The sequence below is a fragment of the Silene latifolia genome, chromosome 9 (assembly GCF_048544455.1).
Source record: "Silene latifolia isolate original U9 population chromosome 9, ASM4854445v1, whole genome shotgun sequence".
In the NCBI taxonomy this organism is placed as follows: domain Eukaryota; kingdom Viridiplantae; phylum Streptophyta; class Magnoliopsida; order Caryophyllales; family Caryophyllaceae; genus Silene; species Silene latifolia.
This window is the reverse complement of record NC_133534.1, coordinates 103,716,945-103,856,120: the sequence shown is the minus strand read 5'-3', so window position 1 is coordinate 103,856,120 and position 139,176 is coordinate 103,716,945. Positions and strand designations below refer to the sequence as shown.

The 139,176-nt window shown below is 38.3% G+C and overlaps 2 protein-coding genes and 2 non-coding genes across 4 annotated transcripts; 3 read left to right on the top strand and 1 right to left on the bottom strand.

Moving 5' to 3' along the window:
• Positions 1 to 39,786: 39,786 nt before the first annotated feature.
• On the top strand, positions 39,787 to 39,893 carry LOC141603999 (small nucleolar RNA R71). Its single transcript, XR_012525828.1, has one exon. It is a non-coding gene; the product is annotated as a small nucleolar RNA R71 (small nucleolar RNA).
• Positions 39,894 to 46,752: 6,859 nt separating this feature from the next.
• LOC141603943 (small nucleolar RNA R71) lies at positions 46,753 to 46,859 on the top strand. Its single transcript, XR_012525777.1, has one exon. It is a non-coding gene; the product is annotated as a small nucleolar RNA R71 (small nucleolar RNA).
• Positions 46,860 to 77,887: 31,028 nt separating this feature from the next.
• On the bottom strand, positions 77,888 to 78,583 carry LOC141601434 (secreted RxLR effector protein 161-like). The gene has a single exon (XM_074421720.1). The coding sequence runs from the start codon at positions 78,581 to 78,583 to the stop codon at positions 77,888 to 77,890; it is 696 nt and encodes a 231-aa protein (XP_074277821.1).
• A 17,329-nt stretch (positions 78,584 to 95,912) lies between these two features.
• Positions 95,913 to 122,768, top strand: LOC141599990 (putative sulfate transporter 4.2). The gene is made up of 17 exons (XM_074420139.1): positions 95,913 to 96,378; positions 112,743 to 112,791; positions 113,167 to 113,368; positions 113,877 to 114,045; positions 114,663 to 114,728; positions 114,815 to 114,922; positions 115,501 to 115,608; positions 115,704 to 115,769; positions 116,198 to 116,258; positions 116,429 to 116,556; positions 117,174 to 117,215; positions 118,614 to 118,730; positions 120,235 to 120,286; positions 120,691 to 120,829; positions 121,102 to 121,190; positions 121,954 to 122,030; positions 122,127 to 122,768. Exons 1-17 carry the CDS (start codon positions 96,061 to 96,063, stop codon positions 122,442 to 122,444), a joined length of 2,109 nt encoding a protein of 702 aa, XP_074276240.1. The 5' UTR covers positions 95,913 to 96,060; the 3' UTR covers positions 122,445 to 122,768.
• The last annotated feature ends 16,408 nt before the right edge of the window (positions 122,769 to 139,176 follow it).

Here is a 139,176-nt window from a genome sequence, read left to right as displayed (position 1 = left end):
CCTTTACATTGATAGATACTAGGTACGATGACGATAAAGAGGAAGCCGATTTACAAAGAACAAAGTGGACATAAGGTTCAAATGAAAGTTTCACACATATCTGTTTTACATTATGTTTGTATAAAAACCCCGGACATGAGAAGATGAGAATAACTTAATAAGTTGTAGTCAACAGCAAAAACCAAATCAACCAACAAAAATTAGTCTAAGTGTTTTGCTAAAGTGAGGATCTTAAGATGCTTTTTCTTGCGAAGCTCATGAGGACTGAGGTACTGGGCCGAAAACTCGAGTTCCCTTTGGCCTGTCGTTCTTGTCATCAAGAATCACAGTAGCATTGTCATCAAACCTGACTTCGCTCCTGTCACAACGCCTCTTATAGTCTTATGTGAAAATCTGATACTTGATGAAAACCTAGTACGAACGAATTGAGATACAGTTTATATGACACTCACCATTTCAAAAATTTAAAATGCTTGGTAAGTTGCTCCTGTATAAAACACTATTATAGTGGTATTATAGAAGACAAGAATGACTTTGGGAATTCAGTATGACTAGTTTAAAGATATAAGTTGATGGGTGTACTCTTGCTCCAATGTATTTTATAATAACTTAAGTTTGGAAAGATACACTCCTTTAAGTTAGTGGATATATACCTTTAACTTGCTAGATACACTCCTTTAAGTTATTAGATACATACCCTTGTCTAGCTAGATACACTCCTATAAGTTACTAGATACATACTCATAGCTAGCTAGATACACTCCTTTAAGTTACTAGATACATACCTTTATTTTGCTTAATACACTCCTTTAATCAACCCCATCCACTGACATTACCACCGTACTCCAATTTCCTCGCCGTCACTCATCTTTCTCGATGAATGACTCCGGCAAGACAGATTCACCACAACCAGGTGCCAAGATAACACACCAGCCTTGATTTGCATCACCTCAAGCCTCACCGCCAAGCCTTCACCACCTAAAAAATGAATTTTAACCACGCACAAGGAAAACTCGACCCCAAGCACCATCACAAGCACCATCGATCCATCCACCCATTTGACACACTAACAATTTTACATCTTAATAAACAAATTTAGCACAATTTGACTAACAATTTTACTAAGAATGAATCTTTGATTACTTGAGGTATTCTAAAATACCTCTTTTTTACTTATTTAACAGAAATAAAAATAAAATTTTTATCTTAAAGTCTTTGCTGTATAAAACCCGACCTTTTAATTTGCTTTAGGAATATGTAAGCAGTGTGCATTTCTAAATCGAAGCAACTTAAAACTAAAGAAACAAAACAAGCATAATCATTTTAGAGGAAAGCTAATTGCAAATACATTACCTATAAAATGGGGAGGAAGCTTTCATTAATAACCAGATAATTATTAAACAACCAACAAATTTCCTGCACTACATGTCTGCCTCTATATACATAGCATAAAAGAAAATTAAATGTAAAGGAGATAGCAGTACCCTTACCCAATAGAAATTGATATTTACTCCGTAGCTGGTATATTGTCGAGAGCGAACTAGTTTGGTGTCCAAGCTTGCTATTGCTTTCCCAAGAGAGTATAAACCATTGTATTCCTGAATCCTGACCTGATGGATGAATTTGTATACACAATTAGTGTCCACCTGTGCACAAGTAGATGGCAGATCAGTAAACCATAGATACAAAAGAGGTAAGTAAGCAGTAGATACTCATTGAGTTCATAGATGTATAAAGTTTAGAAACACATTCATGATTCATGGAAAGCAAACAAAACCCACCTGGGGTCTAACTATCCCCACACATCAAACCCACCTCAGCCGATTAGAGGATTTTGAGCAAAATGTAAAGCTGATGTTGAATAATATAAACATGTATCTAGAGTAATATATAAGTGTATCTAGAAGTACTATTCTATGTATCCACATACCATTACCATCGAACCCATGACCCATCACCACACATGACTAGTCCACCACCGCCTCCGCTCACTCCCACGACCACCACCACGCACAGCCACCTACTGCCCACATTGCCGTCACCACACACACACAAGACCACCCGAGTGATCACTCTCACATTTTATGACTCATTGTTGCTGAATAAATCAGATAGTTTCAGAGACGACAAAACACATATGCAATCGAGTAATATATATGCAGTATCTACCATCAAAATCCCAAAATTGTTTGACAAAATACGATCTCAAAATCAATTACTAAACGCTAATTTTTCGTCAAACGAGTTGTAAATTTGTAATGGATCAATGTCAATATTACCCATAACCTTAGACATGAAATTAGACATTGCCTGCAAAAGCAAGACAACTACAGTTAACTCAGAATTATGTGGTTGGGAATTACCGTTCAGCAAGCTCAATTTCATCCCAAGATACTATACAAACGGATACTATATGTATACAAATTTGTAATGACCAATTTTTATAAACCCTAATTTTCAATTAGAATTCATACCTAAAGATCAAATTTTTTGATTATAATCTTATGTTTTCTAATAAAGCTACTTAAATCTTTACCATTGAATAGATTCAAAGTACTAAACAAATTTTCAAAGATTAAAATAAGAATTGAAACTAACCTTTTTTTCTATAATAGACTGAAATCCGTTATTGGGAACGGTGGTAGAAGCGGCGGCTGGTAGTGGAAGTCGCGGCTGACACTGGAAGTGGCGGCCGACGGTGGAAGTGTGAGAGATGATGGCAATTGATTGTTTGTGGTGGGGAATTGTTTCAATTAGTAGATAAATAAGAAGCGTGATTGAGAGTGCCCTTAATTGGTTAGTTCGTACGGTTCGCACCGTACTTTAGTTCGCACCTGACCCCGCCCCTATATATATATATATATATATATATATACATCTCACATTTTACCAAAAAAAAAAACAAGTCCTATAGTAAGAAAACTTCTGAGTCCAAGAATACGTTTGCTAATAGAGGATGCTTCAAGTGCGGAGAATCCAGTCATATGATTAAGGATTGTCCCACATGGGAGAAAATTAAAGACAAAGCAAAACGTGAGAAGACCAAGAAGGAGTTTAAGTAAGTAATGATGGCATCGTGATGGGGAGATCTCGACACTGAGGACGATAAAGCATCAGAAGAAGAAGAAGTTGTTAACTTATGTCTAAGCAACGTAAGTCTTGACCTATTATCAGACAGTGATAAAGATAGCGTGGACTCTTATTGCTGCTTTCTAGGAGATTCTGATTCAGAAGAAGAAGAAGAGGTAAGCTATCTTGAACTTAAGAAAAGTGTTAAGAAATTGCCTAAGAACGCCTTAATTGAATACTTTGAGCAATCTCTTGATAAGTGTCACGAACAAGAGTTGGAGTTGAAAGACTTGAAAGAACAAATTCTCGATATTGCTGAAGATAATCATCTCCTTAAAGCTAAGGCCAAAAAGCTCAAATCTAAAGTTACAACTAATATGTCTACAACTTCAGATGTGACAAATGCTGAGAAGAAGGCTCTTGAGTCTAAAGTTATAGCTAATGAAGCTATAACCTCAGACCTGAAACTCAACATTAAGAATCTTCAAGCCAAAGTTACAGCTAGTGAAGCTATAACTTTGGAATTGAGGAAAGTCAAAGTGCTTCTTGAGTCAAAGGCTATGGCTAGAGAAGCCGTGATTTTTTATCAAAAGAAGGAAATTGAATCTCTAACTCAGCAATTAAAGGAATATAAAACTGTTCTATTAAATACTAAAAGAACGCATACCGAGATGGTACGAGTTCTTAATGACAGATTCCAAAACTTTCGTGACAATTATGAAGAGACTCATCCTCCCAAGGTCATAGAGTCAGGCCATTCCAAATGTAACAAAGAGATACAGTCCTTCAAAGAATTACTCTTGCATGTTAGAAAGGTTCACGAAAAATGGGAAGGTAGCACACGTGTTCTAAATTTCCTAACTGAGCAATCAGATAATAACATGAAAATAGGATTAGGGCACTGTTGGGAAATGTGTCCTCAACAATAGTGCGATCACATGATTTAAATATCATTATAAAATCTCATATAAAGAATACGTGAGGGATGATTATTTATAAAGTCGACTGACCGTCATTAATCGGTAATGATTGGCTGACTAGAGTTTGACATTACTGTCGTGTGACGGTGGTGGTCAGTTGATCCCTTAAGGTCACACCTAAAGGACAATTCCCTTAATGGATAAATTGATTAATTGTATGACGATACGAGGTAATCAATTCCTTAAAAGTGAACAATTTACTTGTGAGAGAGAATATTAATATCTTATTGTAATGGGATTAAATAAGATTTATTTTAGTAATAAAAATGCATTATTACTAAAATTGCTTATTGTTTGAGAAACAATAGAGATTAGAATGAATGGTTAATTATAATTACAAGATGTTGTGAATTATAATTTTATGACTCATTTTATTTATGTGATCAAGTATCACTAGTCAATTTATTGTATGTAATTTAATTAATTTCTAAAATGATATTTATGGGATAAATATGCATTAAATTAATTAATAACATGTAAAATACTACATGTGATATATTGTGTGACAAATGACAAATTGACAAAATAAAATGGTAGTCCATTTTAAGAGCATGGACCGAATGGAGGGAGTTAAAATGGTGTAAGATTGATTTATTTTATGATAAATAAATCATAGGCATTGCTTTTATAGCCTTACACCTATCTTACAAAGCCTTACACAATTGTGCATTGTGAAGACCAAAAGGAAAAAGCAAGATTCCCCTCTTGGTCCCCTCCCACACGGCTCACCTATTCAAATGGGGACTTTTGTCCTCATTTTTCTTCTTACACTCATTCACAAAATCTACATGCAAGCTTTTCTCTTCCTTCTCTCTAGATCTCTCCAACAAGTTTTTGGAGATTTACAAGTTTTGTTCATCATTTCTAATATCAAAACAATATTACTAGTGTAGTAGTAATAAGAATATTAGAATCATTTTAAGGATACTAGTATAATAATCTAGTTAATTAGTATACTAGTTTAAGGGTAAGTCTTGGGTGCAATCTAAGGAGGATTTCTATACATGGGATCTTGGAAGATCATCCATCATTATAAGCTCAAGAACAAGTGAAGGAAGGTGACCTTACTTGTGCCCATAATTTCGAACCAATCTACAATGTAAGGAACATTGTTTTTCTCATAAATCTTTCATTTTGTTATGCATGCACTAGATCTAAAGAACAAATAATTAATAAGTTAATTAGTTCACTATTAGAGGAGTCTAATAATAGGTATATGAACATAACAAGTGGTATCAGAGCATAAGGATGTTGCATGCATAATCGGTTATTGTTTTTCCGAGTTAAAAGGTTAACATATAAAACTTAAAAATTTGTGATTTATAAGTATAAGTCACGAAATCACTATGTATGTTATATATTCTGGTCCTAAAGTGTTTTTAGGTCATTTTTATGATTCATGGAAATTTATTGCTCATTTTAAGGATTTTTGGTCATTTTATTACATTTTTATGACTAAAATGGGAATTAAAATGCTAAAAATAGTTAAATTTCGTTTCTGACCTTGGAAAATTTATATGACCTCACATGCATATTTTACAAGTTGTGTGTAAAAGGACGAGTTAATTTGATTAATTTTGCATGATTTATGATTTTTATGAGATAAAAATGGATTAAAAGAGGTAAAATGGTTAAAATTAGTTAAATTTCGAATTAAGCCATGATCTTTTAATATGATGTCAAATGCAATATTTACAGAGAGTATGTAAATTTCTAGATTTAAATATCTTCTTTAGCATGATTTATGGATTTTTGAGTAAAAATGGCATAAATAGTGACTATTTTAGCAAAAATTAGCTAAAACGTGTTGCATGGCTTGAGAAAATTATTTTAAGTTGCATTAATATTCCACTAATCAGATCTAAAGTTGTAAAAATTATTGGAGTAATTTTCGGATACTTTATACATTTTATGAGATAAAAACGATAAAAATGCAACTATATTTTCTCAAAATTAATTCGAAAATTTTAACCATGTTTTTTGACATTATGAGGGTCATGGAATTATTCCAGAATGTTCAAAAATTTAAAATTCAAATTTTGAAACTTTTATGAATTAATTTGGATTTATTTCATATAAATAATGATTTTAAGGTAAAAAATGAGCATAAAATTAAATCAAGTTGAATTATTGTCAAAAATTTAGTGATGACTAATTTTTGAGTCCTAAAATGTGTTAGGATAATTAACTTGAGCTTAGATGTGATTTAAGTGTTAATTAGTGATTTTAAAAAGTTATTATCACGCATTTCCATGAAACCGGGTTATATGTACGACATAAGTTAAATAGGGCGATTTAGCACATGATTTTGCATGATAGGTACATATTATAATGCTGCATATTTCAATTGTTGAATGTCTTTTACTTATATAATCTTGAATTATGTAATTTTATCTTAGTATGGCCTTAGTTTTAATCAATATTACCCGTAATGAAAGGGAATATTGATTCGGTTGTAATTTAATGTGATCTCGTATCACTTTTATTTTTATTTTAATAGTTTTTCCATTTTACAAATGTATAATAGGAATAGCTTTGTATTTTATTATTATTTGTAATTATGGAGCATCTTCAAAGACGGTGCCATTCGGAAAGGTGATCCGACAAAGACGGTGTCTTGGGAGGCGTGCCATTTGAAGATTCAAGGGACCAAAGGAGTTGGTTTCCGAATATGTAATAGATTATTTGATTTTCTATTTTAGGAAGGCCATACTAGGAATTTTATTTATTGCTTTGCATTTCTTTTAATATGTTGCATGCATAGCCAAATCGCCATAACAACACATGCATATCATATCGAGTTATCGACCGTGTCAATTATAATTATCGTAGTTCACCGCTTTAGTTCACTTAAAACGTGATAGATAATAAATTGACAAGACCTCTCACATATAATAATTGAGATAAAGCCTTACCAAATAGTAGAAACTCATGAAGTACCAATTTCGCAAGGGAGTTAATCCGGCTTCACCGTAATACAAACCTTGTTACGTTGGCGAAGTGGGGTAGTAAAATGTTATTACATCGAAATTTGGATTGAGCTCAACGGAAGTATTGTTGACCGTAGTCGCATGTGTTCCGGGCTAAAGATGAGAATTAGAGTAATTTTTATCGACCGAGAGTTCTAAAAGTAGAATCGATTAAAAGGTTAATCCACCGAGTTATATTAATAAGGGATGAATCGGCTCACCGTGCCCAAGTTAATATGAATTTGGATCTCGGAATCATTTATGTAGTTGGGTGGAGGTCACTATATAAATGCAATACTTGTAGTTAAGTTAACAAGTATTATTAAAACGATAGATGATAATTAAATTCCTTCATTTCCTATTTTGTAGTCAAAATTTGTTTTAATCAACTGCAATGGCAACTCCAAACGCGTCCGCATCCACTAGTTCCACCCCGCTTTCCAATGTGTCATGGCTCCGATCCTTCATGGATCGATGTAAGTTAGAAAAGAATGGGTCCAATTTCGCCGATTGGGATGCACAACTTCGCTTGGCCGCGCAAGGTGACGACAAGCTTCGTTACCTTACCGAGGCATCTCCCACCGAACCACCTAATACTAGGTCCGCCGCTAGGCAATCCTATGAGGATTACCAAAAGGAGTCGGCCGCAATGAAAAATGTATTGATCTTTGCTATGGAGGCCGAACTCCAACGAAGTGCTATAAAGATTAGCACCGCTCATGAGATCTACATGAAGCTTGTGAACATGTTTTCACGAGCTCCTAGGGTCATTCAATATGAGGCGGCTTCCGCATTCTTTGATCTTAACATCAAAGAGGGCCAAAAGGTGAGCCCACATGTGCTCAAGTTGATAGAGCATGTTGAGACCTTGAAAGCGCATAAGGTGGAAATTCCCGATGAACTCGTGATTGATCGAATTCTTCATTCCCTAAGCAAAATCAAAGCATATGTTCAATTCCGGGTGAATTTTAATATGCAAGATAAGAAAGTTTCTCTTGATGAGTTGCACAAAATGCTTGTGCAAGCCGAAAGGGACATGGGGCTAAGTGTTAGCACCACCAAAGATGTGCTCAATGTTAATCAAAAGAGCAAGGGAACTTTCAAGAAAAGCGGGAAAAAAGGAAAGAAGCGAACTCCCAACAGGAATTCAGCTAAGACTTATGAAGCAAGCACCTCCAAGCCCAAGTACAGTGCCCCCTCTGGGGACAAGTGCCACTATTGTTGTGGAGTTGGGCATTGGAAGAGAAACTGTTCCAAATATCTTGGCGACATCAAAGCTGGAAAGGTTACTCCAGTAGGTATATATGACTATCCCTATCTTTTATGTTTCAATCTCAATTAGTATGTGATACAAGTTGTGATGATTACCCTTTTTATTGTAAATAGGGGCCCCTCCTAGCAAGGACAAAGGCAAGGAGAAGCAAGTCTAGAGGATCACGAGGGAAGCTAGAGTAGCCGACCATGGTGATGGATCAATGGAAGCTTGGCTTTTTAATTTGCTTTGTCTTTAAATTTATGATGAATTTCATGTTTTTAGAACTATTTTGATTTCCTTGTGTGACTTGGAAATTGGTTTGTATCCTTTGAACACGGGTTGTATTTTGGATATTGGTGATTTGGTTTTCAACCCAAATCACTTGTTTTATTATGTTGTTTGTTCTAAAATCATCATCATAAATTACTTGCGTAGAGAAACATTAGATAAACAACTTAAATTGATTGATTAGACGATTATGATGATGGGATCATTATATGTCCATAAGCTATGAATCTGATTCTCCTTATGTCTTTGTTACTTAAAGTAACAACTTACTTATATAAGATCAATTCTAAGAGTTGTAATGAGTTTTTGAATTCATCAAGTAGGGAATTCACGATACCAAATGGACATATTATTCTAATTGGATGGTCAACCATGAGATACCTAGAATAGAGAGTCTATTAAACCATATGACATGAATCAGACTACCATATTCCATAGCTGCCATGTTAGGATGGCCTTTTGAAAGTTAATATATAGTCTTTGGAAAACTTCTAATACTCCGTTATATATATCTTTGTGACTCACAAAACTATCTCTCAAGAAATTAGGTGTATTTCTGAGAGATAGAGTGGGAGAAGATTGTATCGTCACAAACATCTCTTATAGTTGAAATGTTACTTTGTGAAAGTAATAGAGTTATAGAGTTGGAGTGTAAATGAACTATAGTCTATGAAGATAGATTAGAAGTATAGTTCAGTGGGAGTTTATCGCACATGTCTTATTGTTTAATAACATTACTTTGTGAAAGTGATAGTATCTTGACCTTGTTACATACGAGCCATCGCATTACAAATAAAATACATTGTTGCTCAAGAGTAGATTTACTTGAAGACGCGGGTCTCCTTAAAGGTAAATAGAGCTTTAGAGTACACAAATGCATAAGATTTACATAAAGATGTTGATCAAGACAAATTGTGTTAGGAATTGCCGCGTTTCATTTTAATGAAGAATGGCAAATAAAATTCGCTTTTCTAAAATGGGAATTTAGAGAAGGAAGTGTTTGTAACACAAAATCTTAGATGAAGATCTAAGAATCCTAACATATTATGCGTAGCTATCTTAAGTGATCACAAGATGGTCTTAAGCTAGCATTAAAGGATTATACTTTTCGTTCATGTGATTATAGTGAATTGTTTCATTCACATGATTGTAGAATCATGATATACATGAAGTTAAGTGGGAGCTATAATTGTTTCTCCATGTCTTATATGTAGATAACATATTACTTATTGAGAATAATATACCAATGCTCTCTTCTGGTAAGAGTAATTGGGAGACATGGAAAGGGATGCAAAGTACTCTAGATTTTGAATCTATGTTAGAATAAATTGGCATAGAATTGAGAGTCTTATGAAGATAAGTTCTTTCGTATCTGTTTAACATCAACAAAGTTGAATGGCTTATTCATGATGATGAAAGTGGAATTACTATGATGAAATCATAGTCGTTCACTGAACCCATTAAGTTGTTGATTACATGAAATCGATTACTAATGTTTCCGCCATTAGAACGATTATGTATGCCAACAGACGCACCTGCTGTGATGTACCATATGCTAGGTGCATGATAAGTCAATAATAAGTTAATTCATAAGATGGGCTTGTGAAAGCCTTAAAGTACAATTGATGACTTGTACACATGTTTGGATGATAAACTAAGTTAAAGTGTTGAAGGGTTGCACCAACTTTAGTTTCCAAGCTTAAAAGGATTTGATGAAATCCTAAGTAAATGTTATTGACAAAGGAGTAAGAAACTAAGAAATGTGTTTTAGTTTCGCGCATTGCAAATTCTACAAAAGGAATCCAAGTTGTGATAAAATAGTCAACGTAGGGATTAAGGGTGAATCCCTCTACAAGTGACTTTATCACAAGTTATGCGATAACAGTGGGAGCGTCTTTCAAGTTAAAGAGCCCAAGTCTAGTATGAAGTCTAGACATATACTTGGAGAAATTCATGTCATTAAGAGATGACATTGAATGGAAGGAAATAGCAATTAATTAAATTGGAATATATGGATATCGGGTATATCCACTTGCCAAGCTTGTATTGCATTTTAACTAGTGTTTTTATAACACTAGAGATTATAGAATATGAAGTAGTAATAGTGTATTGACTATTCATATGTGATAATCACCTTTATCATTTGAGTTTTTAATTAAACTCACCCGGTACCTTGTCGTATCCGAATGGGTTGTAAAGACAAATTGAACCCCATTAAAGTGAACTGGATTGACATGGTATTCGCCCCTAGTTACTTATATGAGGTGACGTCTCGAAGTGACTAGAGTGTGATGCGATTGATGGCAAGTTCAAGTGCCATAGAGTCATATGGGATGACTAGTCGATCACATAGACGAAATGTATGGGACAATCGTCGGGCGGTGACCGCTTATAGAGTTCCGGTAATTCATAAAGCCTGGTCGTGGCAAGAGCTACTATAGTATTCTTATGAGTCAATTCTTTTGACTAGAGACTATTAAACCCAAGTTGGCACAACTTCCGATTAGCTTTGATTTATACTCTACGATTTCGTAAATGAGGTCAAACTGGGTATATTTTGGGTTATGATGGACTGTGGGTGAACGAAGGGAATAGGGCGATAGGAATTGTCCACCCCTTGTCGGGGTTGTTTGAAATCTCAAGGCCACTCGAGGAGTAGTTAATCGAAATGCGTGGCCACGCTCGAAAGCATCTATGATAGATAATTCCGGTCGACGCTTAATCTCCGGATCGAGAAAACCACTCAAGATATGATCAAATGTAAGTACGACCTGCAAGACACCTTGCATTGAGTGGGAGATTGTAATAGGACAAGAGAATTGGTGACGCACACTTGTCGAGGACAAGTGGGAGATTGTTGGGAAATGTGTCCTCAACAATAGTGCGATCACATGATTTAAATATCATTATAAAATCTCATATAAAGAATACGTGAGGGATGATTATTTATAAAGTCGATCGACCGTCATTAATCGGTAATGATTGGTGACTAGAGTTTGACATTACCAAGCGTGTGACGGTGGTGGTCAATTGATCCCTTAAGGTCACACCTAAAGGACAATTCCCTTAATGGATAAATTGATTAATTGTATGACGATACGAGGTAATCAATTCCTTAAAAGTGAACAATTTACTTGTGAGAGAGAATATTAATATCTTATTGTAATGGGATTAAATAAGATTTATTTTAGTAATAAAAATGCATTATTACTAAAATTGCTTATTGTTTGAGAAACAATAGAGATTAGAATGAATGGTTAATTATAATTACAAGATGTTGTGAATTATAATTTTATGACTCATTTTATTTATGTGATCAAGTATCACTAGTCAATTTATTGTATGTAATTTAATTAATTTCTAAAATGATATTTATGGGATAAATATGCATTAAATTAATTAATAACATGTAAAATACTACATGTGATATATTGTGTGACAAATGACAAATTGACAAAATAAAATGGTAGTCCATTTTAAGAGCATGGACCGAATGGAGGGAGTTAAAATGGTGTAAGATTGATTTATTTTATGATAAATAAATCATAGGCATTGCTTTTATAGCCTTACACCTATCTTACAAAGCCTTACACAATTGTGCATTGTGAAGACCAAAAGGAAAAAGCAAGATTCCCCTCTTGGTCCCCTCCCACACGGCTCACCTATTCAAATGGGGACTTTTGTCCTCATTTTTCTTCTTACACTCATTCACAAAATCTACATGCAAGCTTTTCTCTTCCTTCTCTCTAGATCTCTCCAACAAGTTTTTGGAGATTTACAAGTTTTGTTCATCATTTCTAATATCAAAACAATATTACTAGTGTAGTAGTAATAAGAATATTAGAATCATTTTAAGGATACTAGTATAATAATCTAGTTAATTAGTATACTAGTTTAAGGGTAAGTCTTGGGTGCAATCTAAGGAGGATTTCTATACTTGGGATCTTGGAAGATCATCCATCATTATAAGCTCAAGAACAAGTGAAGGAAGGTGACCTTACTTGTGCCCATAATTTCGAACCAATCTACAATGTAAGGAACATTGTTTTTCTCATAAATCTTTCATTTTGTTATGCATGCACTAGATCTAAAGAACAAATAATTAATAAGTTAATTAGTTCACTATTAGAGGAGTCTAATAATAGGTATATGAACATAACAGGCACGAGTGCTATGGTCGTAGAGATCACTCTAAATGAAAATCAACCCCTTCCGAACGAGATTTTAGAAGGAGAAAATATTCAAATCTACCAGAATATTTGATTGTAATTACTGTGGCAATACTGGACATGTCCAAGAAAACTGTGTCAAATATGCCCAGGATTTAAGAAAAGGAATCAACTTTGTTAAAGCCTCTGACACTGTTTTCGAGGACAATGAATTTACCCCATCTGAACCGAGTACAAATGAAGAACGCAACAATGATCATCGTTGGTTCTATGATATGAGCTTCGATTTTAAGAAGGTTACCAAATCAAAACAAACACCTAAACCTAAGGAGTTCTTCAAAACCAGAGCTCCCCCGAAACAATCTGAAAAACCACAACATAAGGAACCCAGAACTCAACCTAAAACGATTCCCAGACAAACCCATTCACCTCCTAAACGTAAAGTTATTAAAAAGGTTTGGGTTAGAAAAGATCTAGTTTTTAGAGTGACTAACGTCAAATGACCCAACTTAGCTTGGGTACCTAAAAACTGTATCTAATTATTTTGCTGGTTGTGGTGAAAGAAAATAACCTATGGTACCTTGATAGTGGATGCTCAAGGCACATGACTGGAGATGTAAATTTATTTCTTTCACTTGAACCCTTCGATGGAGGTAAGGTCACATTTGGTGATAACAAGAAGGGTAAGGTTATCGGTGTTGGTAAAGTTGGAATATCCTCTTCTCACGCTATTAGTGATGTTTATCTTGTTAGTGGTCTCAAGCACAATTTACTAAGTATCTCTCAATTATGCGACAAAAGAAATAAAGTTGTCTTTCATTCAGATTCGTGTCGAATCATAATTGAAGGAACAAGTAGTGTCGTGCTTGAAGGACACGGTAGAAGGAACGTTTATATGATCGATCTAAATAACATTCCTACTAACTCGTTCACATGCATGAAAGTAACTACAGATGATCCGTGTCTATGGCACAAAAGGTTTGCTCACATAAATTCAACAACGTTGAATAAATTAAAGAGGTGGGATCTGGTTGAAGGACTACCTTCAATCAAATTTGATCAAGAAACCTTATGTGACTCGTGTGCTCGATGCAAACATGTGAGATCATCGTTCAAACCCAAGAGAATGGTAAGTACCAAGGAACCACTAGAACTCGTGCACATGGATCTATGTGGCCCAATGAAGGTAAGAAGTAGAGGCGGATCCAGGTATGTCTTCGTTCTATTTGATGATTACTCTAGATATGTTTGGCCTATATTTCTCAATTCAAAGGATGAAACTTTCAAAGAGTTTGCAGTTCTAATGAACCTTGCCCAAAATAAGTACAAATCAAAATTAGTTTCTATTCGTATGGATCATGGCACTGAGTTTGATAACCATGCTTTTATAGAATATTGCAGGGAGAATGGTGTTGGGCATAACTTCTCAGCACCACGAACCCCACAACAAAACGGTGTTGTTGAACGTATGAATAGAACATTGGAGGATATGGCATGCACAATGTTATTGTGTAGTGGTCTACCTCGTAATTTTTGGGCTAAAGCTGTTAGTACTACATGCTATGTTCATAATCAAGCTTTGATTAGACCTATTCTCAAGAAAACTCCTTATGATCTTCTTAGGGGACGTAAACCCAACATATCACATCTACGTTGCTTCGGGAGTAAATGTTTTGTCCATAATAATGGTACAAATAGATTAAGCAAATTCGATCCCAGAAGTGACGAAGCTGTGTTTGTCGGGTATTATAATCATAGTAAAGCATATAAGGTTTTCAATAAGAGAACCTTATGCATCGAAGAAAGTGTTCATATTATTTTTGATGAGAATAATATGTTTGATAAAGCTGAACAGGATGAGGAAGAAGATTTGAACGAACCTGATTTCCGACTATCCAGGGATGATCTTCCAGAATTGAATGAGGAAGACAAAGAAATTGAGGGCACAAATGACGAACAAGGAAGCCCTTCAAATGATAAAGGAAAGAGAACTGATAATATAGTTGATGATACTATAACCTCTTCTCAATCCAAGCAATTGGAAGCTGAAGTTATAGCTGATGATGCTATAACATCAAATCCAAGTCAACGAACTAGATCCAAAGTTATACCTGATTCTGTTATAACCCCAGGATTGGATTCAAGGGGAACAAGGCTTGAACCCCAATCATTCAAAGAAGGTGAAACTAGTTCAGAGGAAGATGTGCCTCCTGTTTCTAAGAAATGGAGATACAAGGACTCTCATCCAGTGGAAACCATTCTAGGAAGTTTAAATGAAGGAGTTTGAACTCGTAGACAGCTTAATAACTTCTGCTCATTTTACTCCTTCCTCTCAACAATTGAGCCAACAAATATCAAAGAAGCACTTGCAGAACCAGATTGGATCGTCGCTATGCAAGAAGAGCTCCAACAGTTCGAACGAAACAAAGTTTGGTATTTGGTTCCAAGACCTAAAGATCGAACTGTTATTGGTACAAGATGGGTTTTCAGAAACAAGTTGGATGACACAGGAGTTATTGTACAAAATAAAGCCAGATTGGTTGTACAAGGGTACAATCAACAAGAAGGAATTGACTATGATGAAACCTTCGCTTTTGTAGCCAGGCTTGAGGCTATTAGACTATTGATAGCATTTGCTACTCATAAAGGAATTAAACTGTATCAAATGGACGTTAAGACGGCTTTTCTTAACAGTTATTTGAATGAGGAGGTTTTCGTGGAACAACCTCCAGGATTTCTCGATAGCAAATTTCATAACCATGTTTTCAAATTAGATAAAGCCTTGTATGGCTTAAAACAAGCTCCTAGGTTGTGGTACGACAGATTATCAAAATATCTTCTTGAAAGTGGTTTTAAAAGAGGATCTGTCGACAAAACCTTATTCTTCAAAACTGAAAATTCCGATCTATTAATCGTACAAATTTACGTTGACGATATTATTTTTGGTTCAACTAATGATCATTTATGTAAGTATTTTTCAGAATTAATGACCTCAGAATTCGAGATGAGCATGATGGGAGAACTCAAGTTCTTCCTTGGACTCCAAATTCAACAAACTACTGAAGGAATTATGATACACCAACAAAAATATATCAAGGAGCTAATCAAGAAATTCGGTATGGAAAATTCTAATTCTAAGCCAACTTCTATGGGTACAGATAAGAAGTTGACTAAGGATGAAGACGGTAAGTCTGTCGATAAGACGACTTATCGAGGTATGATTGGGTCACTTCTTTATTTAACTGCAAGTCGTCCTGATATAATGTTTAGTGTATGCGTTTGTGCTCGATTTCAGTCGTGCCCTAAAGAATCGCATATGATTGCAGTTAAGAGAATCTTGAAGTATTTGATTGGTATATCTAAGTTATATATATGGTATCCTATCGAATGTAATTTCGTTCTCATAGGGTATTTAGATGCAGATTATGCAGGTTGTTCACTTGACAGAAAAAGTACTTCCGACATAGCTACGTTTGTTGGACCGTGTATTATTACATGGGGGGTCAAAGAAGCAAAGTTCCATTGCATTATCTACAGCTGAAGCTGAATACATTGTCGTTGGACTGGTATATTCTCAACTTTTATGGCTTAAGCAACAGTTATGTGATGACAGTGTTAATGTTGGCTGTATACCTATTTTATGTGATAATACAAGTGCTATAATTATATCTAAAAATCCCGCGCAGCACTCGCGTACTAAGCATATAGAAATTAGACACCATTTTCTACGTGATCATGTAGATAAGGGAAACATAAGACTGGAATTTTGTAGTACAGAAAACCAATAATGGGCTGACATTTTTACCAAAGCATTGGCTAGAGAACGTTTTGACATTTTACGGTTGGAAATTGGTTTAATTGGTGGCAACTAAACTTGTCACAGATATTTTATTTTCCGTATGATTGACTAAATTTGACGAGATTGTATGACTGTGTCCGTATTTTTTGTTGCAAGTTTATTTATGTTAAATGTCATATTATTTTACGAGAATATTCCGTCTGCTAGTCATGTATATCTTATGTTTTTATTACGAACCATAAATTCGGTAACAATTTATTCTTTCATATCCCTTTACCGAAATTCAGTACCATATTTCTATCTTTTGCCAAAATATTATCTTATCATATCTCACAAAATCTAACCCTAGCAATATTTATCTAATCCTTTGTGTGTAATATGGTATATAAAAATCTACCTATATCTTGTGTTTTCTACCCCTACACGTTATCCCTCCACTTTCCTAATCTAACACAAACTTCAACTTACCATATTGCAAATTGCTAATCTCATAAATACTCCACCTTTCATCCGTCCTAATCACCACACAACTCCCTAAAAGTTTTACCTCTCTCAAAACTTTTCCACACTCAACCTCACAAATCAATCATCATCATGACACCACCTTCAACTCGCCTCCACTCTCCCTCAACTCGGTCCACAACTCGGACCGGGTCATCCAAACCAACATGCAACAAACTCTTTTATACCACCAACACTCCCTCACCTCAACCAAATCCTAAGCCTACCAATCCCGATCATAACTGGGTTGATCCTAATCTAGATGGCAAACGACGGAAGCTTAATAAGGGGTAAGAAGAAGGTCGTCGGTTTCGAGGGTTCGGTTGAAGAAACCGAGGTAGTGGTCAATCAAGAAGGTTCTCAAAGAGTTATGTTTCGCGAATATATGCCAAATTCAACTATGACGGGTCTTGATAAAGTTCGACTTACCGCGGATGAAAGGACTCGGGTAAACTGTGTTATGAGATACGGTATTCATGGAGGACGGTCCTATTCCGAAAAGTGGTATACTATTTTTCAAATATTTCTTAACTTATCAAGAGTGGAAAAAGATTAGCTCTTTCATCGGTCCCGTCTATCCGATTGAGGTAATCCAATTTATATTCTTCGGTTTCTATGAGGAAGAATGTGTTGCATGCAATGGAAATTAGTCCGAAGTCACCATCTCCCTTGACGATTTTCTTACTCTTTTTTCCATCCCTGATGATGGGATAGAAATCAACCCGCGTGCGGAATGGGGGGATGTGACGGAGGAAGAGAAGCTTCAGATTGAACGGTCTTTTGATGATGGTGCTACGGGGTCTAGTAATATGTTAGCGGGACCGTTTACTCCTAAGTTGAAGTTCTTTTTAAATTTTCTTTGGAATACGGTTGTCCCGAGGAGAGGTGGTCGTGATAAGTTGTCGAGCTATGAAATGTTTTTGGTCTCAAAGTGGCTCGAAGGAACTCAGGTTAGTCTTCCCCGACTTATTTTTCATCGCATTGTCCAAACGAGTATTTCCGTCACCGAAGGAAAATTCTACACTACTTTGGATTTACCTTTCGGAATGTGGATTTCTCGTCTTTTGGAACATAAAGGGGTTATCGGTCCTACTAGCTATGGGGTCATGGTCAAGGATGAGATGTGTGACACTCATCTTAAATTCATGAAAATTGGTGCCGTTGGACCCGACTTGATTTTCTTGGCTAAGGTTAATGTGGTAGAAAAGTCGTCGAATGTGATGTTGGTTGTGGAACAAAAATTGGACTCGTTTATGAGGAGTATTTGTGAAAAATTAGATGTTCAAAACAAGTTAATTGCGGAATTGGTCTCGGGTTTGGGAAAGGAAAAGGATGGGGCTTCGGTTTCGAATGGTTCGAGTAATGCCGAGGTCTTAGCTTATTTGCATGGGTTGGAAAGTCGTGTTGAAGCAATGGCTCGTGATGCGGCTAGAGCGACTAAGGAGTGTGTTCGTCATTCCGGGTCATTAGCTAATTTGGCTAGTCAAGGAGGGGCTCTTTGGCGTGAAGGGAAGGCTATGCATGAGGATATGGGGCTTATTTTCGAAGCTACTAAGGCCTTGTCTTTAAAAGTGCTCAATTTTGAGACGTGCCTCACGGCACAAGCTAACCATGTACGGTCTTGCTTTGATCGTCTTGACTCTCTTGAGTTTAGGACTCGTCCCGGTTATGTGAACCTGAATGTCGTGAAACACGACTATCCCTAAACTCGCCCAAATCCTTTCCTTGCTCCTTTTATTATTAGACTTTATATTTTGGATATGTGTCTAATTCGGCCCATTTTGGCTAACTTTTCTATTCTGACCATTAGGCATTAAACTTATTAATCATTCGGCCCATTGGCATTAGACTACTAGGTTTGTAGTAGACATATCTTATATTTTGCATGCTTATCGTGGATTACTTTCTCGTTTTATAATCTCTCTTTGCATGAGTAATACATGTCTCGATCTATATTATTCTAGTTGTTTCATGTCTTTTTTCGTCTTTTTGATGATGTCAAGAGGGGGAAGAAAATGATCGTGACTTAAGTATTTGCCTAAGCTTGCTCCTTGTCAGAACCTTTAATCTCTTAAGGTCCTTAGATGCTATACTTTGTATATAAGTGGCTTGTTCTTGCGTTCAACTGATTATGACTTTATAGTATTATGTTGAGGGGGAACTTACACTTAGTCACAAATCAAAAGAGACTTGTCATCATCAAAAAGGGGGAATTTGTTGGACCATATAGGTATATGATTAAGTTTTGATAATGACAAGTGTGTGCTTTGTTTTATATATACTCTTGCTCGTAATCGTTTGTTTCGTCTTTATTAGATTGACTTAAAGTTTACAAGTTTGGCAAGTAATTTTATAGCAACCCTGGCTATAACATTGAAGAGTTGTGAAGCATCATTCAAGTGATGTTATAGTAGCTTGAGCTATAACATTGAAGATTCTTAAAGCGTCATAGTAACTGTAACAAGTTTGAAGTATGATGATCACTCAAGCAAAAGGATCGATCAAGTCTTTAACAAGCTCAAGATGAAGAGCTTATGATCAAGATGAAGAGAAGACTCTATCACTGAAGATCTCCAGGAAGATTAGCTAGTATAGGTCTTCATCTAATAACGGTATCTTAAGAAGGAATATTGGGAAAGTAAAGTTATAGTTATTTCACCTATAACTTTACTTACCAAACTTAAAGTTATAGCTATTCTTACTATAACTTTGGGTTGCATTTGAAGGCACGATTTTAAATAGTTTAAAATAATTTTTTCAAAAGATAAAATTCTTCAAACATGTTTCGAAATCATGTGTATATATAATAGAAATTTAATCTGGGTTGGTTAGAGTAAATAATTTACATTATCCTATTGGTTAGTAAAACGACTTATGAGTCGTCATGCTACCTAGGGTTTGCTAAATTATCTAAACCTAATCCTAATCTACTCCTTGATATTTTGACCTAGGGTTTCAGCCAAGGTGGGCTTATGAGCCGTGTGGTGGCCGACCATGCTCCCTATGCAATTAAATTTTGTTAGGTCAAATCTTTTTGTATTGCCTTAAGATATTTCTATATCTTATCAAATATATTAGATTTACCTTATTTACTTAATTACAATATCTAGAAGATTAAATTAAGGAAAGATAAGATTTGTTTCTTGTGGAACAACTTACCTTGCCTCACGACACCTCTAAGGGTTCGATCAAAACCCTAGTGTGTCTTCTCTACTATATATACTTGTGATATTCATAAATTCAAATAAGCTTTTCGAAATATAAAATTCCTTGCAAACAATTTTGAGTTTAATTTTAATCAAGTATTTTGATTGTTTTGCATTTGAAAATCTTTACGAAAACTCGTGCTCTTTAATTTGCATATTATTCTTAAGGCTACGTTATAAGATAATAGTACTTCATATTGTTTCTTACTCTTTTATGAAAGAATACTTAGAAGAACAATCAAGTGCTTTCTTAGTAACTTAAGATAGTCAAAACCGAATATCTAGTGATATTCAAATTGAGTTATAACTAGAGTTAGTTATACGAGTTGGGTTGAGAATTTTGTAATCCGGAGAAAGGTACTAAAATTATTAATCGAGAATAGTGGACGTAGGTTTCGACGTGTGAAGCTGAACCTCTTCAAAACCGTGTGTCATTGCAGTTTCCGTTTTTATTCATTTCATTACGTTCTTAATCACTTAATTAATTTGTTAAATTTTAATCAATAAACTTTAAGTAATTAATCACGTTAATATAAAATAAAAAGCGGGCATAAGTTTTTAAATACTCAATTCACCCCCCCCCCCTCCTCGAGTATTTCGACTACGATAGACTCTTCACCTTGCAAGTCCCTCAAGGAGACGCTCGACCTGCCCTGTTGGACGCCCATGCTGTATAGGAATACGCTCGTCCTGCTTGTGGGACGCTCGGGCTGAGTCTTGGGACGCCTGTCTTGATCATCAGGATGCTCGGGCTGATCTTAGGACGCCCGTCTCATAGGCCAGTTTGGCTTCTTCTTCAGTTGGCTGCTTCAAGATCCGTGGGGATCGTTGAGGAGCCTTGGGGATCCTTCATCATTGCCCAAATACTTGTTTTATTATTGGTCTCCTCTTTGTTACTCGGTCGTTAGATGCGATCCATTTAGCTCTATTTTGCTCCATATATGCAAGGTTAGCATTCCTCTCCTACCAAGGACACAAAATGTAATACTACGGTTTTATGAGTCTCTGGGTACTCTATCGAGTGGGCCTTACTCTATCGAGTAAGGGTGTTTTGACTTTATAAACAGTGTTCTGCCTGTAGGGTACTCGATCGAGTAGCCTGGGTAGTCGATCGAGTAAGTGGCACTCGATCGAGTACGTTAGTTACTTGATCGAGTAGGTCGGTTAACGGGTATTATTTCGACGGGTTTTGTTAATAACATGGATTAGTATATAATTCATACCGTCATCTTTATTAAACACTTTTACAAACCTAATAATCTTAAAAAGGAGATTGAGACTACGTTATTCATATCATCCGTGTTATTGGCAAATCCCGGAGCTTGAGAGGTCGGATTTCATCATTCTTTGTGTCATTGTGATCCTTGCGTCGAGGGTAAGATCTACGTACCAATTTTATAGCATTTAATGAACTTTTTTTAAACCCTAATTTGGGGGATTGGGGGTTTTTATGGTTATTGTGATTGTTAGTAATTATATGATTATGTGAATAGGAGGAGGATTCGTAGAAGAGCGTTTTTGAGATAGCTGTTAGATCGTCTGTTGTTTGTGATTGCATTTCAGGTAGGGTTTTTCCTACTCAGTATTAGTTACATGATATGTGTGGTGAATTGTGCTGTAGTTAGTATTGTAGATTGTTTCAGACGGTTGTGAAGATTGTATTGTGATTGTTGTTTATCTGTCTGTGTTCTTCGGGGCGTGTCCCTGGCATAGTAGAGTCATTTGTGGGAGTGGCTTCACGCCCATGATTTGCCTTCTGTGGAACCCGCCACAGAAGGGATGTGCACATTAATGGACTTTGGTTTATCGCTCGACGGAGATGAGCGGGGATTTGGTGGGTACGGCTGCGGTCCCCCACTAGCGGTGTGGAGTATCTGTTGCGATGGGTACTCTGGCAGGGCTACACACTTTAGTGTGTAGTCAGTTACGTGGTGATTGCTCATGGAGACCGGGGTTTGATGTGATGATTGTGCTGTTTGGTAATTGTTGTATTGTATCTTGTTTTGTGTAATTAGTACTAACCCCGTTTAATTGTTTTAAAAACTGTGGTGATCCATTCGGGGATGGTGAGTAGTTATTGAGCATGTTTGACTAGAGGCATTTGGGCTAGCTGGGATGTGTCACCACGAGCTGAATAGAGTCTTCCGCTGTCATACTTTAGTTGTTTAGACCTTTGGTTTTTTAGAACATATATTGTACCTTTTATCAGTTTGGATTTGGATTTGTAACCACTTTAAACAGTTTGGCTATTTAAATTATGTTTCTTTATTGTCATTTGATTATCAATGCCTCGGGAAACCGAGATAGTGACGTTCTTATACCTGAGTGGTCCTGGTAAGGCACTTGGAGTATGGGGGTGTCACAAAGTGGTATCAGAGCGGCGATCCTGAAACTTGTAACCAATGAATCTAATGAACATAGGGAGTCAATTAAAATGAACCAGGGGTAAAAGTTGTATGAGCTAATGCAAAGGCTTGGAAGATGTCCTAAAGTCGCGAACTCGCCTTGCAATTTTAAACCGGTCACATGGGGGTACGTTTCAGGGTCGTAAGTGTTGTCTTTTGTTCTGTATGTGTACCTGATAGCATGTGTTGTGAACTGTTGGATGTTGGATGTGGAGAGTTGGAAGTATGGATAAAAGTTGAAGGAGACGTGTTTGCATGTTGAATTGAATGAAAAGTATGTTGCGTGTTTATAATGTGGCATTTTGATAACATGAATAAATCGTTTTAATGATTATATAAGGAGTTGCGCGTATTTGCATGCGTAGTTACGTTATTTTGTTAAACTTATAAAATTTATATATTATGTTGGGAAAGTGAGATGAACATGCGGGTAGTTTATAAGAGTCTGCATGACTCGATCGAGTGGGGGGCACTCGATCGAGTGGGTGAGGCACTCGATTGAGTGGATGTGACTCGGTCGAGTAGGTCGTTTGATGTTTTCTGGACAGAACCGTGTTTTTGGGTACTCGATCGAGTACATAGGGGCACTCGATCGAGTAGGGGGCGCTCGATCAAGTGTCTTGTCAGCTCGGTCGAGTATGTTTTTGGGCAGGAGTCTGATTAGGTTCTGGAGTCAAGGCACTCGATCGAGTAGGTTGGGCACTCGATCGAGTTGCCTCAACTCGATCGAGTGGGTTCTGGTACTCGATCGAGTGGGTCTGTGCATGTCGTATACGTGTCTTGGGTTATAGTATGCGTGTTTATATCTACCTTTTCTTATATAGTTACAAGATGCCGCCAAAGAGAAACGCCCTTTATGCTAGAGCTGAGAGCATGACCACCGATGACATAGTTAAGATGTTGGAGCACCAAGATGCTCTTAGGGAAGCTTTAAAAAGAGTGGGGAAGGATAAGGATGTTGATCATTCAAAGATTAGTCTCTACATAGCGAGGTTTAACCCAAAAGAGTACAAGGGGACCGGGGAGCCAATTCTTCTGGATAATTAGCACAGAGAGATGGAGAACATCCTGGATTTGGTGCACTACCCGGATGAGATGAAAGTGGAACAAGCTGCGTTCTATTTGAGGGAGACGGCAGGTGAGTGGTGGGACAAGGTAAAGGTGAATGCTAGGGATATGTATGCGAGGCAGGGGTTACCTGCTATTCCTTGGGAAGAGTTTAGAAAGGCTATGAGGCAATAGTTCGTGCCGGAGCATGTGAGGAGTAAGTTGAGAGAGGAGTTCGATGGGTTTAAGATGACAGCTGACATGACGGTGGCTGAGTACTACCGACAGTTTAATGAGAAGGCTAGGTATACTGAGGATATGGGTTTGAGTGATGAGAACCTAGCTCTAAGGTTTGAGAAGGGGTTGACCCCCAAGATCATGGAGAAGTTACCTGTGGGAGTCCTTACGGATGTTAAGGAAGCTTATGAGAGAGCTGGGAGGGATGAGCGGCTAGTGGAGATGGCCCGAGAGAGAGGTGCTGAGAAAAGAAAGGCTGAGAGTGAGGGAGGTGGCCAATCCAACTATAAGAAGGGTAACCACACTCAGGCGAGAGCATATTCATCGGGCTCGGGGTTTAGTGCTGGGGCTTCTTTCGGGAGAGGCCGTGGTAGTAGTGAAGGTAGCTGGGGTATGACCTGCTACAACTGTGGCGGTATGGGCCACAAGAGACATGAGTGCACCAGTGCGGTGAGTGGAGGTTTTCAGAGGCCGGGACAGGGGAGCTTTTCTCAGGGTCCTGCACAGAGTTATGCGAGCAACAGACCAGCTGGGTCATGGAACAACAGGGGAGGTCAGAGCAACAACGGTGGGGCAAACCGCAATGGCGGTAACTCTTATCAGAAACCTGCTACGAACACCAACAACAACCAGGGGTCGGGTGCTAAACCGGCTACTTCAGCTAATCTTGTCCCGGGAGGTGGGGTGGAAGACCAAAGATGTGTTTTCATGATGGAGAAGAAAGCAGCTGAGGACGACGCTCATGTTATCACTGGTACTTTTCTTGTTAAATGTGTTTATACTTTGTTTTGTTTGATTCGGGGCATCACAGTCGTTTGTATCTTCGAGTCATGTTAAACACTTGGGTCTGAGAGAGTATGAGTCTGTAAGAGAGGAAGTTTTTATACCTTCGGGTGAGTCTGTATCGTGTGGGAGGTTATATAGAGATGTATCCATGATAGTTGGGCAAGTCGATCTACCTGTAGACTTGCTAGAATTTCCTTTAGACGGTTTTGAGATGATAGTCGGGATGGATTGGTTAGGAAAGTACAAGGCTAAGATAGACTGTCATCAAAAGAAAGTGTCTCTGAGAGGTCCTAAGGGCATTAGTGTGTCTTATCATGGGTTTGTTGTCAAACCCAAAGTTAAGTTGATTGCACCTGTGACCTTGAAGTCCTATCTGAGGAAGGGGTGCCCGATGATCTTGTGCCATGTGAGAGATGACAGGATGGAGAGTCCGACAATTGATCAGATACCAGTTATGGGGGAGTTTCCAGATGTCTTTCCAGAGGAGTTTCCGGGGTTGCCACCGAAGAGGGAGATAGATTTCAGTGTGGAGCTGAAACCGGGGATGGGGCCAATCTCTAAGGCACCGTACCGGATGGGTCCTAATGAGTTAGAGGAGCTCAGGAAGCAGCTAGATGATCTGATAGAGAGGGGATACATTAGACCTAGTCTATCACCGTGGGGAGCTTCTGTTCTTTTTGTGAATAAGAACGATGGGAGCCTGAGGTTGTGCATAGATAACAGGGAATTAAACTGAGTGACGGTGAAGAACAAGTATCCTTTGCCAAGGATAGATGACATGTTTGATCAGTTGAGTGGTGCATCAGTCTTTTCCAGGATTGATTTCAGGTCGGGGTACCATCAGGTGAAAATTAGAGAGGAGGACATACCAAAGACAGCTTTCACATCGAGGTATAGCCATTATGAGTATGTGGTGATGCCTTTTGGGTTATCTAATGCACCTGCTGTGTTTATGGATTTGATGAACAGAGTTTTCAGTCAGTTTTTGGACAAGTTTGTAGTGGTTTTCATCGATGACATCTTAGTCTATTCTAAGACTAAGGAGGAACATGAGGAGTATCTCAGGATTGTGTTGCAGACTTTGAGGGAGCATGAGCTGTATGCTAACAGTTGTCTAAGTCTGAGTTCTGGTTAGAGAAAGTTGCCTTTCTGGGGCATGTGATTTCAAAGGAAGGGGTAGCTGTGGATCCTGCAAAGATTGAGGCAGTTACCAAGTGGGAAGCACCAAAGAATGTAGCTGAGATTAGGAGTTTCTTGGGTTTAGCAGGATATTACAGACGGTTCGTGAAAGATTTCTCCAATATTTCTAGACCTATGACAGCTTTTATGAGGAAAGAGAACAGGTTTCGTTGGGATGAAAGTTGTGAGACGGCGTTCCAGTCATTAAAGGGGCGTTTAACCACAGCTCCAATCTTAGCATTGCCTGAAGGGAGTGAGAACTTTGAGGTTTATACAGATGCCTCAAAGAATGGGTTGGGATGTGTGTTGATGCAGAACGGTAAAGTGATTGCCTATGCTTCTAGGCAATTAAAGCCTTATGAGAAGAACTTTCCTACACACGATCTGGAGTTGGGTGCAGTTGTGTTTGCTCTCAAGATTTGGAGACATTACCTTTATGGGGCGACCTTTAAGGTATTTTCTGATCATAAGAGCCTCAAGTACATCTTCACTCAAAAGGAGTTGAACATGAGACAGAGGAGGTGGATGGAGTTGATTGGCGATTATAACATGGATATTATCTACCATGAAGGGAAAGCCAATGTAGTTGCAGATGCTTTGAGCAGGAAGAGTGTACATTCTTTGTGCACAACTATATCCTTGATGAGGTTGAGAGATGAGGTTGGGAAGTTTGGGATACATATGATCTATAAAGGGGATGCCATGGGAGATTTGATAGTGCAGCCTGATCTATATGATGATATTCGAGGTAAACATGTATTAGATCCCAAGATGGTGGAGTCGAGAGCTGGAGTAGAGAAAGGGACAGTGTCAAGATTCTCTATTCATACAGACGGTAGTTTGAGGTTTGATGGGAGGTGGTGTGTCCCTAATGATGAGGAGCTGAAAAAGACAATCATGACAGAGGCACATTGTACACCATATTCGCTACATCCAGGTGGTGACAAGTTGTACAAGAATTTAAAGAAGACTTTCTGGTGGCCTGGGATGAAGAAAGAAACAGCTGAGTTTGTGGCCCGTTGTTTGACATGTCAGAGGGTTAAAGGGGAGCAGCGATGACCACAAGGTAAGATTCGGTCTTTAGAGGTACCTGAGTGGAAGTGGAAATCCATTTCCATGGATTTTATCGTGGGTTTGCCAAAGACCCAGCAGGGTAACAACATGATATAGGTTATAGTGGATCGACTGACCAAGTCAGCTCATTTTGTGCCAATGAAAGATACATGGACTAAGGCACAATTAGCTATGGCTTATCGGAAGAATGTGTTAAGGTTACATGGGGTGCCTAAAGACATAGTATCTGACAGAGATTCGAGGTTTATCTCAAGGTTTTGGAAAGAGTTGCAGGAGTCTTTGGGAACGACATTGAAGATGAGTACAGCTTTTTATCCTGCGACAGACGGTCAGACAGAGAGAACAATCAAGACTCTTGAGGATATGTTACGAGCGTGTGTGATGGATTTTGGTGGTAGCTGGGAGCAGAGGTTAGATTTGATCGAGTATTCCTACAACAACAGCTATCACACTAGTATTGGCATGGCGCCATTTGAGGCCTTATATGGGAGGAGATGTAGGAGTCTGATTTGTCGGGACGACAGTGCTGAGGCAATGGTTTTGGGACCAAAGATGGTACATGAGATGGTTGAGCAGATTAAGATGATTAGGGAAAGGATGAGAGCAGCTTAGGACAGGCAAAAGAGTTATGCAGATCTACATCGCCGGGATATAAAGTTTCAGGTTGGGGACAAGGTTCTTCTGAAAGTGTCTCCTATGTGTGGGGTCATGAGATTTGGGAAGAAAGGCAAGCTGAGCCAGAAGTTCATAGGACCATATGAGATCTTAGACCGGGTTGGAGAGGTTGCTTACCGTTTCGATTTACCGTCTTCTTTGGATAGGGTGCATAATGTGTTTCATGTATCTCAGCTGAGGAAGGATGTGAGTGACCGGAAGGTTAGGAAAACTAGAAATGGCAAGACAGTCTTGCTTAAGATTCTTTTGTCTAATCATGAGGTTGAAGAGGCAACATGGGAGGCAGAGGAGTCCATGAGAGAGCGCTATCCGTTTCTTTTTTATCAGGTATGTATGGTTACGGGGACGTAACCTTGTCTCTTTTAGGGGGGTAGGAGATGACCGCGAAGAGTTTTTGCATCTTTTTATGTTGTTTTTGGTATAGTTAGTAGTGAGTTGTGTCGGGTTGAGTTTGGGTTGGTAGCATGTGTCGGAGTTTTTGTGTTGAGTTTTCTTTTGGTTGTAGTGTCGGGAGTGTGGTAGTATGTTTTTATTTTGTTGTGGTTTGAAATTCGGGGACGAAGTTCTTTTTTAAGGAGGGAAGACTGTAATACTACGGTTTTATGAGTCTCTGGGTACTCTATCGAGTGGGCCTTACTCTATCGAGTAAGGGTGTTTTGACTTTAGAAACAGTGTTCTGCTTGTAGGGTACTCGATCGAGTAGCCTGGGTACTCGATCGAGTAGGTTAGTTACTCAATTGAGTAGGTCGGTTAACGGGTATTATTTCGACGGGTTTTGTTAATAACACGGATTAGTATATAATTCATACCGTCATCTTTATTAAACACTTTTACAAACCTAATAATCTTAAAAAGGAGATTGGGACTACAATATTCGCATCATCCGTGTTATTGGCAAATACCGGAGCTTGAGAGGTCGGATTTCATCATTCTTTGTGTCCTTGTGATCCTTGCGTCGAGGGTAAGATCTACGTACCAATTTTATAGCATTTAATGAACTTTTTTTAAACCCTAATTTGGGGGATTGGGAGTTGTGATGGTTATTGTGATTGTTAGTAATTATATGATTATGTGAATAGGAAGAGGATTCGTAGAAGAGCGTTTTTTAGGCAGCTGCTAAATCGTCTGCTGTTTGTGATTGCATTTCAGGTAGGGTTTTCCCTACTTAGTATTAGTTACATGATATGTGTGGTGAATTGTGTTTTAGTTAGTATTGTTGATTGTTTCAGACGGTTGTGGAGATTGTATTGTGATTATTGTTTATCTGTCTGTGTTCTTCGGGGCGTGTCCCTGGCTGAGTGGAGTCACTTGCGGGAGTGGCTTCACGCCCATGATTCGCCTTATGTGGAACCCGCCACAGAAGGGATGTGCACATTAATGGACTTGGGTTTATCGCTCGATGGAGATGAGCGGGGATTTGGTGGGTACGGCTGCGGTCCCCCACTGGCGGTGTGGAGTATCAGTTGCGATGGGTACTCTGGCAGGGCTACACACTTTTGTGTGTAGTCAGTTAAGTGGTGATTGTTCATGGAGACCGGGGTTTGATGTGACGATTGTGCTGTTTGGTAATTGTTGTATTGTATCTTGTTTTGTGTAATTAGTACTGGCCCCGTTTAATTGTTTTAAAAACTGTGGTGATCCATTCGGGGATGGTGAGCAGTTATTGAGCAGGTTTGACTAGAGGTATTTGGGCTAGCTGGGATGTGTCACCACGAGCTGAATAGAGTCTTCCACTGTCATACTTTAGTTGTTTAGACCTTTGGTTTTTGGGAATATGTATTGTACCTTTTATCATTTTGGATTTGGATTTGTAACCACTTTAAACAGTTTGGCTATTTAAATTATGTTTCTTTTATTGTCATTTGATTATCATTGCTTCGGGAAACCGAGATGGTGACGTTCTTATACCTGAGTGGTCCTGGTAAGGCACTTGGAGTATGGGGGTGTCACACAAAACCTCAAAGAATATGCAAAGTAGGAAGCTAAAGATAAGAAACGACCTTAATGCATGCAAGAAAGCATAGGAACGAGGCTAGTTCGGGGATTAAATGTGTGTAAATATGAGTCACATCAGTGACCAAGTAACGACCATATCAATAGTTTAAGACGGTTTGGTATTATTATGTAACTTAATTTAAACTACTTTATTAATGCTTGTTTTATGATATGTACTATCTCGGACAACCGAGATGATAAGAACGTTATTTAACTGGGAACATCTTGCTAAGGCTCTTGGTTAAATAAGGGTATTACATAGGTGAACTCCAGGGATGAAGTTTATTTTATGGGGGGGGGGGGAGATTGTAATACTCGACTATTTTAAGATTTGTTACTGGATATAGTTAACTAGGGTATTATCCGTGAAGTACAGTGTATTAAGGAGTTTATCTGGCTCACTCGGGGCGAATATTGGGCCGATCAGGGCCACTTGACCGAGTAGACTGGAGGTACTCGACCTAGTTAGTGCAACTGGACCGAGTAGATTGGAGGTACTCGACCGAGTCAGTGCCGCTCGATTGAGTGGATTATGGCACTTGACCGAGTCAAGCAAGCTAGCGAGATTAGTAGGTTTTCGTATTTATTGGACTAGTGATTACTTGGGCTTGCTCTTAATTCGTTCCTTATCTTTCCCCGAACCTTGCTTAACCCTAGTAATTAGTTTCTAAATATAATTCACACAAACTCTATCACCCTAATCATCCAAGACAGAAAAGTGAGACTCGGCTTCATTAGATTAGATGCTCTTCCCTTTCATTTGTACATAATTTCTTTTGATTGGTAAGTTCTGTAAGACCTTTGAGGAAATTAGCTAGTGTCCTAATTTTTAAATAAGGGTCTGACGGTAATTAATTGAAGGAATTGGTAGTAGTATCATACGATTATACTATGTAGGTGATGGATCCATTTCGATATGTGTGAAAGATAGTTATTACGCGTGGATAGCTAAAAGGTAGGAATAATCTCTACTCATCCTATGATTTGTGTTAATGTTGATTGATTATTGTGTATGGTACCATGTGTATGGATTATGATTGAATTGAGATTATTGAATTGTTGTCAATTGTGATTGGTATGAGTTGGTATAAGTGTGGTTACCAAATACACTGATGAGGAGATCCTCTCGTGTTGACTAAATTGATACCTTACCCTATACTGTTGTCCCATTTACCTATATAGAATAATAATGTTTAAATTCATTTATACTTAAAAACGGATATAATTGTGTTAAAAAAGACATTCGTTGATATAAGAGTGGTCACCAAATAGATACACTAAGGGCATTAGCAATAGAGATTTGTCAAAAGGTTTGTAGGATGTGTCAATTATTTTAGAGGTTTGTCTACAAACCCTCTATTGTTGGGCATTAGCAATAGACAAACCCCAAATGAGGTTTGTCTAATGCCACATCACTCAACACACAAACCTCTCAATAAGGAGCATATCACAACGGTTTAATGCATTTAATAACGACACTTAGATTACCGTTTTCAAAATATTGGCGGAAGCCTAAACCGGGCTAATAAGAATAATGGTTTCCGTCGAAAACCGTTCTTATTATAATGTGACAACGGTTTTATAACAAACCGTTATCAAATACGTTTAACGGTTTCCATAAACTCGTTATATAATCACCCTTATCAACGGTTATTAGACAACCGTTACCAGTTTAAGAAAACGGCGTTTCGAAAACCGTTACTAAATTAAGACTAGCAACGGTTTTTGGTACCCGTTGTTATGTTATAGCTACGGGTTTCTTGCAACCGTTATCATTTGATATTATGATATAACGGTTCCTCTGTACCCGTTGTCATTTATCATTTACGGGTGAAAAATAACCATTATATACTTTTTTCAATGTAAAATATTCAACCAATGCATGTATGATAAATAATGAACCGTTGCATGCAGTGTTTTGTTTGACCATTATTTACTATCCGTCCATTATTATATCCACACATGCATACATATTTTCCTATAAATATATCACTTATAATGTGATCAATTAACCATATTCACCAATTCAATGTTCAATTAATCATAGCCTATAATTTAATTAAAAATATTACACTTCGATCACCATGTCGTCGTCATCTTCGAGAAGTTTTACTTGGATGAGAGATATGCTTCGTCAAGGTGGTTATACGAACGTTAAAAAGGTCCACCCAGCTTGGACTAAAGTTCATGGTTTTCTTGGTTACGCAATGATCGAGTTTGAAGGTTTTGGGAAGAAGCTGGAATCTTTTCGTCAAGCGAGAAAATTCCAGGCAAGATACGAGGATCATGATGCTGGGAAGAAAAATTATTATACGGATGATGTGTTACAAGAGCAATATTTATGGATTGCAACCGATTGTGACATTAATCTATTAAGAACATATCGGCACTATATTGACACTGTGCCTCGTTCATGGGAGGCAGAACAAGTGCCTCTTAATAATCCACATATTGAATTCCCAATATTTATCGCAATCGCAGGGGAATTACAAGATGATTATGTTAGTTAATTATTATTATTATTATTCTAATTAATGGTTTTAAAACCCCGTCTTTTAATTTCTTGTTATGTATGTGTTTTTCTTGAATAATATATGCGTGGTATGTTGGAATATGTGTCCTCCGACAATAATGCGATCACAACTGTTGATCATGATGATCACATGTTTAAATCTCGTTTTAAGAATACATGTGGGATGTAATATTTTACAGTCAACTGGTCCACACATATCGGTAATGATTGGCTGACTAGAGTTTGACATTACTGTCGTGCGACGGTGGTGATCAGTTGATCCCGTTAGGTCATACCTATAGGGAAATACTCTTAATTGATTATTTAATTAATCGTATGCCGATACGAGTTAATTAAATTGCTTAAAATTGACGGGTGATTTTTGAGTTAAGTTTACGTGTCTTATTGTAATTTTATTAAATGAGATACGGTCTAAGTAATCGAATTGTTTTATTACTTGGATAAAATTATTGTTTACGAAACAATTGATATTGAATTAAGATTGAATGAATGACTTATTATAAATACAAGATGTTGTGATTTATAATTGATAAACCATTTTGGTACAAGTAATTACGAATTACTAGTCGATTTTGTATATGACATATTTTATGAGTATGTTGATTTTTAATATGTTAAAAATACATTACAATTTCATATGTCAAGTAACATGTCACGCACATATGTTACAATTGACAAATGACAAAATAAAATGGATCATCCATTTTATGTTGAATGTGCCGAAATAATGGAGGGTGTGTAAGATATATATTGTGTTTTTATCTTAAGTGAAAAACACAATGATTATATCTTACTAGTAGCCATGCAAACCTAGCTTTTGAGAAGAGCAAAAATAAAAGGCATTGGGCATGCTACCCAAGGCCATCTTTTTCGGCCACCCATAAGAAAAGAAGAGAGTTTTTTTTCTCTTCTTCAATCTATTATTCATTCTAGTCTAAAAAATTTGTTCTTCTCTCTAGTTTTTGAGATGATGCTTAAGAGCAAAAATAAACTCTCACATACTCCCTCTTGAACCGAAATTTCAAGAGCAAAAATAACATTTTTGTGTCAAATTTAAGTATGATTAATATTATTACTAGATCATAATAATATTGGTTTTAAGGGTGTTCCTTGGGTATATGCTTTTGGGAGAGATTCTAAACTTGAATATTGTTCATCCATATAAGGAAAGCTCAAGAACAAGTACGAAGGAGATCTTACTTATGCCCTTTGATCCGAAATCTCAATGTAAGAATGACGATTTCTTCTCTATATTTATTTATGTTTGCATGCATAAGATCTAATTAATGTTATGACTAAATTAAAGTGAAACATATATGAATATGTTGAGTATAATGAGATATAGATTTCTAACAAGTGGTATCAGAGCCTTAGGTTGTTTGCATGCAAATCGGTTATTGTTTTTCCGAGTTATACGATTAACAAATAAAACTTATAAATTTGTGTTTATTATGATATATCACTAATACCGTCGTAGAGTACCAAAGATAAATTTATAAATCCAAACTACTACTATAGCTAGTGGCAGTCAGGGTCGAACCACAGGGAGGCGATGCAATTAATAGTTGTCTAATTTTAGTCCAAGGTAACAATTGTGAGGGGGTTTGATTTGAATTGTTCTATAACTAATGGCAATTAAATTTAAAAGTAAACTAAAGCAAGTAAACTAGTAATTAAAGAAATAAGAAGAAAACAAATATTAAAAGAGTGCCAAGATGGTCGGTTCACTATAGTTTTGGCGGCATTGTCCTAGGTAAGTCTGAGTCAATCACGTGAGACGGGAAAATAAGAAGTCCACTCGGTCCATTCTTAACAGGTAACATCTTTCGATCTGGCTACGGGTCCCTAATATCACTAATGCTAACTTTCGTCCTGAAAAGTGACTTTAAAAGTCTAAATTAACTTATCTCTCGATCTTATTAATTTAGTCGTCTTAATTAGGTAGTTTATTTCCCTCCCCTATCTTTCGATCTTATCGGGTCGGTCAATTTTTAAGCATTTAACTAGTCGCGTGCACTCGATTCGTCAAATATAGCAATTAAATTAATTAAAATGAAGTAAAACTCACGGAGCCGGTCGATCGACCAGGTAGGCCAGTCGATCGACCATGGCGCGACTCAGGTCTACCAATTTCTACGCTGCCTGTACTACAGATCCCCTACATCCTAGCACATGGGGTTTAGCTACTCATGATTACGATAAAAACTACAGTAAGATCAACAATTAAAGCTATTGAATGCATATTTGAATTAACTAAACAAGTAAATAACATGAAACGATAATTCGGCTTTTGGGAATTCTAAACTAGCAATTCTAACCTAAGAATGAAATAAATATCAACTGGAATTATGGAATAAACGTTACCGTAAAGAATTGCAGAGAAAAGACGAATCCGAAAACGCAACCGAAAGTAAATTGTATTGAATAATTATGCCCCAAAACAAACTTAATATAGAACCCTAATTATTTCCCAAAAATCTGATGATAAAAGACTTCATGATCTGGTTACGTTATATAGAAAAACATACGTAACTTTATTCTCAAACCTAATTCCAATGGGCTTCGGAATTCTAATCCTTTTAATTCACGTCAGAATTACGGTGTGGTCGATCGACCACTGACGCCAGTCGATCGACTGAACTGCGCTGTACAGGAGCTTCTGAAAGTCGTACTCTAGTCGATCGACCATGGGCACCGGTCTATCGACCACTTCAACAGGTACTCGGCTCCAAAAGCTTCGTAAATTCGTCTTTCGGGCTTCGATACGCGCACCAAGTTCGCTTCCCGAGTCTTTACTTCACGTCAAATGCAATGCAAAGTACTTAGGGACGGATTCGGCTCATTTCCCGCTGGATTCTTCACATTTCTGCAATATTACACAAAAACACGAAAGTAGACGGAAATAGGGAAAATAGTAGCTTAAACTACACAAATGAGCTCTGAAATGCGTGTAAAATAGGGTGTAAAACATCATATAAATGACACGCATCAAACTTCCCCAAACCAAACCCTTGCTTATCCCTAAGCAAGAACTAGACTCGATCCTAAAACCTAATGGAACGAGTTCAATCTCAGAGCGAAATGCAACTATAAAGCCTAAACCAGTTTAATGCAACAACTAACAATCAATTAGCAATATGAATCATGCAAACGAGTTATGTAGTCGTCAAAAACTGCTGAACCGTCAACTATAGAGACTCATCATTATGGACCCTCACGGGTCGCTCATATCACACATAAGCACAGGTGAATATATGTAAAAGATAGAAAGAATTCATTTTGTGATGACTCTCACCTAACTACGACCTATAAGAACATGCCTGCAATCTAATATGAAAATAATCTCTACAACCGTACATATGCATTCCAACCAAACAAATGACCATGACAAATGCCGAGGTAAATATGAATATGTGAGGCTATGGGCAGGAAGGGGCTAAGATAAATTTGGATAAAAACAGAGTTAAAAGCCAAGCTAGTAACTAAGGGAACCAAATTAATAAACCATTCCAACTTCTTGCTCAAGATTTCAATCGAAACGGTGCTAATTGTAAGCACAAATCTCACAATCTCCATAATTAGTCAACTCCCCATAAGATACAAATACAGCAGGGGAGCAAAAATCGCCATTTAACAAAGACTTTGAATTATGCGATTTTGATTCTTTTCTTTTCTCGGGCTTCAGTCGATCGACCAATGAGTCCAGTCGACCGACCATAGATCGAACTTGTTTTTCCCTTTTTCTTTTTTTTTCTTTTTTTTCAATTCTATTTTTTTCTTTCTTTCCTTCCTTTTTCATCTTCCCAACATCATCTCAAAATGAGCATTAGCTACCAAAAACAAAGTAACAATCTCAAGAACATAAACTACTAGCTTGACAAGGGCAGGCTAAGTGTAGGATGTAGTTAACGGGACAAAAAAAACTATTTTTGGCAGTGTGGAGCTTATGGGCAAAATGAGTAAAGGGGTGACCTCTTCCACATGTGTCAACTAACCACGAACCCGAATACATACAGGTATTAAGCAGATTAAGTTCATATTTATGCATATTAATGTAACATGCCTCATAAGGAGTAACTATTCACATTCCAAGATAAACCGGTCATGGACGACACCGGTTATAAAGCTCTAAATCTCAGAAAATGATGTAATTTGCCAAAAATCTAAGTTTAAAGTTCAGCAAGAAATTTAACGAAAACTCGTAGACTATGCATATATGATTCTACTAATAACATGTCAATTAGCACGGCTTAGGCATAAACAGCTGCAAATGCAATGTCATCATTGAAATACTACCGTTCTGACTCAACCTATATGCTAAAATAAACGTGCAATTTTTTGAATTTTTTGAAATTTTCCATTTTTTTTTTTTTTTGAATTTTTTTGAATTTTTTTTTATTTTTGTATATATATATATGAAATGAAATAAACAATGCAAGCTGAAATGCAATAAACGTGAAACAGAAATGCAATAAAACATGTGAATGCAATGCAGAACCCTTCCCCAAACCAAATCACACAATGTCCCCATTGTGCAAAATCATGTAATGAAATAAAAAGGAAACGGGAATTTGCGAAAAATTAACTAAATAAGACATGAAGTTTAAACTCGGAAACTCACAAGACTTTAAACGCGGAAGGAAACCTCCCCAAACCAGCGTGAGCTAGGAGGTTTCAGTAGCTAGCAGTGCTACCATAAGTACCTGAAAAGAAACAAAATACTGCGCGTAATTCCGATAAAACAATTTATTAAACGCAAAATTATGTGCAAATCAAGAAAACAGAAGAAAACATAAATAAATCGGAGAATAAAGTGGAGAAAAGACTCCCTCAACTCCGCAAATCGACCAAACACAGCAGGGGAATGGTCGAGAACAGGTATAGCAGCGGCAGTGGTCGATCGACCATAGCAGGCAGTCGATCAACCAGAGTGAACAGGAACAGAAGCTCCTGGTGTCGCGGCTCAGTCGATCGACCATAAGAGGCAGTCGATCGACCGGAAAACCTGCTGTAAGTTCTGATTTTCTTCGAATTAGCTCAATAAATTGAGCCAATATGGTCTATAAACCTGCAAATACACATAATAACGCGCCCAAAATTGCACAAAACCCAAAGTAATAGACTAAAGTATTTAAATCCCAAGCAAACTTATTAAAGAGAAGTCTCGCGCACACAAAAGCAATAAAAAGGTCTAACAAAAGCAATAAAATGTTTTGAAAAGTCTTAATCAACTAATAGTTGATCAAGAATGGCCACGGAATGGCCCACTTGCTCGGCTTCTGGCTACAAGAAGTAGCCTCTACAGTGCTCATCTCCTCAGTTGGGCTCCTAGCAACTCCAACATCCGCCGAATTCAACGGATTGACATCTTGAACATCTTCCTAATCAATGAACTCGTCTGGCTCGTCAAAATCCAAATCGGACTCCTTCACCTTGACTGGCTCCTCATCAGTGCCATAGCTAAGACATCCTAGACCGCCTCTTTGAACAATTAGCTCCTTCACAGCTGGAGCAACATGCGGCTCTTCCTTCCCCAAACCATTTCCTGCAATATCTAAAACAGAAGAATCTTCCTCCAATTTGCTCCCAATCTGGGGCGGAGGTGTTACAACAGGAGTAGGCATAGGGCGGGCATATCGAAAAGCACAAAATAAGATTTCTTCTCGAAAATCGTATTACAGTGATTTGGCCACATATGATCTTTCTTCTTAGTGGATGGGCAAAAACAATGGACTGTTTCCCTACTTTAAAGGTCAATGTCCCGAGCCAACATCTATAATCGCACCAAAGGCGGTGTGCGAAAATGGTCTACCCAAAATGATAGGAATGTGAGCATCCTCGGGTATATCTAGTACAACGAAGTCAACTGGGAAAAAGAACTTTCCTATTTGCACGGGAATGTCCTCTAAGACTCTTATAGGCTGGACCGCAGAACGATCAGCCATCTGTACTGTTATGCTAGTAACTGCAAACCTAGTCAATTTTACTTTCTTAGCTAGACTCAAAGGCATAACGCTAATGCTGGCTCCTAGGTCACATAATGCCTTCTCAATTGAGAAGGTACCAATATTACAAGGAACAGAAAAGCTACCAGGGTTAGCTAACTTATGAGGTGCAGTATGAGTCAAATAGGAACATGACTCCTCAGTTAGTGTGACAGATTGCACAGTATCAAGTGACTTCTTTTTAGACAAAAGTTGCTTCATAAATTTCGTGTAAGCAGGCACTTGATTAACTAATTCAAGGAAAGGAACTTGCACATTTAAACTACGAATAAAATTTTCAAACTTGTTAAACGATACCTGTTCCTTTGTCAGCACCAATCTCTCTGGATAAGGGGCTTTAAGAAGCAACTTAGCCCTCCTCTAGGTCTCTCATACCGGCGTCAGTGGACTTAGGCTGAAAATCCACTACCTTGTCCTTGTTGTAGCTTGAACCTTCTTCAGACCGTCTCAAGAATGAGCCATAAATCGTCATTGGGTCATACTTTGGAACCGGAACAGACCCATCAGCATTTGGGTCTTGCCTCAATAATTTCGGAGTCGTCGTACCCCGAAACAAGTGGTCCCTCAAGTTATCTGGCATTGGAGGGCGAAAAGGTTCAACATCAGGAGCGTTTTCAGTCGATCGACCATGTTGGTCAGTCGATCGACCGGCTTCTATAGGACCAGAAGCTGTGCTATTTCGCTGACTGGTCGATCGATCGGGTATGTCAGTCGATCGACTGATATACCTGCTGATCGTCTTTTTCTTGCTACTGTTCGTTACTACCTTCTTCTTACTTGGTTCCACCTCATCTTTTCCAGTAGCGTCCTCGACCATAGTGGGCCCATCAAGGGTAGACCCACTCCTCAAAGTGATAGCATTTAGGGTCTCTTTTTTATCCGGCTGCGACGGTAATTGCCCTGGAGCTCGAGTTGCACTTTTGCTTGCCAGTTGAGCAATTTGACTTTCCAACATTTTTGTAGAAGTCTCTCTAGCTTGAGACTCCTTTTGCAGCAAACCCGACAGATATTGAACCATGTTTTTCAACTCAGATATGTCAGAACTTTGAAATTGTTGTTGCTGAGGCACATAGGGAGGCTTTTGAAACTGTTGTTGCTTATGAGGGCACATAACTTTGTTGCTGCTGCTGCTGTTGTGGACCCGGATTAAGGACATTCTGGTTAGACCGCCTCAAATTGGGGTGGACATTAGAAGAATTGGGATATGTACCAGTCTGTCTATAATGTTGAAAGGCAGCACATACTTCATTCGAACTAGGACAAAAATCCGAAACATGTCCCTCAGCTCCACATCTTTTGCATGTAAAGGGACCTTCTGATACAGCATTAACTTGGTAAATACCTCCCTTTTGAGAACCTCTTCCAAGCTCATACTTATCAAATCTCGCTGTAAGAGCCTCTAATGCAGCTACAGAAGGGGATTCAGCAGCTCTCCTTTGATTTCTCCTGGAATTTCGATGCTTAGCTTTATGGGTGGCCATATCATCAATGATTTTCCACCCCTTAGTTTCTCCAACATTTTCCTGAAATCTGCCATTAGCTGCAGCATCCAGGATAGCCCTCTGATTGTCATAAAGCCCATTATAAAACTGATTGCATAGGCTCCATTGCTCGAACCCATGGTGCGGAATAGTTCGCACCAGCTTCTTGAAACGGACCCATGCCTCATGAAAATTCTCATCAAGACCCTGTTTAAAGCTCGTGATCTGAGCTCTAATGGCATTGGTCTTCGAGGCAGAGAAATATTTCTTGTAGAATGTTAGGGCCAGCGAATTCCAATCAGTGATCCCATTAGCAGCTCGATCCAGATCTCGGTACCATTCCCTTGCGGCATCACGAAGCGAGAATATGAACATCGTCTCCTTCACCTGGTCCTGGGTCACACCTGCTGGTGGGGGTATGGAGCAGCAGTAGTCAATGAATGTCTCCATATGTTTAGCTGCATCTTCATTTGCAGCTCCCCCAAATTGGTTTCTCTCAACCAATTTAATATAAGACGGTTTCGGTTCGAATTTTCTGTCCGTCCCTGGTAATGCGAATCCCTTATAGAGATTCTCAGCTGTTGGCTTGGATTGACTGGCTATACTTGCTTCTTCAGCCATGTCTGGAGATGTGACGGTCTCAGCTGAGGAAGTAGAAATAGGGGACGAAGGTGGATCCTCCTCAAACAGCTCGTTCTCATAGTAACTAGACAGAGTACTCAACTCTTCCTCTTTCGGCAATACTCTAGATGATCGTCTCAACTCGCGCAAAATCATTTCGATCTCAGGATCCAATGGTCTCGGTACACCACCCTGTGACCTGCGCATAAGAGGAAACTACAAGTAGAATATGAGAATAGTTTAAGGAACATATGTCCCTTAAACTAAAGAAAAGACTAAAATAAAAACAACTAAAAATTAAACAATTGCCTCCCCGGCAAAGGCGCCAAAATTTGATACCGTCGTAGAGTACCAAAGATAAATTTATAAAGCCAAACTACTACTATAGCTAGTGGCAGTCAGGGTCGAACCACAGGGAGGCGATGCAATTAATAGTTGTCTAATTTTAGTCCAAGGTAACAATTGTGAGGGGGTTTGATTTGAATTGTTCTATAACTAATAGCAATTAAATTTAAAAGTAAACTAAAGCAAGTAAACTAGTAATTAAAGAAATAAGAAGAAAACAAATTTTAAAAGAGTGCCAAGATGGTCGGTTCACTATAGTTTCGGCGGCAGTGTCCTAGGTAAGTCTGAGTCAATCACGTGAGACGGGAAAATAAGAAGTCCTCTCGGTCCATTCTTAACAGGTAGCATCTTTCGATTTGGCTACGGGTCCCTAATATCCTTAATGCTAACTTTCGTCCTGAAAAGTGACTTTAAAAGTCTAAATTAACTTATCTCTCGATCTTATTAATTTAGTCGTCTTAATTAGGTAGTCTATTTCCCTCCCCTATATTTCGATCTTATCGGGTCGGTCAATTTCTAAGCATTCAACTAGTCGCGTGCACTCGATTCGTCAAATATAGCAATTAAATTAATTAAAACAAAGTAAAACTCACGGAGCCGGTCGATCGACCAGGTAGGCTAGTCGATCGACCATGGCGCGACTCAGGTTTACCAATTTCTACGCCGCCTGTACTACAGATCCCCTACATCCTAGCACATGGGGTTTAGCTACTCATGATTACGATAAAAACTACAGTAAGATCAACAATTAAAGCTATTGAATGCATATTTGAATTAACTAAACAAGTAAATAACATGAAACAATAATTCGGCTTTTGAGAATTCTAAACTAGCAATTCTAACCTAAGAATGAAATAAATATCAACTGGAATTATGGAATAAACGTTACCGTAAAGAATTGCAGAGAAAAGACAAATCCGAAAACGCAACCGAAAGTAAATTGTATTGAATAATTATGCCCCAAAACAAACTTAATATAGAACCCTAATTATTTCCTAAAAATCTGATGATAAAAGACTTCATGATCTGGTTACGTTATATAGAAAAACATACGTAACTTTATTCTCAAACCTAATTCCAATGGGCTTCGGAATTCTAATCCTTTTAATTCACGTCAGAATTACAGTGTGGTCGATCAACCAGTGACGCCAGTCGATCGACTGAACTGCGCTGTACAGGAGCTTCTGAAAGTCGTACTCCGGTCGATCGACCATGGGCACCGGTCTATCGACCACTTCAACAGGTACTCGGCTTCAAAAAGCTTCATAAATTCGTCTTTCGGGCTTCGATACGCGCACCAAGTTCGCTTCCCGAGTCTTTACTTCACGTCAAATGCAATGCAAAGTACTTAGGGACGGATTCGGCTCATTTCCCGCTGGATTCTTCACATTTCTGCAATATTACACAAAAACACGAAAGTAGACGGAAATAGGGAAAATAGTAGCTTAAACTACACAAATGAGCTCTGAAATGCGTGTAAAATAGGGTGTAAAACATCATATAAATGACACGCATCAAACTTCCCCAAACCAAACCCTTGCTTGTCCCCAAGCAAGAACTAGACTCGATCCTAAAACCTAATGGAACGAGTTCAATCTCAGAGCGAAATGCAACTATAAAGCCTAAACCAGTTTAATGCAACAACAATCAATTAGCAATATGAATCATGCAAACGAGTTATGTAGTCGTCAAAAACTGCTGAACCGTCAACTATAGAGACTCATCATTATGGACCCTCACGGGTCGCTCATATCACACATAAGCACAGGTGAATATATGTAAAAGATAGAAAGAATTCATTTTGTGATGACTCTCACCTAACTACGACCTATAAGAACATGCCTGCAATCTAATATGAAAATAATCTCTACAACCGTACATATGCATTCCAACCAAACAAATGACCATGACACATGCCGAGGTAAATATGGATATGTGAGGCTATGGGCAAGAAGGGGCTAAGATAAATTTGGATAAAAACAGAGTTAAAAGCCAAGCTAGTAACTAAGGGAACCAAATTAATAAACCATTCCAACTTCTTGCTCAAGATTTCAATCGAAACGGTGCTAATAGTAAGCACAAATCTCACAATCTCCATAATTAGTCAACTCCCCATAAGATACAAATACAACAGGGGAGCAAAAATCGCCATTTAACAAAGACTTTGAATTATGCTATTTTGATTCTTTTCTTTTCTCGGGCTTCAGTCGATCGACCAATGAGTCCAGTCGACCGACCATAGATCGAACTTGTTTTTCCCTTTTTCTTTTTTTTTTCTTTTTTTTTCAATTCTATTTTTTTCTTTCTTTCCTTCCTTTTTCGTCTTCCCAACATCATCTTAAAATGAGCATTAGCTACCAAAAACAAAGTAACAATCCCAAGAACATAAACTACTAGCTTGACAAGGGCAGGCTAAGGGTAGGATGTAGTTAACGGGACAAAAAAAACTATTTTTGGCAGTGTGGAGCTTATGGGCAAAATGAGTAAAGGGGTGACCTCTTCCATATGTGTCAACTAACCACGAACCCAAATGCATACATGTATTAAGCAGATTAAGTTCATATTTATGCATATTAATGTAACATGCCTCATAAGGAGTAACTACTCACATTCCTAGATAAACCGGTCATGGACGACACCGGTTATAAGGCTCTAAATCTCAGAAAATGATGTAATTTGCCAAAAATCTAAGTCAAGTTTAAAGTTCAGCAAGAAATTTAACGAAAACTCGTAGACTATGCATATATGATTCTACTAATAACATGTCAATTAGCACGGCTTAGGCATAAACAGCTGCAAATGCAATGTCATCATTGAAATACTACCGTTCTGACTCAACCTATATGCTAAAATAAACGTGCAATTTTTTTGAATTTTTTGAAATTTTCCATTTTTTTGTTTTTTGAATTTTTTTTTTATTTTTGTATATATATATATATGAAATGAAATAAAACAATGCAAGCTGAAATGCAATAAACGTGAAACAGAAATGCAATAAAACATGTGAATGCAATGCAAAACCCTTCCCCAAACCAAATCACACAATGTCCCCATTGTGCAAAATCATGTAATGAAATAAAAAGGAAACGGGAATTTGCGAAAAATTAACTAAATAAGACATGAAGTTTAAACTCGGAAACTCACAAGACTTTAAACGCAGAAGGAAACCTCCCCAAACCAGCGTGAGCTAGGAGGTTTCAGTAGCTAGCAGTGCTACCATAAGTACCTGAAAAGAAACAAAATACTGCGCGTAATTCCGATAAAATAATTTATTAAACGCAAAATTATGTGCAAATCAAGAAAACGGAAGAAAACAGAAATAAATCGGAGAATAAAGTGGAGAAAAGACTCCCTCAACTCCGCAAATCGACCAAACACAGCAGGGGAATGGTCGAGAATAGGTATAGCAGCGGGAGTGGTCGATCGACCATAGCAGGCAGTCAATCGACCAGAGTGAACAGGAACAGAAGCTCCTGGTGTCGCGGCTCAGTCGATCGACCATAGGAGGCAGTCGATCGACCGGAAAACCTCTTTGTAAGTTCGATTTTCTTGAATTAGCTCAATAAATTGAGCCAATATGGTCTATAAACCTGCAAATACACATAATAACGCGCCCAAAATTGCGCAAAACCCAAAGTAATAGACTAAAGTATTTAAATCCCAAGCAAACTTATTAAAGCGAAGTCTCGCGCACACAAAAGCAATAAAAAGGTCTAACAAAAGCAATAAAATGTTTTGAAAAGTCTTAATCAACTAATAGTTGATCAAGAATGGCCACGGAATGGCCTACTTGCTCGGCTTCTGGCTACAAGAAGTAGCCTCTACAGTGCTCATCTCCTCAGCTGGGCTCCTAGCAACTCCAACATCCGCCGAATTCAACGGATTGACATCTTGAACATCTTCCTAATCAATGACCTCGTCTGGCTCGTCAAAATCCAAATCGGACTCCTTCACCTTGATCGGCTCCTCATCGCTATGCCATAGCTAAGACATCCTAGACCGCCTCTTTGAACAATTAGCTCCTTCACAGCTGGAGCAACATGCGGCTCTTCCTTCCCCAAACCATTTCCTGCAATATCTAAAACAGAAGAATCTTCCTCCAATTTGCTCCCAATCTGGGGCGGAGGTGTTACAACAGGAGTAGGCATAGGGGCAGGCATATCAGAAAGCACAAAATAAGATTTCTTCTCAGAAATCGTATTACAGTGACCGGCCATATAGGATCTTTCTTCTTAGTGGGTCAAAAAACAATGGGACTGTTTCCCTACTTTAAAGGTCAATGTCCCCGAGCCAACATCTATAATCGCACCAAATAGGTGTGCGAAAAATGGTCTACCCAAAATGATAGGAATGTGAGCATCCTCGGGTATATCTAGTACAACGAAGTCAACTGGGAAAAAGAACTTTCCTATTTGCACGGGAATGTCCTCTAAGACTCCTATAGGCTGGACCGCAGAACGATCAGCCATCTGTACTGTCATGTTAGTAACTGCAAACCTAGTCAATTTTACTTTCTTAGCTAGACTCAAAGGCATAACGCTAATGCTGGCTCCTAGGTCATATAATGCCTTCTCAATTGAGAAGGTACCAATATTACAAGGAACAGAAAAGCTACCAGGGTCAGCTAACTTATGAGGTGCAGTATGAGTCAAATAGGAACATGACTCCTCAGTTAGTGCGACAGATTGCACAGTATCAAGTGACTTCTTTTTAGACAAAAGTTGCTTCATAAATTTCGTGTAAGCAGGCACTTGATTAACTAATTCAAGGAAAGGAACTTGCACATTTAAACTACGAATAACATTTTTAAACTTGTTAAACGATACCTGTTCCTTTGTCAGCACCAATCTCTCTAGATAAGGGGCTGTAAGAAGCAACTTAGCCCTCCTCTAGGTCTCTCATACCGGCGTCAGTGGACTTAGGCTGAAAATCCACTACCTTGTCCTTGTTGTAGCTTGAACCTTCTTCAGACCGTCTCAAGAATGAGCCATAAATCGTCATTGGGTCATACTTTGGAACCGGAACAGACCCATCAGCATTTGGGTCTTGCCTCAATAATTTCGGAGTCGTCGTACCCCGAAACAAGTGGTCCCTCAAGTTATCTGGCATTGGAGGGCGAAAAGGTTCAACATCAGCAGCGTTTTCTGTTGATCGACCATGTTGGTCAGTCGATCGACCGGCTTCTACAGGACCAGAAGCTGTGCTATTTCGCGGACTGGTCGATCGATCGGGTATGTCAGTCGATCGACTGATATACCTGCTGATCGTCTTTTTCTTGCTACTGTTCGTTACTACCTTCTTCTTACTTGGTTCCACCTCATCTTTTCCAGTAGCGTCCTCGACCATAGCGGGCCCATCAAGGGTAGACCCACTCCTCAACGTGATAGCATTTAGGGTCTCTTTTTTATCCGGTAATTGCCCCGGAGCTCGAGTTGCACTTTTGCTTGCCAGTTGAGCAATTTGACTTTCCAACATTTTTGTAGAAGTCTCTCTAGCTTGAGACTCCTTTTGCAGCAAACCCGACAGATATTGAACCATGTTTTTCAACTCAGATATGTCAGAACTTTGAAATTGCTGCTGCTGAGGCACATAGGGAGGCTTTTGAAACTGTTGTTGCTTATGAGGGGGCACATAACTTTGCTGCTGCTGCTGTTGTGGACCCGGATTAAGGACATTCTGGTTAGACCGTCTCAAATTGGGGTGGACATTAGAGGAATCGGGATATGTACCAGTCTGTCTATAATGTTGAAAGGCAGCACATACTTCATTCGAACTAGGACAAAAATCCGAAACATGTCCCTCAGCTCCACATCTTTTGCATGTAAAGGGACCGCCTGAAACAGCATTAACTTGGTAAATACCTCCCTTTTGAGAACCTCTTCCAAGCTCATACTTATCAAATCTCGCTGTAAGAGCCTCTAATGCAGCTACAGAAGGGGATTCAGCAGCTCTCCTTTGATTTCTCCTGGAATTTCGATGCTCAGCTTTATGGGTGGCCATATCATCAATGATTTTCCACCCCTTAGTTTCTCCAACATTCTCCTGAAATCTGCCATTAGCTGCAGCATCCAGGATAGCCCTCTGATCGTCATAAAGCCCATTATAAAACTGATTGCATAGGCTCCATTGCTCGAACCCATGGTGCGGAATAGTTCGCACCAGCTTCTTGAAACGGACCCATGCCTCATGAAAATTCTCATCAGGACCCTGTTTAAAGCTCGTGATCTGAGCTCTAATGGCATTGGTCTTCGAGGCAGAGAAATATTTCTTGTAGAATGTTAGGGCCAGCGAATTCCAATCAGTGATCCCGTTAGCAGCTCGATCCAGATCTCGGTACCATTCCCTTGCGGCATCACGAAGCGAGAATATGAACATCGTCTCCTTCACCTGGTCCTGGGTCACACCTGCTGGTGGGGGTATGGAGCAGCGAGAGAGTCAATGAATGTCTCCATATGTTTAGTCGTATCTTCATTTGCGCTCCCCAAATTGGTTTCTCTCAACCAAGTTAATATAAGACGGTTTCGGTTCGAATTTTCTCGTCTGTCTCTCGGTAATGCGAATCCCTTATAGAGATTCTCACTGTTGGCTTGGAGGATCAAGCTATACTTGCTTCTTCAGCCATGTCTGGAGATGTGACGGTCTCAGCTGAGGAAGTAGAAATAGGGGACGAAGGTGGATCCTCCTCAAACAGCTCATTCTCGTAGTAACTAGACAGAGTACTCAACTCTTCCTCTTTCGGCAATACTCTAGATGATCGTCTCAACTCGCGCAAAATCCTTTCGATCTCAGGATCCAATGGTCTCGGTACACCACCCTGTGACCTGCGCATAAGAGGAAACTACAAGTAGAATATGAGAATAGTTTAAGGAACATATGTCCCTTAAACTAAAGAAAAGACTAAAATAAAAACAACTAAAAATTAAACAATTGCCTCCCCGGAAAAGGCGCCAAAATTTGATACCGTCGTAGAGTACCAAAGATAAATTTATAAATCCAAACTACTACTATAGCTAGTGGCGATCGGGGGTCGAACCGAGGGGGAGGCGATGCAATTAATAGTTGTCTAATTTTAGTCCAAGGTAACAATTGTGAGGGGGTTTGATTTGAATTGTTCTATAACTAATGGCAATTAAATTTAAAAGTAAACTAAAGCAAGTAAACTAGTAATTAAAGAAATAAGAAGAAAACAAATATTAAAAGAGTGCCAAGATGGTCGGTTCACTATAGTTTCGGCGGCAGTGTCCTAGGTAAGTCTGAGTCAATCACGTGAGACGGGAAAATAAGAAGTCCTCTCGGTCCATTCTTAACAGGTAGCATCTTTCGATCTGGCTACGGGTCCCTAATATCACTAATGCTAACTTTCGTCCTGAAAAGTGACTTTAAAAGTCTAAATTAACTTATCTCTCGATCTTATTAATTTAGTCGTCTTAATTAGGTAGTATATTTCCCTCCCCTATCTTTCGATCTTATCGGGTCGGTCAATTTCTAAGCATTCAACTAGTCGCGTGCACTCGATTCGTCAAATATAGCAGTTAAATTAATTAAAACAAAGTAAAACTCACGGAGTCGGTCGATCGACCAGGTAGGCCAGTCGATCGACCATGGCGCGACTCAGGTCTACCAATTTCTACGCCACCTGTACTACAGATCCCCTACATCCTAGCACATGGGGTTTAGCTACTCATGATTACGATAAAAACTACAGTAAGATCAACAATTAAAGCTATTGAATGCATATTTGAATTAACTAAACAAGTAAATAACATGAAACAATAATTCGGCTTTTGGGAATTCTAAACTAGCAATTCTAACCTAAGAATGAAATAAATATCAACTGGAATTATGGAATAAACGTTACCGTAAAGAATTGCAGAGAAAAGACAAATCCGAAAACGCAACCGAAAGTAAATTGTATTGAATAATTATGCCCCAAAACAAACTTAATATAGAACCCTAATTATTTCCTAAAAATCTGATGATAAAAGACTTCATGATCTGGTTACGTTATATAGAAAAACATACGTAACTTTATTCTCAAACCTAATTCCAATGGGCTTCGGAATTCTAATCCTTTTAATTCACGTCAGAATTACGGTGTGGTCGATCAACCACTGACGCCAGTCGATCGACTGAACTGCGCTGTACAGGAGCTTCTGAAAGTCGTACTCCGGTCGATCGACCATGGGCACCGGTCTATCGACCACTTCAACAGGTACTCGGCTTCAAAAAGCTTCATAAATTCGTCTTTCGGGCTTCGATACGCGCACCAAGTTCGCTTCCCGAGTCTTTACTTCACGTCAAATGCAATGCAAAGTACTTAGGGACGGATTCGGCTCATTTCCCACTGGATTCTTCACATTTCTGCAATATTACACAAAAACACGAAAGTAGACGGAAATAGGGAAAATAGTAGCTTAAACTACACAAATGAGCTCTGAAATGCGTGTAAAATAGGGTGATCATATAAATGACACGCATCAATCACGAAATCAATCATGCATGTTAAAGTTTCTGGTCCTAAAATGTATTTAGAATATTTTGGTTAATTTATGGATTTTTATTGTTCATTTTATATAATAATGGCATTAAAATGTGATTTTATGATAAAAATGTCATTTTTGGACTAAAATTAGCTAAACTTCGTTTTTTTCAGTGGTTTTTGGATATGTTTTCACATATATTATCTTATGATGACCTGTAAATGTTCATAATTATATGAGTTCTTATGCTCGAAATATGGATTCTTCATGATAAAATCGAATTTAAATGATAAAATAGGTTAATATGAGAAATATTTCGAATCTGGTCAAAGAAATTTAGTATGTTATCACATGCAATTTTACAAGATGTGTGTAAAATAATAGGCTATAATGAAGTCTTTATGCATGATTTATGAATTTTTGATGAAAAATCACATAAATAATGACTTTAATTAGTAAAAATTGTTAAAACATACTTCATGACTAAGGAAAAATGTCACATGTTGCATTTTATCACCTATTTCAGATCTAAAATTGAAGAGTTGATAAAATTAATTTTTTTCTCATATTTTTATGGTTATATTTGATAAATCCGATAAACCGCAACATTGTTTTTCCTCGATAATTTTCACAAATTTTAACCTAAGTTTTTGAACATTATGAGTGTCATGGTATTTTTCCAGAATGTTCATGAGTTTAAAATTTTGAATTTTGAATTTATTTGAAAGTTTTATGATTTATTTGAAGTTTATAGCATTATATTGAAATTTTGAGTCCATTTATGAACAATATTAAGAAATATAAGTTACTTATTATCAATAGTGTTAGTGGAGACTAATTTTGAGTCCTAAGATGGTTAGGGTAATTAACTAATACATAAATATGATTTTATGTAATTATTGTGATTTTTAAAAGGTTAAATCACGCAAATCCGTAAAAACCGATTAATATACGATATTGGCTCCTTAAAGGCGATTTAGCATAAAATTGGGCATGTTCATACATATTATAATGCTGCATTTTATTTATGATTGTCATAATTTTATTTTATGTAATTTTGCTTAGTATGGCCTTAGTTTTTAATTGGTATTACCCGAAATGTATGGGAATATCGATTCGGTTGTAATTTATTGTGATCTCGTATCACCGTTTTGTAATTTAATAGATTTATTTTTATTTTAATTACAAATGTATAATAGAAAATTATGTAATTTATTTATTCCGGAGTTCCTTGAAGACGGTGTCACTCGAGAAGGCGACCCATTAAAGACGGTGTTACCTCGAGATGTGTGCCAAAACCAAAGTTCAAGGGACCAATGGAGTTGGTTTCCGAATTTGTAATAGTTTATTAGATTTACTATTTTAGGAAGGCCATACTAGGATTTATATTTTATGCTTTGCATTTTATTTATATGTTGCATGCATCGCTAAATCGCCATAACTAAAACATGCATTATCATTTTAATCAAGTATATCGACCGTGTCAATTACAATTATCGTAGTTCACCGCTTTAGTTCACTTAAAACATCATAAATAATAAATTGACATGACCTCTCGCTAAAATAAACAATTGAGACTTAGCCTTACCAAAAAGTAGAAACCATGAAAACCTATTTCGTGAGGGAGTGCACTCGGCCACACCGGGGTACAAACCTTGTTACGTAGGGGAAGTGGGTGATAAATGTCTATCCACCGAATTCATGTTGATGAGAGATTTATCGGCCACACGTGCCCAAATTAATGTGGGTTTGGATCATGGACACATTTATTCGAAATTTGGATTGAGCTCAACGGAAGTATTCGTGACCGTAGTCGCATGTGTTCCGGGCTAAAGATAAATATTAATGTAATTTTATCGACCAAGAGTTCTAAAAGTATAATCGATTAAAGAGTTAATCCACCGAGTTATATTGATAAGGGTTTCATCGGCCACACCGTGCCCAAGTTAATATGAATTTGGATCTTGGAATCATTTATCATAGTTGGGTAGAGGTCACTATGTAAATGCTTTACTTGTTATTTACAAGTATTAATAAAACGATAGATGTTGAGTTTTCCACTATTCCGTTATCATATTGTTCTATTTCTTTACCGCAATTCATATACGATATCATTTTGATTTTTGATTCAAATCTCCATTAAAACATCGTAACAAAAGACAAATATGAATTTTCTTCTAAAACCTCGAATTATCCATTGTAAGGATCTCTTGTGAAGAGCATAGATGGAAGTTATTTGTGATCAAAACGGTTTTTGATTCTTGACTAACATATCTACTTACAATTGTTTCTCATATGCTTAATTGAGTTAAGTACTTTGAAACGTTACATCATTTTGGTAACTAGATTTGTTTGAAATCAAAATTGACCAAAATAACGCAACCACTTCAATGAAAGTTTTAAGACTAAACAATTGAATTGAAGAGTAGTCTTCATGAAATTCAATTTTGCTTCTCTAAGCAAAGACTCATTGAATTGAGTGGGAGCATTCTCTTAAACCGTTAAGAAAAGGACGAAGTTCAAAGAAGTAAAATTAGAATGGAATTGACACAAGGTAATGTTAAAAGTAAAGTTATTGAGAATAACGATACTAAACCTATCAATCCCGACCGATAAAGTTTCCATTGTCTTAATTGTTGGACGCTAGAAAGGAAACTGCCCCAAATTATTGAAAAATCAACAAGTTAGTTGTGGGACATCTAATGGGATCTTCTTCTTTAAATGTTTATTTGATTGACATAAATTTTTCTAGTACTACTTCGTCAATATTAGAAACCGGTGGTGGTTTTCATCTTTGTATTTGATACATAGGATGATTAGAATATGACGACTAGCAACCATGATGTTGAGAGATAGAGTCATTGTGTAATCAATCTAGTTTTGGGTTTATAGTTGTACTTAATTATGACTATTACGTGCATAAATTCTAAATAAGAATATAAACTTGTTAAGATACAAAAAGGTTTCACTTTTGTGACCCTATACACCATGATTTTATGTATGGCTAGCCCATTATCAAGGTGATTATATTCTAAACCAAACTAGAATGATATATCATGTAGATAATGCAAGACTCAAAATGGTAACCCAAGATTGAACCTTAGATTCTGGAATGATGAACGCAAAGAGTTATCGAGTACTCTTGAAACCATTAGATCTTATGGTATATGCGTACCTTGTATTCAAAGCAAGATGTCTCGTGCCTTTTGGTTGAAAAGGAGATCGAGGTTGTAAATCATTGATCCAAAATAGGTTGATCATTTTCTTTTACCAACAATTTAAATTTGACGCTAATGTGTTCACTTAATAAGGTAAATAGAGAAATCTTTGAAGAAGTTCAAAGAGTTCAAGGAATCACGATTTAGTCGTGATGGGATTATCAAGTGAAGACTTTGATGCAAGCCAAATGAAATGTGATATAGTATCACAAATTAATCTCTCTTAGCACACATTATGGGATAATGTGTGGTTGGATAAAGAAATCAAACGTTATTCGATATGGTTTGGACTTCGATCAAGTTACTTTGAGTTACTTGATCCTTTTGGGGATTTTATCATTTTGTCTAAATTATTTTTCCACTAAATCTAAAATGAATCATATGAGATATGAAATGGTAGGGTACCATGGTTGTAAGTTTTCAAAAGAAACAAATGCTCATTTTTCCTTATTATAATCACGAGTACAACGGGTTTGTGGCTCGTGAAGTTGTCTTTCTAAAATACAAGTTTATTTCTAGAAGACAGAGTGGGAGAAATTATTCAAAGAGCCACAAATAATGTTAATGTTATGTCACAAGAAACTGGTCTTTCTTGGCAACATGAGACGTTTTGTGTAAAACGTTGTTTCTTCAAAACCTAGGAGGTTAAAGTCGTCACTTGTTGAAGATGATGAATTCATGTTACTTTTAAGAAAGTAAAGATCTTATAACTTACAATGAAATTGTTTGATTCAAGTTGATTACTTCTGGAAAGTAATGAACATATGACTTACATGAGAGTGTTTAAGTCACAACTCAAAACAAGGCTTAGAGCCATGAAAATCCAAAATAAAAGGCTTGATTAGTGACAAAGGGTTTTGCACTAATAAAGAGAGATTTAAAAGCTTGATTGGTTACAAAGGGTTTTGCACTAGTTGAAATGCTTAAGTCTATTTGGATTTTCTTAGGAACTGTGTTTCATTATGAGATATATATAGCAAGTGAATCTAAAACCCACTTCTTCATAGAAGGAATGTATTCGATACATGTTATGAGTTTTGTAGATTCTTACAATCCTAAGATAATGTGAAACTTAAGAGAGGGTCTTAAGTAGGACATCAATGAGTTAGAATCAATGTTTTAATCATGTTATAAAACCTTTCTCGATAAGTCGAGAAGTTGTGTTTATACATGAGGTTTAGTGGGAGTTACGGAAATTTTAATTAGTCTTATATGTGGATGACATATTGATCATTGAGAATGATTTAAGACTTTTGGAGTATTATAATACATCTTAATATCCGGATTTATGGATACAAATCCACATGATATTAACCTCAAATAAGAATTCTTATGTTGATAAGATTCATGACTAGTTCAATCAAGTTGAACACATTTGATTGATTCCATTTGCTTCCGCTGCCGAATCAATTAAATAGGAAATGATGTATAACACTTCATATACTTTGAGTATGATGAATTGTTTCAAATCGAATTTAAGTAATAGTTACCAAGTAAGCCATGAAGATTACCCTTAAGTGCTTGCAGAATCATTAAGGATGTAATGCAAAGTGTTTTTGATGCAATTTTGTGTAAGGGTGTTACACAAGTGACAATTGACAATTGAGATTGCGCATGGTTTCCGACAAAACCATAATCAAAACACATTAGGATGGTTAAGATACCATTGTGGCTATGTTATTTAAGAAATAGATTTTCTATAATCGTTCTAGGCAATAAAGAACAATGAGAAATATTTACAACGGAAATTGAGTACACTTGCAATCAAGGGATGTGCAAGAGGGATGAGTCCCGCACACTGTGAAAACAGTGGGAGCTATTTTAAGGCAAGAAAGCCTATGTCTAGATTGGATCTAGACACGTACTCAGAAAGTTTTCTAATGCAAATGTATACATTACGAAAGGAAAACAAGTATGTAGCAAGGTTGAGCAGGGAGTTGCTAAGACCTACTTACAATGCCTATTCATAGGCTTAACATGATGAGTCATGTCATTTCAATTGAATTGAGATGAACAACTACATACAAGATCTAAATTGGATTATCGAATATGAAGTAGTAATCAAGTATTGACTACTCATATGATAATCACATTTGTCATTCGAGTTTTTAAATCTAAAAACTCCTTTTATACTTTGTTACATCCAAACGGGTTGTGGAGACAATATTGAACCCCGTTAAAGTGAACCCAGATTAACATGGTATTCGCCCATAGTCACTTGTATGAGGTGACGTCTCGAAGTGACTAGAGTGTGATGCGATTGATGGCAAGTTCAAGTGCCATAGAGTCATGTGAGATGACTAGTCGATCACATAGGCAGACTGTTAGGAACACTTTGTCGGGCCTTATGACCGCTTATAGAGTTCTGGCAAATTTATATAGCCTGGTCGTGGCGAGAGCTACTATAGTATTCTAATGAGTCGATTCTTTTGACTAAAGACTGTTCGCCTAAGATGGCACAGTTTCAGATTAACTTTGATTTGTGTTACTACGACCTTCGTAAATGGGGTCAAATGGGCATATTTTGGGTTATGATGGTTGTGGCTAGTCAAAGGGAATAAGTGCAATAGGAATTTTCCACCCCCTTGTCAGGGTTAAAACAATATCTCAGGGCCACTCGAGGAGTAATGAACTGGAAATGCGTGGCCACGCTCGGAAGGTATCTATGGTAGATAATTCCGGTCAATCAGTTATTCTCCAGATCGAGGAAACCACTCTCGATATGATCACTTGCAAGTACGACCTAAAAGACACCTTGCATTGAGTGGGAGATAGTAATAGGACAAGAGAATTGGTGATGCACACTTGTCGAGGACAAGTGGGAGATTGTTGGAATATGTGTCCTCCGACAATAATGCGATCACAACTGTTGATCATGATGATCACATGTTTAAATCTCGTTTTAAGAATACATGTGGGATGTAATATTTTACAGTCAACTGGTCCACACATATCGGTAATGATTGGCTGACTAGAGTTTGACATTACTGTCGTGCGACGGTGGTGATCAGTTGATCCCCTTAGGTCATACCTATAGGGAAATACTCTTAATTGATTATTTAATTAATCGTATGCCGATACGAGTTAATTAAATTGCTTAAAATTGACGGATGATTTGTGAGTGAGATTAACGTGTCTTATTATAATTCGATTAAATTAGATACGGTCAAAGTAATTGAATTGTTTTATTACTTAGATAAAATTATTGTTTACGAAACAATTTGAAATTGAAATTGAATGAATAATTTATTATAAATACAAGATGTTGTAATTTATAATTTGATTAAATGAGATATGGTCTAAGTTTACGTGTCTTATTGTAATTTTATTAAATGAGATATGGTCTAAGTAATCGAATTGTTTTATTACTTGGATAAAATTATTGTTTACGAAACAATTGATATTGAATTAAGATTGAATGAATGATTTATTATAAATACAAGATGTTGTGATTTATAATTGATAAACCATTTTGGTACAAGTAATTACGAATTACTAGTAGATTTTGTATGATATATTTTATGAGTATGTTGATTTTTAATATGTTAAAAATACATTACAATTTCATATGTCAAGTAACATGTCACATATGCTACAATTGACAAATGACAAAATAAAATGGACCATCCATTTTATGTTGAATGTGCCGAAATAATGGAGGGTGTGTAAGATATATATTGTGTTTTTATCTTAAGTGGAAAACACAATGATTATATCTTACTAGTAGCCATGCAAACCTAGCTTTTGAGAAGAGCAAAAATAAAAGGCATTGGGCATGCTACCCAAGGCCATCTTTTTCGGCCACCCATAAGAAAAGGAGAGAGTTTTTTTTCTCTTCTTCAATCTATTATTCATTCTAGTCTAAAAAATTAGTTCTTCTCTCTAGTTTTTGAGATGGTGCTTAAGAGCAAAAATAAACTCTCACATACTCCCTCTTGAACCGAAATTTCAAGAGCAAAAATAACATTTTTGTGTCAAATTTAAGTATGATTAATATTATTACTAGATCATAATAATATTGGTTTTAAGGGTGTTCCTTGGGTATATGCTTTTGTGAGAGATTCTAAACTTGAATCTTGTTCATCCATATAAGGAAAGCTCAAGAACAAGTAAGAAGGAGGTCTTACTTGTGCCCTTTGATCCGAAATCTCAATGTAAGAATGACGATTTCTTCTCTATATTTATTTATGTTTGCATGCATAAGATCTAATTAATTTTATGACTAAATTAAAGTGAAACATATATGAATATGTTGAGCATAATGAGATATAGATTTGTAACATGGTAGTGTATTTTATTGTCTAATTATTTATTGCAAATTACGTAGGTTTAAAATATTTGTTAATAAGTCAACTTTTACATTAAATTAACACAAATTCTCATTATAGACGGCATATTCCTAATAGGACAAGCAACAAATGGGGTGGTGGGGGCAAAAAACTGTCACCACTTTCAAGCTATTTGACCCGTCTTTAGTTATAGACGGATATATCCGTCTATAGCAAGACTAGCTGATTAAATTAATTACCAACGGTTTTGAAAAAACTTATAAATGTGACTATAAATGTTAAAGCATCCTTTACTAACATTCATTAATCAAATCACAATATTTCATCCCCATTACACAAATTTTAAACAACATGGCAATGAACCCTAATTTTATCAACAACGAAGAATGGCTTACACAAACGATTGAAGATGATGGGAAGGTTCTCGCCGGGCTTCCCGCCGATCAACACCCATTAAGCAAAGCATCTCTTGAACATCAACGGAATTATTGGATTAAGAGGCGTGAAGCAGTCCGGCTTGTCAACAAAGCCTCATCATCATCATCTTCATACCCTCGTCGGCCTGTTACTCGCAACTTGCCTGCAGCCAGAGATATGTTGAGTTGTACTCTTCCAACCTTATCTCCATATGCAAGTCGTGTCCTTGCATATATTCAATCTGTTATTGCAAAATATGAAGCCAATGACCCGGAAGTTAGCGGTATACCAGAGTGGCGTGATTGGTGACAGGTTGAGAAGCGCTTTTCACGCTTAACCGGGGGTTGTTCCGGCTTATTATACATCTTTTGATTTCTGATAATTTTTGTAATGTATTTGGTTTAAAATTAAATGAAATGATCATTTTGAAAGTGTTGAATTATGCTTGTTTGATTTTCTTCCATTTTTTTAACTCCATAGATTAGTCAGTAATCAAGATCCAGATTGCTGCTACGTAATACTCATCAACAATGGTCACCTGCATCGTTGTCAATTGGTTCATCAACAACGGTTCAGCTACAACCGTTGTAAATTGGTTCAATAACAACAGTTAGCCTACAACTACAACCGTTGTAAATTTTTTTCATTAACAACGGTTCACCTACAACCGCTGTCAATCGTGACGTTCTAACTTCAACGTGCACCATTTATTAATGGTTGACCATACGACTCAATATATTAAAAAAATAAATAAATAAATGTAAGATATGACGATACGACTCATTATATTAAAAAATAATTAATTGTTTGACTATACGGTATTTTTTAAGCCGTGTGCCAGTGGCTAATACTTCGTATTTCTCATTATTCTTGATTTTCCCCCACTTGCTATCCATGTTACCTAATTGAGGAAAGAAGTTTGTACTAACTTAATACGGATTACCAAATATGGAAGATGCTTTTTTTTGGCGGGAAAAACTTGACACAATGAAAGATAAATGACAACGGTTAGGCACCAACCGATGTAATATAATGAAAACAATTACGGGTTTATAATCAGCCGTGGTCATATTGCAAAATACAGAATACAGTTTCGCTTAACCCGTGTTTACTAGTTTCAATAAAATATTCAAACAACACACATGCAAACCTTCTCCTCGCCCACTTTAAACCCTTGAACACTGAGTTTCCCTAGAACCACTACTATTCTCCGTCGCCATCGTCTTTGCAGTCGTCGTCGTCGTCGCCGTCGCCGCTGCCGTTGCCATCCCCATTGCCTCTGCCGTTGCCATCCCCGTCGCCGTCCCCTCCGTCATCGCCATACCTGAAGTAATAATAAACCCTACTCCTTCGTCTCATTAACTTAATATCTTTATTTTCTTAGTTGTGATATTATCCCCTAATTATCTTAGGTTTATTGTGTGTTAAACAACACCTATTATTTGAAGTATATTGTGTGTTAAACAACACCTGCTATGTCGACTTAATGCTTAAAGTTAGTAGTTTCTTAATTTCTGGTTTAGATATGGGTGGAAAGCGGAAAAGAAATTATGGGAAAAGGTCAAACAAAGAATATTCAGGTGATGAGAATAATTTGGAATCGGATACTGGGCGAAGGACCCATAGGGTTTCTCTAGAAGCAATAAAAAGAGTGATACCTAATAAACTTATATGGGATCCATTAACGGGGCTGCCGGATGGTGATTTTGCTGCAAATTTCGCGACTTGGATTGGTTATTGTGTAAGAGAGTATGTGCCTCTCGGTTTACCGCATATCAATCAGTTGAGTCAAGACAAGGAGGAAAAGCTATGGGGGAGAATAAAGGTATGTATATACAATAATAAATGCAGTGAGGTGAAATTATCTTAGTATTCGATATGTGATATTAGCCGAAACTAACCAAATATGCTCACCATATATGAAGGCAGCTTACACTGTCCCTCAAGAACATGATGGTTACCTTAAAAAAAAGATAGGGGATTCCTTCAGAGCATGGAAGTTAAAGGTTGCTCAGAACCACTTGTTCGACAAGAAGACCGGGCAGATAAACAAGAAACCACCAAAGAATAAGTATAAGTTTGTCACCAAAGAAGATTGGATTAACTTTATTGCTTATAGGCAGTCTGACAAGTTTAAAGTAATTTATCTGCGACTCATTGGGATCACTTTATTAGTAATCACTTAATAAGTAATGAAATATGCTTACGTTACTCGATACAATTCATTTTATGAAGACTATGAGTAGGCAGAATCAAGAGAACATTTCAAAGAAAGAGAGCGTCTTTCATGGCTCCAGAGGTGGTTATAGATTGATTAAGAAGAAGCTTGGAACTGTCAATCGTCCCGACGCTTGGGTGGCCGGTCACACTCCTAAGAATGGAAAGTTAGAAACTCCATATGATAAGGCCGTCAAAGAGAAAATTGTAAGTTTGAATAAATGTGTCACTCCTACCACTGGTGGTCGGTTATATAATTGTGAGTTTAAATAAAATTTAGTTGCATAATGGTTGCATGTGTATGTAGAGGATCTGTGTGAAGGAGGTACATGAAGGAAAATGGAAGCCTGAAGGACGCAATGACATTCTTGCTAGGGCAATCGGCAAAGCAGAGCATCTAGGTCGTGTGAGAGGGGTATCGACGCATGTTGGTATCACTAAGTATTTTGGGAAAAATACTCGAAGGACAATGAGTGGTGATGATAGGGTATATAAATACTATATTTTATTCAAAGATAATTTATATATATATATATATATATATATATATATATATATATATATATATATATATATATATATATATATATATATATATATATATATATATATATTCTGGAATTATACTAATTTTAATCATATTCATTTCTACTACACAGCTACAAACAATGGCCAGGTTGATACTCAGAATGGTGGAAACGGGGGATAAGCCATTTGAAGAAGAGTTGGTTATGGTTCGGCAAGTCATAAAGGAAGCAGGGGAGAAGAAGAAAAAAGCGGGCATGCGAAGTGAGAAAGACATGGCAAAGGATCAAGATGTGGGAGATGAAGAGGAAGCCATGAAGGCAGGGGAGAAGGACGTAGAGGTGGGAGCCGAAGAAACATTCTTATCATCTCCAATTCCGGGTTTTGACGAGGTATTAGCTACTACGACTAGTTTATAATTGATGTATATATACTAATTAATTAAATTTATTATTTAAAGTAGTGCATGTATATATACTAATTAATTAAAAATGTGAAGGTCGTTTGCAAGAAGCCTTGTGTTCTTTACTACCAAACCTCTACAGTGGCATCGGGCAGAATTGTTGTTGCTAGGGGAATTGAGGTTGAAGGCATTGCCCCCCGTGAGGGATGGAGGGAAGTGGAAGTGACCGAGTTATATCTGGAGAAGTATGGTATTCTAATAGTACCATGTAGTGATAATTGGCTTTTGCAAGATGTCGTGGGTTCTATTGTGCAATGGCCTGAAGAATTCATTACTGTTGACATCTCCGGGGTAGTTATGCTAAAGCGAACGCATTTTATATAATGAACGCCTTTAAATTTATTAGGGTAACCGTATCTAACATATTGTAAGTATTTGGATTTTTATATTTTTAGGAGTTACACGAAGCCATTATGGCTGAAATTAGGACTACTACGTCAACACCCAAAGTCACTGATTCGATTGCCTCTCCACCCAAAATTCAAGAGGTAGTGATAATTTGAAAAATAGATTGTGAGTTTTTCCTTTTTTTTTTGGCTATTTAAATTATATATGACGTCTCGTGTAATGTATATATTTTTTTCTAAATTGTAGATTGGGGTTGTAGGAATACCCAGCGTTGGTGTTCCTCTTAAAGCTAAATATCAGACCGATGATTATAAGCAAAAATTAAGTACTCCAGCGTTCGTAGCTTTGCACCAGCTGGCTGAAAGGAAGCTAGCTGTCGGGGAAGTACTCATGATTGACATCGAAGAGGATGTTATGGGTTTCGTTTTCATTATTTATATGGATGGGGAATCATTGTGTCAGTTTCTCGACCTTGACGAGTTAGATGCTATGCACATTGGAATTTGGATGAAGTAAGTTTTTTAATTAAAACTTGGTATATATTTGGTTTTACGAATAGTGATGTTTATTTAAATCATCAATGAAATAAACATTCTTCGTTCCATTTGACGTAATAGGTACCTATGTACACACATGGCTGAGAGGAACTATGTTTCCCATGACTACGGATTCGTGTCACTTGAATTGTTCTCTCATAAGTCCTTTGGATACACATACAAAGAGTACAACGAGAGAATTGTTGAACGGTTGATGACGCCTAAAAGCCTATGGTTTGCCCCATACAATGAGAATCGGTATGTATAGTAGTTTATTATAATGAATCACGATTCTATTCATTTATTAACACGCTTACATGCATGCAATGTATATGAACTAACAGTTCAATTTTCAATATTTCATAGCAAGCATTGGCTGCTAACGGCAATCAGTGTGCAAAAAGGCATAGTGTACTGGATTGACTCTTGCGGACATAGTCCCACTGAGAGATTTGTAAAGATGATGACTGGGTAAGTTTACAACCTTACATGATAATGTCAATTGTTATTGTATGAACTTTGAAGACTAGGATCCTTTTAATGTCCCATCAGTATTACTGAGCCAAATGTTAATTATAATTTCCTGTGTATATTTATGATTTAGTGTGTTTCAAACAATTGGAGCATCAAGTCCAACTTTTGTCACGATAAATGTAAGTGTATTCTTAATAATTACTCCTATCATTTAATTTATATTTATGCCAGAGGTTGATCTAATTTAGCTTATTTGTATGTGATTTATATAATAGTCTCATGTACAACAACCAGGCAGCAACGACTGCGCCTTTTTCTGTTGTCGGTCCATGTGGGAGATTATCACCCGAAATTATATCGACATACCCTCACCGGTTAGTGTGTTTTAATAACTATTTCAAACATAACTTGGGTTTAATTCTGTGTAATATTTCACTTATTCTGTCTATTTTGATTAAGTATATTTTGATTTGTAGTTCCCACCTACAATCAACAACAAAGACCCAACCTATTCGAAGGAAGACCTCGACGACATGAGAACTAAGTGGGCCACTTATTTTCTTTTATTACCCGAGTGTCAATAGTTCGCTCATTATGAATGTGTGTATATATTTTGTTTATAATATTTTGATGCTGGGTTGAATATGTTGATGCTAGGTTGAATATTTTGATGCTGGATTTTTAGTTTTGGTCACCCTGTTTATAATATTTTGATGTTGGATTGAATAGATCAATCTGTGTAATATTCTGATGTTGCAGGATTGAAATTTTGCAATGCGCAGCTGCTGAAAAGCTATTTTGCAGTAGCATTTCAAATGGAACTCATTCGCAAAAATTAGCATTTCAGAGTCTTTGAACCGCTAAAATATTTTTTTAAAAAAAATATTTATAAATTCGATCACGGTTAAAAATAAAACCGTGGTCAATAAATCTAATGAAAACGGTCGCATTTAAATAGAAACCGTTGACATATTCATTGTAACACCCCCATTTATTCAGAAGCCTTTAGCTAGACATCCCAAGTAAATGAGAGCGTTACCATCTCAGTTTTCCGAGGCAGTAGATAACAAAGTCCAACTCACCAAAGTACTTTAAATAAAACTTTAATGATTACATAAGTCTTACAATTTTAATCAACTAAAACTTAATATAAAAATAAATACAACTCGCAGCGGAAAATAAATAAGTAATATAACTATATATGTGATCTAGACTTCATCTACGGTTCCAAGTTTGGCTCTCATCTCAATGCTCCCAAGTCAGCTAATCTTTGGTACCTGTCAAATCTGCTCCCCATAAAACGGTTCACCGCAGGTGTTCACGAATACACAGTCAACTGCGAGGTTGAGTAGGAATAAATACTAACAACAAAAACATACGATAACAATCCAATTTCTCTTTTTTCATTGCACAACTCTCTGACAACATGCTCCTTCTTTTTTTACTTAATCGTTACACTAATCATCCCGCCAATCCCTGGCCGGGGCAGCCTCAACCCGAAGGTGAGTAAACACAAACTACATTACCAAAGGTAATGTCTGCCTCAACATATAGTTGAGTAATATCCACCAGATGGCCCGACCAATCTGGGCCCGCCTCGAGTAAATACGATAAAATATCGTCTGCCAGAATAAATCTGAAATACGTCACCCGAAGGCTCTTACACGACGTCTGCCAATATAACCTCAATAATAATCTACATCACCACGAAGGGATGTCTGCCAGAATTAAACGTAAAAAACCGATGCAATAACAGTAACTCCATCATAACTAATCCAACCAACATTTACAATATAATTCTCCCCTCCAACAATTTCAACGATATCAACCAACACAATTCTCATATGATCAATTCACTTTAATATAAATCATCCAACAAACATTATCGAGTAAAAGTTGAGTAGGATTTATCCCTACCTGATAAGCAAGCAATTCCAATAAAGCAGCTCAAGCAATCCAAATAATTAAAGCAATCTGAAGCCGCTTATAATTTCTTCACGAATCGATCTATCATAAATATTATACATTTTTCCATCAATTATTAATTATTACCTTTCATTATTAATTACTAATTTATAAATTATATTAATTAATCAAATTATTTATTATTATTATTATTATTATTATTATTATTATTATTATTATTATTATTATTATTATTATTATTATTATTATTATTATTATTATTATTATTATTAAAGGTCCACGTATTAAAGCACGATTCAAATATAACCCCGAGTCACCAAAGAAAAACCCACTTAAAACCCGTCACAACAACATCCAATACCCAAAACCCGCGTCCAAAATAAAAGTATAAACTTTACAAACACTTAGTCAAACACGGTATAACCCGTGTCTCACACACCACCCAAAACCCGTATCAAACGCCTTCCCACGGCCACCACAACCACCACCCGTCCTGACTACCTCCTCCCTACACCACCGTCCTCCCAAACACCCACTCAACACCCATCAAACAACCACCAGCAGCCCAAAAACCCGTGCCCTAACTGTAACACCCCCATACTCCTAGTGCCTTACCAGGACCACTTAGGTATGAAGACATTACCATCTCGGTTACCCGAGGCAATGATAATCAAACAACAATAAAGAAACAACGTTTATTATAAATGATTTAGCGAATAGTTACAATCCTCAAAACCAAACCAAAAGTACGATACATTATTTCAAAATGACTGTTCTAACTGAAATGTAAATAAACTAAAGGCTACAATGAAGACTCCTATCATCATGTCGTGGCATCCCAAATATCCCAAGACTCATCTTAATACCGCTCAATATCTGCTCACCATCCCCGAATGGATCACCGCAGTTTACAAAACAACAACCGGCCGCACTAATCACACAATTTATACATATATATCAACAATAAGATACACCGACACTTAATCACACACACACACAACCAACCAATTCCAATCGTCTCAATCACCGATCGTCCACCGGACCACCGCCAGATGGGGGACCGCAGCCGTACCCACCAAATCCCCGCTCCACATAGTGAGCGATAACCCTGTCCATTAATGTGCACATCCCTTCTGTGGCGGGTTCCACAGAAGGCGAAACTAGGGCGTGAAGCCACTCCCGCAAGTGACCCCACTCAGCCGAGGCCACGCCTCGCGAACCATCAACAACGATCACAACCACAATCACAATACAATTACTATATCAAACAACCAAACACAACACATCAACCAATATCCCATTATGGGACTAATACTGAGTAGGAAATCCTACCTGTAAGCACACAATCGACGGTCTCTCTCACTGAGTCAAAAAGCCTCTTCTATGAACCCTCCTCCTATCATATAACACATAGAGGCTACACATCACATACTATACATAAAAACCCCCAATCACTAAATTAGGGTTTAACCAAATCAAGGGAAAAACAATAAAAAGGGTACGTAGATCTTACCCTCGACGCAAGGAACTCAACGATACGAATAACGACAAGAACTGACCGTCTGAACTCCGGGAATTGCTAAGAATGCGATTAGGAAGATGAACTTGTTGCTTTCTCTCTTAAATAGGGTTTTAGGTTTTGTAAAAGTGATTTAAAACAATGACGACGATACTTAAATACCTTAATCGCATAATTAACAAAACCCGAGAAAACTCCCCGTAAAACCGGACACTCGATCGAGTACCCAAGGTACTCGATCGAGTACCCCCTTACTCGATCGAGTGCCCCAGCTACTCGATCGAGTACCCAACAGGTCAGAAACTATTTTATTTCGCAACTTGCCCCTACTCGACAGAGTAAGGGCTACTCGATAGAGTACCCCAAGACTTATAAATACGGAGTATTACAGTCTTCCCTCCTTAAAAGGAACTTCGTCCCCGAAGTTCAAACCACTACTCTAAAAACAACCATACTAACTCGACCAAGACACAACAACATAACTAAGAACTCAAAAACTCGACCAAACATAAAACATGAACTCTTAACACCCACTCCACCAACTATGTTTACTTCCTTAACATGACTCACGATATCGTATCCACCACATATATATCTCTCACGACACCAACTTCATACATAACCAACCACCATCCACTAACACTGCTAGCTCCATAATATCATCCACTATCAAATCCAAAATCAAGACACTCATAGACATCAAACGGAATGTTACATTCTACCACCCTTAAAAGGAACTTCGTCCTCGAAGTTTACTCAGACTCATAACATCATCCTCCAACTGTCAACATTATATAAAATATTCTCATACTCCGAAGCATCGCACTACTACAAGCAGGGCCATGGCCTTTTATAAGTATTATCCACAAAACAAATCCCTCCTTTACGCTACGCTAACACTCTACTTCCAATTATATTACAACATGCACCACCATGAAACTCTCTTTTATCGCCTCCTACTCCTCTTAAGATAAATGTTACGTCATCGTAACTCACTAATACTAAATCCTAGATATATCTTTTCATAATCCTCATCACCATCGCATGTCAAAGATAACCACCTATAATCTAAACACTCGCCATGCACCTACCCAAGGCTCACTTACTTAAACAACTCTCATACTTCACTTCTCTCGTCACACCACCTAACCTATACCACAAAATCCTTAATTTAACCCAAAACTTCACTTGTTCCCTATTATCGCAACATGACACACCTCTCTATATAAACTACATAAAACTCTTACCGCCAAAAGCATAACTCACGATCCACACTTGTTACGTACACTCACACTAGATCCTCAAGTTTCTTTCTTTTATTACCGCAAGCCTCATACATAAATTAACACGACACTAATTACTCAACGCCCAACACTCACTGTCTCAACAAAGGATTATGAACCACCTGCATATATCAGATCATTACCACACATGTTCTACGAATCACTTGCCATTACCATGTCCACTAAAGCCTTATCTAGAACAACATCAAAATTATCAGAACAACCTCTCACAACCGTGTCCCATCAACAATATCACTATACCATGACAACAAATAAAACATATACCACTCTATTTCATATCATATTCTACCCTCATTCCCAACTTAACCTGGTAAGAAACATCAATAACAAAACAACTGTCTATCTCGTACAAACCGAAACTCACAGAAGCAACATCAAACAAAACAACAATCTATGTATGATCGGTATGTACTTTCAAAACTCGAATCATAATCATCCCACCTACTCCACCACAACCGGTGACGGCATCACAACACCGCCACCAACAGCCACACCGCAGCGCGAAAATACCCGCATCACAAAGACTATGTACCGTGTCCGATCAACACCCGAGGCACAACAACCACATCGATAGTCATCACAATCGCATACAACTCCCATAAATACTGACTCGGAATAATTTCTCAGACAAGAAAAACTTACTCAAATCCACTTTACTAAATCATAACACAACATATTTTATGAATTCAACAGATAATTACCTCGTGAATATCATCCCCTTACCATATCACAGATTGACATGTACCATGAATACAGACAAGCATAACTAGTCATGCCAAAACAGTCAAATTATTACCTTTTTAAACATCATTCCATTACGTTCTCGTATCCAACATGTATTACGTAAAATTCGATAACAACTTTATAATTATCACACCATACCATTTTTTTTTTTTGTGAGGTCAGAACCTCACACAAACATTTATATATGACATAGACCCATAATCACATCCAACCAAATAATCCCGATCACGTAAGTTACCACTCAACAAAGGTTACCTGTCGCCCGAGTTTAACTCGCATGCCCCTCATCACATTCTTCCATTCGCATAACCCTCACCTTCTGCCACACTTAACTATACAGCTAACACTCACTAGGAGAAACCGCCTCCTAAGACTATGTCTTATACTTCCTCACAACCATACCTATCAATTCAATCTCTACAAAATCAGCCTCTTTAGAATTGCCATCTTTCCTATTTATCATTAACCTTAACCACTAGAGACAACTCCTCCACACAACTACCGTTCGTACATCAACTTCTTACACTCATCTCTAAACATCACCGTTTCTTCCCTATCTTTGGTTATCATCCCCAATAACGAGCATCAAATCCATCAACCAAAATTACCTCAACATAATTCCCAATACTATTCTTAATTGTATCATCATCTAACTCTCCACCAAAATCTCATATCCTGCAGATATTCTACCAACTTCTTACTTTCCTTAATTCCTCAAAACTCAAGACTAATCGTGTTATTCCGAAACTCCTATATAACCATTAATTCAATTCCTCATGATAGTATCATGCATCTTGACGATTCCTTACTTTTATATCACACAACTCCGGTGAACATTTTCTTAGTTTTACTCTTTTTTTTATTTTTTATTTTTTATTTTTTATTTTTTATTTTTTTTTACACTCGACTAAAACAATTAACCATTCAACTCCTTATTACTTCTTCCTAACTCTTTAGTGCTCCGATCACTTTCTCATTGCTCCACAATTCCAATCCCGTTATTTCTTATCGATATTATCTCACTCTTCCTTACCATAAAATGTTCTCTTATTATGCCATTAATCACCCTTGCCACTGATCCATAAAAATCAACGTTTAATGTTCAAACAATTACATCTCCCTTTTTACATCTCTAGAAATCAAAATTCTTTTATACCGTTAATTACCCAAGGAAATCACACATTAGTTTCGTCTCTCGATAACACAAATTTCCAAACTCAGTCACTATCTGCAAATCCACGTCGTGACATGTCCCATTAAGTTCGCTATAAACCACTCTTCTCAATTCCTCTAAAACGACCTTTCATTACATATATTCTTACTCAACACTATTTCTAACCATCTCCCTCCATAATTCATTATACATCTCAGGTTGCTACTATCCACATCCTTTCTTTCAATCTTTTCATTCTCACGTTCCTTAAACTTACATCATGCCTTGCCCACATTCACTTACATTTACATTACCCAACACACAATCATATCACTCATCTCGCCTCACAAAACCTGTTCTATATCTCAATTAAGCCATAACGATCTTCCTTTTCTTTTCTTTTTTTCTTTTTTTTTTTTTTTCCACTATCTATCACAACCACGTATAACTCATGTCCTCCCCATCGAACTCACACTCATCATAGGTGCCACTCTTTACACCATAAGGTTAGGTAACTTACGCTTCAGGACCAACACAACCGTAAAAACAAAGGCATAAAGAAGTAATATAACAGCTTTGAATTAAACATAATATGCAACGAATGTCAAAAGATAAGCATATGACCCAAAACAGGGGTCACTAGATCGAGTTCAGGCCACTCGATCGAGTAAGGGACTTACTCGATCGAGTAGGTGAAGATCAGAAGCACGTAAAACAAATTACCAGGGACACTCGATCGAGTAACTGACGTACTCGATCGAGTACCCCCCCTACTCGATCGAGTACCAAGGCTACTCGATCGAGTACCTACGCATTTCTCAGCACTGTCCAGTTTTCGTAAAACAGTCATAACTCACTCATTTCTTGGTCGTTTTGGGCGTGTGACCTATCGTTAGAATCGTAAAAGAGCAAGCTATCACCTCCAATTGGAATCACATTAAAATCATTTACGCATCTCAAGTTATAACAGTTTAAAGACAACTTTGTCAGAATCGGACGACATAACTATTTGATTTTTTTCTTCCAAACAACTTAAACAACAACCAAGTTAAACGAAAACAACCCAATACTCATGAAACCAGTAGCCCCAATCACATATTATTATTTTCGAAAACAAAGCAACAACATTCATCATGCACTACCCACATGCTTTTATTCTATAGCCTTTCGTAAGACAAATCATACTCATACATTACAAATCCTATTCCATGTTACTAATACATCAATATTACATATACACTTCGTCACCTAAACATATTCATAATCACAAAATTCGTATTCTCATGCTATTGCCACTCCATCTTTTCCAATCAATTCATCCATTTCAACCACATTCTTCATACAACATGTACATATGAACAATAGTAGGCATGTATATGAAATCATTATATAAAATTACACAAACAAAATTATGTATAATCATATCACATATGAACTACTCCCTTTTTCCACCACATTACTCATCATTCTCATGCACTTTTCTAATAATTCCAACCAACATTGTAAACCAACTATCATGCAACATGCTTTCAATCAACAACAGTTCTATATACTTCACCAACCTTTCATTCACAAACTCGATCTTCTACTCCAAACATCCAACAATTACAACATACATCATCACATTCACATACAAGCTAATAAGCAACACATACGACCTTGACATACTACCCCCATGTGACCGGTTCAAAATTGTAGGGCGAGTTTGCGACTTCAGGACGTCTCCCAAGCCTTTGCATTAGCTCCTACAACCTTTACCCCGGGTTCATTTTAATTGACTCCCTATGTTCATTAGGTTCGTTGGTTACAGGTTTCAGGATCGTCGCTCTGATACCATTTGTAACACCCCCATACTCCAAGTGCCTTACCAGGACCACTTAGGTATGAAGACATTACCATCTCGGTTACCCGAGGCAATGATAATCAAACAACAATAAAGAAACAACGTTTATTATAAATGATTTAGCGAATAGTTACAATCCTCAAAACCAAACCAAAAGTACGATACATTATTTCAAAATGACTGTTCTAACTGAAATGTAAATAAACTAAAGGCTACAAAAGGAAGACTCTATCATCATGTCGTGGCATCCCGGCTATCCCAAGATCATCTCAATACTGCTCAATATCTCGCTCACCATCCCCGAATGGATCGCCGCAGTTTACAAAACAACAACCGGGTCCGACTAATCACACAATTTATACATATATATCAACAATAAGATACACATGACCTTAATCACACACACACAACCAACCAATTCCAATCGTCTCAATCACCGATCGTCCACTGGACCACCGCCAAATGGGGGACCGCAGCCGTAGCCACCAAATCCCCGCTCCACATAGTGAGCGATAACCCTGTCCATTAATGTGCACATCCCTTCTGTGGCGGGTTCCACAGAAGGCAAAACTAGGGCGTGAAGCCACTCCCGCAAGTGACCCCACTCAGCCGAGGCCACGCCTCGCGAACCATCAACAACGATCACAACCACAATCACAATACAATTACTATATCAAACAACCAAACACAACACATCAACCAATATCCCATTATGGGACTAATACCGAGTAGAAATCCTACCCGTAAGCACACAATCGACGGTCTCTCTCATCACCGAGTCAAAAAGCCTCTTCTATGAACCCTCCTCCTATCATATAACACATAGAGGCTACACATCACATACTATACATAAAAACCCCCAATCACTAAATTAGGGTTTAACCAAATCAAGGGAAAAACAATAAAAAGGGTACGTAGATCTTACCCTCGACGCAAGGAACTCAACGATACGAATAACGACAAGAACTGACCGTCTGAACTCCGGGAATTGCTAAGAATGCGATTAGGAAGATGAACTTGTTGCTTTCTCTCTTAAATAGGGTTTTAGGTTTTGTAAAAGTGATTTAAAACAATGACGACGATACTTAAATACCTTAATCGCATAATTAACAAAACCCGAGAAAACTCCCCGTAAAACCGGACACTCGATCGAGTACCCAAGGTACTCGATCGAGTACCCCCTTACTCGATCGAGTGCCCCAACTACTCGATCGAGTACCCAACAGGTCAGAAACTATTTTATTTCGCAACTTGCCCCTACTCGACAGAGTAAGGGCTACTCGATAGAGTACCCCAAGACTTATAAATACGGAGTATTACACTAACTCCCTTCTCCACTCACCATTAACAACCAACCACCCACCTCCACCGCGTATAAAACCTACCACCACGACTAATACAGCCACTTCCACACCCAGAGGCAACCACCACAGCCACCCATGGTCCAAGGCGGTTCCAAAGGTACAATCCAACCTCACTATTGGTCAGAAACGCATACACGGTAACCGTCGTAAGACACCCACGACACTATCCCCTGTATTCCCCTGTTTTGCGAAATTCCGGCCAACCACCACGCTAACCACCACCCTAGATCAGACTACGACCACCAATATCACCGACCAACCCCCACGAACCCAGCCAACCCAGACTCGAGTCAAATAAGTCATGGGTAGGTGTATAAAACCGGTTTTATGCGAAAACAACAACCACCCTTTTCCCGCAACTCCGGCCAAGTAACCACCCAAGTCACCACCACTAAACATCCCTGACCACCCACGGTGGTCGACGCAACCTTAGGTTCCACCCTAACCTACACCCAGGTCAAGACGAGTCAATACGGGTTCAAAAATCATATAAAACGCATAAGCCAACCACCAACCAAAACCCCCTACAACCTCCCCTTTCCCGCCGGTCAAAGGTGGTCAACGGCGGGTCCGGTGATTCCCTGGTATCCCACGGTCACAACGGTACTTACGGCCTGATCTATGGTGGTCTAGTTCACAAGTTATAACAAAGCAAACATGTATACATGAGACGGTCTGAGAATATTACCTTGATGCGATAAAAGACGATAAATTCCTTGCTATTCCCCTTTCTATTCTCCCTCTCTCTCTTTATAAATTATTTTTCAGATTTGATGAATAATAAGGACCATTGTTTGAGGTTTCATCTATTTATATTGGTAGGCTAAGGTTATAAGGAACCAATTAGGAAATATAAAATATAATTATTATTATTATTAGTAATTATCCGATCCCGACAATTAATCAACCAATTTACGCAACATATATAGTCGACCCAAGCCCTATAGCACATGACCCAACTCCAATCCCGTTTTTCTTTATTTTTTTATTTATTTAATTAACGTCTCATAACAAATATTATTATTATAAATACAATTACTATTATTATTATATTATAATAATCATTCACTATTACCATATAAATGATCGTATATATTTATTACCCAATTACCATTCCGACCTATTACTCAATTATTCTATTATTTTATTATATCGTTCAGTCTTATTCACAATTATTAATTATAACTGTCATAATCAATTATTCGAATTACGTAAATTAGTTATATAAACTTCACTAAACTACGGGGTATTACAGTCTTCCCCCCTTAAAATGAACTTCGTCCCGAAGTTCGCCCACAACTACTACCACAACACTTATAACATCCTCATAACTAAGCACCATCCAACACAATTAAACATTTTACGATTATCAATCACATCAATCTTATCATAAGGTAACACAACACTAACTCAAAATATTCGTAGTATTACATTCCTTCCCCCTAAAAATAAACTTCGTCCTCGAAGTTCGGAATAACAGGAACAACCAAATCATTGTTGTAATGTCACAAAATAAGGAACACACCTTGTAATATAAGACAACTATTATCTCCAACACAACTCCAATTAATGATTAAATGAATTACAAAATCTCTGATTTACTTCTTAAATGGCAAAACCAATCATATAGGATATTCAAACTAATATTTATTTAAACCCAACTACTTTACTTAACTACCAACGAATACATTGCTAGACTAAATAATAATCTGTAACAAATTACGCATAATTGTTTAGTTAATCTTTTCTTAATAATGATATCTAACTTAAACATGGATGCAATTATTTTGAACGTCTATATAGGCTTAGGGCAACACATCCCGCATATCACTAGACATGGTAACCTACTTCACACAATTCAAAAATATCAAGAAACAAAATTTTCATTTATTCAAGACCAAGGAAACATGTCACCACTTCTAAAAATCATAAATAACTAATAACACAATTACTTCTTGAGAACCTCTACTTTTTAGAAAATACAACGAGTTAAAAATATATGAGAGAAAGAATCAAGTCAAAAACTCATATGGTTAATTTATAATGCATTTTACAAACTACTTGGTCGAAAAAGAGATTTCATAGCAACTTGTCAGAAACTTAGGTCAACTTTTAAAAATCACCATAAATTGTCAAAAATATAAATGACGATGTGGCTTATCAATTTGGAAACTTACATGAGTCTATTAAACAGTAGATTTGGAATTATAACAAATTATTATGTAGTTTTTAAATGGCAAATTTTACAAAAACATGGCGCGGAAACATCACTGTACAAGAATATTCTGACCACTGTCCACCAAAATATTTATTTCTCCTAAACCCTATATTATTTGAACATGAGACCAGTGGCATATGAAATCTAACTCACAAAGGTATTATACATAAAATTTCCTTACAAGTATAGTAAACAGAAAGTAAATGGCAGCCATAAAAAAATTAAGAGTAAAATTTCGAGAAATCAACCAAAATCACATTCTTCACAATTTCACGCAATTCCTTTACACTTCACATATTAATCATACCCACACCTCCCACATACATGCCAACATACTTCTCCATATCAACATGCTCATCACAATGCTTAAAAAGAAATCATCCGCAATCATTAACGAAAACAGTCATTCAATCAAGACAACAAATTCCTAAGGGAAATATACTATATTCATTTTAAATTATCCCACACTGAAATATCTCTCAAGGTACCCGGTTCAAAACTGAAAGGGCCAAGGTACGAATTAGGCGCGCTTTCTTAATGGTACTAAGAGGGGCTCCTAATAGTTTCTACCCGGGGTTCATTCTATTTAGACACATCCTAAGTTCATTATTATTCATTGGTTAGGCCTGAGGATCGTTTTGCTCTGATACCACTTTGTAACACCCTCATTTATTCAGAAGCCTTTAGCTAGACATCCCAAGTAAATGAGAGCGTTACCATCTCGGTTTTCCGAGGCAGTAGATAACAAAGTCCAACTCACCAAAGTACTTTAAATAAAACTTTAATGATTACATAAGTCTTACAATTTTAATCAACTAAAACTTAATATAAAAATAAATACAACTCGCAGCGGAAAATAAATAAGTGATATAACTATATATGTGATCTAGACTTCATCTACGGTTCCAAGTTTGGCTCTCATCTCAATGCTCCCAAGTCAGCTAATCTTTGGTACCTGTCAAATCTGCTCACCATAAAACGGTTCACCGCAAGTGTTCACAAATACACAGTCAACCGCGAGGTTGAGTAGGAATAAATACTAACAACAAAAACATACGATACCAATCCAATTTCTCTTTTTTCATTGCACAACTCCCTGACAACGTGCTCCTTCTTTTTTTACTTAATTGTTACACTAATCATCGCGTCAATCCCTGGCCGGGGCAACCTCAACCCGAAGGTGAGTAAACACAAACTACATTACCAAAGGTAATGTCTGCCTCAACATATAGTTGAACAATATCCATCAGATGGCCTGCAGACCAATCTGGGGCCTGCCTCGAGTAAATACGATAAAATATCGCCTCGCGAATAAATCAAATACGTCACCCGAAGGCTCTTACACGACGCCGCCAATATAACCTCAATAATAATCTACATCACCACGAAGGGATGTCTCCGCAATTAAATCAAAACCGATGCAATAACAGTAACTCCATCATAACTAATCCAACCAACATTTACAATATAATTCTCCCCTCCAACAATTTCAACGATATCAACCAACACAATTCTCATATGATCAATTCACTTTAATATAAATCATCCAACAAACATTATCGAGTAAAAGTTGAGTAGGATTTATCCCTACCTTACAAGAAAGCAATTCCAAGCAACTCAAGCAATCCAAATAATTAAAGCAATCCGAAGCCGCTTATAATTTCTTCACGAATCGATCTATCATAAATATTATAAATTTTTCCATCAATTATTAATTATTACCTTTCATTATTAATTACTAATTTATAAATTATATTAATTAATCAAATTAATTAATTATTATTATTATTATTAAAGGTCCACGTATTAAAGCCCGATTCAAATATAACCCCGAGTCACCAAAGAAAAACTCACTTAAAAACCGTCACAACAACATCCAATACCCAAATCCCGCGTCCAAAATAAAAGTATAAACTTTACAAACACTTAGTCAAACACGGTATAACCCGTGTCTCACACACCACCCAAAACCCGTATCAAACGCCTTCCCACGGCCACGACAACCACCACCCGTCCTGACTACCTCCTCCCTACACCACCGTCCTCCCAAACACCCATCAAACAACCACCAGCAGCCCAAAAACCCGTGCCCTAACTCCCTTCTCCACTCACCATTAACAACCAACCACCCGCCTCCACCGTGTATAAAACCTACCACCACGACTAATACAGCCAATCCCACACCTAGAGGCAACCACCACAGCCACCCTTGGTCCAAGGCGGTTCCAACGGTACAATCCAACCTCACTATTGGTCAGAAACGCATACACAGTAACTGTCGCAAGACACTCACGACACTATCCCCTGTGTTCCCCTGTTTTGCGAAATTCCGGCCAACCACCACGCTAACCACCACCCCAGACCAGACTACGACCACCAGTATCACCGACCAACCCCTAGGAACCCAACCAACCCAGACTCGAGTCAAATAAGTCACGGGTAGGTGTATAAATCCGGTTTTATGCGAAAACGACAATCACCCTTTTCCCGCAACTCCGGCCAAGTAACCACCCAAGTCACCGCCACTACACATCCCTGACCACCCACGGTGGTCGACGCAACCTTAGGTTCCACCCTAACCTACACCCAGGTCAAGACGAATCAATACGGGTTCAAAAATCATATAAAACGCATAAGCCAACCACCAACCAAAACCCCCTACAACCTCCCCTTTCCCGCCGGTCAAAGGTGGTCAACGGCGGGTCCGGTGATTCCCTGGTATCCCACGGTCACAACGGTACTTACGGCCTGATCTATGGTTGTCTAGTTCACAAGTTATAACAAAGCAAACATGTATACATGAGACGGTCTGAGAATATTACCTTGAGACGATAAAAGACGATAAATTCCTTGCTATTCCCCTTTCTATTCCCCCTCTCTCTTTTTATAAATTATTTTTCAGATTTGATGAATAATAAGGACTATTGTTTGAGGTTTCATCTATTTATATTGGTAGGCTAAGGTTATAAGGAACCAATTAGGAAATATAAAATATAATAATTATTATTATTAGTAATTATCCGATCCCGACAATTAATCAACCAATTTACGCAACATATATAGTCGACCCAAGCCCTATAGCACATGACCCAACTCCAATCCCGTCTTTCATTTTTTTTTTTTTTTTTAATTAACGTCTCATAACAAATATTATTATTATTATTATTATAAATACAATTACTATTATTATTATATTATAATAATCATTCACTATTACCATATAAATTATCGTATATATTTATTACCCAATTACCATTCCGACCCATTACTCAATTATTCTATTATTTTATTATATCATTCCGTCTTATTCACAATTATTAATTATAACTGTCTTATGTAAGATTAACTTTACGATTTCAATAATGAAATCAGTCCCAAGAACATATAGACTTGAATTAATTCAACCCTAATTCAATTATAAAGACGGAATAAAGGACTAACCTTGATCCATGTCTTACAGACGCAATCAATTCAATAATAAGAAGTATAGCAGATTGATTCTCCTCCTTAACCCTTTCCTTTTATGTTTCTTTGATGATGGAGGAAGAAACTGACTTTCCCTTTCACTTTCTTAATTGTGTACGTTGTTTTGTTTTTGTCAGGAAAATTGTTTCTATATATTGATTTCTGTACGTAGATCCTCTTATTTATATAATGGGCTACGTACCTTTTCGCAAAAACAAACCCGATCGTACCTTTTCGTGAAAGACGACTTATTAAGGTAAGGTAAGAGGGAATAATAATTCCCGGACTTTAATTACATTAATCGGGACCGATCCATCACGATACCGTCTTTTATATTAAAGTCTCGTAATAATAATGTTAACTTAACTTTTATTTAAACCCGAAACACATAGGCCATATGAATATTATTAATTATTCTAACATTCTCCCACTTGGCCTTTGTGTTGACTTAATGGTTTAATAACTATAATGTGCACTTTTATGTTAAAGTCACTAACTTTCATATCCTTAATCGAAATAGAATTAATTGGATCATGGCGGTCACACGTCATTTACTAATCGACATGATTCCTTCCATGTATCACAAATCAATTCCAAATCTAGGTAAAACTTTAATTTGAGAAGAACATTAATTCTCATAATTAGTCACATGTAATCTAATAACTGTAATGTATACATATACTATAATGATTAACATGTCTATTATAACAGAAACAATACTATAAGTGAATTCTAGATGTCATATTTATTACAAGCATATTAACTTTATAATAACAAGGCCTTTGATACAACACCCATGCGTTCTACATGGCCAATGAACGCCTTGGGTGGTAATCCCTTAGTTAATGGATCTGCCACCATTTTATCCGTTCTTATATGCTCAAATGACACTCTTTGCTTCTGTACCTCCTCTTTGACCGATAAGAACTTTAATTCCATGTGATTAGCACCATTGGAGTATTTATCGTTCTTAGAGAAGAAGACGGCTGCAGAATTGTCACAATAAATTCTCAGCGGCTTGGCAATACTATCGACGATCCCAAGTCCCGAGATAAAGTTTCGCAACCACAATGCATGAATAGTGGCCTCAAAGCATGCCACAAATTTGGCTTCCATAGTAGAAGTAGCAATGACAGACTGCTTTCCACTTTTCCATGATACTGCCCCTTCAGCTAAAATGAACAAGTAGCCAAATGTTGATTTTCTACTATCAACACATCCGACATAATCTGAATCTGAATAACCAATCACCTCAAGATGATCGGATCTCCTATAAGTAAGCATGAGCTCCTTAGTACCTTGTAAGTACCTAAGGACCTTCTTCGCAGCTTTCCAGTGGTCCATCCCGGGATTACTTTGGTACCGACCCAACATTCCAACAGCAAAGCTGATATCTGGTCGAGTACATGTCTGAACATAGTTCAAACTCCCAACCACAGATGCATAAGGAATTTTCTCCATTTCTTTTCGTTCCAATTCATTACGGGGATATTGCATTTAACTAAATTTGTCCCCTTTCTGTATAGGAACTATCCCTACAGAGCATTCATTCATTCTATATCTCTCTAAAACTTTGTCAATGTAAGCTTTCTGAGACAACCCTAACAATCCTTTTGATCTATCACGGAAAATTTCAATTCCGATCACATAGGATGCCTCACCCATATCTTTCATTTCAAAGTTCTTAGATAAATATTTCTTTACATCATGCAACATGCCTAGATCATTCGCAGCAAGTAAAATATCGTCAACATATAAGACTAAAATAACAAATCTGCTCCCACTGATCTTAATGTAGATACACCGATCGACGGTAATCTCTACAAACCCATATGACGTGATGGTATCATTAAACTTTAAATACCATTGTCTAGAAGCTTGTTTTAGTCCATATATCGACTTCCTCAGCCTACACACCTTATCTTCATTACCCGGGGATGCAAATCCCTCAGGTTGGTCCATATATACTTCTTCCTCAAGCTCACCGTTTAGAAAAGCGGTCTTTACATCCATTTGGTGAAGCTCTAGATCATAATGAGCTACCAAAGCCAAGACAATTCTTAAAGAATCTTTCTTTGACACCGGAGATAAAGTTTATTTATAGTCAATACCATCTTTCTGAGTAAAACCTTTGGCAACAAGTCGAGCCTTATACCTTTCAATGTTACCTTTTGAGTCCCTTTTGGTCTTATAGACCCATTTCGACCCAACGGCCTTAGAACCCTCAGGTAACACTACTAAGTCCCATACTTTGTTGTCATCCATAGATTTCATCTCCTCTTTCATGGCAATTAACCACTTTTCAGAATTATCACTTTCCATGGCCTTACGGAATGAGACGGGATCCTCACTAATGCTCAAGTCACATTCAATATTATATGTCTCGTAGTCATCTGGGATGGCTGATCTTCTTTCTCTTATAGATCGCCTTAATTGTTCCTCTGGAACATTGACTACCCTTCTTCGCCTTACAGGTTGCCTTGACTGTTCACGTGACATATTATTCTCCCCTTGAATTGTGACTTGATCATCATTGTTATTGTCATTTTGTGGGTCTTGCACTTCATTTCGTTGTTGTCCTATTATGTCATTTGACTGTGACGACACGATTGGTACAACAATTTCACGTGCAACTTCAGGAGAGGAAAATTCAACCTGAATTTCTTTAATGTCCACTTTTCGTGGTTCAATGCTCCCACTAGTTTGACCGTTCTCAATGAATCTAGCATTTCCAGTCTCTACTATTCTCGTACTATGATTAGGACAGTAAAATCTATACCCCTTTGACTTTTCAGGATAGCCAATGAAATAACCACTGACTGTCCTAGGATCTAGCTTCTTTTCATTTGGGTTATACAACCTTACTTCAGCTGGGCAACCCCAAACTCGAAGATGTCTTAAACTCGGTTTCCTTCCCGTCCACAGTTCATAAGGAGTCTTAGGAACTGCTTTACTAGGAACGCGGTTTAAAACATAGGTTGCTGTCTTTAATGCATAAATCTATAGTGAAAGAGGTAAAGAACAATTACTTAGCATGCTCCTAACCATTTCCATTAAAGTACGGTTCCGCCTTTCAAAGAACACCGTTCATTGAGGTGTACCGGGCATTGTATCCTGTGCACAAATGCCCCTACTTTCAAGTAACTTTGCAAATGGACCAGGACATTGTCCATTTTCAGTAAACCTTCCATAAAACTCACCACCCCTATCAGACCTCACAATTTTCACTTTATTTTCAAGCTGCCTTTCCACCTCATTTATGAATATTTCAAGGATATCCACAGAATGAGCCTTTTCATGCAACAAATAAGTGAAACCATACCGCGAGAAATCATCTATAAAAGTGATAAAGTACTTTTCACCACTCCAAGATGGAGTGTCAAAAGGTCCACAAATATCGGTGTGTATAATTTCTAAAAGCTGAGAGCTCCTTGTAGCTGATTTCTTTGTTGTATGTTTAGTCTGCTTGCCTTTAATGCAGTCTATACACACATCTAAGTCACTAAAATCCAATTGAGGTAGAATTTCATCTTTTACCAACCTCGTTAACCTTTCTTTGGATATGTGACCTAGCCTTTGATGCCACAAGTAAGCTGATTTTTCATTTAATGCACTATGTTTAATACCTTGACTCTCAACAATAAATAGGGAATCAGAAAATTTAATATCAAGATTGAACCTATAAAGTGAATCAATCAAAGTACCACTACCATAAAAGTATTCATTACGGTACATAGAAAATACACCATGTCCAAACTTAAAGTTAAAACCTAAATTATCCAATCTACTTAGTGATACAAGATTTCGAGCACAATCAGGTACATAGAGACAATCTGTAAGATCTATATGACAACCAGTGCCTAAGATTAATCTGTAAGTCCCAATGCCCTCAATACGTGCTTTCATCCTGTTTCCCATGGATACAAACTGTTCAGCTCCTCTTATGGGCTGGATCATATGATATCCCTGTTTAATGTGAGAAATATGAGTAGTTGTACCAGAATCTAACCACCAAGTATTACTAGGTACTTCTATAAGATTTGATTCAAAGCAAACAAAACTATAATGTTTACCTTTCTTTTCGAACCATGCCTTCCTTTTAGGACAATCCTTTTTGAAGTGTCCAGGTTTCTTGCAAAAGTGACACTTCTTTTCTTTCTGGATCGCACTTTCAGGTCCCTTAAAGAAAGACTTTCCCTTCTTACCCTTCTTACTCGGTTTAGCCTTGCTACTGCTGGCACCATCATGACTTAGGAAATGAACAACTTGATCTTTCATCTTCTTTAATCTCCCCTCCTCCTGTATGAGCATGGCTTTTAACTCTTGATAGTTCCATTTATCTTTTATGGTGTTATAGTTCACCTGAAACTGGCCAAACTCATAAGGTAGAGAGTTAATGATGAATTGGACCAAAAAAGTATCACTTACATCCATTCCTAAAGTCTTCAACTTTGCTGCCAGGTTAGACATGTGTGTCACATGATCATGAATCGGTTGAGACCAGTCAAACCTTTTAGTAGTTAGCTCACTCATTAAACTACCAACAATTGACTTATCAGCTAAATCCGACTGTGAACACTCCTTTACTTTAAGCATGAATTCCCTTGCTTTCTCTGTTTTAGGCATGGAGGGCTTAATGTTATCAGCCATTGTCATCCTCATGAGGTGTAAACCCAACTGTTAGATTTCTCCCAAGCCCGATAATGACACTTTTCGCTTTCGAGCTTTCAGTGTAATTTTTGTTGGTACCTCATCTCGTCGGGATGGCAATGTCCAAAGCCATTATACCCAGTGTATACTGGATCTTTAAGGCCCACTCATCATAATTAAGCCCATTGAACTTTACAAAAGAGTCAAATGATGCAAACAAATTTGGAGATGCTTAATCATTTATACATGTTACCAATTAGTGCTTTGAAAAACTATCATACAGATTCAAATAATATTATATAAACTTCCATACATGTATTTAAATGACCTTTGGGCAACACTTAAATACAAGTAACCATCATTGATGCTAATGTATACTTTAACAATTAATTATAACACACATGAATCAAATAAGAATGCTATCTTTGGATATACATACTATTAGACCCACTTTATGAATAATTAATCCTTTCATATTATCAACTATATTTAATGACCCACCTTTGGGTGATCTCCCAAAATATAGATGACAAAAAAATTAATTGACCAATTGGACTATAATGTCATTTAAACATCTCCTTTAAAAAATGATCAATTAATAACTTTTATTTTTAAATGTCTAATTATAGTATAACAAGGCCACTTTGGTGACTAACATGTCATATACAATCAAAACATTCAACAATAATGAAACTCCGTCTCTCATTTGCAGGAATTTCTTTATATAATATTATACCAACCAAACATAAAAACATGAATGTATACCCAAATAATACGATGTAGCGAAAATACATTAGTCGTATTAATAAACTATGCTTGGTCAATTCACTTGTCTTACATTATGCGTGTTTGCTGTTTATCAAGCACTCTTGCAGTATACATGTGATTAGTGCCTTTATTAATTCATTATTTATTTACATTAGGCAGACAAACACATACCCAAATGCAAGAGATGATATGCAATACGATTAACCGAACATTAATATTAATGGAAAAATTATGTAACAGTGCATAAATATGTATATGACTGTCATATCATTAAGAGTACATAACCAATTATTGAGAGTAAAGTATCAATACAGTAAATACTTTTCATTATTATCAATGATGTCACGATGCACATTAAAACAACAAAACACGGTAAGTAATATAACCAATTTAGCAGTACTTGAAAATTCCATTAGTCTCAAAGAGACAAGTCAAATACACATGCAGCGGAAGAAACAAAAATAAACCAATGGTTTCATTCATATCTATCATACGATATCCCTGTTTTTGTATACAAAAAAATACAAAAATATATCCCACTTCTGACACCAAGGTTTCATTCATAAAACCTTGAACAAATCAAAAAAAAATACGTACTGGTTTCATACGTAAACAGTGGTTTCATTGGTAAACAATATATGCGAATATGTGCCATTATTCTCGAACTTACACAAACGCACATATACAACTTTGCATACACTTTAATGGTAAATTAATCAAGTCTATACCGCTCTGATACCAAATGTAAGATTAACTTTACGATTTCAATAATGAAATCAGTCCCAAGAACATATAGACTTGAATTAATTCAACCCTAATTCAATTATAAAGACGGAATAAAGGACTAACCTTGATCCATGTCTTACAGACGCAATCAATTCAATAATAAGAAGTATAGCAGATTGATTCTCCTCCTTAACCCTTTCCTTTTATGTTCCTTTGATGATGGAGGAAGAAACTGACTTTCCCTTTCACTTTCTTAATTGTGTACGTTGTTTTGTTTTTGTCAGGAAAATTGTTTCTATATATTGATTTCTGTACGTAGATCCTCTTATTTATATAATGGGCTACGTACCTTTTCGCAAAAACAAACCCGATCGTACCTTTTCGTGAAAGACGACTTATTAAGGTAAGGTAAGAGGGAATAATAATTCCCGGACTTTAATTACATTAATCGGGACCGATCCATCACGATAACGTCTTTTATATTAAAGTCTCGTAATAATAATGTTAACTTAACTTTTATTTAAACCCGAAACACATAGGCCATATGAATATTATTAATTATTCTAACATCTTAATCAATTATTCGAATTACGTAAATTAGTTATATAAACTTTACTAAACTACGGGGTATTACATTCATCCATAATATAACGGTTTAAAAATCACAAACCGTTGTCGAATTCATGACATTTAAAACGGTTTAATAAGCATAAACCGTTGTCATATTTACTATTTTACAACGGTTGTGTTTCAGTAAAACCGTTGTCATAGGTTTCCGTAGAGCATTCAGACTAATACTACCACGGTTTCAATATTATAGTCAACGATTTTTGAACCGTTCTTAATATTGTATTACGGTTATCTGAACCCGTTATTACATTTCATAATGGTTCCGCCTTTTAAACAACCGTGGTCACGAAATAACAACGGTCGATGTAATAATGGTTCCGTATTTTGTATTACAACGGTATATCACCTTATCTAACCGTTGTTGCACCGATTATTTGGCGTAGTGTCTCTAACAACAAACCTCAATACAACAATAGACAAATCTCTTAAATATAGACAAACGTCATAAAAGTATATTACATGGGGTCCACTATCACTCACAACGAAAAACACAAACCTGTATACAAAATTATAACCATTCTCATCTATGAATCTCAACCCCCATTCCCAACAATAGAGCTCTAAAAAGTATACAAACTTTTGTTGACAAACCTCTATTGTTGATGCCCCGAGTGTTGAGGTTCATGGATGAGAGGGGTTACAATATAGTATATATGTTTGTGGAGAGAGAATGTGAGAGAAGAAATAGTATAATGGGGCATGTTATAAACCTTGAAGAGATTTATCTATTGTTGATATAAGGTTTGTAAATAAATAAGTTTGTATATATATTATCTTATTGATGGGGCATATTCTGCACCGCTGACCAAGTCAACACATTGAGCAAGGTCAAAGATATCCACAGCAAAGTCAACGACTTAGACAGTCTAGCCGATGCAACCCATCGGCTGTCACTGGTCTCGGCCGCAACTAGCAGTAGGGGCACATATCCGCGTACTCATATCCAAGACCCTCGGCCGGCCTGCCATTGGTCCATCGGCCGAGGGTAGAACGGTCTTTCCACCTGCTAGCCACTTGGCCACTACGTGACAAAAGGTGAAAGTCTATAAATACTCCTCAACCTTCATTGAGGAAAGGATCCAAAAATTAACCTAAGAATCACTATTCACCTGGTAATATCTTCCTTATCTCTCTACAATACATATACTTAGGCCAAGCAACAACTTACCTCTCTAAGTTTACTGACTTGAGCGTCGGAGTGAGTACGCTCGGCCAAAGCCGAGCCCTCAGTTTGTTCATCGTTTCAGGAGACCGCAAGGAGGATTCAAGCAAAGACGTCATCCTACAAGCCACGGGTGGTAACAATACTTGCTCTGGAATTACACCCGGAACAATTGGCGCCGTCTGTGGGGAAAAGACACTAGAAGCTAGTCACATTCATTCCCAAACAAAAATATAAACGCAAAAAAAAACCCACCCCAAAAGCTAAGAAGATGTCGAAACAACAAGAGGTATTCGTTACTGACGAAACCAAACTACACCAAGATGATACCTTCCAAAATTCTGGAGTTGCGCAGCCCTCCACCGGCGGAATAATCCAACCGGAATTCGGGATGCCAAATATGCCGGATACACCGCTGCCCGCCGACCAGGTCACCATCATGGGACATGTGGTTGACGCAGAAAAACTGAAGATGCTCCTGGACCTAATTGGGAGTACGCCGGCTCACACTGTCACGCCGACAAGAGCGGCGGAAACCGTCCAGGAGACCAGGGCCCAAAATGTGACCCCAAGAAACTTGAACGGAGCATTAGGAGAAGCTGACCCTGTCAAGACACCGGAGGAGCCCAAAGTGGTCGTCGTAGACCTAAGTCCTTCTCGCACTCGTGAGAAGACAGCGTCGCCGCGGCACAAACGAGGCACACCCCGGAGGAGCGAAAGAAGCCCAACTCGCCAGAGTTGGAGAAGAAGCCCGACTCACCAGAGTCGGAGGAGAAGTCCTTCTCGCTACGAGGAGAGAAGCCGGACTAGGAATACGAGGAGTCGATCGCCGCGTGTCGTTCGACATGTGGTCAGACAGCCCCTCAGCGCCTACGTCCTAGAAGTCCAGGTGCCAACTAAGCTCAAGTTGCCGCCCATATCATACAAAGGAGATAGTGACCCAACCGACCACGCCGAGGCTTTCGAGTCTTACATGTCGGTATGGGAGCAGCCCGATGAGGTCTGGTGCCGAGTCTTCCCAACAACTTTAAATGGGATGGCTCAAAATTGGTACAAGGGGCTGCCCGACGGCTCGGTATACTATTACGCCGACCTAAGGGACGCCTTTTTAGCCCAGTACTCTTGCAATAAGAGGAGGGCCGTGGAGACGTCGGATCTCCTGACTATTAAACAGGAGGGGGGCGAGTCTCTACGAAGCTATGTGAAGAGGTTCGACGGCAAGGTTCAGCAGATCCGGGAGATTAATCCCGAGCTGGCGGCTTTCGCACTGATGAAAGGCCTCCCAAGGGGAGACTTAAAAGACGAGCTCATCAAGTGCGGAGGCCTGGGCCTAGACGCCGCCAGAAAACTGGCCAACCAAGCCATCAAGGTGGAAGACTACCACAAAACCTGGGTAGGCCCCAGCGAGGCCGAGCACTCAGAGAAGAAGAACCACCGGGAGGACAACCCGGATGAAGAACGCCGTGACAATAATAGGTCACGGTCCGCGATCTGCCAGAAATGTAACTCGGCGGCTCACCGAAAGCGCAAGATAATAATCACACCCCCGGTCGTATCTGCCGCCGAGGTCTTCGCCCTGAGCAAAAATGAAGGTCAAAAGTGGGAAAGGCCCCCTAGGGCGAGGAGTGACGATGACACGAGCCAGTACTGTGAGTACCACGGCCACACCGGCCACTTAACAAACGACTGCCGGCATTTGAAAAATGCCATTGAAGATCTGATCCGAACGGGGAGTCTCGGCAAATACGTAGTCGGAGGCCAAAAAACAGATGCCGACGGGTCAAATAAGAAATCCGTTTTTGAGCGGGTAGGAGTAGTCAATGTCGTCATCAGGGACAACGAGAACGGTGGGTCCGCTCATGGGCACAAACGCACTGAATGAACTATATCGGGCCATCAACTTTGTGCCCAACACAAAGAACCCCCGCTTCCAACATCCCCGATATGACCATTGGGAAGAAAGACTACGAGGGAGTCATCGCTCCTCACAAATGACCCACTTGTGGTCCACCTGGACGTAGCCAACCACTTGGTGAAGAGATGCCTGATTGACACGGGCGCCTACACAAACATTATGTACAGAGAATGTTTCCTCAGCCTCGGTCTGAAGGTTGAAGACTTGAGCCCCTACACCAAACCGTTGTACAGTTTTTATGGGGCCGGCCTGGTACCCCGGGATCAATCAAGTCCAAGAATGTTCGGCGAGGGAAGTGCGACCAAGAATGTTATGTCCGAGTTCGTGGTTATTGACGGCTCGTCACCTACAACGTCCTCATAGGCCGAGTCACTTTGAGCGAAGCCGACGCCGTGATGTCCATCCGGCCCGACATTAATGTATGTCTCGGACCGGGGGGAAGCGCATAAGCTCGTCTCGAAGAACGAGGAGGATCCCGGCGTATGGGAGGTTTACGCTAACGGCCCTTCCACGACGAATAGCTCGAAGGCCGGCATCGTTATTATCAGCCCAAACGGAGACGTGTTTGAGCACGCCTTGAAGCTTACCTCAATGGCCCCAAACAATGAATCCAAGTACGAGGCGGTGATAACCGGAGTTGAGCTAGCTAAAGCCGCCGGGGCGGAGCGTGTCATGGTGAAAACAGATTCACTCTTAGTGACCAACCAGATCAAAGGAGAGTACGAGGCTCGGGACTACGGGACGATAAAGTATCTAGAGAGGGTGAGAGTTGGCGCTTCAAAATTAAAATCCTTCCAGATACAGTACACCCCCAGATCCGGAAACGACCGGACCATCGGCATGGTCGAAGGAGCAGAGACCGAGGAGGTAGAGATTGATCCGGCCGCACCAGAATCGCGGTGTCAACCTGGAACCAAAATTCGAGCCGACCTCCGGACTCGCTGAGGAAGAATAAAGATGTTTTCACCTACTCAGCGGCCGAGATGCCAGGCGTGAGCCGGGAGGTGATTGTTCACAAGCTGAACGTACTCCCCACCGCTCGCCCAGTCAAGCAGAGAATGAGGAACTCCTCAGCCGAGAAGGATGAGGCCATCAAAGCCGAAGTAGATAAATTACTAGCGGCGGGCTTCATCATGCCTTGTACTTATCCTGAGTGGTTAGCCAATGTTGTAATGGTGAGGAAGTCATCGGGGGCATGGAGAATGTGTGTAGACTTTACCAACCTTAATAAAGCATGCCCCAAAGATTGTTATCCCTTGCCTCGAATAGATAGTTTAATTGACGCCACGGCAGCTACACCATGTCGAGCCTGCTGGACGCCTTCTCGGGGTATCACCAGGTATTCATGGCCGAGGAAGACATGCCTAAATGCGCATTTATCACTGCTAACGGCACATAGATGTACAAAATGATGCCGTTTGGTCCGAAGAACGCCGGAGCAACGTACACAAGGATGGTGGACAAAGTGTTCCAAAATCAAAAAGGACGAAACATTGAGGCTTACGTCGACGATGCTATTGTAAAAAGCAAGTCTGACAGCGAGCACTTGGCCGATTTACACGAGACATTTTGTTCACTAAGGAAATACAAGATGAAGCTCAACCCAATGAAATGCAACTTCGGTGTCCGGGCAGGTAAATTCCTCGGCGTACTTGTCAGCGCCAGAGGAATTGATGCCAATCCAGACAAAGTCCGAGCAATCTTAGACCTGCCGGAGCCGAGAAATCGAAAAGAGGTCATGATACTGACCGGGAGGATGGCGGCCCTAGCCCGCTTCATCTCTCGGTCCGCCGACAAGAGCACCCCTTTCTTCAAAGTATTGAAGGGGAATAAAGATTTCAGCTGGGGGAGGAACAGAGCACGCTTTCGTGCAATCAAAGCTCACCTTCGACACCGCCAACCCCCGTCTAGGCCAATCTTTGGGAGAGACGCTATATCTATACATAGCAGTTACCTCGGTCACGGTCAGTGCCGTGATCGTCAGAGAAAAAGACAAGCAGCAGCACCCAATCTACTTTATCAGCCATACATTACTACCCGCCGAAAGAAATTACCCGCTGATTGAGAAAGCGGCCTTTGCTGTCGTCATAGCCGCAAGGAAACCGAAACCTTACTTCGACGCACATCCCGTGACGGTCTTAACCGACCAACCATTGGAGAAGGCATTAGAAAAATTCGAACAATCTGGTAGGCTTATCAAATGGGCGGTAGAACTATCCGGCTTCGGCATTCAATACAAGCCGAGGCCCTCGATAAAGGGACAGGCACTTGCAGACTTCCTGGCCGAATGCACATATCAAGAAGAAGTACATCCCGGTGTATGGGAAGTATTCACCGACGGGTCCTCCACAATGAATGCAATCGGCGCCGCATCCTTATCATCAGCCCAAACGGGGACGAGTTTGAGTACGCCTTGAAATTTACCTTCCCGGCCTCAAACAACGAATCCGAATACGAGGCGGTGATAACAGAGTCGAGCCGGCAAGAGCTCCGGGGGGCGAGCATATTGTGTTGAAGACAGACTCTCTCTTGGTAACTAACCAAATCAGAGGAGAGTATGAGGCTCGAGACGACGGAATGGTAAGATACCTGGAAAGGGTGAAAACAGACACAGCAAAATTAAAGTTCTTCAAAATTCAAAGTGCATCCCCAGTCCGAGAACAACCGGGCCGACGCTCTCTCAAAACTTGCCGCTTCAACCATCAAGAATATCACCAACAAAGTGCTAGTGGATATCGGACCGCTAAAAGCATCACCGACGCACTTTCGCACGGTGGGCGAAGATCGAGGCCGTGACAACGTGGATGACTCCCATAATGAAATACAAACTTGCAAATGAGTTGCCGGAGGACCGCAATCTCTCGGCCAAGATAAAGAGGATCGCCGCCAGGTACTTGTTGTTTGAAGGAGAATTATACAGAAGGTCCGTAATAAGACCACTCTTGAAATGCGTCGGCCCAGCCGATGCAGAGCTAATTTTGACAGAAATTCACGAAGGCATCTGTGGTCATCACATGGGGGCAAGAACGCTGGCCCACAAAGCTCTCCGAGCCGGCTACTTCTGGCCCACCATGCTTGCGGATTCCAAGGCTAAAACCAAGAAGTGCACGAACTGTCAAATGCATGCTCCGGTGATACACGCTCCTTCCCGGGACCTACAACCGGTGCTTAATCCCCTCCCTTTCGCACAGTGGGGGATGGATATGCTAGGGCCATTTCCAACGGCCTCCGGAGGAAGGAAGTTCTTGATCGTCGTCGTTGATTACTTCACCAAATGGGTTGAAGCTGTAGCAGTACCGGCGAAAACCACAGCGGCCGTCAGAAAGGTAATCTGGGAAAATGTTATAACTCGTTTTGGGTTACCCCAAGTCATGGTATTCGACCACGGCCGAGAGTTTTGGAGTGACCTAATAATGAACTGGTTAGAAGAGCTTGGCATCAAGTTTGCATACTCCTCCGTCTGCCACCCACAGAGCAACGGGCAGGCGGAGGCAGCAAATAAAACAATCCTCAACGGTTTGAAAAAGACAGTTGAAGACCTTAAGGGAAGATTGGCCGATGAGCTGCCCGGCGTCCTGTGGTCCCTTCGGACCACGGAGAAAGAAGCAACGGGATACACCCCCTTCCACTTAGTCTACGGGTCCGAAGCAATCCTACCAATTGAAGCGACGGTGCCAACATTCAGAACGGCTACTTTTAACCCAGTTGAAAATGAGGAAGGCCTGAAAGCCTCCCTAGACCTGGTCGAAGAAAGCCGAGATACGGCACGCCTCAACTTGGCAAAGATACCAAAACCGGATGAGAAGAGCCTACAAATCAAGAGTCCACAAAAGGGACTTAAAAATAGGAGATCTAGTCCTAAGAAAGTCGGCCGCCACCAACAAAGGAAATATTCATGGTAAATTAACGGCCAACTGGGAGGGACCCTACAAAGTAGTTGAAGAGATGAGGCCGGGTACATACCGGCTGACAGACATGGGGGGCGTGCCCTTGATGAGCCACTGGAACACTGACAACCTAAGAAAGTACTTTGTATAAGCGGCGGAGGTGTCCAAAACCATTGTCGGCACCCCGGCGCGTGTTTATATCTAATGAAGAAACATCCAAGTTTTCCATCAATGTTTATCCCCTCCGTGGTTGAGACGCAAGAAGAAACGTATACTCAGTGCAGTTGAGACGCAAATCTAGCGATCAATATGCCTACACGCTATTCTGACGCTGCGTCGAGCCGCAACCCCGATTACCTCGGCCAAAGCCGAGAGCGACGGGGATACGTCGGTCGATACGCTAGAAGAAACGTATACTCAGTGCGGTTGAGACGCAAATCTAGCGATCAATATGCCTACACGATTCTTTAACGCTGTCGAGCCGCAACCCCGATTACCTCGGCCAAAGCCGAGAGCGACGGGGATACGTCGGTCGATACGCTAGAAGAAACGTATACTCAGTGCAGTTGAGACGCAAATCTAGCGATCAATATGCCTACACGATTCTTTAACGCTATCGAGCCGTAACCCCGATTACCTCGGCCAAAGCCGAGAGCGACGGGGACACATCGACCGATACGCTAGAATAAACGTACACTCAGTGCAATTGAGACGCAAATCTAGCGATCAATATGCCTACACAGCGATTCTAACGCTGTCGAGCCGCAACCCGATTACCTCGGCCAAAGCCGAGAGCGACGGGATACGTCGGTCGATACGCTAAAGACGTTAAACACGGTTGGGATATGCATTCAAATCGCCTCGGTCATACCGAAGGTAAAAACGAAGGCACTCAATTAATAACGCAAGAAGACAAGTGAAGGATTGTGATCAAAGCCCCGGCCAAGCCAAAGGCCAATAAGACGAACTTTATTGAAAACAATTACAAGGAGAGTACGATTTACGACGGCCGTCCCCATAGGGATAAGCCTAAACACAACCTACCAAGAGTTTTACTAACAAAACAAAAGAAAAGCAAAAGATTACAAGCAGGTCACTTGAAGCGCCAAAAGATGGCAGGGAGGAAAGGCTCAATAGTTGGCCCCCGAACAGCTAAAGCTATCCGAGATGCCGGGTGAGTCTGGTGACGACCGCCCGTCTCCCTATGCATGTTGTTGCCCTCCATCGAGGGCAGCAAAGATCTTCGGTGGCCGGCTTAGGAGAAGGCTTGACATTTTCAAGCACCTTTGGCCTCTCCCTCCTTCACCTCCGCATCATAGGCCGCCTTGGCCTCGCCTATCTCGAGCCACCTTCGCCGCCTCCGCCTTCTCTCTCCTCACCGTTTTTCCGCACCTCGACCATCTCGTCCCGGAAGATTGTCGAATTTATCCCATGGGAAGGATCCGTCGGGGAAGAGCTTCTTGATTGCCTCCCTGGCCGCTTCCTCGGCCTGGTCTCGGAATTCGCGCACATTTTAGGGAGAAGCTCAGTTTGAAGCATCTCAATATCCTTCTCCTTTTGAGCAAGGATAGCCCCGTGCGCGCTCCGATCGGGCATCGTCGGACCCTTCCACTCTTCCCTCTTGGCAACCACGGCGTCATAAGCGCCCTTATACCGTCCCGCTCCTCCATCAACTTGGCGGTGGCGATCGCATCCTCAACTTTGGCCCTCTCGGCCACCAGCAGCTTCTCAGCTTCCTCCACACGCTTCTTGGCAGCAAGGAGATCCAGCTTAGCCTTCCCGGCTTCCCCCTTCGCAGCGGAGAGATCAAGCTTAAGCTTTGCGATCAGCGGCCCAGCTTGGGCCACGGCCTTTTCCTGCTCCATGATGTGGGAGCCGGCTAGACGGGTCCACTTCGCCAGCCTCTTATATATTCTCTCACCCTCCGCCACGAGCTCGGTGGAAGGAATCTTCTGAACTGAGGAGTCAACGGTGACATTTCTATCACCCGTCTTCTCGAGCTTGGCCGTGGTATGGGCTGCTTCTCGAGCTGCCGCTCAGTGAGAACGGCAGCTGCCGACGGCGGATCTACAAAAAATTTACACAGAGCATCCACGTCAACATGCATCGACACATCAGAGAGTCGGTCATCGGGAATGTCCAACGAACCGGCTAAGTCTGAACCGCAAGTTAGATCTGTACCAGTCTGGACCCTCTTAGCCGGAGGGCCGGTTGGGGCAGTCTTCTCCCCGGCAACGGTGGAAGCAGACGGTGGCGATTTTCTCTTCTTCAGAGGAGAAGAGCCCTTAGCAACGGTCACCACCCCCTCAGTGATATCGATGACCTCCACATGATCCTTCTGGACCACTGGGGTCGAAGAGGGGGTTGGCACTGACGCCGCCGCCAATTTGGACGCTGCCTTCTTTGTTCTCTTCGGCACGCCTCCGAGAACCCGTGCATGGGCCGCCTCCGGATCCAATGCCTTCAGCTCCTTGTCCATCAGTTCGTTGGGAGCCAGTCTGCGATCACGCGCGTCAGCCGTAGGATGCCGTTGAACAACCTTCCCGTCCTTATCAAGCCCTAACCTCTTTAAGGTCCTCTCGCATGCATCCTGGCCAAACCGGTCTGCAAGAAATCAAACAAGAGTTACATAAAGGAAGTAAAACAAAGCTCTAAAACAGGAATACAACAGGCAAAGATGGGCCTCACACCGACCCCACTCACCCTGATTGAGGGCCGGTATGAGGCCGACGCGGCAAAGCAGCTCATCCTGAAGGATAATCTGAGTCGGGGCAGCCATCCCTTCTCAAAGATCAAACAAACAGACGCCCGTTTCTCCTCCGCAGTAAGAGGGACCATCGAAGCGTCCATCTTAACCTTTACCCGGGAAATACATTTCTCATATTCTTCCCGGTTCTCACACCGCAAGTAAACAGGGCTCTGGAAGGACCGAGGCAATGGGTAGTCCTCCAAGCACTTGGACGTACACCCATCGCCGCTTGCCGATCCTTGCAAGAAGTAAGCTTGACACGGAGACGTAGCCTGGCTCCGTCTCGCACGCCGTACCACCCAACTTTACCGGCGATTGACGGCCGAAGATGATGAAGGCGGCGGAATAAGTTAATCGTTGGGACCTCCCCTAAAGAGACAGAGCCACACAAAACCAACTATCGTCCTCATGGCCAACGGGTGCGGTTGAGCCACGCGACGTTCATAGCTTTGATGATGGCCGTGACGTGTCTATTCAAAGGAAACCGAGCCCATACTCCATGTGCCTCGATATATACGCCGACGTGACCCGGGGAGGGCAACAGATCGCCCGACCCTCTTCAGGGATAACAATTTTGTACCCCTCACCGAAGGAGAAATGGCCTCCGAAAAGAGTCGCACCGGAACAGCAGAACAGCTGGCGAATTTATTGGTCCAGACACGGTCAAGACCAGTCCTGCAGGCCTCGCCATGATCCGGGATAAGCGGCCTCTCACCATCAGAAGGAGTCCTCTCATCATCATCAGCATCATCATCCTCATCCTCCCATTCCTCCAAAATTGGTGGATCGACTACGGGAGAAGGAGACCTAGGGCCCCCAGATCTTATCGGGATGGCATCTAGTACCCCCTCCTCGTCAAGACGCGACGGAACCCCGGCGCGAAGTGCTAGTCCCTGCGTCAACGAGAAGACATGATAGCAATGATTACGTAACAAAATAAGAAGTGAGAAAATTTGTTTGTTTACCTTGAAGAAAAACACTCACGAGTAATAACTCGAAAATTAGAAGACAAAGAAGCCCTTGAAAGTTTAGAGAGATGAAAATTTCGGAGAAAAATTTGAGAAAATGAAATTGGTAGCCAAATTCACTTTAACAACCGCCCTATTTATAGGAAAAAGCCCATGAAGAAGGACCAATCGGGAATGACCCATGAAGCGTCGGCCAATCAATCAACAGGACACGTGTCGGACATGCAACCACGGAATGTCAATCGTCGCAACAATCGAACGTCAATCAATGCAACAGATCAAGCGTCTTCAACACGCCCTTCATATCTCTCGCCTATTCATCTTCCTCAACAAATTCCTAGGTATCGCTCTCCGCCGCCACATGATCAACCAAGCTAGGAAGCACCTACTGGGGCAATCAAAAACAACCGGACTCCCAACCCTGGTCTCGGCCAACAACTTTCTTTTCCACATCGGATGCCCTTTACACATCCATGTGGAGGGGGATATGGTACGGCCTAAGCGAACCAGTAGCCGAGGTAGAAGAAGCCGATCTGAAAAAGTTTCGAAATTATTTGCGCGAATATATGCTCAACATACATCGAGCCCATACCACGGCATAGACTACGCTGGGGGCAAATTGATGGGGCATATTCTGCACCGCCGACCAAGTCAACACATTGAGCAAGGTCAAAGATATCCACAAAGAAAGTCAACGACTTAGATAGTCTAGCCGATGAACCCATCTACTGTCACTGGTCTCGGCACCGCAACTAGCACCCGGGGCACATATCCGCGTACTCATATCCAAGACCCTCGGCCGCCCGCCATTGGTCCATCGGCCGAGGGTAGAACGCTTTCCACCGCTAGCCACTTGGCCACTACGTGACAAAAAGTGAAAGTCTATAAATACTCCTCAACCTTCATTGAGGAAAGGATCCAAAAATTAACCTAAGAATCACTATTCACCTGGTAATATCTTCCTTATCTCTCTACAATACATATACTTAGGCCAAGCAACAACTTACCTCTCTAAGTTTACTCGACTTAAGCGTCGGAGTAGACGCTTTTCGGCCAAAGCCGAGCCCTCGCTTGTTCATCGTTTCAGAGACCGCAAGAGAGGATTCAAGAAAGACGTCATCCTACATGCCACGGTGAATAATAATACTCTGCTTCCTAATTACACCCTAACACTTATATTCCCTAATGATATGAGATCCTCTCCCAACATAATTAAATAGTTCAAAATAACTAAAATCGACACGACGTTTGTCTAAAAAAAAAAATAAAAAAAAAAAAAGACTAAAATCGACACCATTCCACATTTGACTCATTACCTATATATACATATCCGGTATCCCACCCTTTTCCCACAAACTCCTGATTCATTCATTCATTTTCTCTCTCTCTCTCTAGAGTCTAGACCCCCTCCCCCCCACACCAAAGCCAAGAAGTCCAAGTCCAAGCTTTGCGATTGTGGGAGGAGGCATCATATCCAAAAATAATGCCAACAACGGCGCCGTTTTATGGTTCGCCGAGCTCCGGCGATCTGGCTGGACTTTCGAGGACATACAGCAATCGTCCGGTGAAGGTGATACAATTGCAACATCCTGATGAAACGACGTCGCCGTCTTTCTCTATTACCACGTCGTCTACCTCTGCTTTCTCGAAATGGAAGTCCAAAATGAAAGGAATGAGTAGCACGGAATGGATCTCCACCTTCTTGCCTTGTTATCGTTGGATTCGTTCCTACAATCATCGAGATTATCTTCAAAACGATCTTATGGCCGGGATTACTGTTGGTGTCATGCTCGTCCCTCAGGTAACTTTTTATTTATTTATTTATTATATATACAAACATAAAATTAGAATTAGAAGATGTTTAAATTGATTTTAAGGTAGATTGATGAATAAAAAAAACATGAATTGAGTAGATGACAGTTTAAATGATGCATTGTATTTCACTTATATTCATGACGATTGTAATCATCAATCAATTGTATTTGTTTCGTTGAATGTTAAAAGCGTGAGCAGATAGTTAATGTTAACTCGGTAAATGGCCTACAAAAATCATACATTCTTCATACAACCCAAAAATAAAACACACACTACATTAACAAATCCTGTTTTTTTGTTGCTAGGATTACCAGTTAAATCTCTATCCAATCATAAAAAAATATCACTCTTTTATTTATTTATCATTACCACAGAAAATAGAAATAAATACTCTGTAGATGAGAGTAATTTGGATAACAAATATAGTACGGAGTACTACGTACGTATTGTTTAAATAAATTATACGGAGTACTTCTCTTTTGGAGTTGCATTTGCTTTTGACTAATTTTTTTTGGAAAGCTTTAATTAGGTGGGCCTGTAGGGGTCATATTGTAAATCTACACAATATAAAAGCAAAGGCTCTTAAAAGACTTTTTGTTGTGTCTAATTTTTTAGGGTTTAATTTTTTTTTAGAATCCCCGCTTTCTTTGATTGATTTAATTTCTCTACCTGATTAAATAGTTTATCTATTTTTCATTAAGCAAATATTTATAACTAGGTTTGGTGCCCGGCTTCGCCCGGGCTATCTCTATTTACCGTTATTATTTTCAATGAAATAAACTATGTTGGAGTTGTCTAACTCACACGTTTACTATTTGTAATATATTTTTGTATTTACATATATTTTATAATTATGATGTAATGTAAAATTTATTTTCAATTTATGAGACACGTTTACTACCCCGCTATTAATATTATTACTTTCACGACATTCTTTCTTAATATCATTACGTTCACTACTCCCGTGGTTACTATTGTTTCTTCTACTAATTCCTCTATTTTTTTCTGTTAAATTCATTATTTCTGTTAATTTTATCCGACCTATATTTAAATAAATAAAATATTTTCTTGAGGTCGATTGGTTATTTAATTGTTCATACTTTTTCTCATTGTTACCATCATTATTTTTCACTACATTCGTAGTTACTTTCACTACTCCCACTATCATTATTATAATTGTCACTAATTCCACATTAATACCGTTATTTTATTAATCTCGTTGCTGCTATTATTACTTTTACTACATTTAATTTAATGTATAATTCTATGATGATACTAATTAATTCCATAAGTGGGGCATGTTAATTTTAAGGAAAATCACTATATTCTTGTGTTTTCTAAATTTAGTTATTTTAATTTAATGTAATTTCCATAAATATTCTTCATCAAGGCATCTTTATATTATACTTTTAACCAAAACTATATAATATTTACATTGAGGCCCCTTTATCGCGCCCATCACACGGTCTTATCGATTTAAAACTATATAGTATAACTAATTTGTATATATTTCTTTAATTACATTGAAGTCCCTTGGTTTCTGGAATTAATATATAGTATTGATATATTTTAGAACTTTATTAGCTATATACACCTAATGTTATTTATAAATAATTAGTTTAGCTCCCGTGCAATATACGCACGGTATATATAGAGTTTTACTTTTTTTAAGTATATTATACTTATGAAATATAAATTAGCTAATTTTTTTTTTTTTTTTTTTTTTTTTTTTTTTACGTTTCTTATCGTTATATTTTGATTTGAAAAATCAAAGTCTAAATCGTATTAATCATGAAATGAGTATTTCAATGAAAGTTTTTCCTATTATCGAAAGATTAATGGTGTTGTTTTATAAAATTTTATTGATAATATATTTTTAGCCGCAACTTTCATCATAATCAATGAATTTTTTCGTATGATTCTTTAAAAAAAAAAAAGAATTCCTTTTTAAATTATAAAAAGTTTGGAGATAATTTTGTATAGAATGTAAAATACTAAATGACATAAATATATAAATCTGAAAGATTATGTGTATTATAGTGCACCATAGTTATAGAATATGCTAAAAATAACTAAACTTTATTGTAGGAAAATTTGTTTAGGCGGGAAAATTTGGAGTTTCGCCTATTCATTTAGTAAATAAGGGATTTTTTCTATATTTGTAATTTTATTAGATGATTTGTACTTTTAGTCAAATTATTGATATTCAATCCGTGCAATTTTTGGAAAGGTTTAAAACTAGTTATCCCTAATTAATTATACAACGTCAAAATGGTGAGCTTAAATTAATTAAAAATATGTACTCCCTCTGTTCTGTTCAATTGTTGACTTGTTGTCCTTTGATTTTGGCACAAAGACCAAGGGAAGAGGAGATGGCCAATAACTAAATGACATGTGTACCAAATTGAGTGTGAATAACCAAATTGTTCATTAAATACATTCTTAAAATAGAAAGAACAACAATTGATTGAGACACCCAACAATAAAAAAAGACAACAAATAATAAATTAGAACAACCCAAAATGAAGTAGTAAAAACTCAAGGGAACTGAGGAAATAGGGAATGATGGGTCTGGAGTTTTTTTTGGTTTGTTTGTTACGATTATTTATTTATATTTAATTGATTGTTTTGGCTTTATTGATATTAATAATTGATATTGGGGTCATTTGCTTTGATTCGTTCTCACGTTGGGGAATAAATTATTTAGTGGCGGTGGTGTGTGAAATTGAAATTGTTCGACAAGGGATGGGTCCCAGTCCCATCAACATTTCTGAGGAATTTCTCTTAAATTATGAATTTGGCCCTAGAATTCGGCAATGTTCTTGGCTGCTTCTGTATTGGGTCTCCCTTCACTTTGTTATTATTATTAGGCATATTAGTTTAATGATGTCAAATGATAATAATAGGGTATTTTGACTTTTCAACTTCGGTATTGTGTTTGTGTATATACTATACTCAAGACACCCGTATATACTAGGAAAAAAAGGAACATGCTTAAGTTACATTTTAATTTTTTAAGGTCAAAACTCAAATTAACAGAATTTATATGTATAGTTTTTGAGTTATATTGTAATTTTTTTAGGTTAATGATTAAGTGAACGAACTCAAAAACTTTATAAAGCTAATAATTTTATAAGAGATCGTCTCATGAGAGACCGTCTCTCACTAATTTAGTGGGAGATATACAACAACAACAACATTACCCCAGTGCCAAAATGGCTCCCGCAAATTGCGGGGTAAGGGGGGGTCGGATGTACGCAGCCTTACCCTTGTGTTAGCAACACAAAGAGGCTGTTTCCGAGTGATCCAAGATGAAAAAATAACGCTATTAAGAGACCGTCTCTCAGGAGTTTTTGTGAATAATCTTTAAAACAAAATTCAAAAACCTTATTATAAAACGTTGAAACTACACAACTACCAGTTGTACTACACGTGGTTGTATAATCTATAGAAAATTCACGAACTACTCTATTTAAGGGAAGATTACTCTTTTGGCTAATTCTTCAAGTAGATAAACTCAAGTTTTCTCGATATTCCGGAAATCAAACCTTTGTATCAAATAGGGGGTGTGCACGGGATCGGACCGGACCGGACCGAAAACCGAAATAAATAAATTATACGGACCGACGATCGTACCTAAAACTTTCGGTCCCGGACCAAACCAAACCCGACTTTTTCGGTCCGAGCAGTCTTAGACCGAAATGGACCTAGAATTAAGATTTTTCACTATCCGGTATACATCATTACATTTTAATTTCATTAAATCAAATAAACTAGTTGTTTGAAATAAAGATTTCACTTAATTAATCTCTATTGTTAAGTTTATAATCAGTTAATGCCGTAAAGCATTATATTCTCTTACAAAATTTCAAAGCTTGATTATAAAAACGAGAAGTACGAGTCCATTCGCTACGGACCTAAATTTACTGGTCTTGGACTGGACTGGATCGAAGACCGAAATTCCAAAATAATGACGGAGGACCGGACCTAAAAGAATTTGGTTTGGTTGAGACCAAATGATCCGATTCGGTCCATTTTTCCGGTATGGACCCGAACTTTAATGAAATGATGCACCGCAAGCTTGGTGAGCTTTTTTTACTTTATTCCATTATAATTGGGAATCAAAGAATACAAAATCCTTGTTCTATTGTGAATGGAAAACGTGAAGCACTATTTTCAATCACGGTGATAATAAGAGTTAGCTCAAAGGGTAAGAGCTCTCTTTCATTAACCATGAAGTTGAGGGTTCGATTCTCGTCCGGACATAAGTGCGCTCATTTGAACCAAAAAAAAGTTTTCAATCACGGAACGATTTTGTTTATATCAAGGGGAGGGTATCACATCCCACCATTTCCTTTTCGGGCCTTGTCATTAACCATGTTAGCTATGTTCTCCGCTTAATTTATGGAATTGTTTCCTATGGAACTATAGCAAATCCCTTGTCATGCAATTTCCCTTCCGTAGATGAAAGTTTCAAGTTCCATATACAACAACAACAACATCAGAGCCTTAATCCCAAAATGATTTGGGGTCGGCTGACATGAATCATCCTTTCGAACCGTCCATGGGTGAACGCACGCCTCAAAATGCGAATACAAAAAGGGGAAATGAAAAACAAAATGGAGGGACGAAAATGTACTGGAAAGGAAAGTCAAGGTAAACTTAGGGGTTTTAAAATCGAATTTCGGATTTCTTTTATAAAAACTTAAAATTGAAATTGAGAGAAAAGATTAAAACGATTTTTTAAAAACCGAACTAGAATTAAGGATCCGGAACGAACCAAGTAAAATCTATAAGAAAGTGGTTGGTAAAAAAGTGTAATAAAGGGGAGAAGAATAAATAATTTAATTTCTTTAAATGAAATAAAAAACACTAAATATGTCAAAAAAATATCAAATACTAAAAATCCACATGTATCCTTTCCCTCCATTGTGCCCTCTCCGTCACCATACTCTCCTCAAGCCCCAGAACTCTCATATCGTGCTCTATCACTCTCAACCATGTCTGTCTCGGTCTTCCTCTACCTCTAGGGACATTTTCTGTTCTCCAAGTCTCCACCTCCTAATCCGGGTGCGTCCATAGACTCTTCTCACATGGCCAAACCATCTTAGTCGGTTTTCCATCATCTTGTCCTCTATTGGCGCCACTTTTACCTTTTCCCTAATCACCTCATTCCTTAACTTATCTTTCCTTGTATGTCCGCACATCCACCTCAACATGCGCATCTCCGCCACACTCATCTTTTGAATGTGACAATGTTTCACGGCCCAACACTCGGAACCGTAAAGTAAGGCAGGCCTAATTGCCGTGCGATAAAATTTTCCCTTTAATCTTTGGGGCATATCTTTAGGATTGCCATTAATTCACGGCATCTATGTGCTAAGACACGGGAATTGTCAACATATACCCCTATGGATTTTCTTGTGGGCCCCACAAAAGGTATTTTGCAGTGAACAAAAAATTTGGTGTTTTGGGTATGTTACCCATATTTTCCGTGGATTGGTTCATACCTCCCGTGAAAATATGGGTACCCTATCTTTATCGCATAGAAACCCTGAAGCACTCTTCCATTTCAACCATCCCGCTTTAATTCTGTGAGCCACATCTCCGTCTAACTCCCCATCTTTTTGAATAATAGATCCTAGATATTTGAAGAAATCCGAACCCTCAACAACGTTCCCATCGAAAATAATACTCCCCGCCTGTGTCGATCTCAACCCCGCCACCTTAGTGAACTGACACCTCAAATACTCGCCTTACTCCCCGCTCGGCCTAAACCCACGAGTCTCTAAAGTCCGCCTTCACAATTACAACTTTCTCTCCACCCCTCTTTTGTCTCATCAATCAGCACAATATCATCAAAAACATCATACACCAAGGGATGTCGTCCGAATATCCTCACAACTCATCCATAACTATAGCAAAGAGAAACGGACTAAGTGCGGAACCTTGATGCACCCCGATGGTAATAGGAAATTCATCCGTTCTCCCAACATTAGTGCGAACTGTAACACCCCCTCATACCAAGGTACCTTACCAAGGACTACCCTAGCATGAAAGGCTGTTACCATCTCGGTTTCCCGAGGTTAGTATATCAAAGTTACAAATTCCAAACCACATTTATTAAAGTATAAAAGTTAAAGATTACATTATCTCAAACCAACTCAAAATAAACGTACAAGGTCTCAATACGATGAAATCCAAGACATCTAAACTCATAACAACTAAGCTAGACTTGACGTGATGACTCCCCATGACTGTCCCATAGCTAAACATCTACATTACCTCGTCACAATCGCTCACCATCCCCGAATGGATCACCGCAGGTTTTACAAAACAACAACACGGGGTCGATTACTCAATCAATATAAGACAACAACAATACAACCACCGATCATCGATCTCACACAAGAATCCGACTACACACCGAAGTGTGTAGCCCTGCCAGATTACCCATCGCAATATGTAATCCTCGCCGCCAGTGGGTGACCGCAGCCCATCCCCACCTAGTCCAGCCCATCAACGAGCGACTAACAATCCCTGTCCCTTAATGTGCACATCCCCTCCGTGACGGGTTCCACGGAGGGCGAACTAGGGTGTGAAGCCACTCCCGCAAGTGACTCCACCACAATCACACACACAGATCACAAACACCACAACACCACAATCGTCACAAAGACAACCACACCAATACCGTCACCACAACACCCAACCTCCGATGATCAGCAGATAACAACAATTATAAAACATATGCAATCTCAATCAATTAACGATCGAGTAGAGAAACCCTACCTTTTCGCAATCCGCTACGCTGCAATCAATCATACAAATGCACAACTAGTAACACATCATCACCTACAACAATGATAATCAACAATCAACGACATATGATGACCAAAACCCTAAATCCCCAAATTAACCAAATTAGGGTTTGCTAACTTATAAGAATGACAAGAGATGAACAAGTATAAGACACTTACTACGGCGATTGACACGGAATGAGATGCTAGAACCCACAATCGACAACCTTTGACTTGGAATTGATGAAGATGATTAGAGGATAATGAACGTAGTTTATGTTTTTGGGGAGAAATGATTTTAGAAACTGACGAACGATAATATATAACCTCTAATCATTATAACCAAAATCGCGGAAATAATACCCGTCAAATGGATACTCGGTCGAGTAAGGTGTATACTCGGCCGAGTATCCTCTACTCGGTCGAGTATTCACCATACTCGCCGAGTATTCCTCAAATAGAACTCAAACAAACTACACTCCTGACACTACTCGGCCGAGTAGGCTCTACTCGATCGAGTACTTAGCTTATAAAAATCCGTAGTATTACAGTCTTCCCCCCTAAAAAGAACTTCGTCCCCGAAGTTCCAACCCAACCTATAAAACATGGACACCTAACACCAGCTCCACTAACCACGCTTACTAGATAACATATCCTCTCGATAATGACTTCATAACATTATCGAATAACCACAAAATAATGTTTCCAATCTTGTCTCACTTCGATAACACTCAATAGCACTCAATACCAAAACAATCCACAAAAGGAGATCAACCATCAAAACGGAATGTTACATTCTACCACTCTTAAAAGGAACTTCGTCCTCGAAGTTTACTCACACTCATCAACATCATCATCCAAACGCCAAAACTCTCGAACTCATAAATATCATCATCCACTTTTATCAACACTATCGAAAAAAATTCTCACACTCATCGAACTACTACAAGCACAACCATGGCCTTTTAACACTATCAACCACTATATGTACCCATCCATTCCTTATGCTACACCAACACTCTACGTCCAATAATATTACGATACGCACCACCCTCAAACGCTCTTTGCCGCATCCTACTCCTCTTAAGACACATGTTACGTCCTCGTAACTCACTAATACTAGATCCTTAGCTATACCTCTCATTATCTGCATCACCACCACATGTGAAAGATACTCGCCTATAATCTAAACACTTACTATATCCAAGGCTCTCTTACTTAAACAGTTCTCATACCTCAACTCATTCTGCACTCCATCTAACCAATACCACACAATCCTGATCATAACAAACACTCTAACTATTCCACATTACCGCAACACGACATACCTCTCTATATAACTATATAAAACTCTTATCGCCAAAAGCATAATTCACGATCCACACTTGTTACGTACACTCACACTAGATCCTCAAGTTCCTTTCTTTCATTACCGCAAGACTCATACATAACTTAACACGACACTAAATACCCAACACCCTACACTCACTGTCTCAACAAAGGATTATGAACCATCTCGTATATATCGATCATTACTAAACATTTCTACGAATCACTTGCATATATCGAGATCATTACATTACCATGCCTACCAAAGCCTCATCTAACAAGATCAAAATTACAAGAAAAACCTATCACAATCCGTGTCCCATCAATGTAATATCACTATACCATGATAACAACGAAAACATATACAACTCTCTTTCATATCATCCTCTACCCTCATTCCCAAACCGAAATCGGTAATAAACATCAACAAACAAAAACAACAGTCTTTATGTTCAACCAAAACTCACAAGGAACAAAGAAAAAACAAAATAACAATCTATGTTTAATCGGTATGCACTTTCAAAAACTCGTATCATAGTCATCTCACCTACTCCACACAACCGGTGACGCACGCAACACCGCCACCAACAAATACGACTCAGATGCGAAAATACCCGCATCACAGGGTAAGTACCGTGCCCGGATCACCACCCGAGGCACAACAACCACATCGATAAACATCACGCCCACATATAATTCCCACAAACACCGACTCAAGATAACTCTCCTGACAAGAGACCTTACTCAAAATCGCTTTACTCGACCATAACACAACTTTTTATACGGAATAAACATACAAGAATCTCATGCATATCATCCATACCTTTTCACTAATATACATGTATCATCAATACACCTACGATTTTAACTATCCATGCCAGATCAATCAAATTATTACCTTTTGGACCTCATTCCATTAGTATACCGTACCCAACATAAATTACAAAACATTCATATAACAACTTTATAATTATCACACCATACCACTTCTTGTGAGGTCCGAACCTCACACAAACATTTACACATATCATAGACCCGTAATCACATCCAACTAGTCAATCCTGATCACGTAAGTTACCACCTGTTAAAAGTTACCTCTCACCCGAGCTTATCTCGTACACCCCTCATAACATATTCTCCCATCCGCCATAACCATCACCCCCGCCAAATGTAACCATACCATTAATACTCAACTACTAACAACCGCCTCATATAACCACATCTTATACTCTCTCACAACCATACATATCTATCTGGTCTCTACAAAATCAACCTCATTAAATCAACTAGCTTCCTAAAGTAACATCATCCTCAACCACTAGTGACAATACTATGGCACCAACATCCTTCATATGACTACTCTCTTACTATCACTTCTTAATATCACAATCCGTTTTCTCTCTTTGGTTATCATCCCAAATAACGAACATCCAATCCATCAACAAGATTTACCTCAACACTATTCCCAATTCTATCCTTTATCATATCGTTACCTAACTCTCCACCAAAATCTCAGATCGTGTAACCACTCTACAAGCTCCTTATTCCCTTAATACCTCGAAACTCACGGCTAACACGTCGTCCCGCTCTCCTATATAACCATTAACTCACACCCTCTAGTGGGGATATCGTACATTTCCATAATTTCTTACCTTCATGCTCCTTAACTCCTTAACATTCTCCCAACTTACTTCCATCCTTATTTCCCCCTTTTTACTCAATAATACTAATTAATAATTCATCGCCTTCCTCTCTCTACCTAACTCTTTAGTAATTTGTTTATTTCTCCATAGCTCCACAACTCTAATTCCATTAATTCATATAAATATCTTATCATTCTTCTTATCATTTATCATCTCTAATCTTACTTCACACTCACCCTTGTCACCATCAAGTCCACGCACTAACAGTTACTCTTCAATTAGTCGTATCTCCCTTTCGCATCTCTAAAAACCAAAATTCACTTCATACCGTTTGTTTGTCAAAGAATTACACACTAGGCTCACCCTCGATATTCCAACTTCCCCAAACTTAGCCACTATCTACAAATCCACATCGCGACATAACTTCCTTTAAGTTCACTATATACCTCTCTTTCCTATCTTCTTACAACAACCTTCCATTACATATATCCTTAAGCAACTCTATCATAGTCATTTGTCTTCCTCAATAAATCCTTACACATCCAAATATGCCACTATTCGTATCCCTTATCTCAATCTTTCATTCTCATACTTCTTTACACTTACATCACCCTTGCCCATATAGACTTACTTTTATACTACCCAACACACAACTATATCACTCATCATATCTCACAAAACATGCTCTTTACCTCGATTAGCTCATCATTCTTCCCTTTTCTTTTTCCACTATCCTTCACAACCACATTAACACACGTCTTCCTTACCCAACACATGTCCCTCATAAGCCATCATTCTCCATGTCATAACTTCCGGTAAATTACGTATCAAGACCGTCTCACATATAAAAGAATGCGTTAAGACTCAAAACATACATGTGTGTATACCCTACGACTCAAAACAATGTAAAAACATATCCACCTACTAAAACAAAATTAAGAACATAGCCACCGACTCAAAACAAAAGTAAGAACATAGCCACCGACTCAAAGTGGCCGCCCAACGAGGTACTCGGGTCGAGTACATAACATACTAGGTCGAGTACAAGGTACTCGGTCGAGTAACTATATTACTCGGTTGAGTTTTCGACTCGAAAAACTCAATTGTCGCGAGAGGATTACTCGGTCGAGTATCGGGAATACTCGGCCGAGTAGACCTTACTCGGTCGAGTATGAGACTACTCGGCCGAGTTCACGACTCCGCACGCTAAACAAGATTATCACCGAGAGATTACTCGGCCGAATATGGAATACTCGGTCGAGTATAAAAGATACTCGGCCGAGTAGGGACTACTCGGTCCGAGTATCTACAAGAGCTTCTCAAAGATCGTCCGTTTTCGTAAATGTCATATCTCACTCGTTACTTGGTCATTTCGGGCGTGTGACCTATCGTTAGAATCGTAAGAGGACAAGCTATCACCTCAACTTGGAATCACAAAGAATATCATTTCTAAACTCGACTTATGACAGTTTTAAGACAACCCTTCCAAAAATCGGTTTGTATACAAATCAAAATTCCTTAACAAAACAACTTAAACATGCATAAAACAAATAATAACGACCCAATACTTCTAAAAACCAGTACATAGTTGAACATTTATCATACCCACACGAAAATTAAACACGACATTCATATGCGCAGCGCGACCTTAATCACATGCTACTACCAACAACCAAACATTAACATTATCATGATTATGTACCCATGTACCACTACTCTTTTGAAAGCCACATAATAAACACTTAACATGCCAACATATTTCATACCAAATCCATTTCAACAAGTTTCACCATGTCTTACACATGTTCCCACACATCTCACTTCCTTTCACATGCTTCAACCATTCAAGTTCCACATACCACACACACGCATCGAAAAGACTCACAACAAATTCCCCCTGGTGACCGGCTTGAGATTGTGAGGGCCATAGTGCGACTTCGGGACGTCTCCCAAGTCTTTGCGGTAGCTCCAAACAACTCTCCCCGGGTTCATTTTATTTAGACTCCCTAAGTTCATTGGGTTCATTAGTTTTAGGTGCCAGAATCTTCGGCTCTGATACCACTTTGTAACACCCCCTCATACCAAGGTACCTTACCAAGGACTACCCTAGCATGAAAGGCTGTTACCATCTCGGTTTCCCGATGTTAGTATATCAAAGTTACAAATTCCAAACCACATTTATTAAAGTATAAAAGTTAAAGATTACATTATCTCAAACCAACTCAAAATAAACGTACAAGGTCTCAATACAGATGAAATCCAAGACATCTAAACTCATAACAACTAAGCTAGACTTGACGTGATGACTCCCACGATCGTCCCATAGCTACACATCCGCATTACTCGTCACAATCCGCTCACCATCCCCGAATGGATCACCGCAGTTTTACAAAACAACAACACGGGTCGAAGATTACTCAATCAATATAAGACAACAACAATACAACCAAATGATCATCGATCTCACACAAGAATCGACTACACACCGGTGTGTAGCCCGCCAGATTACCCATCGCAACAAAAATCCTCGCGCCAGCTGGTGACCGCACCATCCCCACCTAGTCCACTCATCAACGAGCGACTAACAATCCCGTCCCTTAATGTGCACATTCCCTCCCGTGACGGGTTCCACGGAGGGCGAACTAAGGTGTGAAGCCACTCCCGTAAGTGACTCCACCACAATCACACACACAAAGATCACAAATGCCACAACACCACAATCGCACAAAGACAACCACACCAATACCGTCACCACAACACCCAACCTCCGATGATCAGCAGATAACAACAATTATAAAACATATGCAATCTCAATCAATTAATGAGTAGGAGAAACCCTACCTTTTCGCAATCCGCTACGCTGCAATCAATCATACAAATGCACAACTAGTAACACATCATCACCTACAACAGCGATAATCAACAATCAACGACATATGATGACCAAAACCCTAAATCCCCAAACTAACCAAATTAGGTTTTGCTAACTTATAAGAATGACAGTAGATGAACAAGTATAAGACACTTACTACGGCGATTGACACGGAATGAGATGCTAGAACCCACAATCGACAACCTTTGACTTGGAATTGATGAAGATGATTAGAGAATAATGAACGTAGTTTATGTTTTTGGGGAGAAATGATTTTAGAAACTGACGAACGATAATATATAACCTCTAATCATTATAACCAAAATCGCGGAAATAATACCCGTCAGGCCGGATACTCGGTCGAGTAAGGTGTATACTCGGCCGAGTATCCTCTACTCGATCGAGTATTCACCATACTCGGCCGAGTATTCCTCAGCAGAACTCAAACAAACTACACTCCTGACACTACTCGGCCGAGTAGGCTCTACTCGGTCGAGTACTTAGCTTATAAAAATCCGTAGTGTTACACGAACACTTGCACTAGTCCCCTCATACATGTCTTTTACGAGGTCAATATATTTTCGCGACACACCCTTTCTCGCCAAAGCCCACCAAAGTACTTCTCTTGGTACCCTATCGTATGCCTTCTCCAAGTCAATAAAAACCATATGTAAGTCCTTCTTCTTGTCCCGATGGTATTCCATCAACTGTCTCATGATAAAAATCGCATCCATAGTCGATCTCCCGGTCATAAATCCAAATTGGTTATCCGAGATGTCTACACATCTCCTAAGCCTTTGCTCGATTACCTGCTCCCATAACTTCATCGTATGACTCATAAGTTTAATTCCCCGATAATTGGAACACTCTTGAACATCACCTTTGTTCTTGTACAAAGGGACAAGAGTGCTTCTCCTCCAAGCCGATGACATCTTGTTGCTCCTCCAAATCTTGTTGAAGAGCATGGTTACCCATTCGATCCCTTTCTCCCCGAAGCACCTCAAAACTTCTATGGGTATACCATCCGGTCCCTCTGCTTTCTTTGATCCCATCTTCCTTAACGCCTTTCTAACTTCACTCTTTTGTATTCTACGCACAAATTCCCGATTAACCATGCTTGGTGTTACCTCTACATCCCCAAAACCTTGTTCCTGATGTCCATTGAATAAAGTATCAAAGTAAGAACTCCATCCAGCCTTTATTTCGTTATCCTGAACCAGAACTTTGTCGTCCATATCTTTCACACACCTAACTCTCCCAATATCTCTCGTCTTTCGGTCTCTTATGCGAGCCAGTTTATAGATATCCTTCTCTCCTTCTCTCGTGTCCAACTTGGCATACACTTCTTGGTTAACTTTTGCCCTCGCATCCCGTATGGCCTTTTTAGCGGCTCGTCTAGCCTCCTTGTACTTTTCAAAGTTCTCATCACTCATGCATTTCCCCAAAACCTTATAGCATTCACGTTTAGTCTTTATCGCTTGTCTCACCACATCGTTCCATCAAGATGTGTCCTTACTTGATGGTCTATTCCCTTTAGATTCCCCTAACACCTCCCTCGCCAAATCCTTTACAACATGCTCCAATTTATCCCACGTTGCATCAATATCTTTCTCCTCGCAATCCGACCAAATATCGCTACTTCCAACCTTATCCAAAAACGCTTGTTGGTTTCCCCCTTGTAGCTTCCACCACTTGATCCGTGCCTCACCGATTATCTTTCTCTTCCTCAAGTCTCTCTTACCCCGAAAATCAAGAACCACTAGTCTATGTTGTGTTGCGGCACTTTCCCCGGGTATAACCTTGCAATCGGTGTACTCTTTCCTCCACACATTCCTTACCAAAAGGAAGTCAATTTGACTAGCATTTCCTCCACTTCTATAAGTCACCAAATGAGAATGTCTTTTCTCGAACCAAGTGTTCATTACACCCAAGTCATATGCCAAAGCAAAATCTAATATGTCACTTCCTTTCATTTCTCTCCCGAACCCAAAACCCCCATGAATGTTCTCGAAGCCAACTCGACTAGTACCCACATGCCCATTGAGGTCACCACCAATGATCAATTTCTCTCCAATAGGGACTCGTTCTACAACCTCTTCCAAATCTTCCCAGAAGGCTCGTCGAAAAGAAGCATCCAAACCTACTTGAGGTGCGTAAGCACTTATAAGAGTCACCACCTCATCCCCGACTACAAGCTTAATGCTCATAATCCTATCACTCTTTCTCTATACTTCTATCACATCATCGATGTAATCTTTATCAATGACAATACCCACTCCATTACGACTTTTGTCTTTACCCGTGTACCAAAGCTTATAACCCCAAGGCGCTATCACCCTTGCTTTATCTCCGACCCACTTTGTCTCTTCTAGACACATTATATGCACTCTCCTTCTTTTCATAACCTCCCTACCTCGGCTAATCTCCCCAAAAGAGCCAACATTCCAAGTACCAAAACGTAACCTACTACCCTTCCTAAAGTCATGTCCTGATTTCTTTACCTGCTCTTGACCATGCTTCCTAGATCCAAACCTATTTGACACCACACCCGTACTTCGAGGTGGCGCGCCGCTTTTGGGCGACGACCTAACAACCCTTGCAAATTTTTCACTACACCCGGGTCTAGAAGATGTAGCGCACCCTTGCGTATTTGACACCACCCCCAGATGTAAAGATGGCACGTCGCTTCCGGGCGACGACCTAGCAACCCTCACATACTTTTCACTACACCCGGGTCTAAGAAGTGCAGCGCGTCGCTTCTGAGGAGACGCCCCAACGATGTTCAAATTCCGATTCATGTCCATAAAATGTGACTTAAGTTTTTATGCTGGCTGCCACAGACCTACCGCAACCCTCCTCCTTTATCCGGGCTTGGGACCGGCAGTGAATGCTCGAAAACACTCAGAGGCGGAGTTGTTCAAGTTCCATATGTAAGGAAAAAAATGGACTACTGATTTTACCATATTGTGTCAATAGTTTCATGTATTGCATGAGCGATGAGCTTGACCTTTTGGGTAGAAACAAGTTTTAATATATCCAAAGCAGCCAAATTTGAAAGGTCCAATTTTGAATTTGACGCAGTTTTGGTCTTCATTTTGGGTAGCATAGGTAAAGAAAGAACTTGTATGATTATATGAGTGGAACAGAAAGTCTTTTGGCTATGTTCGGTCCGCAGCAGTCATAGATATGGGCTTCCATTTGATAACAGTGTAGTATAATCGAGACTGCTATATATTATGTTGATGTAGTGGTAACTGTTCCAGTTCAACCTATGTAAACACCATTATATGATTAGAGGTATTCAATCATCCTACATGCCTCTCTTAAACAAAGTCCCATTGAATTGCACCTGTGAATTGTGATTACTCTTCATCCTAGGTCCTTTCCTATTCAAAACAAATTTACTACCATTCTCAATGCAAATTGGTGTATGCAATGTACTGTAACATTTGTTAAATAAATATGTGTTTTCTTATTTAGTACCGTTCCTCCTATGTTCTATTTATAGAAGTACTGGTAGTTTATGAATTCTTGTGTGACGCTTTAACTGTATTTCGTGTGTTCCTTGGCACATGCTGAAGTGACATTACAAGTTCTCTATGGAGTATCTCTGTCACTGTTCACCTATCTGTTTGTTTTGAATAATTTGATTGCTCAAAATCTTACTTTTCTGGATCTTAAGCTGACTGATATTTTTATTGATCAGGCAATGTCCTATGCAAGGTTAGCTGGGCTAGCGCCAATTTATGGGCTCTGTAAGTGTTCGTAGTTAGTGTGGTATTCGTTCTATCTGCATGCATCCATACTGGAATACTTTGTATTATTTTATTAGTCAGGAAATGATATCGCGTCTCTTCAAACCTTACATTTTTGAATTGAGGAATAGGACGATTTGGTCCATCTGTTACATCTATGTCTACCATTATAATTTATAACTATGATTCTTCTAGATGCAAGCAGAAAAAAGTTCGGTTAGGAGACATCCTTTTACTGGCCTTTGTATATTTATTGTGGTCCTATTTTTTGTAAGAGCTGATATTACATTATTCTTCTTTTATTTGATTCAAGATGCTTCAGAGTAGCTGGTTTTTTTTTGTCATTTTAACAGCAGTTGTATATTGTGTGAACAGATTCAGGCTGTCTACCTATATTTGTATATGCCATTTTTGGTTCCTCTCGGCAGCTTGCAGTTGGTCCTGTAGCTTTGACCTCTCTGTTGGTTGCAAATGTGCTGAGTAAGATTGCAAATCCTTCTGATGAGCGTTACACAGAACTTGCAATAACCTTGGCGCTTATGGTTGGTGTGTTGGAGTGCACAATGGGCCTGTTAAGGTATTTCTGCTCTCCTTGAAGGTCTTTGATTGTTCTGAACTTCTGAATGAGTATTCCTGCCTGTTGCCGGCTTTTGTATTCTCTTTCCCCACGCTTTTAAGTTATACATTGCCAAGGTGAGGTCAATATATTTTACTTGTGCTTTATCTCTTTAATAGTCCTGCCATATACTATGTTACTTAGACTCGGTTAGAAATAGCCGACACAGGTACATGTCAAAGTATCAAACTTAGCTATTTTATGGTGAAGTATCTAGGTGTCATATAAGAGGTAGTATGAAGAGTTGAAGTAACATAGGTTATATATGTAAATGTTTAGTTATTATGTCCAAACTTCCAATATTTTTGTTAGGATACTGTTTTGTCATCAGAATCAGTTCACACATCATCCACTAATCTGCATGCCTAATGAAACTGTCTTAGTACAGTTCACAGCAAACAAGTTTGTGCCTAGTTTTGCAATGAAATTTCACATTGTTTGAACTCACAATTTCCACTATATCTACCAGGCTCGGATGGATTATTCGGTTCATTAGTCATGCTGTGATTTCTGGCTTCACCACTGCATCAGCTATAGTGATTGCATTATCTCAAGCCAAATATTTTTTGGGCTATGACATAGTTGGAAGCAGCGAAATTATTCCTCTTGTTGAAAGTGTAATATCTGGGATAAGTAAGGTAACTCTTGAAAGTTCAATTGTGGTTTGCGAGTGATTTTGATTTATTACGATTAACACCTGAAAGGCTGCCCTGCAAGTTGGATTTTGTACTATTAAGACCTAACTCTAAAAGGCTGCCTTGCAATTTGGATTTTATTTTATGTTAATCCCCTTGGTCAATAATCTGAATTTCTGCTAAGTTTCTGTTTTCTTTCTATTATATTTACAAAATTGCAAAATACTATTCAGCCCCTATAATATTCGAATTTCTTCAAACAACTACCTAATATAATGATTAGCAATTATAAGGCTAACATTGAAATTATAATGAAAAGTCAAATTGAAGATACTTGAATGAAGTTATGCTCAGTTGTTAGCCTTAGGGTGCATACTACGTGTCGTGTTTGTGAACGTTGACAACTACAAGCCTGAAATAATGAAATATGATACATGGTGAAATATCTCAAATCTTCTGAATTTCACAAGTGAAGAATGTTTTCCTGAATATCTTACTGTAACTAAACCACTGGTCATCCAAGTTTTCTTTTCTTCCTGTAATTGGAAATTTCTTTTAACTAGGTACTGCATAACTGATTATTCTGCATTCACTGCTTATTGCTATGTTTACTCCTGTAGTTTTCATGGCCACCGTTTTTGATGGGATCTATGATTCTTGCTATCATGTTGACCATGAAGCACCTGGTAAGAGAATGTCAGAATTTATTATTGCTTCAATTTTCAGTCATCTTAGCAGTTGAGGATTAACGTGATATTATCATTATATTCAGGGAAAGGTGAATAAATATCTGAGGTTTGTTAGAGCAGCAGGGCCTTTAACAGGAGTTGTTCTGGGTACTGCAATCGTTAAAATATTTCATCCATCTGCAATCACTGTGGTGAGATATCAAGAACTTATTGGTTCTAACTTTACTAGTTGCACAAATCTATAGTGGCTGTTTATTTTTGAATAATTTATGCCATCAAAGTATCAAATATAGGAATGTGGTGAATTTATTTATCTCCTCGTGTTACTCCATTTGCAAATAAAGAATGTCTTTAGAGATTACAATTGATCGGAAGTTCCACTCAATGTACGTTCATGCATATGGTGCCAAGTGCCACCTCAATGTTTCAAAACATGAGTAACCTATTTATCATTTTATTGAGGAGGTAGATAGAAGTTTTGGTGTAGTAGGCCTTGCAATTTATTTCTTGAACTGCTATTCTTGAGCCACCTCAGCAGTTAGAAAAGTTATCATGATGAACTAGCATAGACAAAATTTGATCTTTTTAATGCATTTTCTGTCTATATTCATATGGCTGTATATGATGGAATATAGCAAAATGGCTCACTAAAGTGGTTGCGCTTCTTTCTCTTGTGATGAAGTTCCACTTGTTGTTTGTTCGTCGTCATATCGCTGCTTATATCAGTGCGTCTAATCTCCTGATGATTTTTACTATTACTTATTGATAGGTTGGCGAAATACCTCAGGGTTTCCCAAAGTTTTCTGTTCCCAAAGCCTTCGATCAATTTACCTCATTGATTCCAACCGCATTTCTTATAACTGGTGTGGCCATTCTGGTAAAGTTTGCAAGGAACTCTCCTTAATTTGTCCCTGGTACATTTCAAGAAAGCTTTTAATTTCATGCCAACTTAATTCATCTTTCAAATGTTAGGAATCTGTGGGAATTGCCAAAGCATTGGCAGCGAAGAATGGCTATGATTTAGATTCAAACCAAGAGGTACGTATTCATAGGACCAGATGGGTGTTGTGCAAATTGATCATGGAGATATTTAATACAGGAACAAAAAAATTACCATAGTACCTCGAGGGCTCCTGCAAATGGCGGAATAGGGGTGGAATTGGATGTTCCCACCATAACAATAGGTTAACAACAAACATGGAGAGACTGTTCCTGATAATGACAATTGCGTTGAGAATTATATCGAATGACTGATACATCATATAAAAAGAAGCGCAACCATGTTAATGAGCGATTTCGCTTTAGTCCATCGTAATCCAGAAGCAAAGAATTATGGAATTGGTTCCATAGGAAATCAAAACCCGAAAGAAACGTTTTAATATTTACGTTAATTTTTTCCCTAGCGGTTTAGCGTAATTTTCATCTTAAAGTAATGTTCTCACTAATTCATTGCTTTCTCTCGACAGCTTTTTGGTCTTGGGGTAGCGAACATTGCTGGCTCGTTCTTTTCTGCGTACCCCACTACAGGTAATATATCCCAATTCTTGGTAGGTCCCTAGGATTGGCTTAATGCTCAGAGACCTTGCTGCTAGCACATCACAAATACAACAAAACTTTGAAGTTTTTGCATCCCTCATTCTCTCAACGTGTATATGAGCAGAGCGCCTTCATTTTCTTATATTTTAATTTTTATGCAGGCTCATTTTCTAGATCTGCTGTAAATCATGAAAGTGGAGCCAAAACTGGTTTTGCTGGGATTATCACTGGAATTATAATAGGTTGTGCTCTTCTGTTTTTGACTCCACTTTTTGAAGAAATACCTCAGGTATGGTGCTATTTGTGGTACTGGCAGTATGGAATAGAATCAATAGGTGTGTGTTGGATTAGATAATAAGTAGATTTAAGCATATTCTCTCAGTTTTTGGTTGAGAAGCATGAAGTAAGAGCTGATGTAGGAGACAGAAATGCAAACCTTCCCCCTTATTTTCGTCACAAAATCTCATAACTTAACATTTTGACTTCTGGTCAAATGCTTCCCATTTCTAAACTGAAACGGTCACTTGTCAACAAACAGCCTACATATACAAAGTGGTGCCTTTGTCTCATAAAAATGACTCTTTTACCATTTCAGCCTATAGCTTTCTCGTATAAATCTTTTTCCGTCACAATTTACTTAGGCAGTGTTAGAACGTTTTAGGATGTATCTCTTCAGTAAGAGACAAATGACGAGTGACATTTGCCAATTTTACTTGAGAAGTGGACAAATGGACATTTGTAAGGGGAAGGGGTGGTTGTGAAAATTTACTAACTGTTCGGTAGTTGTTGACAAGTTTTTATATGTATTCGTTTTGGATCAAACAATCAAATGTACATGGTTCCTTTTGTTTTGAGTGGTCGGTCATTTTATTTATTTATTTACTGTACTTTCCGTTTATTTTACAGTGTGCTCTGGCTGCTATAGTGATCTCTGCTGTGATGGGCTTGGTGAGTTTGGCTGAATGTATTAAGTTGCAGTAGCTCACGATCTTCTTAAGCTATTGTGGGAAAGATATATCTTATCATGCTATATTATCTCATTAGTTATGTCTTTAGATTGCTAAGCCTACTGGGCCACTGGGGTATACTACTTGCATGAACTGGTGTCACGTGATTGGCGTTTTTAAGGGGGGTTCAGGGGTTGGATCTGAACCCCCCTTTCATTCTAAAATATGTATAATAAAGAGTCATGATGGATCACTTTGCTGATAGTGTCCTAGTGGTTGTGCACTTAGTATCACGGCTGGTGGTCTGGAGTTTGAATCATATACAGTGCCTTTTTAGTCTTTTTTCACCCTCTTATAGTTGCTGTATAGTTGTTGCGCGCCTGAAATGAAGGACCACTATTTAATCTATCTTGTCATGTTACTTATGCTGCCACGTCTAGTATGGTTACCTTCTAATATCTTTCTCATGGTTACCAAATTGGCTCAATGCCCTACGAATTGCAAATTGTTATAAGCGAATTCTATCATGTTGCTTACTGAAAAAACATATAACACACATTCTATAAGAGCAAATCGCGACTTGGTAAGGACGTATTCATAGCGAATTCGGTAACCATGATCTTTCTGATGGTATCTAGATCGTAATTTACAAGGTGTTGTTGTTGTTGTTGTTGTTATTGTTGTTGTCGTCGTCAGGATATTATTGTACGTAGTACTATTTTTTATGCGCGGTTGAGTTAAGACTTCAAGTATGGGCACAATTTTTTTTGAGGGGTCGTATTTATTACTCCGAATTAATTATATAAAGTTTCTTGGGATGGCAAAAATGATCTTAACAATATTTTGTGTCTGGGGGTGTCTACCGCTACCGCTTATTACTAATTACCGCACTCCTGCTATACAGATCCTGCCACTGAGTCACATTCAGCCCCCTCATTAGCTTGCTTCATCATTGCTCACATGTATTTTCCTGCATGATCTGTTTGAAAACATCTTACTACAAGTCCCTGTTCAGTTTGTTTTCTAAAAGATCGATACTGTATTGTATTTTGCGATATGCTCACAAAGGTTTTTCAGCTGCATATACCACATAAGAAAGTTCCTGTCTAATTTGCTTTTTTACTTTATGTTTATGTTAATTTGTTATGCAAAACATAGGTTTCCGAAATACTTCCTTTGACATTTCTATATGATTTCATTCGATCTACCATAAGATATGGCTCTTACTTTTCAAGAGTGAACTTAAAAGTCAGCCATAAGCTGTAAATGAATCTCTATCTTGACATAACATTACTATTACATGTACCAGAATTCATTTTAATTGATCAAGTCCAAAGCCGTTCCTGTTTTGTTGCTTCCATTTTTAAAATGTTTATACCTTTGAAATTTGTAATTACAGGTGGATTATGAAGAGGCTATCATGCTGTGGCGTGTGGACAAAAAGGATTTTACCCTTTGGATTATTACATTTGCGTCAACATTGTTTCTTGGGATTGAGATTGGTGTCCTTGTTGGGGTGAGTTTACTGCGCTTTCTAATCTACTCCTGTAGTCTTTGGCTCTTTATTGGTGTTTTGAGTGAATATTTGAGCACTCTTTGCGTCAACTTTTGGCATTGGCTCACCATGTAAGACTTCGGAAAATTTTGAAGTGTAATTCATAGTCTGTTATATCATTCATATAAATTATTTGCATATTACCTTTCATATATCTACTGTTTTTAACTTCATGGACGAGCATTTGCAGTGACTGGAAAACGGTTCCCCAAAAAATGCGTCTCTCCTAATACGCTCGAGCCTCATTAGTGGGGGCAGTTTCCGATATAATGGATTAATGGGGATGCCCATAAAATAGGGTACCTTCCCAACAACCATTCATTCTCAGTGAATGGAATTTTGCACTCTTATGGTTATCATTTGGCAATACAGAATTATACAGGATCATGAAAAAAGTAAGGCGAATTATTTTTGGGGAACCCTATTAATGAAGGAAGTAATTATGAAATGGGGAGGGTAGATAAAATAGTTAGTGGAAAAGAGAGAGGAGATTTGGGGCACCGCGTGCGTGCAACTGTCTGCCTTTTAATTTACATAAAAATAAGAGTAAATTATAAATAACTCCCTTATATAATCGACTATTTTGAAATAACTCCCTTTTATAATTTTTTGTTCAAATAACTCCCTTTTAAAACATGTTTTTATACAAATCAGTGCCTCCTCACCGGAATGAGACTTATTTTTGAATTTTCCGGCTAAAAATTCGTTTTATCTTTCATTTTTCACTTATATGAGATGCTAAATAACAATTGTGCTCGTTTACTCACTATTTTGTTCATTAAAATAAGACAAAACGGCGAATTTATACTTGATTCTTATTCGTTCGGAGTGCATGATTTGAGTGTTATTATATTTCAGAGAGATTTGGAATTGTTCATAGGTTATGAAAACGTAATAGTGATGTAGGGATTATGTTATAAGAAGGTTAAATCAATCAAATTATAAAAAATAGATTTAGTTCCGGTGAGGAGGCATTGATTTGTTGAAAAACAAGTTTTATAAGGGAGTTATTTGGATAAAAAATTATAAAAGAGAGTTATTTCAAAAAACATGATTATATAAGGGAGTTATTTATAATTTACTCTATAACGCTGAAATTTATCAGCTGCTTCAAACCCATGGAACGTTTTCAAATCTGTATAGGAGTTTGAGTGCCGGGCTTATTGTAACTATCTGAACAAAACTTTTCTGATTCTCTTCCTTACCGTCATGAATTAATCATAAAAATTGGCGGACTGGAGTTTTGCACTGTGTTTCTCTGTTGATGTAAAGGTGATAGATATATGCTTTGCACATGTTTATTACCTAATGAAAGGGCCTGATCTCTCAATTCTCTCTGGTTATACTTGAGAAGGATTCATTACTGAAACGAAAATTGTTGACAAGATTTGTTAGTGATTTGTATTGATACTGATTTCATGATCAATACATATTTTTCTCAGAATTTTTTTATTTTGTCTCTTAGGTAGGGGTTTCACTCGCTTTTGTCATCCATGAATCTGCAAATCCACGCATTGGTGAGTCAACAACCACTCTTTTAACCCGTGTTTTCTGTTTCTGAGTGTTTTTCTGATTTAACGGTTATAGAAATGTGATTAATTTTCACATGAGGAGGTCTTACATGTGAGAAGATTTACATGTGAGAAGATTTATTCAATGATATGATTGACTGAGAAGACACAAGTATTTGGGTTGTGATACTCTCATACAAGACAAAACCTTCCCCCTCTCATATTAATTTCAACTGTCCAAATTTTTTTTTGAATATCCCATAAAAGTGCCAGAACTTCTTGACCCTAAAACCGAAATTGTGTTTTTGAGTATTCAGGCCGTCCTTTACCTTGTATAATTCCTTAACCTTGAATGCAATTCACAGCTGCAACTCTTTTAAATCGTTCATTTTTTTTTTTAAATTCTGCAGCTGTATTGGGACGTCTCCCGGGCACAACAATATACAGAAACACGCAACAGTATCCTGAAGCATATACTTACAACGGGATAGTAGTTGTTCGTGTTGATGCGCCAATATATTTTGCGAATACTAGTTACATCAAAGACAGGTAAGATTGGTTTGGGCGAAATGCTTTAGGTACATTAGGTCCTTTTTTTATGTTAATTAAGTTTTGCTTCCTTATATGTGAGAAATTATAGCCTCAATTTTACAATCTAATTTTCTCATTGGCTACACTGCATGTACCTATGAAAATTTCAATTATGTCAGTGTCATAGTACTTTGCCTTTTCAGGTTACTGAAATGAAGTATAGAACATTAGCACTGCAAGGTGTAGGCATTTGGAGTGACAATGCTGAATACTTTACTGAATTGTTGTAGGTTGCGGGAATTTGAGTCCAATCTTGATGGTACTATGAGACGAGGACCAGAAGTTGAACAAGTACATTTTGTGATCATTGAGATGTCACGTGAGTGTTAATAATCTTATGTACGATAATTATGTTTTCTTGATTAAATGTTGTATTTGGTCTGACCAGGCTTTAGAAAAGGGCTTAGAAGTTAGAATTGATTTAATGATCTGTAAAGTTTAGCAGGTTCGATCAGAATCACTTGAATAAAGAACTCAGCCACGACAGCCTTTATTCGAAAATACTTTGGCGTCAGGTGACACGAATCATCATTTGAAACCCTCAAATGACCTGTTACAGATGACATAAATATATGTCTCATACTGACTGATTACAGAGTTAAAAGACTTTTAAGAATACAAAAACTAGGATGAAATCAAGTCTTTTGTTTTCTGCTGTGGCTATAATACATTTGCAGGCAAGTTAACAGCTTTCTCTACATGAATCTAATCTTTTGTTCTCAATGATAAATCCCTTGCCCTTCTAGTAAAAGATGACTTGAGGCTTTATCTATATTTCTTGAAAAGAATGCATTTGCGCTAAAAATTTAAGCAAAATAATATGAAAATTAATTAAGAATGTTAGGCCAGTTATCCAGTGCTGTAACTCTGTAAGAAGCTTTGATAGTAATGGTTAATTGGTTATCCTTGTATCAAATGATTGAAATTGTTTTTTATTCTCACATTAATCCGTTATTAAAAGTAATTAGGAAAATTTCATCTTAATTATGTCGAATTAAATTGATCATGATTCCAAACCTTCACTAATTCAGCAAACTTTTTACTTCTGATCTTCTGACATTGAATTTTCGTTCTCTTCTCAGCTGTAACATATATCGATTCAAGTGCCGTGCAAGCTCTTAAAGACCTATATCATGAATACAAATCTCGAGGAATCCAGGTCTGAGTTCTTTCCTTGCATAGCACTAGTTAGAACTCTGTATTGATCTAAGTCTGCTGAATTTACAGTTTCAGTCCATTGTCGTCTCTCTCACAGATTGTGATTGCAAACCCAAACCGCGATGTTCTCTTGACACTAACAAAGGCTGGCTTGGTTGATCTTATCGGGAAAGAGTGGTATTTCGTCAGAGTGCACGATGCTGTACAAGTCTGTCTTCAGCAGGTACAAGGACAGACCGAAAAGCTCAAGTCACCGGACTCATTTCTCGATGGAAAGCGAAGTTTCTTCCAGAGATTGAGTCGAAGGAAGGAAGATTTGCCAACAATAGACTTGGAAATCGGTGTACCAAGTACATTGATTTCAAGCAGTTCGGACCACCACTTAAAGGAGCCGCTGTTGCCTGGAAGGACTTAGCACATGCACTGCTTCCTAACACCGATACTAGAAATTCCATTCTTTCAAGAGAGAGAGAGAGAGAGAGAGAGAGAGAGAGAGAGTTTCTTTGTATATACCCCCATTTCTTTGCAGATGGTAACACATACTGTCTTGTAATTTATCCTTGTAATTAGCTTTGGTAATTTTGTGGCTTGTAACTTGTCAGGCATAAGTTTGCGTGTATTTTACTGTTATGTATAGTACCCTACTATTCCCCTTTTTCAGGGAGGGATCAGGGATGTTGGAGCATAGAACTGCTCTTTGTGATTTTGAATAAGGATTCTGGAGTGTGTTGCGTGATTATATCCTGATCATTGTTTGTATTATAATTTCCAAGCATCAACACGGTTCAATAGACCGAACCACTGGAATTAACTGGTCAATTGGTTTGCCAAAATGGTGAACCGTTACAACTGTTTTGTTTTCGGGGGTCCATGAACCAGTTTAACCGGTCCGGTCAATTGTAACCGTCAATATCTTAATCATGAAAATTTTTGGCGCAAAATTTACTCCCTCCATTCAACTCCACAAGGCCATTATGCTTTATCACGTTTGCCAACGCGGTTTTTACTCGGCAAATATCTTTAGTTACGTATTTGTAAAAATTATAAAAATTAGATATTTTTAATGTGCTCTTAAAGACGAATCAAATAAGATCTCACATGAATATATTTTCACTTATGTATCGAGAGAAAATTGAAGTTGAATGTCCGCTTGTGAATAGTGTGCAAAAGAGATAATGGCCTTATGGAGTTGAATGGAGGGAGTATTTCTTAACTCCCATCACTTTTGTGTGTGCATTAATTTCTCTCTCTCAAGTGTAGTAACTAAGAGCAAGTGTAATGGGAAGTTTTTGTCTTGAGTTTGTCAATAAGAATTTTTAGAATAAAGTTCTTCCCATTGTAAGAGTCATTGGGTTTGTTAAAATAAGAACTTGGTTCTTATTTTAGAACCAAAGTTTTTGTTAGTTTCCAAAATATTAAATAGGTTGACGGAGTAAGATAACTAATAGTGGGTCATAATTAAGAATTAAGAAAAAGTTCTTCCATGGTAGTGTAAAGTTCTTAAATTTAATAATTAGTAAAAAATGACTTGGGAATAGGAAGAACTTTATGTGAAGTTCTTCCATTGCAATTGCTCTAAGGCTACTGCCTCTAATTTGCATTTTGATTTGATATTTGTGCAATGTTTTTCTTTAGTTCAAATGAGCACACTATGTTGCGGGTAAAAATTGAAACCCCAATTTCATGGTTGGAGTGAGAACTCTTACACCACTTGAACTAACCCTTGTTCTTATACGTTTGATGTTAAGCTTGCTTTGTAGACGTAATTTGTGTAGAATCTCCTTTTGATATATTACTGTTGGGGAATTGATACAAATACAATAATGGATTATAAATAAAAGCCAATGAAATCTATAAATAATATTAACAGCATGTTAATAGCTTAATTAACACGAATTTCACATTTTCTATGTCACCTCATCACTATGTAAAATTACTAAACTAACCCTTTAACATTATATAAAATTAACTAAAATTCCTTAAAAAATGTCATTATATCTATATTAAAATCTCCTATATATAGAAGCTGAGTTTTTTATAAGCCTATGATGTGAACCCCCGCAATAACGCGGAAAACATAATTTATAAATTCAAGCGGAAATTAGGAAATTTTTGAAACTCTTAAAAATTTAAAGCGCGGGTTCATTAAAATCCAAAACACAAATAAAGATTTGCGGAAATAAAGATTAAATTATACAAACGTGATAGTCAAGGTGAGGGAAATTATATCCCTCGAATGACAATACAATAAAAGGTAAGTCTAAGCAATCCTGCTAAACCGACTACTAATCCAAGGTGCTCGCTAGCTCACACATGTTTTCACCCCATAGTGCACCAACTAATACCTGTCATTCATGTAAACATGAACGCCACAGTCAGTGGGGAGTAACTCAAGGTTCTCCGAGCCACAAAATGTCGAAACTAATATAACAAAGAACTAAAACAGGTAAGTCATGTAAGATACTTACAAAAGATATGAATATCACGTTTATGTGTAAACATGGCAATTAAATGAGATGGAACAAAATAGATCAACATTAGCATAATAAAGAATCAACTATTCATATGAGACAATTAAATAATATGAAAGACAACAATACAGTCATTTATACAAAAACACGCATTTCAAGGAAATACAACATAGATATGAGATTAGAATCTGAATCATGTGAAGCAGTTAAGTAAGGGATCAACCAATGCAAATTACAAGGATAAAAATTGTAGCCATTACTTGGAAAACCACTTAGTAAACATTGCACGGGACGTAGCTACTAATGTCACATGCATACTTATGACTTGCATCTCACCATAAGAACGGATGGAAACATAAATCCCGACGATCATATCGCAACTAGAGGGCTTATAGCTCACCCCTAGTATCCGATAGGACCAAGACAAACAACACAAGGCATAACTCTTGCCTTGAAAGACATATACCAATATCTATAACCAAGTAAGACCTTTACTAGTAATATAATATAATTCCCCCGATAGGACGACAATGATAAAACTCACTTGCCAGAACAGCACAAGTGACCAAAACCGTACTTGCCAGAACAGCACAAGTGGCAAAACCGCACTTGCCAGAACAGCACAACCGCACTTGCCAGAACAGCACAAGTGACCAAAATCGTACTTGCCAGAACAACACAAGTAACCAAAACCGCACTTGCCAGAACAGCACAAGTGACCAAAAACAGCACTTGCCAGAACATCACAAGTGACCAAAACCGCAATTGCCAGAACAACATAAGTGATCAAAAACAGCACTTGCCAGAACAACACAAGTGACCAAAACCGCACTTGCCAGAACAACACAAGTGACCAAACCGCACTTGCCAGAACAGCACAAGTAGGGCATAAAACAAGTCAAGCAAGAAGGCATATCATTATGACATTTTCACAAGAATACGACTCATTACAAGTAGTTACTTAGAATAAATCACTCATACTTGAAATATGATGGAAACATGGAAATGACTAAGTACACCCATAAATGAAATATACTAAGTCATTTCATACTTGAAACTTGATAAAGATTCGACCATGAACAAATAAGAACTCATATGTGGAGTATATAATACCATTTCAATCCTATATAACTTGAATAAACCTTATATTTCATATTTATATGTCACTTGAGCTCAAGATGGAACAAGTGAGCTCAAAATGGAACAAGTAATACAAAACACATGGCAAAATGTAAACAAATGAATATGAACTCAAATATGAAGCATATAACATCATTTCATGCTTTCTTATCATGAATAAACATTTTATTTCACATTTACATGTTACTTGAACAAAGTATAAATAACCGATAACAAATGAATTAACTAATACGAAACACAAGGCAAAACGTAAACAAACCAAAATCCGAACAACCCATAAACATATACGAGTCAACAAGGGAAAACTTGGTTCATGATACGAATAAAAGAATAAACAACCATCATACACAGAGGATATATATATTTATATAACTCGAAACGGTAAAACGGTCGCCATTTACTCATACGGACTCCGAATTGAGTGATTCAAGTGGCTAAACCACTTAATTTTTCGACGCCGGTCCATCTGTCATATTTTCAGCAGCATTGGTGGTCGCCCCGATCAGGACTGACACGTGTCCAGGCCAACACGGGCGATTTCAAGACGGGTTTCTAACCACGAGTAAAGCGGTATTCGTCCATACTAGTTACCCAAATCATACATGTATATACACAAGAGACGGGAATTAACAATTTGGCTCAAGTTACCCAAGAAACCGACTCAAAAACAGTCCACAAAACACACCCATCAACAACCTATACACATGGTTTCTAGACAATTAGTGAAGCCGTCTTAAGACAAAATTTTAAGCATGAAACATGGAATCTCCATTCAAATAAACTACCCAATTCATTTACCCACTTCACCATGAATCTAAAGGTAATATCTTTCCTCAAAATAGATAACAAGAGAATTTGTGCTACACAAAACGTACTGATATGAATTTGCGGCAAATTCACATCACATACTTAGATGCTTTCTTTCTCCTTTGCTCGTTTCTAATCCTTTGAGAACTTTCTAATTATGTCTAATAAGTCTTAATAATGGACCAGTAAAATCGCTCTTTAACCTGTTTTAAGTACTCGTATGGCATACCGCATACCTGTGGAGTTTATCCTGACAGTACATGTTCAATCTTCCCGTGATAGTCAATGGTAATCAAAAATGGGTTTAGGCATTATTGTACGATAGTCCGCCTCATGTTAGTGTTCCTTCACGCTAAATAGAGAAAATGCGACGGAAGCAAAGGCAAATAGAGAAGAAGGAAGCAGATTTTGATTGTAAATCCATTTCACATCCCATAGAAATGCCAAAATAAAAATCTTCCGAACAGGATATGATTAAGTACAAGTAGACATCATCGCTGATTCCTTAGATAATCACAACCAGAATCAATTGGCGGTTTTCATTCAAGTAAAACTTGTATAAAACCGTCACATACAAACATGGTGCAAACAAGAGTAAAAATGTAAACTAGTTCACTAAAAGAGTAAACAACCACATAAATACATATAAATTCAACATAATGTCGAGTAACCTATCACCGTTACCTTTTAGCTCTTCAAAGAAAACACTTCCGGCTCAAAACTACTCCGGGTTGTCCAATAACTCACCTAAACACAAAGAAAACGATTTAGTCGGGGGAAGAACGTGCCTTATATGCACGGCCAGAATAACGGGAAGAAGAAAGTTGGGTTTTTTCTTACATGAATGGATGGAGAACAGAAAGAGGAGAAGATAGACGCGAAAATCACTTGATTCGGATAAGAATTGAGCAAATTATGGGGATTTTAGTAAAATGGAAGAAATGGTGTAACAATGATGTTTTATGTTTGTTTGTTGAGGAAAGTTGCTAAAATTTTAGAGTAGAAAGAAGAGGATAGGGTTTTGAGTGTAGGATTGGTGGAGGGGAATAAATAAAAGAAAGGCCCAATGATCATCCTAAGCCCAAAACCTTAAATTGAGTCGATTTTCCACTTTAATTCGATCCTGTGCAATTATGCACGGGTTTAAAACTAGTTAGTGAGAAATTCCCACTTGTACCCCTTTGATATGGGTTAATCCTACTTGTACACCTACTTTTCACGAAAGCCCGCTTGTTCCCTTCAACTTCCTAGTTGTTCTCACTTATACCCCCTAAGTAATCGTGATCAAAATACTTAGCGCCACCAATTAAGACGTTAAGTGAATTATATTTTGAAAAACCGTTCATTTGACATCTCGAATACTTAAAGCATTATTTTAACATTTGAAACACCTTTAAAAGCTTTACTTTCTCTCTTCAGAACTTATTTATTGTATCTCTCATAAACTCCCAAATTGACTAGACATTTTTTTCCTTATTTCCTAGACTTATTTTTATTTTTTTGGATATTACCAATTAACTTGCTCATTTTAAGGGCTTTAGTTATTTTTCTAGATATTACCAATTCATACAATACTTCATAAATAAAATCTATTTCTTTAACTCAATTAAATCATCATCATCACGGTCTTCATAACTTCGAGCGCAAAATATAAAGAATGCTTCCTCCATCTCATCCATTTATTTACGTTTACTTTTTCACATTTGCCAATGTACATTTTGTTTTGTTCATATCTTTATTTACATATTATTAAAAATTATAAAAATTTGATATTCTTAAAGTACTCATTAAGCCGATTAAAAAAAGATTTCACATGACTAAATTTTATGTTATAGATTAGAAATTATATTCGAAATTATCTCCATTCATGAATAGTGTCAAAAAGTAAATGTAAAGAAATGTGTGAGTCGAAGGGAATACATGAGTAAATAAATACTAGTGGGTGTAGATAAAGAAGAAGTGGGGAAGAATAGTAAATGATGAATGTTGAGGATGAAGTGGGGGAAAAAGGGTAAAAGATGAATGTTGAAGATGAAGTGGAGTTTTATAAAATGAATAAAGAGGGAAAAACGATGTTTGTTAGAGAGAAAACAAATATTTAATTAGGGTACTCTTCTTCATATTGTCTACGTAGCATTAACATTTTACCTGATGGTACTTCACATTATGGTCACGGTTGATGTATAACTAAAGAGCCGGAGGGCACAAGCGGGCTTTCTTGAAGGTACAAGTGGAATTAGCTCATACCAGAGGGGTACAAGTGGGAATTTCCCTAAATTAATTGTGTACAATAAATATTTCATGAATTAAAAAATTGCAAGAGTGATGTAAACTCTACAAATCACATATAAGTTTCATATTTTATATTTAAAATTGACATTTTAATTAAATTTTTCATAATTGAACGTGTTAATGGATTGATTAAGGTTTTTCATAGTAATTTTTTTAAACCGATTTCATATGATAAAATGTTAGTTGAAAACGTTAATATATTTTTCATTTGTTAATTATTGAACTTAATTTTTCAAAAATCATACTACTTAAAAGTTACACATTCATTTAGTTATTTAAAAGTTATACAAATAAGTAGAATTTTTTTTTAAGAATATTAGTTGCAAACACAAAAAATAAAAAAAAATAAATACAAACTTTTTATTTTTCTCTCATAACTTTGGTTATCAAACTACCCTGTTTATTTAACCGTTATCTCTTTTATTAATGTGATGACCTTTTTGTTTTCTTTCAACATTATTATACTTTATTATATTTATGCTACCATAATTTTTTTTATCTTCCCCTTCATTCACAAAATCTTTCTTCTTCACTTGGAGAAATTGTTGAGATTAATGCGAAAGTTAATTACAAAATTTTCTTCTATAAATATTATAATAATCGTAATTTCATTTTTATTCAAAAACTTGGTATGTAAAGTACACATAGAGAACTAAATAAATTATTTCTCTTTTTATCTTTACTATGTTTTGAGTTAATTGATATAATCTTATTTAGTTATTAATTTTTTGTTTGTGTTGAAATTGCAGGAGAATAAAAACTTACATCGTCAATAATATTGCATGAAATTGGTGTATGTGGATCTTCTTTAAAATTTTCTTTTCGCTTGAATACTCTCTCGTTTTTGTCAAGTTTTCCTTTTTTTTTATTTTTTTTTATTTTTTTATTATGGGTGTATGCAGAATATAATAATGATAGTATGAATTTTTAATAAATAGTGAGATGTTACATTTTATATATACTAATCATTGGAATATTAATTGGCAAATTTTGTAAATTATGCTAGATTGTCTTTTTCGCGCACTTTAATTTCTCGTGTAACACGTTTCTTCTACTTGTATTTGTCAAACAGACTATAAATCAAATGTCTTAATCGAAGTGATGCATGAGCATACCCGGAAAGAGCAAGATACACGGGTTACTTGGTGAACAAGCAATGGAGTTGCATTACTTGGCAAGCAAGTAACACGGATTCCGAGTCCGAGCTGTGGAGACACGGTTTCCTAAACCGTGTGGAGTTAGTTTTAGCTTATTTTATTTAATTTCGAATAAGATTAGGAAAGGTTAGCTTATATCCTAATTCTAGTCAAGTTAGGAAAACTTGTTATTTCCTAATCCTAGCTTAATTAGAGTACTTTCAATCGATTGTATTTTAATTATTATTAGTTTAATTACTTTTCTAGTTAGTTTAGGAAAGGAGTAGATAGCTTGAGGAGCAAGCTAAGGAATTAGATCTCGAGTCAGATTTGTGACACCGAGTAGGATTAGGAAAGATAGCTTATTAGTCAAGCTAAGTAAGAGTATAAATAGGGCCTCTTGTAACCCTATTTTTCAGATTATGAGTTTTAATAAAAAAAACTTCCCTGTGTGAGAACAATTGAGTTCAAGGCTTGGGAGTTTTGGCTTCCCCGTCTTCCTTGCGAGGATTGACCTGAGTGTTTTGAGTTCGTACCTTGCGAGGCGAAGAACGAGATTCACCATACTATCCCTACTACCATACAAATTCACGAAATGTACAGTACAACAAACACAATTTCGCTGCAAAATTACTAATAATTACATCAATAAACATACATGATTTTATCCTATCCTACATACGAACAGTCCGTCGTACTGTTTAATCACGTTTGTTCATATAATTTTACATCAGGAAGTGTTGAAGTATGCCGCAAGGATATCAATTTGATCATTTAATAGTGTTAAAATAGGAAAAGAAAGGTAATCGGTGAGGCAAGAATCAAGTGGTGTAAGCTATAAGGTGAAAACAAACAAGCGTTTTTGGATAAGGTCAGAAGTAGCGATATTTTGTCGGATTGCAAGGAGAAAGATATAGATGCAACGTGGGATAAATTGTAGCATGTTGTAAAGGATTTGGCGTGGGGAATCTAAAGGAAATAGACCATCAAGTAAGGACACATCTTGGTGGAACGATGAGGTGAGACAAGCGATGAAGACCAAGCGTGAATGTTAAAGGGTTTTGGGGAAATGCATGAGTGATGAGAACTTTGAAAAGTACAAGGAGGCTAGACGAGCCGCTAAAAAGGCAGTGTGTGATGCGAGGGAAAAAGTTAACCAAGAAGCTGGGTCGTGCGTCCCCTTTCCAAGACTTGAAAGCCCTTGGACTTCAATTAAAGGGCCTAATCGTCATTTAAGCCCTTGGTTAACCTAATCCTTGTATCACTATATATACCCTCTTTGTAATAAATTGAGGGTTAAGCTACTTTAGAAGGAGTTATGCTCTCTTAGTGGAGGCTAAGTTCCTTAGATTAGATTAAGCTCTCTTAGGAGTACATTAGAATAGAATCAATCTTTAATCATTCCATAATTTGCACTTCAATATTTCCTCAATAATTTCTCAAACAATCTTAGATTTAGTTTGGTACTTGAAGAATTCTTGGGTTTGCATTGGGGAATTGATAACTCTCCACCATTAATCAAAGGGTTTCTTCTATTGTTCTTCCATTTCCTTTGTTCAAATCAAGTTGTTTACATTTGGATCTCTTGGGTATGTATTTGAAGACTAAGTGATAACTCTCCATCTTTATTCAAGGATTCTTCTTTATTTATGTTCATCTTTACTCTTCAAATTGGTAACCTTCTTAATTCCTCTTATTTACTTGTTAATCTCTTGTTTTATTAGCTTGCTTAATCATCATGTTCATTTATGTTATGATGTTTGACACTATTGCTAGCATACTAGTCATGATGCGTAGTGAGTAGTCTCTTAACTAGGGTTAGGGGGGGGGTTTAAGGAAGTAATCATGGGATAGATCTATGCTTAATGAGTTCACATGAATGCTTGCTTATTGTACTTTCAACTTATGTACATGTTATGTTTGATGAAACGCTTGATTGACAACCTAACATGATTCTCTTATCTTTTCAACAAGACTTGTAAGATATAAACTAACTCAAGGCTTGTTAGACCATGCATATAGTTGAATAGGGAAAACCAAGTCGACTTGTAGGTGTTATAAAGTCTTGACCGACTCGGCTCCGAGACCTAAGTTTCCCTTGGAATTGTAAGATATAAACTATTTCGATTCCAACAATAATAATTGCTTACATCTATATGACTCATTTATCCTACCTTACCATGATTCCCCTATGATCCCATGATATCCTAGTGTCCTTTAATCATTTGTTTACATCCCCATTTATATTTACTTGCCTTGTTCTTCATTTGTTTATTTGTCTTTATCGTATTTTAGAACACAACTTCAAACCCATATAATTGTGACACTAGTATAAATTGAGATAGATAGACTTATAACCCAAAACACACCGTCCCGTGGATCGACCTACATAACCGCTAACTAGTTGTTTCTTGAGAATATAAATATGTTTGATTGAGTGACCAACGACTCGCTCACCACCAAAAATGGCGCCGTTGCCGGGGACGGTGTTTTGTGATTAAGTTATTGTTTGTTTGTCTATTTTAATTGTTCTTTAACCTTGAGGAACTTGTTCCTCAAGGTCATTAGTACCGTTTCATTGTAGTTTCCGTGTTTGTAGTTGTTTCCTTGTCTTAGCTATGATGATGGCTCAAGACTTGACACATGGAGTATGTAGTGGATCTTTTGAGTATGACTACAATGGGTATGGGGAGTTTGAGGAGCAAGTCACACCAAACCCACCTTATAACTCATACAATGAAAGTCCTAACTACTACCCCAACTTTTCCTACCAAAATCCCCACATCCAATATCCACAACAACCACCCACCCAAAACCCACTTTACAACCAATTCCAAATGCCACAATATAACCACTTTCACACCCACACACAACAAGAAGATAAGGATGACTTTGACATCCAAAATATGGTTCTCCAAATGATGGGAGACCAACAAAATTACTTCACACAAGTTCTAGAAGATAGCCAAAATAGGAACAATGTTCTTCAAAGCATTGTTACCCAAGGTGAGGAGTTGGCAATTCGAATTGCCCAAATGAAGGCAACCCAAGCAACCACTCCTCACCAATTCTTAAGCATTGATCATTAATGTGAATATGAAGGAATAACCTTTGATGTGGAAGATGTGAAGTGGGAAGAGCCAATCTCCTTGAGCTCTTGTGAGTATGAACGTGTGGTATTTGATGAAGAAGATATGAGGTTGAGCAAACCAAATACTCTTAGCCTTTGTGAGTATGAGGGTGTGACTTTTTGTGTGGACATTGAGGTGATGGAGAAAGTGTTAATGAAGAGGAGTGAAGCCCCTATTTATGATTAGTATGAAGAAAGCAATGATGACGAATCTATGGAAGAAGATGATGAGGGAAAGATGGACTCAAATGATGAATGGAGGTGTGGGGATTCCTCACTTGAGGAACCCATGCTTGAGAAGTTTGAAGATTACTTCAATAAAGAAGAAGAATGCCTCTTTCTTATTGATAATGAAGAACTTCTCACACCCACTATGGAACCCATGATAGTTGGAGATGACGTTATGGACCTTCTCATGTAAGTCAAATCATCATATAAGAAATACTTGGTGGAAAAGCTCAAGGATAAATCTAAGAGGGAGCCTACTTGTGAAAACTTGGCACCCACAATCCCAACTCCAAGTTACCTCATCATCAATGCCACGAGAGTTCACCTTCTATTCTTGGAGGATTGATTAGTCCAAATACTTTCGTCATCATCAACTTTGAAAGGGGTAGGAGCAACCGGAAACCCCTCTATGCCAAGAATATCAACCTTGTTAATTTCAAGAGCCGGGAAGGCCATTATGACAAAGCAAGGGAGAAGGGGAAGGAGTTAAAAGAGAGATCCTTCATGGATTGGCCCTACTCTATTTTAAAATGATTCAAAACTTACTCAAGCTTACTTGAGGACCATTCACAAGCTTTTGATCGACTATTAAGAGCATTGAGCTCCATGGATAATGAAATTTGTCATTTCAACTTATTTTGGGGGAGTCCTATCTCAAACCACCATTTGCAATATACTTTTCCAAGCCTTACATTGCATTCATAATAATAGTTGCATTTTAGACTAGTTACATGTATCCTTTACTCCTTACATGAGAGTTGCGAGGGAGAGTTCTTATCTACTCTTTAAGTCATTTTTCAGCAAAGAGCACGATGATAAGAAGGGATCACAAAGGGAGCAAGGGAAGGCTTAATTTAAGCCTTATTTTCGCCAAAAGGAGAGGCAGGACGCGCGACCGTGAGAGAGGGACGCGCGGCCCGTAGCTAAAAATGAAACAAAGAAAAATATCCTGACACGAAAGACGCGCGACCTGATCATAGGACGCCCGTCCCATTCTGAGGGATGCTCGAGCCGACTCCAGGATGCACGGGTCACACGAGATTATTACGACGCTGAACCACAACCCGCTTGAACCCGACCCCAGCCCGCTCGTCCTAGCATGCTTCTTTGATAATAAATCCGTACCCACTATGCCTATTCCCTTATCTTAACATCAACACAACCACATCTCATCATCTTCTCCACAACCTCCACACAAAACCCCATCACAAAAACATCAAATTCCTATCAACCACATTAAGCAAGAATGTTTACAAGGAACAAAAGCAAGAGGACCGATGAGTTGGGATCCAAACGCTGAAAGGGCACTACCTCAACCGCCTCACGAGAGGTAAGAGTCCCAGAAAATGAAGAGCTACCGGGTGTTGAACAAATTGAGGATTTTCCGGAAGTGCATTTCGTCGAAGATACACACCGTCAACGATTTGAGGAATTACTAGGTAAGAGTTATGAACCTTCTCAATTCATTGATCTTGATGTGTTGGAAATACTTGGTATAAGGCAACAAATGGAGTTATTCTTCAATGGCTTGGGTCTTGAGATGATGTTTTATGCTGATGAAGATACGTACCTAAGCCTCACGTTTGAATTTCTATGTAGCCTCCGTGTTGTTACCAAACGAAGATGAGAAGTCGCTATAGAATTCCTGCTTTGCAATATATCCCATAGGATGACCTTAGAACGATTTAGGGAGATCTTTGGTCTTGAGGTACCGAAGAACGACATCAACAAACCCTCCGACCTTCTTATCGGCCACCTGTGGAGGGCCATTTCCGGAAGAGAATTTAGTTCTTTCAAACAATGCTACACCTTTGCTATTCAACACTCGGTGATTCGTATTAGCGAGCGATTTATAGCCGAGACCATTCTTGGAAGGGTGGAACAAGACAAGTGCACCCTCCTAGACTTGACTATTCTCGAGTCTTACTTTAATGTGCAAGGGGCAAGGCCCTTTAACTTCAACACACCTCTTGAGATGCTCACAAGGCTTAATGATTTGCAAAAGGGATTTCCCAAATCAAAACCTTTGTGATGGGAGGGCTAATAATAATTTTAGCCATTGAACTTTGCCTCGGGTCAAACTTTGATGGAAGGTATGCGAAGCTCAAATGAAATACTTTAATTGATGAACATGCCATCTTTCACCACTATTGGTGGTGTGGTTACAATGCGGCCGAGAGTGTAGAATGGTACACTAGGGGATGCTCACCACTTGTACTCATGGGGTGGAATATACCACCCATCGAACCCCGCCTGAGCCGATACTCACAAAGGCCAAGTTACCTTCTAGCCATTGAGATTCATGACCACCCACCATCGCGAGAAGAAGTGCCCCACCGACCTCCTCAAATGCCGAAATGAGGTGATGCGCCACACCAATAACCATCTTATGTGCCCATACCACCCTACCCCACCACATATGTAGAATTCACCCCCAAGATCCAAGTGCCCCATCCATGGGTGAATTGATGAAACTCATAAAACGTGTTGATCTTGGAGTACACGATGGACGGGTTGACAATTACTTGGCTCAATACCCCTCCTACTAAAACATGGCACAACAAGGGTACATCAATCCTAGAGGCCCTCTTCCATCATGGGCTCAACCACATCTCGTGTTCCCTAATTATGGCAACCAAGGAGGGAAATTTGGCGGTCAAGGTGGGGGATATCATAACCAAGGAGGAGGTTATGAAGAGCAAGGAGGACATAGCGGGTATGGAGGACTCAATGATGATGATGATGAAGGATACAATGGCTAGAGACACTTGGCCATGCCACCTCCTTTGTATGATACCTCTTCTCTCCCTCTCATGTATAGTTGCATTGCATTTTAGATTAACTTGCATCATAATTAATCATATAGTATAACTTACATTGTAACATATTTCTCACATGCTTCATGTAGTTAGTTGCATATAGTTAAACTTGCATTCATGCATAGTCACTAATGACCAAACCTATTCCTTTCTACACTAGAAATAGTGCTTAAATCGATTTGGGGAGGTTTGATCATAGATGACCTAAGCTAATTTAAATTAGCTTCCAACTTAATAGAGAACATTCATCATCTAGTATAGTTTAGATTGCATTCATTTGTTATATATGTCATATAGAATTGCATTTACCTAGAGCATGCATTCATTCATATCATTGCATTTGCATTTTTACTTCAATTTACATAAATCCAAAAATCCAAAAAAAACACGTATTTCTTTTTCATTCCTATTCCTACATGTACATTGAGGACAATGTCCAAAATAAAGTGGGGGATGGGAATTTATATTTCAAAATACATAAAAATTGAAAAATCTCGAAAAAATTCCCAAAAATATGTTGTTTAAATTCATAAAAAACAAAATCCATAAAAAATTGAAAATTACAAAAACCTAAAAACATGTTCTTTCATTTAGTAGTGTAGAATTGTATATACTTGTGTTTTTATTCTCTTATCACATAGATACAACACTTCATTTGAGGCATTAGCAAGGGAATGTGAAGACCGCTTGGTATGATCGCTCTAATCCCTATTTCCCTTCCACATATTTTCATTATTCATATGAGGAGGATGGGCTTACATGTCAAGGAGGATGTGGTGTATTTTGTTGTTGCGGTTTGTGTACCTATGTGTTGTTAGGAGTTGCATCTAGATTACATGGCATACTAGTTGGTAGAAGCATTTGCATTTAGACTTGTATATATGTTAGTTGCATCATGGAATGTAGTTGCATGGTAGAAAATTTTTGTGAAAATGCCTATTTGGGAAGCTTGACAAGTGTATATCCCTTATAGATAATTTTTCTCCTTGAGACTTTATTTGCTAAAATACCCTCAAGACACCCTAGGATGTATCATACTAGTATCTTTTGATCCATGGACTAAAGCTTAGTCAAGAGTACCTTGTGGTGTGATAACTCCTTGGCTACCGTTTATTCCAAGGTGGCCCTTGATGCCATGCAACCGTCCTTGCACTTCTATCATCATATTGTCAACAAAAAGGGAATTGGTACAAAATTATCAAATTGAGTTCAAGTTATCAATGTCAAATGTTTACAATTGCATCAAATGAAATGAGGAGGAAAAATAGACTCCTATGCTTTTATAGAAGTACCCTTGCTACAAATGGGGTTACTTTCAAAATGTTCAAAAAATGCAAAGTTGAAAATGGCAAACATAAAAAAAAAAATGGCACGAAATGTTCCTAATCGTCAAATGCTACAAAAATAAGGAAAAATAAACCCAAAAGCAAACAACTATCATGAAACTCATATACTTTGAATCCTTTTGTCCATTGGTGATCCTATCTTTGTTCCATGGTGGAGAGGGGACGACCCTTCTTCTTGTCTAGGCAAGAGGGGGAATTACGCGATGCTACAGTGTTTTCTAACACCATAGGTAATTGGCTCTTGATAAAAGCATTTAGCAATTGTGGATGAAAGTAGCCTAGTTTAACACAACTTGGAGGTGATTTGTTTGTATCCTCTTGGACTTAGTAACTTGGAGAACTATTTTAGCAAGCCCCACCTTGCCTAGCAAGAAGGCATCTTACCTCATAGATGTCTTGTTGTGAGTTGATGGGGCGGAGTGAGACCCGCTAATTGTCTCACATCGGCTATATTATAAATAAGGGTCATAGGTTTAGTCACCTGTTTACTCGGGACGAGCAAATGTTCGCTTTGGAGATATTTGATGTGACTCCTATTTACGCACATTTAGTCCCCTAACTAGCCTAGTTCCTATGCTTTTTAGTGTGTATTAGGGTCGTTTCTTTCCTTTAGTTTCCTTCTATGCATATTCTATGAGGTTTGGTGTCCTTTGTAGGAGAAGAGCACTAACTTGACTAGACGGAGTGAAATGGAGCTAAATTGATAACATCTAACGACCAAGCATCAAAGAGGAGACTAACACTAAAGGCCTAAGTCAATAAAACAAGGAATTGGGCAGTGACAAATGATCCCCACGACCCATAAAGTACCCCAAGGATTGGGGGGGGGGGGGGGGGCAGCCAAAACAAAACAAAGTAGAAGAAAAGCAGCTCGGGACAGGTGTCCCAAAACGGGCCTGGCCGTCCCCAAGCTCTGGACGGGCGTTCCGAAGCCAGGACGGGCATCTCTCCATACAGGATGATTATCATTGAAGCTGGGTCGTGCGTCCCCTTTCCAAGACTTGCAAGGCCTTGGACGTCAATTAAAGGGCCTAATCGTCATTTAAGCCATTGTTTTTTTTATGACGAGGGGGTTGAGCCCCCCCTCCCCCGGGCCCATGCATTCCCGCACCACCACATGGACCATGTAAGCCACTCCCTTCGGGGGCTGCAGTGGCTAAGTGATCATCGCCCCAGCTGGTAGTCAAACCCGGGACCTCTCAACTCCTGCATTTCTACAAGCTTCAAGGTTTAACCCATCCATTGGTTAACCCAATCCTTGTATCACTATATATACCCTCTTTGTAATAAATTGAGGGTTAAGCTACTTTAGAAGGAATTAAGCCCTCTTAGAGGAGGCTAAGTTCCTTAGATTAGATTAAGCTCTCTTAGGAGTAGATTAGAATAGAATCATTCTTTAATCATTCCACAAATTGCACTTTAATCTTTCCTTAATAATTTCTCAAACAATCTTAGATTTAGTTTGTTACTCGAAGAATTCTTGGGTTCGTATTGGGGAATTGATAACTCTCCACCATTAATCAAAGGGTTTCTTCTATTGTTTTTCCATTTCCTTTGTTCAAATAAGTTGTTTACATTTGGATCTCTTAGGTATGTATTTGAAGACTAAGTGACAAGTCTCCATCTTTATTCAAGGATTCTTCTTTATTTATGTTTATCTTTACTCTTCAAGTTGGTAACCTTCTTAATCCCTCTTATTTACTTGTTAATCTCTTGTTTTATTACCTTTCTTAATCACCATGTTCATTTATAATGTGATGTTTGACACCATTTCTAGC

Excerpts from the sequence above, each read along its gene's own strand:
- LOC141599990 (XM_074420139.1), top strand. The coding sequence starts at position 96,061 with ATGCCAACAACGGCGCCGTTTTATGGTTCGCCGAGCTCCGGCGATCTG. Across the intron at positions 96,379-112,742 it reads GTGTCATGCTCGTCCCTCAG|GCAATGTCCTATGCAAGGTT; the intron begins GTAACTTTTTAT and ends TTTATTGATCAG. Across the intron at positions 115,609-115,703 it reads TAACTGGTGTGGCCATTCTG|GAATCTGTGGGAATTGCCAA; the intron begins GTAAAGTTTGCA and ends TTCAAATGTTAG.
- LOC141601434 (XM_074421720.1), bottom strand. The coding sequence starts at position 78,583 with ATGGAGAAAATTCCTTATGCATCTGTGGTTGGGAGTTTGAACTATGTT.